The sequence below is a fragment of the Clytia hemisphaerica genome, unplaced genomic scaffold (assembly GCF_902728285.1).
Source record: "Clytia hemisphaerica strain Z4C2 unplaced genomic scaffold, Clytia hemisphaerica genome assembly, whole genome shotgun sequence".
In the NCBI taxonomy this organism is placed as follows: Eukaryota; Metazoa; Cnidaria; class Hydrozoa; order Leptothecata; family Clytiidae; genus Clytia; species Clytia hemisphaerica.
This window is the reverse complement of record NW_027104076.1, coordinates 322,788-453,033: the sequence shown is the minus strand read 5'-3', so window position 1 is coordinate 453,033 and position 130,246 is coordinate 322,788. Positions and strand designations below refer to the sequence as shown.

The 130,246-nt window shown below is 35.3% G+C and overlaps 10 protein-coding genes, 1 long non-coding RNA gene and 1 pseudogene across 11 annotated transcripts; 8 read left to right on the top strand and 4 right to left on the bottom strand.

The window, feature by feature from the left end:
* Positions 1–7,754: 7,754 nt before the first annotated feature.
* On the top strand, positions 7,755–10,092 carry LOC136812580 (uncharacterized). Its single transcript, XR_010847367.1, has 3 exons — positions 7,755–8,109; positions 8,655–8,889; positions 9,722–10,092. It is a non-coding gene; the product is annotated as an uncharacterized lncRNA (long non-coding RNA).
* Positions 10,093–10,171: 79 nt separating this feature from the next.
* On the top strand, positions 10,172–25,400 carry LOC136812539 (uncharacterized). The gene is made up of 25 exons (XM_067069067.1): positions 10,172–10,291; positions 10,995–11,412; positions 11,768–11,820; positions 12,492–12,545; positions 12,737–12,795; positions 13,976–14,174; positions 14,327–14,588; positions 14,717–14,785; positions 15,574–15,615; positions 15,814–15,876; positions 16,396–16,454; positions 17,004–17,076; positions 17,616–17,647; positions 17,804–17,835; positions 18,741–18,823; positions 19,287–19,331; positions 20,778–20,935; positions 21,062–21,151; positions 21,979–22,044; positions 22,157–22,245; positions 22,793–22,898; positions 23,123–23,234; positions 23,521–23,615; positions 23,835–23,933; positions 24,516–25,400. The coding sequence occupies exons 1-25, from the start codon at positions 10,172–10,174 to the stop codon at positions 24,864–24,866; spliced, it is 2,829 nt and encodes a 942-aa protein (XP_066925168.1). The 3' UTR covers positions 24,867–25,400.
* Positions 25,401–34,738: 9,338 nt separating this feature from the next.
* LOC136812577 (uncharacterized) lies at positions 34,739–35,655 on the top strand. The gene has a single exon (XM_067069104.1). The coding sequence runs from the start codon at positions 34,794–34,796 to the stop codon at positions 35,307–35,309; it is 516 nt and encodes a 171-aa protein (XP_066925205.1). The 5' UTR covers positions 34,739–34,793; the 3' UTR covers positions 35,310–35,655.
* Positions 35,656–36,432: 777 nt separating this feature from the next.
* LOC136812575 (uncharacterized) lies at positions 36,433–37,355 on the top strand (annotated as a pseudogene).
* Positions 37,356–38,053: 698 nt separating this feature from the next.
* On the top strand, positions 38,054–42,948 carry LOC136812570 (acetyl-CoA acetyltransferase, cytosolic-like). The gene is made up of 7 exons (XM_067069099.1): positions 38,054–38,278; positions 39,061–39,242; positions 39,655–39,772; positions 40,236–40,379; positions 40,571–40,854; positions 41,336–41,446; positions 42,307–42,948. The coding sequence occupies exons 1-7, from the start codon at positions 38,086–38,088 to the stop codon at positions 42,478–42,480; spliced, it is 1,206 nt and encodes a 401-aa protein (XP_066925200.1). The 5' UTR covers positions 38,054–38,085; the 3' UTR covers positions 42,481–42,948.
* A 3,432-nt stretch (positions 42,949–46,380) lies between these two features.
* LOC136812567 (mas-related G-protein coupled receptor member A6-like) lies at positions 46,381–48,467 on the top strand. The gene has a single exon (XM_067069094.1). The coding sequence runs from the start codon at positions 46,893–46,895 to the stop codon at positions 48,357–48,359; it is 1,467 nt and encodes a 488-aa protein (XP_066925195.1). The 5' UTR covers positions 46,381–46,892; the 3' UTR covers positions 48,360–48,467.
* Positions 48,468–53,253: 4,786 nt separating this feature from the next.
* Positions 53,254–53,628, top strand: LOC136812538 (uncharacterized). The gene has a single exon (XM_067069066.1). It carries the CDS (start codon positions 53,254–53,256, stop codon positions 53,626–53,628), a length of 375 nt encoding a protein of 124 aa, XP_066925167.1.
* An 11,436-nt stretch (positions 53,629–65,064) lies between these two features.
* LOC136812537 (uncharacterized) lies at positions 65,065–76,483 on the top strand. The gene is made up of 12 exons (XM_067069065.1): positions 65,065–65,350; positions 65,728–65,811; positions 66,251–66,335; positions 66,716–66,751; positions 67,221–67,447; positions 68,000–68,073; positions 68,755–68,810; positions 69,563–69,707; positions 71,013–71,123; positions 71,952–72,079; positions 73,598–73,685; positions 76,312–76,483. The coding sequence occupies exons 1-12, from the start codon at positions 65,164–65,166 to the stop codon at positions 76,453–76,455; spliced, it is 1,365 nt and encodes a 454-aa protein (XP_066925166.1). The 5' UTR covers positions 65,065–65,163; the 3' UTR covers positions 76,456–76,483.
* A 1,092-nt stretch (positions 76,484–77,575) lies between these two features.
* LOC136812563 (uncharacterized) lies at positions 77,576–84,332 on the bottom strand. Its single transcript, XM_067069091.1, has 7 exons — positions 84,190–84,332; positions 83,323–83,606; positions 82,417–82,594; positions 81,685–81,840; positions 79,904–80,127; positions 79,057–79,242; positions 77,576–78,630 (listed from the first exon to the last, which is right to left on the bottom strand). The coding sequence occupies exons 1-7, from the start codon at positions 84,291–84,293 to the stop codon at positions 77,792–77,794; spliced, it is 1,971 nt and encodes a 656-aa protein (XP_066925192.1). The 5' UTR covers positions 84,294–84,332; the 3' UTR covers positions 77,576–77,791.
* Positions 84,333–86,135: 1,803 nt separating this feature from the next.
* Positions 86,136–90,561, bottom strand: LOC136812571 (chromosome partition protein Smc-like). The gene is made up of 8 exons (XM_067069100.1): positions 90,428–90,561; positions 89,993–90,195; positions 89,419–89,450; positions 88,936–89,075; positions 88,413–88,514; positions 87,862–87,964; positions 86,684–87,068; positions 86,136–86,208 (listed from the first exon to the last, which is right to left on the bottom strand). The coding sequence occupies exons 1-8, from the start codon at positions 90,516–90,518 to the stop codon at positions 86,158–86,160; spliced, it is 1,107 nt and encodes a 368-aa protein (XP_066925201.1). The 5' UTR covers positions 90,519–90,561; the 3' UTR covers positions 86,136–86,157.
* A 1,040-nt stretch (positions 90,562–91,601) lies between these two features.
* Positions 91,602–107,578, bottom strand: LOC136812573 (BRCA2 and CDKN1A-interacting protein-like). Its single transcript, XM_067069102.1, has 9 exons — positions 107,370–107,578; positions 105,553–105,627; positions 105,013–105,093; positions 95,280–95,345; positions 94,753–94,925; positions 93,521–93,548; positions 92,902–92,980; positions 92,541–92,659; positions 91,602–91,797 (listed from the first exon to the last, which is right to left on the bottom strand). The coding sequence occupies exons 1-9, from the start codon at positions 107,532–107,534 to the stop codon at positions 91,639–91,641; spliced, it is 945 nt and encodes a 314-aa protein (XP_066925203.1). The 5' UTR covers positions 107,535–107,578; the 3' UTR covers positions 91,602–91,638.
* A 1,137-nt stretch (positions 107,579–108,715) lies between these two features.
* LOC136812564 (cholesterol oxidase-like) lies at positions 108,716–114,027 on the bottom strand. The gene is made up of 8 exons (XM_067069092.1): positions 113,895–114,027; positions 113,462–113,690; positions 112,678–113,177; positions 112,242–112,467; positions 111,662–111,939; positions 111,120–111,441; positions 110,670–110,833; positions 108,716–109,589 (listed from the first exon to the last, which is right to left on the bottom strand). Exons 1-8 carry the CDS (start codon positions 113,937–113,939, stop codon positions 109,548–109,550), a joined length of 1,806 nt encoding a protein of 601 aa, XP_066925193.1. The 5' UTR covers positions 113,940–114,027; the 3' UTR covers positions 108,716–109,547.
* Positions 114,028–130,246: the final 16,219 nt, after the last annotated feature.

Here is a 130,246-nt window from a genome sequence, read left to right as displayed (position 1 = left end):
TTTGCAAGATAATTTCTATACATGTTACACTTTTAATTGCACTGTTATAATTCTCTTGTCTGTCCAATCATAAAAAGAATGCCTCTTTGAATTGAGAGTTTTTTGTAAAATTCAGTTTCTTCTAATTATGTTTCTTCTGTACTGTTAATATTTCAATTTTTCTGAAAACGACTTCTGTAATCCCCAAAAATGTCGGCAAAAGTTGAAAGATTTGCTGTGAAAATTCTATTTTCCGAGTTCTGTATTAAGAATTTTAGAAGAGGTCAAATTTACAACTAGGGACACAAGAATTAAAATTGTTTATTATATTTCACACATAATTTATCGTAATATTTTATTTTCTTAGGGAGAACCATCATACAACACCACCACGACTAAAACTAGAAATTATATTTTTCTAAGAAAAAAAAATTGTGCACACACTATCAACATCACTACTTTGTAAAAAGTCTTCAATCTATGAAAATACACAATAATGAATACGAAAATTGCTTTGTACTATCTTTCTGTACTTCTATACCTCTCCCTACTATTTATGTAATAGTTATTGGACAGTTTGCGAGTACAATATGAGAAATATTTTACGAGTTCTGAGATTTTTTCGTACAATATTTTCCGAGCCTTAAGGTGAGGAAAATATACGGAAAATCCGGAACGAGTGAAATATTTCCATGTTGTACGAGCAAATGTACTATGCTATAGTCTAAGACAAATCGCTATGTAAGAAATAATCCCAAAGCCAAAGAAAATTTGTAAACGGGCTTTTTTGCCAAGAAGAGTTTACAGCCGGTAGAGTTTGCCAATCTTACTTCAAAACTCTCCCGCCGAATTTTTTGCTGTATACCGCCATATTTTCCCGCCTTTACTATCACTGTAACGGACGATAACATCGTCTAGACATTAACCTACAGTTTTGAGAGAGACAGTTTCGAAGAAACTGCTAGCTAAACTAAAGTCTATCTCAAAAGTATGTAGACACTTAAGTTTTTTGATATTTTCTCAGCACCTATTAATTTCTCCTGTTTTAAAAATGACGACATGAAATTTTTAAGAATATTTGAAACTTACTGATTTTAAATCTATGCTCAGATTTTTTGTATCTTTCTTGGATAAAAAGTAACAGCCCTCTTGGAAGTAGGCCCAAAACGGCCAAAAATGACCAACAATAGGAAAAATGACCAGCTTCACACACAGTGCTTAAATTTTCTAAATACATGTTTTTGATAAGCATTGTGCTTATAAGTATATCTAGGCTCAGATATGGCAAAAGTCTAAACATATAAAGCATTTTAACTGAGCCCCTTCTATCTATCTATCCCTTCTATAGTGATGTGCGTCGGTGCGGAAAATTTTTTTTACATTGATTAGTGCTTGAAATTTGCACCACTTCTGGGATGACGTGGGATGACGGATCGAACTTAGCGCTTTCTTTGTTTTCACTATTCGCACGCGGTACATTCTTCAAAAACCGGTGATTGTATCAAGTCGGCAAGTTTCCGCTTCTCTTACGGAGCCGTTCCTTTATACTATAGAGCGCATGTTTGGCATGTGTGGATAAAAATCGAGGCCCGGAGTCTTCAAGTTAGAAAGTCTTCAAGTTAGAAAACTTGAAAGAATTTTCCATTTCCCAAAATTTTTTATTCGACTCGAGTTAGCTAAAGGCCGGTCTCCACTTGTCGAGCTAATCGCGCGACATTTTTTCCATAAAATAAGCTCGACAAAGTGGAGACCGGGCTTAACTCGGATTTTTTTTCATGACTAACTACTTACTAAAGCTAACTCGAAAATTGCTAACTCAAAGATTCTGGGCCTCATAAAAATCTTTGGAATGCACATGAGAATGAGAGCAATCAATCAAATCAAAAAAACAAAGCTTCTTGGGTTGGTGGGCGATTTTCGGTAAGCTGGGCGTGTTGAGGGAGGTAAAATTGGGCGCACGTTCTACATAAAATGGTAGACTTGCTGTGTTAGATATTTTCGGTGATACGGTTAGCCTGGATATCCAGCCGGCTGGTTTACCTAGATCGTCTGCATTCTCATCTGAGGATGATTATGCGGATATTCTGATTGGTTGGTCCAAGCGAATCAGAGATCTGAATGGTGGCGCGCGTATAAGAAATTATGCGAGCCGACTTGAAAAGTGTTCGCCTAAATATTATCTGATATTCCGATGGCGTATTGGCGGCCGCCCACGCTAAAGCTCTAAAGGAGCGGACCAATATACCATCGGAGACCTATAGTAGTCATCGTTTGATGTACCGCATCACAGTCGTGTCTAGCCGTCCTTACACTTTTTGGTTGACTATCGGTTGCACCCGACTGAATTTAGCATGAAAATCTCTGCTGCCTGAGAAGGCTTGAGAAATATTCAAACCTTCGATTGTTGGCTGTTTTTGGTTTATTTTGGTAGATTTATTGACACTTGACAGTTTCATTACTTTTTCAGTATCATATTTAGTACCTAGTGTAATTTCTTAGTAAGTGCACCAAGTTAAAAATGCTTGACATTGGTTATTATCTTTTGTTATTTATTTGTTTTTCGTGGTTGACTGGTTATATCAAAGAAAGCATATCAGGTATGTTTTGTTTAGTTTTACCAATAATTTTTATGCTGGAATTTAAAACTGCTGCATTCCAATTTAGACCTTTAGAGCCTGTCGACCGCCCTCCATGCAGAGCAGCGGACCGCCCAACCCCAACCGACATCAACAAACTTGTTGATCATGACCTGTGTGTTGTTTATTTGGAAAAGCCAGAATCCTCCTTCATCAATAACAAAGTTGGAGGGAGGTTCCCATATATTGTATCAGTATCTTGGGGACAAAGCTTTTATTTTTTGGTAATAGGACCATCTTTGCCTGTTTCGCCAAACTCTATTTTTAGAGGCTGACATGCATATTTCAGGTAGTGAAAGATCTAGTGCAGGTGTAATTTTCATTTGGTGTGTTGAGGCAAGCTTAGTGATTCTGGAAATAGCAAAAAGTTCACATATTGCTGTATAAATTGGACTAGATTGAGGGAAATTTGGCCCATGGCCACTCTCTTCTAATTGTTTGGTTCGTGACTTGCTTGTTTACTTTTTTTAGGCAGTGAAAGATCTTGAATAGGTGAAATTGTCATTTGATGTGAGGAGACAAACTTATTTATTCTAGTAGCAGCAAAGAATTCGCATTTTATTGCTATAATTGAACTGTAATTGAGTTTGGGTTTAGAGCCACTCTCAATAAATTTTTAGTTCGCGTCCTGCTTTGTTTACATTTTTCAGTTCGGAGCACTATGTAGAAATCGCACGGGAAATTTTTTTTGCATGTGTACTCTTAGTTCGGGGCACTAATAACTTTTTACCGTCCCCAGACTCTTTCTAAATTTTACGAACGCGGTCAGGAGAAATTCCGTAATCCAAAGGTTCCAGATGTTTATAATTTTCCCGACCTTCAGAGCTTTAGCGTGTCGGAAGAAAATTTCTACATCGAGTACCAGATAAGCCTAAATATTTAGGTGGACCGCGCGGGCGATCAGCAAGGCGCATACGCTGCTTTGAAAATCTCCCTGACTTTTCTTCTTCGAAGCAAATAACAATAGAATATCTAATTATCTCCCTTGAGTGTTTGACCACGCATCCAAATAAAAATAACAATAATGGTAGGGAAGAAGTGTGAAGATCAAAACATGGGAATTTTTAGATGTTCTGTTGCTTCAATTCTTCTTTTCTGTTTGCCAATTTTGTATTGCTGTTTTGGGTTGGATATTTTGAAAAAAAATTTCTCCAAAATTTACTTAGCACTTTCTGTTTAACAGACTTTCCACCACACTGTCTATATTTTACGAAGTGGATACGCACACGGAATATTATTTTTAACCTTCCGTGTCCCTATCCGCAGCTATATAGCTGTTGTTAGGCACACGGAAGATAGCATTATATAATTTTAAAAAATCCGATGGCATGCCAGACGTCGTGGCCGAGTGGTTAGAGCGTTGTACAAGTGGTTATGTAGTTTCTTTGTTTGTGAGTTCAAGCCCCACTAAGGTCCAAAGTTTTAAAAAGGTTAGAGTAAAACCTCGCAAGAATGGCCAACCCGCCAGGCCAGCCAGACTATATAAAATGGCACTGACATGAAGCACAAAGCAAAGGATTGAGTTATGGAGGAGTTCTTAATTAGAATAAAAACAGCTGTAGTAGTTGAATCAGCAATATTGTTCATTGTTGGGTGTTGAAATGACGTTCCTTTTAACAGTTAATGAAGTACTTGGATGGTATGGTATGGTATGCGCTGGTATGATAATAAACAAAAACATAGCATATAGATAGCCCCCTTCTTTATACATCAAGCCTTCCTGTTATGGCGGCCATATTAGTACATGCCAAGCCTGCTTCTTTGAGTAGGAAGGGTAAGAAGGTAGTTCTTTTTTTAAGAATTTCCAACTTTCCAATCAATGCAATGGGTATACTGTATATATATGATAGCTTCATTCCGTTCAGACATCCAGAGGCCCTTCTATTAAGCACCAGATCCTCCCACTCAATACAATCGATATACCTCGTTACCGAGGATGTTTTTTGGATTGGAACTATTGGAATAAGGTAGAGTTTATTCTGTAGGGTGTCTGTGCAAAATTTCACCGCTCCTTGTCGCAATGTGCTCCCACCAAATTCTAATTATGCGAAGGACCCTGCCGACGCACCGGACTGTCCGGTGTATTTGTCCGGTGGCAAAAAGTATCCTTTCGCTACACCGGACGCAAAAAGTCCGGTGTCAGTCCGGTGTTGCATACAGGAAATTTTGAACGCCGGACATTTACGAAATAAAAAAATTAAGAAACAACGGACGCACCGGACTGGTCATGTTCGGTGTTTTGATTGTCCGGTGGAAAAAAATATCCTTCTCCAACACCGGACATCCGACTTCCTTAAGTCCGGTGTAGAGATTGTCCTGTGGTAAAAAAAATTCTCATTTTACACCGGACTTTCGCGTGTCCGGTGTTCGTTAAGTCCGGTGCGTCGACAGGGTCCTTTATGCGAAAACGACAACTAAACTTGGGTTCCTGTGGCGGAGAGCAAATATTTTTGGGATTGGAAACATATTGGGTTTTTAATATCCTTTTAAAACGAACCCCTAAACGGAATTTTTCTGAGTGGTTGTATTCAGATTGGGTTTTAGCTCGTTAGCTTTTAAGGATAAAAAATGATAGAAGGCTGAAATTTAGCTAGATAGACCATTAGATAGTGAATAGATTATTGTTATATTCGAAATTCTGTGAAAATGGCTGACCCAATCATTTCTTAGGGTTTGGACAAGTGAAAGATAAAAAGAACACAATTCACTAAATTATCATTTTGTTGTCGATGTTTAATACTTTTCTTGCTAATCTGATATTTGTATTTTTACTGTTGTGAAAAAATAGTGATGGGGTAATAAAGACACAGACATTTTTTTTTGTCATTTCACTTGTTCTAAGCGAAGATTGAACGCTGAAAATTGCACAGATGGTCCAGATTGACTATACTCCCTTGATTATAAGTTCTTATCTCATCTCTAACTGAACTATACCAAAAATTACCTGTCAGTGAATTCTGGAATCATGTTTCGTTTTAATGAACGTGTTCATCATAACCAATCGAATGCGATCGAATAATTGAGATTCGTGTCGAACGCAATTGAATCGCAAGCGAACGGCTGATTTCTAGGTAATACTCGATTGCGTTCAATTGGGATCTTGCGTTCATGGTTTCATCCATGATTTTGAGTCCCCCTTAAAACACAAATCACCCCTTAACAATTTATCCCCCCTTAAAGCTTAATAAAGTTTGTTTTGAGGTGCCCCTTAAGTTTTACTCCCTCCTTGAATTTCCCAGACTTTTATGTGTACATGTCCTTAATTTTAATGGGGTGCGAAGACATGTGAATCAATCCTCAAACACATTTTCAGCATATAATAAATGAATTTTTATTGAAAATCTTCTTTTTTTAACATATATATAATATTAACTCTTTCGTTTTTATTGGGACCAGGAAGAAAATTATTTTAAAATGAGGCAAAAGGTGACAGAGAATATCAGCTGTTGAATCAAAAAGGGACAAGATTAGTCCCCCTTAAGTAGCAAGGGCTCCTATTTGACCCTTGAGAGCAAGTCTTTGAGATTTTAAGATATTTGCCCCTTATGGCTTTTCTCAAAATTTCAAGTCCCCTCTTAATTTAAGGGGGGAGCTGTTTATCATGTAGATGGGGTTTTAACAGAATCAAACGTTTTAGCGTTTGATTTTGGATTTAAAATTTTCGAAAAAGATTAAAAATTTTGTTGTTGTCAAGACGGGGGGGGTGACAACCCCTCCCCTTGCGAAAATGGAAAACATTTTAGAAGCCTACGCCCCCATATTTGCAGATTTGATGCATTTTTATGAATTGTGAAAATAGCAGCGCCACAGGCAAAAATTTATAAGAGATATTAAGAGAATTTTCTGTAGAAAAGCAGCTTTCAAAAAAGGGGGAGATTCATAGGGGGTTAGCTTTTAAGCAAAGTTCTTTGAACAAACTGCCAACCATATATTGTCTAATGGCTGCTGAGGATCAAAAGAAAACATTATATTGAATGTTAACGAAAATTGTCTTGTTTTGCATATCTCCATCAGCATTTCTGAACACTTTATAAAAATATTTTTTCAGAATGACAGAATATAAATTTGAGGTTGGAGAAGAATTTTCTTCTTTCAAGGAACTGAAAAACAAAATCGACCACTATAAACAAGAGTTCTCAACAGAACTAGTTATTTTAACTTCAAGAACATTGGGAAATGCTTTCAAAAGAAAAACATTATCTAAAGACAGGAATGTCAGTCTTAAAAATTAACTTAAAATTTGAATGTTGATTTTCACGCTAATTTATTCCATGCATAGTTTGTACACCCCCTTTTATTTAAATAAGAGCTGAGAGAGTTTTGAGCTCTGGTAATGTGTTTAATCTCAAACATTTTCATATTGAAATTTATTTTTCACAGTTTTGGGGAAGAATACTCCAAATATTGACTCTAAGGGGCCACTCACATATCGATGTTTCCTTCCACTAACGTCATAATGACGCAAGGGGTGGTGGTAAGAGGAAGTGAAGATTTGTGAAGATTTGGAGATTTTACTGGATAAGCCAAATATTTCCTTAAATCGATAAAAAAGACCCTTATTAAAACTATATATTTTCTGAAACTACATTAAATTTGCCACAAAAATGAAAGTATGAAGTTTAAAATTTTCCCTTCCTGTAAAATCTATATAATGGCTGACAAATAAATGGGTAAAGATTAAGAAAAAATTCACTTTTTTGGTTAAGTTTTGAATTTAATAAGGCACACCTTTGGCAATAAATATTCAAAAACTAAACACAAAAGGTATTGAGTATTTGTCAACAATTCATTTGATTTGGATTACAAAAAAATACAGAAGTTGGAAAATCAATTCCTATAAGAAGTTATCACAAAATTGTTAAGAGAGATTGTCTAATTTTAACCAATTTTTTGCTCGGAAAACCTTGCAGTAGAATTGCCTAGAAAACTTTGACCTCAGGAAAAGTCTAAACTGTATTTTAGCAGAACAAAACAAACTTGTATATTACTTTAGCATTTTTATACAAATTTTAGCATTATATCATAAAATTTTGAAAAGAGGTTGAACCTAGGATGTGTGGTAGGGGTTTTCCTTTAAAATTTGAGAAAAAAGTTTAGACTATTTTTCCATTGATTTAATGAGAAGAAAGCTTTTAAAAAAAAATCTACCTAGTAAAGAGAGCATCCCAAACTACAATCAAAGTCGAAAAAATATGAGACAAAAGGGAAATTCCCCACCAATTTTTGTAACCCCGAACTTCAAATTTCGAAAAACAAGAAAATAAGCGAAATTCTCAATATATTTTGAACATGATTGTATGTTTTATCATTATAGTTTTTTTATTTTATGGCATCTAGCCCAATAAAGACAGGATCTAGCTTGAGAAAACTTCTTTTGCCTTTTAGCTCTTACAGGAACGAGTGTCCGTTTTTCATCAACATCGGTCTTAGTAAAGATGTGCAGTCTTTAGTGGTAACTAAAGCCCATTTTATCCACAATCATGAAATCAACAGAGTAAGAACAATTATTATAATTAGCAATTATGTACATATATCTTTATTTGGATATTTGTGGTGGTTTACAGGTTAATTAGGTCTGGTCAGCATCTTTTAGAGGGGGTTTTAATGATGGCTTTTTTCAGGGTCCTGAAAATGATAAAGTAGTATGATTAAAATCATTCTGAACAAAATTATTAAAGCTTTTGCAAATTTAACTGGTATACATTGTTTTTTACAGAAACAAAAAAAATTAGATAGCATAATAACTTTTTTTTGGTATCACCATTTAGAAATTTTCCAATTTTGAATTTTTTGAAGATTCAAAATTTTTCTCAAAAATACAACATGCCAAATCTTTATACACTAGTTGAGTTTTGCAGAAATGTCTGTCAAACGCCGCGGGTGCAGGCAACTGGGTGTTAATAAAAGTTTGAAAATATTCCTCGCTAATTCACCTAAGTACAAGGAGAGGTCTATTCTACTAATTCTACTTTATAACTGATTTATTACCTGTTCAACTATTTTACATGTCAAAAATTTCATAACTTTTTTTCTATTTAGAATCTCTTTAGGCATTATGCCTCGCAACGGAAGCTTGACAAAGGTACCAAATACCAAGCCATTGACTTTCTGAAGGCTGGGGCCAACAAAAAGAAAGTCAGGCAAAAACTGGCATCTGAAACCGGTAAAATCGTCACAATGAGAGATATCCATAATCTGAATCAACTTAGCAAGACTGAAGATCCATCTAGGAATGATTTGCAAAGGGTTGTAGACATATTGAGAGATGAATTTGGTAAGTGATAATTATTATATAATGTATAACCTTTTTTCATTGGGCTGGACGCTAAGCCTTGAAAATATCAGGAATTACTCAAGAAAATTTCCTTTTACTTTACTTTCCCATAACGAAAAAATATAGGGCGACGCCGGGAGGGCTGATTACAAGGCTGGTCAACCCCCTGTTTATTGTATTTTATACAAATTTAGAAATCTCCCCGCCCTTTTATTCAACCCCCTACTATTTTTGACCTTAGAGTATTAATTAATATATCATGAAAAAATCAAAAATCAAATTTTTAGACATCTGAAATTTCACTTGATGAAATTATTTTGAATTCAACCCATTTATACTTCCACCCACTTTAAAAAAAGTACAGTAGGCCACATTTTTTGAAAAAATTCGATTTTTTGATAAAGATTTTTAAAATTTTTAAAATGTTTGTTAATAAGGATCTAAACTGACTTACATACTTTATATTGTTTTCTCAAACTTTCTCGCTTTCTCTTGCTTTTGAGCAAACACATTCCACATCGAATGTGTTTTAAAATGTAAAAGTTTGAATCAGAAAGTTCCATTACTGAAATGTGAATGGAGCTTTAGATGCAGAAATTTGACTTATCTATTTGTCTTTGGATGTAACAACTCAAGCAAGGTACCACACAAAACCTTTATAAAAAATACGACCAAATTTCTACAGAAGCTGTCAATCCATAGTTAGTAATCCATAAAAGTCTATGAAAAGCTAATCAAAATCTTCACTCAAAGGAAATTGAGCAACATTATAATATGAGCGCAATGAATTATAATTATATCATATAAATTATAATACCTTCTTCTCTTTAAGGTTGCTCTGTTAGCGTGCGCCACGATAAAAAAGACAATTTCCTTGGTTTGTTTTTCCAAGACGAATCTATGAAAGAAAACTTTGACAGATTTCCAGAAATTCTATTTCTTGATGCAACCTTTAAAGTAAATGAAGTCAGAATACCCGCATACATTTTTCTAGTGGAAGACTCGCTAGGCCAGAGTGAGGTTGTAGGTGTTGCATTATTGATAAACGAAACTAAAGAGAACCTTACCTGGCTAATCAATAAATTTGCTGATGAGAACCCAACCAAAAAGATTCGAGTGGTAATGGCTGACAAAGACGTAAACGAGAGAAATCGAATTGCTGAGATTCTTGGAGTTCCAATCTTAATTTGTTTATTTCATGCTTTAAAGCCTTTAAACGTGAACTGTCGACTCTTTCGTTAACCAAAACTGTCAAAGAAGACGCGAAAACTCTCTTTGAAAAATGTGCTATGCTTGGAGCCAAGAAGAGTTTGAAAAGTTCGAAAAACAGTTCGAAGCTTTAGAATCTCCTGACCTTGTCGCTTACTACAAAACAAATTGGAAGCCAATCTCTAAAGAATGGGTAAGATGCTTTAAAGCAGAATCAGGAGACTTTTTGAACTCGACGAACAACAGACTCGAAAGTTTTAATAGCAAACTCAAGACAGTTGTCAACATTCATTGCAGCCTTGAGGAGTTTGTGCGAGGTTTCTTTACTGTTCTCAGTGCCTTGCGTACAGAAGAGATGTAAATGTGGTTAAAGAATTTCAAAAGACTAATTTTCTATAGCCAAAGATCCAAATATTGTAGCAATTCGTGACCATCTTACATCTTATTCTGCTGACTTCGTTTGCAACGAGCTAGCTGCTTTCCCAAAAACGTCGGAGCGTAAGAGCACTATCGACTCGTGTGATTGCCCATTTTACAATTCAATGCGGCTTCCATGCAGGCATATTTTCAAATCGCGCTCTTCGAAAGGATGTACACCGATCTTTGATCCAGATCTTTGCGAGTTTCGTTGGTCAAGGGCATATCTTCATCAAAGTCAGCGGCTTTTTTTGGAATCGCACCTTAAAAGAACGCAAACGATCGAAATTTCGACAAGTCGCCGATGGCTGTCATGAACCAAGTTGAACGATTTAGGAGTGCCAACGGTGTATGTCAAAACCTTTCAAAATTGGCGTCGGAGGCAGGGGGTTCTGCTTTCGTCGAAAGGATGAGACTTCTACAAAAGCTGGAAGATCTGTGGCGAGACGGAAAAGAGGCTCGTCTAATCTTTCCTCCAGATCGTGTCGAATCAGAAGTACATCCAAGAAACAAACCTCACTGGTCCTAATCCTCCAGATCGTGTCGAATCAGAAGTACATCCAAGAAACGAAACCTCAACTGGTCCTAATCCTCCAGATCGTGTCGAATCAGAAGTACATCCAAGAAACGAAACCTCAACTGGTCTTGATCCTCCAGATCGTGTCGAATCAGAAGTACATCCAAGAAACGAAACCTCAACTGGTCCTAATCCTCCAGATCGTGTCGAATCAGAAGTACATCCAAGAAACGAAACCTCAACTGGTGCTGATCCACAATTAAAACATGAAAACACAATTGACGTGAGACATTTGAAGATGCCTTCAAGAATAAAACCCAAAGGAAGGCCAAAAGGATACACCAAGACAATTATCGGAAAAAAAAGAAAACGAAAGAATGGTAAATTTAGTTGCAAGTAAACGAACCCATCCCTCTTCATTTAATTTTTATTTTTAAATTTATTTAAGAAATTTCAGCAGTGTATTTTCCAACTACCTGACAACAAGGAGAGCTTCCTTCTCAAGAATAACTACTTTTTAACCAGTCAACTTTTGCGATTAAGGATGGTTGATATACACTTTTATCTGAAACCCAAATTTTCAAATCATTGATGGAATTGCTTAGGATTATCAGGAATTCGACCTAAAGTTCCTAGTAATGCATGCCTATGGATTTCGAGCCAACATTGGCTGCAAGTTATCCAAAATTTAGACTTTTTACCTCGATTCTTGCAATTATTTTTCTACGTTTTTAGATTCCAAAAGTAAAACTGACAGCTCCCCCAAAGTCCCGAAGATTCAACTTGAGGTAAATCAAACGTTATCTTTATAGTACTTATGGCCTTCCTTTCTACCCGAACAACGTTTGCTTTAAGGATCCTTCGACTATGTTGCGCGCCCTATTTCCTCCATTAAGCACCGCCCTATTTTAACAGCCGCCCTCTTATAATCACTGACCTTCAAAAACCGGCGCTTATTAGAAAATGATTGGGAAATGATGAAATTTTAAGTCATATCACTAATATCCGTCTCTAAAGTAAATTTACAAATTAATCTCATTACACCTTGACAGTAAAGATATGGTATGAAAAACCACCCATGTCAGAATGCAGAATCCACGATTCAATCAAATTGCACTTTAGGGGCAAAATTTTCCAATTCAGAAATAAGCTATTAAGCGACGCCCTCTAATAAGCACCGCACATAAAATCATGAAAATTTAATAAGCGCCGCGGCATAGGGGAAATACGGTATAGTTGTTGGGTAACATACAGCATACCAAACGTGATGCAGTCAGGATTAGTTTTGAGATTATAGATGAAAATAGACTGAAAATTTTTTCCATTTTCATGGGAAGTAGTCTAATTACAAAAAATATTGTTTCCACATGTTAGCAAAAAGAGAGTGGATTTTAGTTTTAGAATTAAGATGGAGACAGTTGAAAAAGAATTACATGGTGTTCTTACTTTTCTTTTGCAGAGCTCAAACGATAAAAGAAAAATGCTGAAAAATGTGGAAAAGTCACAGCCCAAGGTAGTAAATCGTTATTTTTGACCTTTTTATTTCATTGTACTAACGGTAACTTTTTCGAAGCTTGTGCTTCTATTATTGCCAAGAATTTATAAAAATTACCTATTTTAAAATGAAGTTCACAGGGTCAAGAAAATAAAAGGAGTTTTCTACATCTTCCAAAGATATCTCGAAATCACTCGTTCCTTTTGTAGGACTCAAACATCAATGGCACTATTATTGGTAACCCTGATAAGTTAGTGGATCAGCTCTGGTAAGTAAAACATGGGTAAAATTGACGATTTTTGAAAGTCGTATCCAACGGAAACGATCGATACCATCGGATAGAGCGTGAAATTCTGAGCAAAAAAGTATATTACAAGAAGTCCCTTACTCAAACACACGAAGAAATACAGCTATCTTAAGTTTGACTTCAATCGTATTCGAACTGACAGTATTTTGAACTTAAAATAGCCGTATTTCTTCGTGTGTTTGAGTAAGGGACTTCTTGTACACTTAATACTTTGGGGTACCTAGTGCCAATAGGGGGTGGTGTTAACCTGCCAATAGTCAAACGCACTTCGTACTTTGGGATACTAAGTGCAAAAGGGGGTGGTATCAACCTGCCAATAGTCAATGCACTTAGTAGTACTTTTGGGTACTAACTGCTAAGGGTGGTGGTGTATTTCAAAATTTCAATTTTGCAGTTAGTCATCATGATGTCTGATACTAACTGCTTGACCCCCCCCCCTGTTACCGTATCTAAACCTTATATAAATAAACATGGCTGGATTTGAATCAAGTTTTGTGCTTGTTTAAAGGACTCTCAAAATTAATTTTATGTAGAATGTGGTTAAATACCATTGATTCGCCTACTTTGAGAAATTTGTAATTAATTAATTAATTTGCTGACTCGAGATTTTTTGTTACGGCTGCACTCCAGTAAAAAATTCGGTATCTTCTGTGCAGTTAATGTGAAACAATGATGCGACGTCTTTCTTTCCCTAGGTCTTTAATTTTGATATTAGCAACTGTATTTCAATAATATATTTTCTGGTCTCGAGAATTGTGTATTTGTTGCTCTACGGTTATATTGTCATAAAAATGTGGATCGACCAGGATAGTAAAAAATAGATTTGAATTTAAGGGTCAGTGAAATAAAAATTACATTACTTTCAATCGATTGCAATCGCTGCTATAGCTCAATCTCTGTAAGCAGGTATACTGTATTATTTTGCCTTTAATTTACAAATACAGAAATTTATATCTGCCGCTAATCCAACGCTCAATCTACTATTCGATATTCTATTATTCCATAAGCAAGCCCTCGTTATCAATGGAAATGAAACTCCTCAGCTGTAAACTGCACTAAATGTAAGAGAATAAGGATTTTAATAAACAGTCGGCCCTTAGATCATTTTTTACCTAAAATTATCTGATTGTTTCACTGTTAGCTATATACGAGATCCAAGCAAGCGTGCAGTAATTGAGGTTCCTGGTGATGGGCACTGCCTCCTATATGCTTTGGAGATAGGTCTTCACACATGCGAGGTGGCTTACATGAAACCGTCATATGAGGAATTAAAAACGATGGTTCTAAAAGATTTTGAATCTTACGAGGACGAATATCGTGATTTCTTTTGTGGCGAAGAGGTATTTAAGTATTTCTTTAATCATTTTCCTCTCGTCTTAAATTTAAATTTCAAAAGACAAGAATCTCCAAAGAAAAAGAGAAGATTTATTTGGTGTAAGGTTAATATATGTAGATCCATGATAGATTATTCTCTTTTGAATCCTGGTTTTAGAGGAACGTGAATATCCAGGAAGAGATCAAGGAGTTAATAGAAAAGAAAAGCTACGCACGGCAAGTTGGGGATGAAATGTTATTCAACTCTCTGGTCAATGTGACTATGGTGAATGTATTCATCTGGCATCAAGAAAAAGATGGGTCGTTTAGTCAGATTGGCTATCGGGAGCCTTCCAAAACTGGCTTCACTTCTAACGGCACGATCCACGTTCATAAAATCGGAGATCATTACGAGGCTATCGTCGAAAAAAGATTCGAAGGTGAACTGTAGTTTATTCGATTCGAAATCTTTTTTAATTTCTGTTAGACCCGTAAAATTTATCTCTTTTAGAGTACAAAAGTCATAAAATAACAATTTTATTAATCAATTATCAATTTTATTATATAGAGACTTCAAAGAAATTGTCCAGAAGTCATGGATTTTCTATGCAGGAGATGCAAGCCTTGTCACTTTTTAGTAAGCTTCTATACGAAAGTTCTAAAAGTAAATGTTGATTATTGATGTTGGTTTATGTTTAGACTATCTTTCAAATAAACTTTAACTCTCTCTTTAGTTCTTTAAACTCGATAATGAAATCAGTTACAAGTCAGTCTTATATACTATTTTCAAAGAATTCTCTAGAAAATGAATCTAGAAAAGTAAAGAATCTAGAATGTTCTAAACAACAAAATGGCAGCTTAAACAGAAAGAAATTGAATGTTCCATGTTTAGTATGGAATGTACTACTGTGTACACATATGTTATATGATGTTCCAGTCCTATCGTCTGGAATGTTCTTCATGAATGTTCACAATCTTAGGACTAGAGTGTCTCCAAATATGTGTCTCTAAATTTCAACAAAATGGACATTTTTTTGACATTTTCCTAGCAACAACTCGCTTTTTTTTAATGTTATTTAAAGGAGTAAAGTCTCCATATTATTCTTTGAACTTAGACCTTAGCCTTTTTCCTGACTTTCAGCAAGGAAACTTTTTTTGAAAAAGTCATTTTTTCGCAATTATTTTTTTGTGAATTTTAAATTTCAATCGTTAAAGCTTGAAGCTCGCAAAGTTATGAGCTCGTTTTGGTACCGTTAGGAAGATATTTTTACACTTTCCAAAAGCAATCGGTTCATGGCCCTTTAAATGAAGTAGTCAGGAGCTATGCCTCGAGACGGCCGGGGATAGGGTTAACAAAATAAATTTTTATATTTTTTGTCTAATTTTAACTCTTTCGTCGCTTGATAGTTTTTTATAATTTCTTAGATTCCTCGGACCTTTCACAAGAATCAATACACGCGACCAATGGTAAATATAAATAGATACCACTTTGTACTATTTTAACCAATAAAAATACCAAAAAGCTGCTATTCTTCATTGAACCCTCCTCACATCTAAAAGCTCGCTTATTTTTAATCACAAACTCTCCCTGCTTAGTTGATGAAATCCATAAAATGATGAAATAACATGGATGATTTGAACTTATCGATTGTTTTTCTTACTTAGAATCATCTCTAGATTCATCGAAATTTCATAAGCAGCAGATCCAAATCCTATCAGAAATTTCTCGTAAGTCTCTTTTTTTGTCAGATTAATCAAGTGCGCTTACCTGACTCTGCTAACTCTGTGCCCGCGACACACAGAGCTGAAGGAGCGTATAGAAGCAGCAACGACTCATCACTCACATGGTTGAACCTTAAGTACTTCTCCATAGTCTTGTATCAGAGTATGATACTAATTATATTCCCTCATATGGCATGAGTTGACCTAGGCGAAGGTGTATTTACTTGCCAAGTGAATCACAACATCGAATGGGAATCGAATCCCGATCTCCTGCATCGGAGTCAAAGCTGATACTCACTACACTACAGCGCCTACGAAACTTATTCATACATGACTTAATCTTTAAAATAAGCATTTGACTACTGGTAGGATCAACCAGGAAGAACGATCTGACTCATAATATTCTTTTGCATATGGGAAGAGAAAGAAGAATCCCCCTACAATGTATTAGGAAGATTTTTTATTGATTGAATTCTTGTTATTTAATACGCCTGATTATAAATACTTTAATTTTATCTACTTTAGGTCCCTTTGAAATGACGAAGTCAACAAATCAGACTCGGAATCAAAAAAGTCAACATATAGTGCGTTCACTCTAACTTGGATAATTTTTAATGTCTTTTTTACGGACACTCGATTTCTATTGTTTTTGATAGTTGAAAGAAAAGAATTCCACTTGAAAGTCAATAACGATTATCCAAAGTAGAGTGAACGCACTATACTTGTTTGGTATTTCGATTTTCTTGAATTTATTATTTGGGTAATAAAAGTACCTTAAAAGTATGTGGAAAATCTTCATCGCTGGACAGATTTTAATGGTCTACTTTTTCAAGTAAAGATAATGCTCCTTAATCTGAAAATTGAAAGTTAATGGTCAGGAACTTTACTACTGATAATCAGTCCTACGTGGCGAAATTGGTTTTGTTGCTTTACATAGGTCAAGAAAAGTCAAAATGGAAAAATAAAATATAAAATTTCTCAAGAACTATCTATAGAGTCAGGCCTCGTGATTCGAAAATTTCTGAAGACTCACCAACGAGAGCAGTAAAACAACTTTGGTATCGCTTGTAAGGTAATGCTATTCATTCATTGAACGATCACATCAAATATTTTCATCTTTTCATTTCATTTAGAATCCTGATTTAGACCCGTTTGAAACTACGCTCGATTGTGTAGATGACCAATCACTGCTGCAACACGTTGAAGGTATGTGTTGAATTTGAATAGACCGAATTGATAAATTCTATATAAAAATCCTCACAACTTAATCACAAGCTAACTAATCACTTTCTCAATTTATCATTTGTACAATGCTTATAAAATTGAAAATGTAATAAAATATAAGAAACCAATCTATCTATAATCACAATTATCCTTACAGTTATGGAAATGTGTTTTGAGAAATTTATATACAGTAGAAAGCCGACCGTTTTATTCGGGATACACTTAATAGAAAGTGTAAATTAAAATGATCTTTTTTCATATACTGTGAAATAAATACCTATCAAGTGCGATCAAGAAACTTTTATAGAAGTTTCTTGGTGCGATTTACAACAATTTACATTACATCTGTTAAAAATCCCTTTGGTGGAAGTTGGTCTGTTATTACGACTGTAATGCCTCAGTAATGTTCAATAAAATAGTTCCTCCCAACAGTTTTCTCTTAAAAGTCGCTAACGATTAAGCAAATGAAATCGCACTGAATATACCTTGGTAATTCATTTTCTTTTCGGACCTTTATTTAGAAATTGATGAGGAGGTTTCAGCTGTATTGGAGGTAAAATAATTGTGTTTAAAAATCATCCACACTGTTTATACAATCCTTTAAATGTTTTTTAAGTTACTTTCTTACGCTTAGCTTCTTTACTTAAATTTACCTAAGTCATGTCCTTGTGAAACTGTTCAATAACATTCTTTTTAATTTTACTTTTAGACTCCTGTTTTGCGCCCTGAAGTTATTGATTTGTAAGATATTTAACATATTTATCGTCCAAAAATTGGGGCCAAATGTTTCATCACTATTTTCGCCGTTTGTACTGGAAGTACATCGATTCCCGATTTTTTCAGTCCAAAACTGTAGCAAATTTTGTAGAAAAACTTACTGCCAGTGCAAATATATAAATGGTAAATTCAGCACAAACCTCAATCATTTCCGAGCAAAGCAAAATTCTTGATTTTTTCTTGCATATTTTGCATATTTTGCAAGTCAAAACTAGACTAGACAATGTTTTCTTAGCCTGAATTCCAAGTCTAAGCCAATTATCAAGCCAAGTATTCAAGATCTAAAACTACAACTTGCTCCACACACGGGTCTATTTGAAGAAATTGTGATGTCAGTTATTTCAAAATGGCGGCAAAATGGTCACACAGCCGTGGTTAAATAAGGAGTCAAAAAAGTTCATTGTTAAGTTTTAAAACAGACCAAGAAAAGAAGCCAAAACAAAACAAGATCCGTGCTGAAAATACCTTCATTTCTGAACTGTTCACTTTTTGGCTCCAGCACCTACATCATTTATGGTATGTGAAACGTTTGGCCCCATTATCTGGCATTCAAACACCCATGCCTATATGGTACAGTGAAATTCAGCTGCTAACTGACTAGCGCAACTGTGCACATTCTACAGATCACCCTCCCTACTTGAATCCCATTGAAAATGTCAAAAAATCCACGCATCCCCTATTCAAAGTTTGACTGAACAAAATGTCAAAGAAAAACAAAGTGAGAATGATATCTTGCTCCACAGCACAGCATACTTTTTTCGAATCCATCTCCATTGGATGCTCCACACCGAGCTACAAACTCTTCCTCTTCAATTCGAACTTAAAAACTTAACAGTTTCTCATATTTTGACAAACCTGATATTTTATAGGAGAGATGATTCAAGCGGCTGTGAAGATAATATTGAAAAATTAAACCCTGAGGCAGTTAGTATTACTCGACAGGAATGCTCTGGTGAGAAACATTTTTATCTATAGATGTCTTTCATGTTTGCCAAAGTTCTGAAATAATAGTTGAAACATGTTGAATGGCCTCGATTTTGAAAAGGCAATTACTTATTTAGATCAAAGCGTGTTTTTCCACTGGTAAGATAAGACGTTGAATAGCCCAAAACCAAAACTATTCATGTTGGATAAAAAGAGATGGTCACACGTTTTATATTCTCTTTTGAAAGAAATAATTTCATTTCCCACAACATCACAGGAGATAATTTTTTGTATTTTCTGACCTGCTTATCCTCACTCTTTTGTTCTCTCAAACAAGCACTTTTTCCTAATCAACAAAAAGTTTATATTTCCGTCAATTAATAACGTGATGAGAAAGGGTGTGTAGGTGTAATCTGGCTCGAAAGAGCCATCATTTCTTTACATGAACTCCTTTTTTATAAAAACTTATTACAAATTATTTTGATTTTTAGTAAATCATGCAACAAGATGCTTCATTGACCTTTCACCGGAAGATAGTAAGTGCGATATTTGGTTTAGGTAATAGAGTATAATGCTTAGGATAGGGTTAGGATCATACTCTTACAGGAAACATGGTGATAGATACTCTACTTTCACTGATAAACAGTACTGCCTGTTAGCTGAGAGTTAAACTGTAATATTTTATCTTGAAAACTCTGTATTTTTATCTCATCCGATTTCACATGATAGTTGTTGCGATCCTTGAAAGATTACGTGGATCATAATTGATCTTTTTGAAAGCAGACGGGGCGATAGTCATTGTATTTACAGTAAATATTAATAGAGCAATTCCTAGCGACGTCAATTTTACCCACGATCAGAAATTCTTTATAAAAATAGCACGAAGAATATGTATACGAGTCACACCTTCCTCCAGGCTGTGTGTTATCCCTGTTGTCTTAAACAGAGTAATACATAATTAAAGCAAAAATCGTCTTTGTGTGTATTGCATACTTTAAGGTATATCTTTAAGGTTAAATTTTTTTTTCAAAAAAGATTTTTTTGGCCGATGAAGAAAAGAAGGCTTCAAATATTATTTTTGTCTAAAAACGAAATTAAAATCTTAATTAGTTCCTGAGATATTAGCGTTTAAAGATTTGAACTTATAATTGGCTATTTGTATAAGGCAAAGAGGATAGTTTCTTTTCGCACCTTTTGAAAATTAATGTCTCCGCAATTACTAATCAAACAGCCAATTATCTCTCTCTAAATTTCAAATCACTGTAGAAAAAGATTTTGGCGTACCATACCAACTTCAAAAGACTTAAAGTCACCCATAGCTTTGAGCTACCGACTTCATTCTTTTTTTAATATGTATTCCCAGAAGATTGGTCTAAAAACGGTCTTGGCTGGCTATGGGTGACTTTAAGTATTTTGAATGTAACTAGGTCAAAATTTGGTCAAAATTTGGTCTTTTAATAATTACTCTTGTTCAGCATACTAAATAAGATTTTAATGAACACCAACATTCAGGGAATTCTATGGGCTATCAGAAAATATATACTTTTATTGCTTAAAAAATTATTTTTCGGAAGTTATTAACAAAAGAAAAGATATATAACATACTTTAATGTCAGAAAATTTCGCGAATTTCGCGAATGACCCCTCAATTCGCGAAATTAAATTCCCGCGAAGAAAATTATCTAGCTGATTCGCGAAAATCAATTCCCACGAGACACAGTTTTCAGATCTTCGTGGTGACTTTTTGGTTATTAGAACATAAAAACATGCTTTTAGCTTAGTGTTTTTGTCTGGGAAAATCCGATTTCGCGAAAATTAATTCCCGCGAAATAAATTAGTCTTGCTGATCTGCGAAATTAAATTCCATCAAAACACGCGAAATTTCGCGAATGACCTAATTCTCGAAATTTTCTAGACGCGAAATTTTCTGATATTAAAGTATTTGAATACTTGGTAATTTTTCTCTTGGTTTCACTATTTAGCCTTCGAACGAATCGTTAATGAACCTGACAGAAATATCCTCATGGTTAAAATAGGAGCAATTGAGGTGAAAGACGTCGATTTAAAGTCCCTTGGTAAAGGGAAACTTAAGGACAATGTTATACAAGGCTTTATTCCGCATTTACTGAGCATTTATGATGTAAGTTTTGATATCTATTCATAAATATTTAGTAATGATTGAATCCAATGTTGCCAGTACTCGTTGTCATAAGCTCCAAAGCCACGATCCAGTATACATAGAACAGTATACATTTCGTATTCACAGGGCGAAAGTAAAGTTGGTTCAATTGATTGCACCGTGTTGGGTCAAGCCTTGTCGTTTCCATCCACCTATGAATTGCCTGGTAGTGTTAAGGTACGTTGACTTTGAAAAGTAATTCCTCAACTTCCTCAATCCCTCAAAGGTAACTTTTTGGCAAAGAAGCATAGCATGGTGCCAGTACCTAGCCAATCTTAAATTAAGTGTAATATTTTAATGAAGGAGATACTTCAGGTTCTCTTCAATTGTCTCAATGAATTTTGAACACTCTTCCCCTCCTCGTCGTACTTCCTTTTACATGGGGTACAGAGTGTCCCAGGGAAAAAACCTCCTTTGACTCGGAGAAAAATTTTTTCTGGAAAATGTAGATGAAACCTTTATCTTTCTTGCACTTTAACTTCAATACAAAAATCAAAGTTGAAATTTGCTAAAATAAGGTTTTAAAAGTGCACTTGTTCTCACTGCACATAACCCGCAATAATCAATACCCCCGTCTCACCGGGAGTGTTGGATGAAAGGATGCCGCTTTCAATGGAAAAAACAATCGATTTTCCGGAGGTAAGAAAGAGTTTTGTATCCATCTTTTAATTGATCCAAGGTCTTAACAAGGGGAAGAATGATCATGTTTGTAGAAAAATTCGTGTAAGTGATTTTGAGCTTTTGTTTTATGTTCTCAACTGTAAAGGGATTGTTAATGAATTCTCTCTTACTGATGTAAACCCGCCCATATACAAAAAGTTGGTTGATTTACATTATGAAAATATATTGTTTCATGTGAAAATAGGAATTAATTAATTAATTAAAACTAAATTATATTTTCTACCATAGCTGAAGGGGGATAACTTTTTTATGGGACACTTTGTGTCAAAAGAATGCAAAACGGAGCAGCTTCTAATAAATAATTTCCATCCATATATTTTCAGAATGCTCTTCGTGAAAAAGAAACTGTCTTCGGCATCTACAACAAAAACGATCATTGGAATCTATTAGTAAGAATGAGATAAAACAAAAATTTATGGTGATGAAACTTTGGAGCTAAATGTTAACAATTTGTTCAAATTAGAAGTTATTCTTTCAAAATCTCTATCTTTATCTTTGTAGCTTATATTTCCAAAACAAAAGCAGCTTTGGTTGGCAAACCCAACCGGTGAAGGAACAATGGAAACAGAAAATGTCGTCAGGACATGGGAGTAGGTTTCGTTTGTTAACCCTTTGTGCATCTTCTTATTTTTTTATATGCGGAGCATCTTGAGGGGCATGTTAGCCCCCCCCCCTCGGATCTCAGGATTGACAAGTGCTATGAACTTGAAATTTTCACCAGTGACAGATATTGACAAAAGAAGACGATTTACGATTTTCAGGTCGGCCACCTGTTTAGTTGGTATTTTACAGACCAGAATGTTAAATTAGTGCGATTAATGCGATTGCATCCTTTGGCTGAAAGATTACGTCATAAAAAGTAGCGCGCGCATGAAAAGAAGTTGAATGCATTTCAGCTTTTTTCAACCGTTGCGTCAAATTTTGCCATTGGAAAAGCTTCATTTTACTTTTGACCAATAGCGTGGAAGCTTTCGTTGAAAAGAAGCGATTGTAGAGCGCGCAAATGAAGAAAATCTTTGATGGGGGTTATTTTGAAAATTGTACCCTGAGTACTACTAAAAACAAAACCGTTTCACTGTAAAGATTGAGACTTATTATTTGCTTCGTGTTGGTAATAGAGAGTTACTTTTTCTTCAGATCGGTAATGGCTTCAAACTTTAACGAATCCACTTCTTGGACAATGTATTCACAGCAACATGCGGTTCAAGAGGATGCTGTCTCGTGTGGTGTTTTCTGTCTGAAGGTAACTTGCTTGAGTGTTTACATGTTTGTAAACAAGAATCTTGTTGTGCACTGGAAATGTCATAAATTATATTTTCCTGACACGGCGCCTTATACCAAACTTTGTCTCCCTACTTTGCTGTTGTTCCCAGCCCACTCGTGGCGATGCATGAACCTTCATAAAATGAGATTTTCCTCAGATTGTTTGTTTTCACCCACCCTTAAGAGCTCTTTATATTATTCCAGTTTTTAGAATCGTTTCTCCAAAGTAGGACATTACCATCAAAAGGTTCGTTTGGCTCAAAAGACGTTCTTGCGTACCGTCAAAAGATTGGGTTGCAACTTCTCCGCAGCGGAGGTATGATTAAGCTCTTTTTTCCAGTTAGTACTTCTATTCACCATTTGCCAGCTTAGTGCTTATATTCAATCACTGAGTTTTATATAGGCTTTACATATCAGGAGTTTCTCGATCCCCACCTATTTGATCAGAATCTTTTGAACCACACTAACGGTGGCATTGCATTACGGGTCAGCTCGTTCACAAACACAAAAAAGAGTAAGATTTGTATTGTTTTTTCTTATTTTCATTACTTTTCAAAGTGTCTTAATATTTCTTATCTAGTTTTTTCGGTTGATTCCAATAGGTTATGACACTTGGACCGGAAAATTATGTAGAATTTGTGGTAGAGAGGATCCACCAAAATGTAATTTTTCAAGTGTTCCCAAATTAACGAACTGGGTATGTTTATAAATTTCTGATTTCTAACTGCCAAAACATAATGAATTTTTGTAACGATCAGGCATCCATCAACCATTGCAATTGTTAGATTAATCCATCTATCAGTGTGAAATTCCGGTTCGTACCAAATGATATGGGTATTATGTTCCTTTTTGAAAACGAGCACTGCTGCTTAATCTTCTAGTTATCTAAGGTAATAATTAAAGCAATCACTTTCAGGTTGAATGTGAAAACTGCATACCAAAAAGATGGTTCCATCTCCTTTGCCTGGGTAGTGACTCGTCAGCCGAAAAGGAAATGTCATTCGATTGTAATAAGGTGATTTATATCATTTAAAATGTGAAGCTTGAACTCCATGGGTGTGTTTAAACCAACTGGCATTTGGCATTTGCCATTTGCTCCCAAGGGATTCTATTGCCACAATTTTTCCATTGAATAACTTTAATGTAATGGGAATTGTAAAGTTTGTTCGAGCTCAATCTTTTCTTTCCGGGTTTTTCCTGTAAGGGATGAATGATGAAGACCTTTTTGAACAAATGAGAAAGATTAGGGAAAATCAATCTTAACTTAAGGACTTTTCGTTATAATTCCAACAGGAATCTTGGTACTATCATTGTACTTCTTGATCGATTCTCTTCTAGATATAAAAGCGCCCTTGCAAACTATCAAATCGGAAATGCAAGCTCTTCCTATCAGATTATTTCAAGTGTTATGTATCTCTGTTGGGGTAGAGAAATTTAAGGGTACAGTCGTGTGCCGCTTTAAGTGACCTAAGAAATTGTTATTTTCAAAAGCCAGGTAAAACACCCGTTTTCGGGAAAACCCAGTACCCCTCCTGGGGTGTATCGTCGGCGAGGATTATTGTTAATTTGCTATTATATTTTCTCTTATCTTCCTTAGGAAATAAAGGTAGCAGCTAAGCTTTCCTTGAAAGAAGGACAGCTTCTTTTGAAGCGAAGAACAAACAAAAGAATAAAGGTTTGTGGAAAAAGGAGAAATGGTTGTACGAAAGGGGATATCTCTAAATTACCCTTAGAATCACCAAAAGACTTGATCTTCATGAAAAAGGAGAGAAGACCAAAAAGGGATAAACATTGGTCGTCAGTGGACGAAAACGACTATGTTATGGCTTACGTCCACTACCACATCGAGTGTGCAGTACAATCGAGTAATAACATTGTCTTGGCAGAAGATGTCAACATAACCGAAGAAGAGAGGGTATTTCTGAATGGGAAAGGATTTATTTTATAGAACGGCAGATAAATTTTGGTACCAGATTATTAATAGCAAGTAGCTGATGCTAAGAAGATGCCCTGTTTTGTGCAGAGTAGTACTCCAGGCTCGCGACAGTGGTGTTTTTAACCCCTAGCTTACTCCCAGGCTACATCGGCTATTTTCCAATATGCTGTTCTCTAAACTTCTGCCTATTTAAGATTATATTTTTGATGGGAAATGAAGCCACTTATTTTCGATCCAGAACGCCCGAGCGTGGTTTTTAATTACCTTTCTGTAAACTGTAAACCTTTCTTATGTTTTATTTTACGACTTTGCTATTTTGAAATGCAAAAGCTAACGCCATTAACCCCAACCCATATTATGTAATCCGGCAATTTATGTTTATTTTTAGGAGTAGGAACCTAGTATATATAGAGGTCGGATATATTTTTTTTAAGCAGGCAATTATACAGACAAGTAGATTTCACACTTCTTCAATTTACTTTCCTAATGTCAGTGTAACTTTTTTTTTATCTCTAGGAGGTAGTTATATTAAAGATTATTTTCATAGGGAACTAACTTTGTCTCAAAGTTCATTCTGCACTCATCCCTCTTTTGTTTTATTTACTCCATCCGATCATGAAATTAGGTAAGCTCAGATGGAGGGCTCGGAAATTCCATACACCATTTATTAAAGGGATTCCGGCATAAAAAAATGAAACTTACTCCAAGCATAGCTATCATGAAAAGCATTTGAAAAAGTCAAGTAAAATTTGTCAGAAGTGTTTGAATCCTAAGATATCAACATTCCAAGTTCTAAATTCGGTAAAAAGAGACGAAAAAATTGCTTAGTGACGAAATTTTTTACCAACGAATATTTTTTGCCGGCGAAATTTTCCACAGACGAATACTTTTTGCCGACAAATATTTTTAGCCGACGAATATTTTTGACCAGACAGTTTTTAATTTACTTTCGCTTTTTGCTTGACAAAAAACCCCACAAAAACTGAAAGAAATTCAATAATTTCCACCTAACCACAGCTATATAGTACGGCTAGGTGCACGGAAGGTTGTACACGGAAGATTGATGACAGTTTCCCATCTTCCGTGCACCTAACAAAGCTATATAGTACGGCTAGGTGCACGGAAGATTGTGCACGGAAGATTGATGACAGTTTCCAATCTTCCGTGCACATAACCACGGCTATATAGTACGGCTAGGTGCACGGAAGATTGTGCACGGAAGATTGATTGACACTTTCCAATCTTCCGTGCACCTAACCACGGCTATATAGTACGGCTAGGTGCACGGAAGATTGTGCACGGAAGATTGATGACAGTTTCCAATCTTCCGTGCACATAACCACGGCTATATAGTACGGCTAGGTACACGGAAGATTGTGCACGGAAGATTGATTGACAGTTTCCAATCTTCCGTGCACCTAACCACGGCTATATAGTACGGCTAGGTGCACGGAAGATTGATGACAGTTTCCAATCTTCCGTGCACCTAACCACGGCAATATAGTACGGCTAAGTGCACGGAAGGCTGTACACGGAAGATTGATGACAGTTTCCAATCTTCCGTGCGCATAACCACGGCTATATAGTACGGCTAGGTGCACGGAAGATTGTAAACGGAAGATTGATGACAGTTTCCAATCTTCCGTGCGCATAACCACGGCTATATAGTACGGCTAGGTGCACGGAAGATTGATGACAGTTTCCAATCTTCCGTGCACATAACCACGGCTATATAGTACGGCTAGGTGCACGGAAGATTGATTGACAGTTTCCAATCTTCCGTGCACCTAACCACGGCTATATAGTACGGCTAGGTGCACGGAAGATTGATTGACAGTTTCCAATCTTCCGTGCACCTAACCACGGCTATATAGTACGGCTAGGTGCACGGAAGATTGTACACGGAAGATTGATGACAGTTTCCAATCTTCCGTGCACCTAACCACGGCTATATAGTACGGCTAAGTGCACGGAAGGCTGTACACGGAAGATTGATGACAGTTTCCAATCTTCCGTGCACCTAACAAAGCTATATAGTACGGCTAGGTGCACGGAAGGCTGTACAGGAAGATTGATGACAGTTTCCAATCTTCCGTGCACCTAACAAAGCTATATAGTATGGCTAGGTGCACGGAAGGTTGTACACGGAAGATTAATGACAGTTTTCAATCTTCCGTGCTCCGCTGGGGTTCGAAAAATGGACCCTACGTGGGACTCGAAATTTGCGAAAAAAGTGACCCTGAATGGGACTGAAATTCCAAAATTTTCTACTTTTTCCCCAAATTTTTCAAAAATAGGCACGCTACGAGGGACTGATTTTTCTATTTTGGTGTTTTTGTGACCCTACCTGGGACTCGTGGAGGTTGAAAAAGGTACCCTGACCAGCGGAGCATCCCCGTAACCCATTTTGTGCACGGAAGATTGATTGACAGTTTCCAATCTTCCGTGCACCTAACCACGGCTATATAGTACGGCTAGGTGCACGGAAGGTTGTACACGGAAGATTGATGACAGTTTCCAATCTTCCGTGCATCTAACAAAAGCTATATAGTACGGCTAGGTGCACGGAAGATTGTGCACGGAAGATTGATGACAGTTTCCAATCTTCCGTGCATCTAACAAAGCTATATAGTACGGCTAGGTGCACGGAAGATTGTGCACGGAAGATTGATTGACAGTTTCCAATCTTCCGTGCACCTAACCACGGCTATATAGTACGGCTAGGTGCACGGAAGGTTGTACACGGAAGATTGATGACAGTTTCCAATCTTCCGTGCATCTAACAAAGCTGTATAGTACGGCTAGGTGCACGGAAGATTGTGCACGGAAGATTGATTGACAGTTTCCAATCTTCCGTGCACCTAACCACGGCTATATAGTACTGCTAGGTGCACGGAAGAATGTGCTCGGAAGATAAGATTGACATTCTAGGTGCATGGAAGATTTATAGAATTTTTCTCGGAAAATTTACAACCTTCCGTGCACCTAACCACGGCTATATAGTACGGCTAGGTGCACGGACGGTTTAAAATAACCTTCCGTGCACGTAACAACACCGTATATTTTATGGTCAAGGCTGCCATTCTAAATTGATTTATCACTGCTGGGGTACCATCTTGAAATTATGCATGTCATTATGTGCATATATTTATTTGCAGCCATGGGATTCATGCAGGAAAATCTGTCAACAGGGGTTCACCTGATTTCTAGGTGAACCAAGCTCTATAATTTTAGAACTTTGTCTGGCTGAGGTAAAACTTATTTTTTCTAAAATTTTGAGCTTGGATATCCAGGCTATGATACGGTTTGACAGGGTTTGATTTTGATGCAGTTTTAGCTAGGTAACCTTTTAGCCTTTTAGCTATACCTCGACACAATTTTTCAGGTATGTATTATTTCCACTTATTTAGAGCATTACAATCAAAGTAGAGTATGAATTACGGCAGAAATTTAAAGATGTCCAAAGAGATTTAAAATTTTTGTTTACCCCTGTCAGACAACGTATACCGTCGTGAGCGTGGTGGTGAGATCGGTAACTTGCACCATCATCAGTAACAGTAGTGTCAGTGGAGGCTAACATGCATAGCCCTCAAATGACTGACCAATCAAAGGAGCAAAATTTCAAAACAAATGAACTACTACGCAGCTCCGGTCGCAGCTCTACTCTACCATTTTTGTTTTGATAAGTTTGTATTTTAATGACCACATAGTCTACAGACTAGACAGGACAGGCACAGACAGGTCATTCATTTAAAGGCTATGCATGTGTTTGCTTCCATTGATGCACGAGTTACCCAACTTCACGGTACATTTTTTCCAGTCTTTTTCCAGTGTGTGGTGGTGGTCGAAAATTCCAATGAAAATCCATTTAGACTAGAGTCAAGTCACCAGTGCACAAATGGCCCCAGTGCACGAACGGCCCCAGTGCACAAACGAACATCTCTGAACTTGAAAAAAACAACCAAAAAAAACAAACTTCTATAGAATTTCCTTTGTGCAGCAGAATCCTCAAACTATCCCTTGTAATCTGTCAAAAAATTAAAATAAATGTCGAGCAACACCAAACCGATTTGAAAGAGGCCAAGTAAAAAAATCACGAAATTCAGGATTTTTGTAAACAAACATGGCTGATCGCAAGAGGAAATGATTTTTTATAAGAAGATTTGCTCAAGAAGAGTTCTGAAAATAACTTTCCTCTTTTAAACTCTTTTAAAAACTTGTTATCAATTCCATCACACAAAATTTCATTGAATCATGTTATTCCAATCATGTTATTGTTCATTAATTAAAATCAATAGATAGAAACATATCACCAGTAGTTCATATCAAAAAGGGTCCATCCGCGAATGATTCAAACACCATATTCAAAATGAAGACATTGCAACGTCAAAACATTCGACAGCTGGCCATCTCAATTAAAAAAGAAGGGGAAAAAGAAGACACTACATTGCTGTGCTTTTCGATGAGCAAAACTTGAAATAGAAAACAAAAAATGGACGACAAGAAAATATTTACAAAAATAAGCCAGGTTAGTAAAACGCTAAAGTTCTTATATATAAGAAAGACGCTTTTCTAGTGAACAAGCCACTTGTTTTTGAAATGTTCAAATACTATATAATAAAACTCGGAGGAGAGTTAAAGTATTACCTGTAAGTGGAGCTCTAATTTTTTCTTTAAAAAGATCGTTCGCGCACTGGGTCCAAATAGCACTCGCTTTAAACGGCTTATATTCTAACAAGAAACTCTCAAATAAAGTGAAAAGAAACTGAAAGAAGGACTTCAAGTTTGTCTACGAGACAGTCAAAAAGGATTTATGTTAAAACCAAAAGTAAGTGAGAAAAGTGAAAAATAAGTTTGGCGTTTGTGCACTGGGCACCCCTCTACTTTTTGCAAAATATGTCGGAAATTCCACTCTTTTTTACTGTTTTTAATTCAATTGTCTTGGAAGTCCATACATTTTCTTCTCTCACCTTGCCTTGAAATTTTGAATTTTGGTGAAAACTTTTTGTTTTTTCGGGGGCGCTGTCTGTAAGCCTCCCTCTACCCGAAAAACTGTAACCTTTTTAGTTTGGGGGCGACGTCCATATTCATAGTCGCCACATGTAACGGGAAAAGACCATTACTTTCAAAACATACCTACCCACCTCCTTAATGGTCTTCATGATTTGACTAAGATTTAACCAAAGCTTCCTTTTAGTTCTAGTTCTAGTTCTATTGAATTATCACATAATACATTACATACATTTTCGTGATTTTAATCATAAAGGATAAAATAAAATAAAAAGTTAAAAACATTAGCGCAAGATGTTCTAAGACGCTGGTAAATGTGGATTCCTGCTAAAATCAAAACAAACAGCCCGCTACAAAGGTTGCCATTTTCGGAGGTTTACAACAACAGAATTCCATCACAATTTGTTTTTGTTTTTAAAACTCCAGAGGCAAGAATGTCATACTCTGAAACCACCCCTAAATTGCTCAGGGAAAAGATTTTGGATAGCGTGCTAAAAGAAAAAACGAAGAAGTGAGTGCTACAGTTAAGCAGTCTTTGATTTTTTCCTTGGAATTTTTAGTGGAATTTCATTTCGGTCATCAATGCCACAGCTAACTCTCATCATTCCAATATACCTACCTACTAACGGTCTTTTCCCGTTATGCGTCACAATTTGAATATGGATGCTGCCCCTTGAGGGAAGAAAAAAATTAGAGTTTTTGGGTTTGCCAAAAAAACGCCTTGTCAAAAATTTTTTATCTTCGCAGGATCCATTCCCAACCTTGAAAGACATCTTTTTGTTGAGGGATTTTTTGGCAAATTTCTTCAAAGAATATCCATCACTTTCGTTTTCTCTTGAAGTCTGCGAAAGAAAAATATAAGGGCTCGCGCTCTTAGGCAGACGGCCTAGACTCGCTTTCGTTTTGTATAATTTTATTATAGCGTATAAGGTAGTGTAATTTATGCAAAAGTGATAATAATCTTTTTGTTTAAACTTTAGCTGAATCCTCGAATCCCGGATATTTAAGAAAACTAGCTGTATTGTATAAGGGTTGCAAAGCGATCCCGACTCCACCTCAGTCAGGTCGGTAGTAAAATCTCAGACATAATGACGTTTACTACAGTGGTGGTGTGACGAAAAATTGAGAAAAATTTTTTCACTTCCCAGGGTAGTTAAATACTAAAATGGGTGGTATCTATATTTTAAATGTTGAAAAAAATTTACTACGTGGGTAGTTAAAACTGGTAAAATTAGCAAATTTTAGCTTTTTTTGTAATTCTTTTAATTTTTTGGATGACTTTTCTGAAAAAATCTGAAATTTTTTATAATTTGAAAACATTTTCTGTTGAAAAGTTGTTTTTCAATATAAAAAAGACTTTAATTCTAAGGGCAAAACATTAATTTTTGCACTAAGTGAAAAATGTGTCTCAGAAATAATCATTTTTTAGCTTTTTTTGTAAAATCAGTCTGAAAAGCAACCAAAAAATAGGTGGTCTCCATGACAAATTGTCCCAAAAGCTTTTACTACCAGGGTAGTAAAATACCTCTTCCAAGAGTCTGGGTGGTGGTATGTAGAAATTCGTAAAAATCCTTTTACTACTCATATATGTCTGAGATTTTACTACCGACCCCCCCTGCCTCAGTTCGCAAATTGCTAGCAAAATAAGAGATACTCTAAAAAATCCCTTTAAAGAGACAGGGTCCTAAGCATATCTATATATTAATAGCCGTAGTCTGTATGTCTGTTTGTTTGTTTTTTGTGACACTTTCGTTTTCGCAAGCAATATTTTTTTTTGTTCTCGATAAGTTTGTTTTGATTGACAGATTGGATAGAGCCTGGTTTAGACTTTATTCAGCCTTTGTTTTGAAATTGAAGGCCCGTCTACATTTAGTAATTTTAATTTCTGCCCAAAGGTTTTTCTCTTTTCTTTTGTATTAAATGTTTTCAAATGTGATTTACGATCGTATTTATTAATGACATTTGAATTCTTTTCAAAACAAAACAAATTCCTTTTATAGAAAAGAACATTTCAAATGTAAGTAAACCAAAACATAAAAATAAAAGAGTTTGTCAAACAACAACATCATTCAAAGGGCGAGAAAAAGCAAGAGAAAAAAATAGCCCACCTCTTTCTTCATATAAAAACATTCAAGTTGTTGTTACTGTTAAAAAGTGTGTACGACATTTTGCATATCTAAATTCGAAAAGTTAGATATGACAAGGGTTAAAAAAAAGTAATCTAGTACTGTCTTATTATTATTTTTTTAATCTGATAAATACATAGAGTTGCGCTATTCTTTGTGGCTTTCTTTCCCGCTTTTTCCTGGACGGCATATTTAAGGCGAGTGAAGCGAGACTAAAATCTACTTGCAGATTTCAAAACAAAAAACTAAGTCATGGGGACAGTACACAATCCAAATATGGTTAAAAGATAAGCCACCCAGGGGAGTACTAGAGTCAAACTTTGAGGATTTTGTATGGAGACTTTGAGATTTCTTTTTTTATATTTGATCGTGCTTTTAAGCCACCTTCAACATCCAAAGAACTTTTAGTGCGTTCAGCTACAGCTTAACCGGGGTGCGACGCCGGGTACCAGCTAGTATCAATATAATATGTTCCGTTTAGGTCACAAAACATCCACAAATCTAGTCAGTTGATAGCAAATATTGTCATTTTTTTAAAATTTAGTAAATCCCAAAGAATCCAGTCAAAAAAAAAGAATCCCTTGCCGCCCTGTTTAAATTTGCTAGGATAAATCCAGTGAAATGCGTCAACCTTAAAACTGAACCCGATTTTTTGCCCTAGCCTAGAGGGGTACAGTATCGACTTTACCACGTCAGTGAATTTCAACTTGATAACTCAATTAGGACTCAATGTGGGTGAAGTAAACAAAAACTTAAACCGAATAATGGTAATGTAAGTAAAAAAGGGCTTAGCCATTGAAGTTTTCTGACATTATTGTGACTGGGCCGACTCGGGATTTATGTTTTGAAGGTCAGTCGGCCGGGCAACTCAAGAGTACATATTCTTGCTTGTCCCCTTTATGCCCCAAACACACCACACAAACAACAATGGCGCAACACCACCGCCCTAACACCACCGCCCTGCGCAACGCTATTTCTTTCCTTCTAGTTCTTCTAAAATAAATGGTGCCTTATAAAGCAGTGTTGCAAAAACAATAAAAACTTTGAAAAAGTAGTCCCTTAAAAATCGTTTGCTTTACTCAAACTAGTATAAAGCTCAGTTATCATTAACATTGAGCAATGTTATTGGCTTTGGCTTACAAAGCATAAATTGATAGTAGAGATTTTGTATATACAGATGAAAAAGAGTTGTAAAATATACAAACGGAGTAGGCAGGCCATTTTCTAGAAAGACAAGGAAGCATCAGCTTGGAACCAAAAAGGGCACTTTTTTCTGGTAATTTTCTAACAAAAAGGCAATTTTTGCTACTAATTTCAACATATTTGTAACTTTTTGTTGGGGCAGCGTCCAATAATCGGACCATTAAAAGGCATAAAAAATGGCCTGGTAGGTAGTCAGTAGTAAGTATTAGGTAGTAAGCATAATTAGTAGGCCATCTGTACCTCCCGAATACATAAGATTCTACAAAGAAACAATTCAAAATCATAGAATAATTTTTGATAACCTAAAAGAAGTTACTATAGGAAATGGGATATCAAAATTTTAACTTTTTAAGTTATAGCCAAAGTGCTTACCTGCATTCTTGAGAGCAGTAACTTAAAAAAGACAGATATTTCAAATCATTTTAAAGCAAAACCTGCTGGAAACAAAAAAAAGAAGTGCAGGAAAACATTTTACCAGCTTATACTAAAACTAATATATACAATGTAAAAAATTTACCAGCATATTATTGGGTGCACGCCCTTTTTTCCTTTTTAAAGTTGTTTTTTTGAAATAATATTCTAGGACCCATAGTGTCCTCTCACTCCCCCTATTGAAATATCTCAATTTTTAGGCAAAGACGCATGAAATTGGGGACTTTGAGGCTTCGAAAGTTTTTTCGAAAAGGGGGGGGGCAAGAAGTTTTTCAACAATGTAAGGGGTGGGATTTAAAAGGGGCAACCATAATTTTTCTGAATCTCAAGGGGGGCAACCAACCCACTTCAAAGAATCTTCCTATCAATTTTAGAAATTATTCTGTGTGGCTAAAAACGAAGTGAAAAGTGGAGAAAAAAGGGAAGGGCATAATTAATTTTTAATTTTAAAATTATTTTTAATAATTCCAGTTTACTTTTTTAAAAACTTTTTTTTTTCAATATGTTTGCAGACTAAACTATCTTTTATAATTAGCATGTTAACAGTTGAGCTCTTTAAAATACAAAAGACAAACAGTATCATGTTGCAGTAGAAATATTGTGATTAAGTCGAACTGTGATGTACAACATTTTGTTTACTTTAGATTAACTAAAATTGTAGTATTTGTCAACAAAAGCTGACTATTTTTTTCTATTTTTTTCTCTTAGTCTAGCTACCTATACAATGATTATAGATTGTATGAGTACTGTAGGTTTGAAAACGTTATTTCAGGTTTTATAGAAAGCTTACAAAGATCGTTAACCTTTTTTATTTAATCTAGGTTTAAGAATATATAGAAAGACATCAGACATAATTCATTTAAATTAGATTTTCTTTTTATTATAACGTTATTCACTTTTCTATAAGAGTTTTTGAAGTAAAATAAATCTATTTTAATAAGTTTTAGCAAGCTTCCTTACACGTTTAGCTAGGTGTTACCAGATGCAAAAGTGAAATGAAAATTTATCATATCAAATAAAATTCCTGTGGTGTTTAGGAGTTCTTGGGCAAACTTGTTTTTTATTTTCAATCTTATATGTGTTTACTTTTCAATCCTTTTTTTTAAACAAATGAAATGTCTTTCTACATTTTCAAAACTTTTTTACAGAGATTAAAATTAATAAGAAAATGGCAGAGTTACAAAACCCTGATCCAAAAACAGCAGAATCTATTTTTGATTTCCAAGTTCTGGACATTGACGGTCAAGTTGTGGAACTATCAAAATACAAAGGATGTGTCACTTATATTGTCAATGTGGCGAGTGAATGAGGTCTAACAAAGACCAACTACACTCAGCTGTCTGAACTGCATTCAAAATATGCTGAGCAAGGTCTTCGAATTTTGGCTTTCCCGTGCAACCAATTCGGAAAGCAAGAGCCAGGATCAGATGAACAGGTCAAGGAATTCGCCAAAGCCCATGGCGCAGAATATGACTTGTTCTCAAAAATTGACGTCAATGGTGATACAGCACACCCATTATATAAATATTTGAAAGAAAAACAAAAGGGACTACTCGGTAATAAGATTAAATGGAACTTTTCAAAATTCTTATGTGACAAGAATGGCCAACCTAAAGCTAGGTATGCACCTACTACTGGCCCAATGTCATGTACTAAAGACATCGAAAAACAGTTAGCAAAATAGGATTCATTTTATGTTCACAAAACATCATTTTAGTTTTTGATTAACTTAAGATTTTAAACTTTTATACACAGACGAATTATGCATTCATGTTGATAAATTAGAATTTATTTTTTCATATTTTGGGCACATTAGAATAATTTTATAGGCTCATTATATTTTATTATCTCATTATTTGAAGACTTTTATGAAGGGACAACTATAAACCTTTTGAATAGAAAGGTTAGTTGTTCCTGATGTATATATATGTTTTTTATTTCAGGAATTTATTGTTAAATGCAGTTCAGGCAATATTTTCTTGTAAACATTCGAGTCTGTTGAGAAAATAAAGAATATTTTGGATAAATGATTACAATTATATCATCGATACAACCTTGACTGTCAAAAGAAGACACTACTTTAGAAAATGAGTCTTCTTCTGCCACCTCATTCTTAGTAGGGGGAATTTTGTTGATTTTTTGGAATCGCTTGACTGTTTTGTTAGAAGCACTTGTTATACATTTTTTCAAAAAATTAGGATTAGAGATATAATGCAAGTATAAGTGATTTCAGTACCTAACTCGAGATATTGAGCTTCAAAAAGCGCAAAAACTGGACAAAATAGCTGTTTCTGGCTGAAAAACACGGTTTTCAAGGGTTAATATCTCGAGTTAGGTACAGAAATCACCTATACTTGCAATATATCTCTAATCTTATTTTTTTGAGAGCTTTCCAAAAATATACGAGCTAAAATTTTCATTAATTTTTAACCCTATGATTTTTGCCTGAGACCGTCATATTTGTCCGAAAATCACACCAAAGTGTCCGAAAAAAATTTGGAAACATATTAATTTCGATTCCCCTACCCCTTAGCTTTCCAAAAATGTATAACAAGTGCTTCTAACAAAACAGTCGAGCGATTTTACAAATTTCCCCCTACTATCTCTATAACATTGTATAATGATTGAATCTCTAGTTTTTTTTTCACTGTATATATTATTACCAGCAATTTTCTTTTTCCTCAGATATCGGGCCCTCTAGAAAATGTTTAGAAACCCATCTGTTCTGTTTAGTCTCACATATTCTGTTACACCTCACGTCTGTTCTGTTTTATTATTAACAAAATACTGTTTTTAATATTTTTAAGAAGATCAAAAATAAAAAATGTTGAAGAATCATCCTGATCCAAAAACAGCAGAATCTATTTTTGATTTCCAAGTTTTGGACATTGACGGTCAAGTTGTGGAACTATCAAAATACAAAGGATGTGTCACTTATATTGTCAATGTGGCGAGTGAATGAGGTCTAACAAAGACCAACTACACTCAGCTGGCTGAACTGTATTCAAAATATGCTGAGCAAGGTCTTCGAATTTTAGCTTTCCCATGCAACCAATTTGAGAATGAAGAACCTGGCTCAGATCAGGAAATACAAGAATTTGCCAGAGCTAATGGTGCTCAATATGACTTATTTTCAAAGATTGAAGTCAATGGAGATATGGCACATCCACTGTTCAAGTATTTGAGGACAAAAACAAAATCTGTGATCGTTGATACAACCAATTCTTTATACAATTATCTAAGAGATAATCGACAAGATTTACTCGAAGGAGATAATATTAGATGGAACTTTTCGAAGTTTTTGTGTGACAAACAAGGCCAGCCTGTTGCCAGATACTCGCCCTCGGTTGAACCGAATGGCTGTGTCAATGATATTGAGAAATACTTAAAGTTGGAATAACTTCAAGACCCTTTGATTTTGTAGTGAACGTCAGTCTAAAGAAAGCAAATTAAATTAAGTTATGTTTCTTTTAGAGCTTATTTCTTCTAAGACATTATCTTACAGAGAATATCTGATGCAGAAATATTTTCAAAACTCGATTAAAATTATGCAGCAAAATTTACTTGTCATCCAAAACTCTAATAACTGGAAAGGCAGAGGTTTTTATGAAGGAACAATTGTAATCTTAGTATATAACTTAAGCTGATTGCTCTTGATGTATATTTCTTTGTAAAAGTAACATTTATGCCATTGTTGTTGCTAAGAAATTTTAAGCCTCTTCTGAAATTATATATATGAGGATAAATTTCTTTGATATTTTGCCACTTGATTATCTTCTTGCTATCTTTCTTGTTCTTTATTATTTTCAAGAAAAGCGTGACATTAAAAAGTTCTCATTTTTGTTTTGGTTGAAGCTAGCCCAAATTGTAACTGCTATTGAACTTATCAAAATAAGGGATTCTCAACAGTTACCAATAAGTCTTCCACCACAGTGACCCGAAGGCTCCTCTTTCGATTGCTATCCTACCCAAAGGCCACTCTTTCACCCTGGATTGCTTCACTTATCCTTGATCCTTCTTTTAATTGCTTAACATCAACCAGAAAGACATTAAATACCATTTTGTATTAAGTACAATTTTAGGAGGCCCCAAGCGGTTTTCGTGATGGCGTGATTGGATTTTTTTTGCGTGATAACGTGATTTGTACATTTTTTTCGTGATTTCGTTATCAGAGGTCAAAACGTGATCGTGATTTGAGAGATTTTTGAGCCGTGATGCGTGGTCATCTAAATTTTTTGCTGATTTTCGTGATCGTGATTGAAGACAAAAAATTGCGTGATCTCGTGATCAGAATTACCACTGGTGGCCTCCTTTAGTTTGGCGCGGCCCAAATTGAACCAACAACCTTTCACATCGTAATCAAATGCTCTGCCTATGCACTACGGTCTCTAACAACATTAAAGACAATTATATCTGCATTTATTTTAGCATATAACATAATAAAAAACAATACAAATAGAATGTCAAATTACTCACGAGAAGATGTTCTCATTTATGGTGCATACAGAACACCCATTGGTGACTTGAACGGATCATTAGCAACATTGAAAGCTCATGAACTTGGATCTGTTGTCATTCATAAATTATTAGAGACTACTGGATTACCAGCAGAAAATGTTTCAGAAGTGATCCTTGGTCAAGTCTTCACTGCTGGTATGAATTTATTTTGATCTCTTTATTTTAATTCAAATCACAAAGCTTAATCATAATTTCTCTTCTACTGTTATAATTTTTGAAAGAGCTCGTTATAAGCACAACGACGACTGGACTCTTTTGATACTACTCGTGAAGGAAATTTTAATTATTTTGCATCTTCTTTATGCAGTCGTATCCACAAACCTTTAGTCGGTGTTTTATTAGCACACACCACGGTTCCAACTTGAAGAAAAAACAAATCCTTTTAAGCATTACACATCTTTCTGAATTTTGATATAGGCCCCTAGCTCTTCTTCTCAAAGCACTAGACTTTAAAATAAATAAAAAATACATTCGGTGCTTAATTACAGTGGGGTTTCCATAACGCGAGCACGCACAGGAAACGTAATTTTGTTCGAGTTAAGCAAATTTCGAGATAAAGAGTAAGGTTTATAAGACATTGTTAGGGAGACATTCGAATTATAGAGAATTATAGAGGTACGAATTATGGATACTGTATCATACTGTATATTTTATCGATTTGTAATTGATGAATACACAAATATTTCTGATAAATAATGATGGTGACGAAAAGCCGAAAATCCCATTGTCTTGATTATGAAATATTGTATTAGTCTCCATAGTTCGAACCTCTGTAAATCGAATGTCTATAAGTCGGCCAAGACTCTCTTCAGCCAACACTTCTCAAAAATGTTTCTGTAAGTCGAACAGATTTCAACGCCCTGTGTGTTCTAGTTATGGAAATTCCACTGTTGATGAAAGTTGATGAATCCTTTCAGGTCAGGGTATGAACCCAGCTCGACAGGCGGCCGTCAAAGCAGGGATCCCGTTTAGTGTACCAGCACATACTCTCAGCTTCGTGTGTGGATCAGGACTGAAAGCGGTTGCCAATGCTTACCAATCCATCAAATGTGGTGATAATAATGTGGTCATTGCTGGTGGACAAGAAAGTATGACTAACGTATGTTATTTTCTTCTTTTACTCAATATGAAAGTAAAGAGGTAGTTCTGGTAGACTAAAATATTCAAGGCATATTTTCCAGGCCCCACTAATCTAATAAAATTCAATTAAGTTCGACAAAGTTGGATGGAAAAACCCCGGTTCTGCCGGTTCCGATTGATATGACCTTTTCTTAGCCTTCAAATGACGCCATCTGTCAGGTGGCCAGAGAAGATATAATTAGGAGTTACTGTTTAAAATTAAGACTCCTTATGATTATCTGTGGGAAATTTCTTGCTTTTCTCACCATCTGCAGAATTTTTGTGCTAACACTTAGGGATTAAAAAATGTTCGCAAGTTTTTCTCAAATGTATTGTCCTTGAATTATCATTTAATATACTCTCACTACTTGTTTTCAAATATTAACTTCTAGGCCCCACATTGCGTTGGCATGAGAAGTGGAGTGAAATTTGGGAATGGAACATTGACAGACATTATGCTGAATGATGGTCTAACTGATGCTTTTCATGGATATCTCATGGGAAGCACCGGTGATTATATTCTTCCATTCATTGGTGTAAACATAAGCTGTGTATACAGTTTGTACACAATCAAAACATCCACTGTAACATATTTTGTCATTTCTCTTGTCATTATTAATTACCCCTTTGTATTCCGCCTTTTTCAGGGGTAATTTTGAGTCAACACAAAGCCTTAAATTGTTTCTAACATTTTCTTAATATTTTGGCCATCGAAGCCTTATATGTTCTTTTATAGTTTGTTAAAAAGAAAAACGTGTACGAGAGAAAACGAGACCGCCTCTTTTTAAAACCCAATATACAGGTCTGGGGGGGGGCACTCAATTTAATAACGACCGCTTGTGTGGCCCCTAGGCCTGAAAAGCGTATCCCTAAAGGCTGCACCTAAGGAAAGTCTCTTACCTTGAGATCCTCCCAGGCATACAACCTAACCGAGTGAGAAGTTCCACTAATTTGCTTTGCTTTCTTAAAACAGCTGAAAATGTTGCAAAACAGTGGAACATCAGCCGCGAAGAACAAGACAAATTCGCGGCCAACTCACAACAAAAGATTGGACAATCACTAACACAGAATGCTTTTGCCGGTGAAATAGTCCCTGTTGAAGTTAAACAACGTAGAGGTAAATAAAATCGACTTCTTCGGTGATTTTAGTCAGTTTCAAAAATTACTGTCCGCTAATTGTAGAGCGAGATTTATATGTGGGGTTTCATTTCGGTGCACCAATGTTTTGATAAATAAATCGAATTGAAACATTGATAAAGCTCTCCACTAAGAGGTCATAATCTTGCATCTTTCACTTTCAATTTTAAGAAACTATAACTGTTACAGAAGACCAATCACCAAAAGTCAACACCACTGCCGAAACACTCTCAAAATTACGCCCAGCTTTCATTAAAGATGGTAGCGGAACAGTGACAGCAGGCAATAGTTCTACAATCAATGATGGTGCAGCCTGTGTTCTACTTTCAACTCTCGAAGAAGCACAGAGGCTAAATGTCAAAGAGGAACCATTAGCGAGAATAGTTTCCTGGGCACAAGTTGGAATTGATCCTTCGATCATGGGCGTGGCACCTGTAGGAGCTGTTCAAAAAGCTGTAAGATTTGTTTTGAATAGCTTTTATTGTTTATTGAAAATAATTATAAATTGTTGACTGTTTCGACGAACATTCTTGTGTAGATGTCTTATTATGATATGCAGGGGATTTGAAAGGAGTCTTGAAAGTTTCACATTGCCTTTTTTGAATTCATCCTGAGCTGAAATAATTATTATCCAAATTTATTTAGTTTTTAAACTGTGGGTGAAAGATGATTAAAAACAAATTTGGTTTAACTTTAGTTACTTCTCATATGTATATCTGTGTTTTGTCATTTTTCTTCTAGACCTTAAAAAAGTAAACTTAAATTTTCTAAGTTGTGAAACCGAAAATGATTCTTACCTCGAGATGTATGCCCAGAATTGACTTATATATTTTTATACAATTTTCAAAAGGAAAACTTGGTCTCGATAACCTTTATAAACTATTGCATTCCTCACAATACTATAATGCCAATTAAACAACTTGTATGTATTTCTAGGTCGCCAAAGCTGGTTGGACGTTGGATGAAGTAGATTTGTTCGAGTTGAACGAAGCTTTTGCATCACAATCCATCGCTGTTGTCAAAGAATTAAACGTTCCAATCGAAAAAGTGAGTTCTTCTCGCAAGTTTTCCACTTGAGAGGTGTCTTTTAATCTGAGTCCTCTGAGTCCTGGGTTCGGGCACTCTATTTAAAAACGACCGTGTTGTGCGGCCCGAAGTTAAGCCTTTATAATAGGACCATTACATGGAAAATACATGGACATTTTTATATGGAAAATTTGAATAAATTTTGTGAAACATTGATTCTTACGGTGCATTTTCTTGAAAAATTTAGTCTATTTTTTCGTTAAATGGTCTGGAAAAATCAGTAGATCGTCTACTTTAAGTTCTACCGCGGGCTTTTAATTTTCAGTGTATATTTTTGAAAAGTAATAATAAATTGTGTCTAATTGAGGAAGACATTTGTCCCGACCAGAAACAGAGAATTACAAGTTATCGAAAGCTAAAATCCTTCAGGGATTCTTCACCTAAACCATAGATCGGGGGTGCTGAAGTGAACGATAATGGGGTGTAAAATGAAAAATATCAAGATTTTTTTTTCAATTCATGTTCAACTGATATGGTGTAGGATATTATTTTCGTCATAATATTTGATATATTGATTATTGGAAGAACCCGATTATTCATTTTAATGTGACCGTAGTGTAGTGGTAGAGCATCCGGCTACGGTTCGCAAGGTTGTGGGTTCAACCCCCAGCCGGTTCATACAAAAGATTCTTGAAATGTTACTTGCCTCTCTGCTTGGTGCTCAGCAATTAAGAGAATGATCAAGGATAAGTGGAGAAATCCAGGGAGAAAGAGTGGCACCCTCCCCTACCGGGTAGATAGCTATCGAAAAAGGAGGAGCCTTCGGGTCGCCTCCGACTGCGACTTACTTATTCATTTTAAATTGTTTGTCTTTTACTCAGGTCAATGTTTGTGGTGGATCCATAGGTCTTGGACATCCCATTGGTTGCTCTGGATGTAGAATACTTGTCACCCTGTTACACGCCATGAAACGAATGAATAAAAGGAAAGGTGTCGCCGCCCTCTGTATTGGCGGTGGAATGGGCATTGCCCTTTGTGTTGAACGCTTGAATTAGTAGAAAAATAATGATTTGTTTAGAGCTATTACAGTTGAACTGAATTATGGTAAAGTCAACTTTTTCGTGGCTTTTTGTGCTAATGGTAGTGGTGTTGGTAAAGGGATAAAGCTCTCAGATGACTCTGCTACCACTGAAATATGCTATTTTTTGCTAATGAAAGCCATGAGATGCATTTTTTAATCATTTCGAGGGGAAAACAAAACGGTTTAACTCAATAGCTAACACTAAATTTAATTTGTTCGACATGAACAGTTATCTTTAGCGGGTATAACCGCCGTGACAAAATATGATATGAGTATTTCTGTTTTATTTTATAATTCAAATCTGTCTGAAATCTAGAATGGGTGCATTATTACGCATGATAAGCACTTTTTTAAATAATTTTTAGACTTTTTGGAAATCAATTTATTTATTTGTTATTGTTTTTTTTTTAGAAAAAGAATAAAACTAAAAAAGATGCCTCGAGGTATGATTTCTTTTTCTTTTTTCCCATTGATCATAATTCCTTGAAACAGTATTTACCATAATGCTTCTCATTTTGTCATTAAAGAAATTAATTAGGCTTTTAATCTAATTAAGACTGATGAAGCAAGCACTTCATTAAGAATGATTTTCTTCTGCATATCATAGGTTTATCTGTCATTATAACAAATTTAAATTGTTTTGTAATGAGATACACGAGGGGGCTTGATTTTGTCATCATCTATCTTCTCTCGAATCTAACAACGATTACCATGCAAAGTTCTTATGAAATTTAATCTGATATGCTTCTTTGGGTTAAACTCCTTCTGAGAGATAGTATTGAAAGTTTAGGGCCTGCGGAACAACCGTAAAAGTGGGGAGGTTGAAGGCTCAAAATGAGATAAAATTCACTAGGAATTTGAGAAAATTCTTATTTGCTCTAAAGTGGGAAGGCTTAAGTCTCCCCAGTCTCCCCGCTTCCGTTTTTGGATATTTTGTATGTCGTCATCACATCTGAAAGAAGTCATAATCTTTATTCAGTTCATAAGATTGCAACCTTTCCATTTGAATTCTCTAATCACTTTCGAATGTAATCTTGCCAAGTCGCCTGCTCGATTGCTCGATCTCAACACGAGGTCAGGTAGTTATATACTGACTCAGCAATCCACCCCATATCGTGCGATGGTTTCAGTCTGTCAAATTTGTCAAACACACATTCATTTGGGTCAAAGGTGGTTCAACCTTGTTGTAGAAACTTTGTATGCATTCCCCTAGCTTTATGGGGAGGAGGCTAAATGGGGATTTATTTTTAGTGCTGGGAGCCAATGAAATAAAAGCGAATCTTTAACCTTTCTCAGGCAAGAAAAAGTGAAGCTTAAAAGTGGTGAATGTATGGACCGAGCTCAGTTGCGGGCGCTAGAACTCTCTATCACCAGATAGTCAATTGGAAAATAAACAGATTTTTTTTGAAAATTTGGAGGTGGTGACAGTTTTATCTGTTTTTATGGAACTCAAATTAGATGTATTGTGCATCACTTTGGCTTTGTAACTTTTGTAACTTTTGTAACTTTTGAGCACAATTTTTTTTGATTTTCCATTTAAGGTTAGGTAGGGCTACATTCTTAAAATTAAGCTGGGGCTATTTTCATTAGCCCCTCCCCCCGAAAATTAATGGGAGCTTGACCCCTCTACATTCTATGAAAAAGCGCACAGACAACACATAAGACAGTTATTTTATAAGAAGTAGTCTTTTTATGGCTCTGCTGTTCTTAATTATTTCACATTTAAAAGCCATTGTTCTTATACATTTCGTATTCTTATAAAAAAGAGTGTATTGCTCAATTAATTGCCTCGTTTGCCATATCCTGCCAAATAGCCAAGAATTCTCTTTTTTATTGTCAAGCCACCTGTCAAAAATGTTTTGTTTTCTTTCCACACTGGCAGATTCTTCAAACGTTCTATAAACGTTCAAACAAGATCGAAACTAATACACTGAAAATACTTGAACATTCTTTCACTAATATTGTTAAGTCATCTGACAAGGGTGTTCCATCTAATCTTGCCATTTAGAGGCGTCTTTTAAGCATTCTATGAACAGTCAGGAAAGGATTAAATTACTTTTCATTCTGCTTTATCCTTCCTTTGTTTCAGTCGATCATCTAAAAATAATCTTCTCTTTATATTTGTAACATCTGGAGTAATTAACATGGAAATAGTTAACTATTTCTGTTTGCAAAATTATTGTTTTCTCTCAAGGACATATTACTGTTGGTGTAATATCCTACAGGATACATTGATGATTATTGTAATATTAGTAGAGACAGGTTATATTTGTTTTTGCTATTGATTGATTTGTTTATTGGTTGTACTATTACTTCTATTACTCCAACCCTTGCATTATTTTTAAATGCTTGCTACTGGACTGAAATAAACTACAATAGTTTGTGTAAGACCCAGGACACAGAGGTCCATAGAAAAGCCTGCGGATGGTAGTCAAGAGGTGCCATAAAGAAATCATATTGTGTTTTTTATATATTAATTTTTGGCATTCTTATATATCCCGCTTGGACCCCCTTCCACCGCTGGGAGTCCTTGCCCACAGGAATTTCGTCCCCGGTGAGAAAAATGCCATATTTCAGTCCCACCGGAAAATTGACTTTGTTTCAACCCCATTTGAAATTCAATGGAAAGAAAACTGCATATTTCCAAAACCATCCCCAATTGATTTTTGACCTTGGAACAATAGAATTTCTTTCCCCACTTGGATTTCGATAGAAACTTTCATCCTCACTGTGGAAAGAAGTTCCACCATGGCAGAATTTGCGTCGAATTCCGCCACTCCACCCGAAAAAGGGGCAATACCGCACCTACGCCAACCACGAACCCCTATATGAAGTGCTTCCCATTTCATCATCTAACTTGCACAACTACAATTACAATTTTACCATGTTAATTTAACGTTCATTAGATTGTTGTTGGAGTTGTCGTGAATAGGCTTTGGGTATAAGAGATGGATTGTGAAACATTCATTACTTACAATCAGCAGATTTCCATGGTCTGCAATTTTAATAACCTAGAAAGAAACAAAAGTCATGCTTTGACTTCTAAATTTGATAAATTTGATAACTCAAATATTCTATGATCTTGATATTCTTGATCAAAACATAATCTCATAAAACCAAATGTTTTTCAATTTTGAATAATTCTGGTGAGTCCCCCATGCCTAGAATGAAAATTTTCCATTCCCCCTTGTTTTTCTCCACCCTGGCTTCAAAAAAAATTATTTTCCCAATACATCCTTTTGGCCTCAAAACCCATTCCCCCTGAATCCAGGGGGAGGACACTATGTTTCATAGAGTAAACTACATTCCATTTGTATAGAAAAACTTTTAGTTGCTTGTCAACAAACACTAGCATTACCATGGCAACATTACGTTACCATGATAATCTTTGATCATTCAATTTACTTCAATCTGAACTTCCTGGTGTGATGAGAAAGGGTCTTGATTTCTCCCACACTCTTAATTTCAGTAAAGTTTAGAAAACCCCTTGTAGCCTTGTAAGTTTGAACAGTTACCATCAAATAACTTTATTTCAAGATTTAGTAAATCAGAGCCCCCATTTAACTTTGTCAAGTCTTCATAGACAACTGTAATTAAACAGATGGGTGATTATGATTATGTTAATTGACCCATTAACCCTGTGGACATTGCCTCTCAAATGACCGCTACAGTTGAAAATGTCATAAAGGCACGAGTTGATTATGGATTACATTAGATTAGATTGAATTTCGTCAGAATATCCACTCTTGACCAAATTCATACCTTTTTACTGACTTTCTGTTTCGGCGAAACTCAAACGAACGATGATGAGGTGATATAAAAAAGCATGTTTCAACGAAAGAAATATTTCAATCAATCTTCACAGCCGCGTGTTGTTTGATGAAGTCCTTATCATATTTTTAACGAGGTCGTTATTGAAACAATGTGACAATTAAAAGAAAATCAAGTAATTTGTCAAACTCATTCTTCTGCTTATGCTTCCGTTATCAATAAGGGAGATATTTTGGTGTTTTTCTGTTTGTTGCTGCGAAAAACCTACATTCCATTTCATTATTCATCTTTGTTGAGGTTGGCAGTGAAATTCGAAACAAAAAAATCGAATTAAGGCTTGGTTAAGAGTTCAGAGCTTGTTTTGTTGTCAGACAATATCATTTTCATAACCTTGAATTTATTTGGCATACATACTTGACTACAAGATTATCGAGAAGGAACTTTCGAAACCATTATTTGAAGACTTCTAAATGATCAACGTGCTTTTCGAAAACGGATTTTAATTCACATGGACACATGGAAATGTTCACGAGGTGATTAGTATCTAGGAGTTTCATATTATAATTGTCTTTTCATTGTTAACTTGCCAGTACCTGACATTAACTTACACTTGTGATGTTGGTGGATGATTGTTTGAAATGCCAACGCTATTTTGAATACGAATTTGAACAATTGGAGACTGGTCTTGAGGATCTACACTTTGTAAATTACACTGGTGTATCGGCAGATTCTAACGAGACTGATTATCTTACAGGAAATTTTAATGGCAGCGATTTTCATGACTTGCCATTAAATATGAACCATTCTTTAGAGCAAGGTTTGAATGATTTCATCAATAAACTGAATAATTCTACAATCAACAATTTCCTGAATTTTACCAATACTACGGGAGAAATGTGTTACGATCTGTATGAGAAAGATCTATGTCACGAGGATTTGCTTGGACCATCAGATATCGATTATGACGGGTCACAAGACTACCATCACATTCTACCTCAAATCATTTTAGCCGTCATCGCGATGCTACTCAACATGGCTGAAATGCATTTAATGAAAAAACGAAAGAAATATTTCCCGTCAGAATTACTGATGATTAGTTTAGCGGTGGCAGATTTTTTGTTCAGTCTTTTAGTTGTACTTACGTTAACACTAACGTTGACGTATCATAATGACGGGCCAACGGGACGGATGGTGAACGAATGTCTCTACATGTTAACAAGCTTTTCAATCATTGCATCCATATTGCACGTTGTAGGAATCTCTATAGACCGTTTAATTGCAGTTCTGTTCCCGTTACGTCATCGCGTACGAACGGACGCCGTCAAAATGAAACGTGCCGTATTCTCAATCTGGTTATTAACTCTTGCTTTCGTTGCATCTATATCGGTATATAAATATCATAGAGGGCTTGCCTATGTAATGAATGACGATTCCCTTCACCATAAAAGTGAATTGTTGATCAGTTATACCATATTCATATCGTGCTTTATTGTTGCTTTGATCTACCTAATTATCACTCGTCGGTTAGCTATGCAAGCCAGCTTTCTTCGCTCTTTCCGTAGAAGCACCAGTCGACATAAACAGAATAAAAGCAAAAACAACAGACGCAGTAAAGTCGAGACTGTCGCTCTCTTAACTGCTTGTATAGTCACCGTTTCATTTCTGGTCTGTACTTTACCATCCGCCTGTTTACCGATTGTATATAATGTTTCTAGCACTATCCATACGATCAGTTTATGTTTTCTGGTCTGTAATTCAATTTGCAACCCAATTGTATACTTTTGGCGTGGATATTGGCTTAAAGCTAAAAGACGGAAGAGTCTTGCAAGCGCTTTGACAGACCTATCGAAATCTAGAAGTTCGACACATTCGAATACGATATCGACCGTGGCTCGTTCAGCTGCTGTTGCCTGTATTCCGATTCGGGATGGATTTAATGTTATCGGGCAATCGGGGAAATATGACCTCGATAATATGACTGTCATGGATATTTTCGACTTTGATTCGATAAATCGATATCGGCGTTTTAATCGAAGTTATTATAATCAGAATCATGAATTTATTATGAGTCAAAGGGAATGATTTAAAGACCAAATCGATCATTCAAAATTATATTAATCAAAACTATTTTAACTTGAATTTGTAAAGCAACCTAGATATCTTATTTTTTCTTAAAATATAAAGTTGCTCTGACACAAAATCTTCTTACTACCTTAAGGGAAGAAATTTTCGCGAGAAGAAATTTTCGCGGAATTTAATTTCGCGAATCAGAGTTTCAAAATGGCAAATTTCGCGGAATTTAATTTCGCGAATGAGCCGATTTCAAAAGTTTCACGGAATTTAATTTCGCGATTAATACCTGGTCAAAAACAACAAAATAAAAGAAGAAGAAAAAAAGTCGAATTTCGCGGAATTTAATTTCGCGATTTAACAATTTTGGTGTGTTTCGCGGAACTTAATTTCGCGAATTACACCCAAATTCGCGAAATTAAATTCCGCGAAAATTTCTTCCGCGAAAATTTCTTCTCGCGAAAATTTCTTCCCTTAAGGTAAGCTATTTGCGCTACTCCACGCTACAACGCTTTTTTTAAAGAATGGTGTAAATCCATTTCATCATGGATATTCTTAACTTTTTTGGGAAAATCATCTTAAGATATTTTACAGCATTCTTAGATTAGGATCCTAATTCAGACTAGATTTAACATTTAGTACATACGTCTGAAGCATGAAATAGCATTTTTGTGAAAGGAGTGAGCCTTACTTGGGGGTAATTGGCAATTTATAATTGAAAATGCTCTAAAATTTACATTCTTAGCATTAGTAGCTTCATTCCATGATGGTGATATTCTTAGCATTATTCTTAATTTTTCGGCCGCTTTCATCATGGACATTCTTATAAAGTGTATTTTTATAAAAAAAGGTGTTTAAGAACCTTCCAATCCAGCCTTCCATGAGGCTGATTTTGTCAAAAAAGTTAAGAAACATGCATGAAACATTTAAGGCTCAAAACGTGTAAGTCTTAATTACTTACACGCTCTTCTCACGTTTATCGCTTCGTAGTACACACTGTGTGCATCGTCTGTTTGATAAAAAAAATTCCCGTAGGGAGAAGACCTCTGCAATGAAGTATGATTAACACTTCTCTCATCGTCTACCCTCTCTCACCAACACTCCATCGCAGGGGTCGGTTTGAAAAATCTCAAATAAGAAAAGACAATAACAACAGACCTAGCCAGGAGATCTATGCTATGATTTCTTATTTCATATTGATGGCGAAATATATAGCATGGTTTAGGCTGAGAGTTTGAATTTCCCAGATCTTAGTAACGGTTGAAAACATAGCCAATCAAATTTTGTTATTCTTTTACTGGTCACGCTTTCTTAGAGAAAGGGAAAGTTCCGGGATTTGGTTTTTATTTCAGTCTGTTTCAAGTGAGGACAGCGCCAAATTCGAATTTCCCACTGTAAATTTTTTGAGGCAGAAATCTGCCTCACAGCTCGTACCCGTTCTGTATATATCATATTATAAAAATACAGGACAAGTCTCCCGTCTACAACAGACCCTCTATGGCGATGAATTTTGAAATTAGCCGTAGAAGCTAGGTTAGTGTACAGACAACCTTTTCACAGACAAGGTTGTCAGTGCAAGTAAAAATAACGAAGCAAAATTTGATGAGGATTGTTATTCCCATGTTTTTTTTATGGCTGGGGGGTTCGAATTCCATTGGAAAAAAGAGTACAAACAATATTTTGCAGTCAGTGTGAGGATTTGCTTATCTAATCATTTTTCAGCGGGTAACAAAAATTAGAGTATAATTTTCCACTGGAGACGATATTTTGGCCGATTTTCCCAGTTTGAAGGGGTCCCGGTGGCTGGGATCAAAAGAAGAAAAGGATCAAGGATCAAAAAGAAGAATAGGACCAAGGATCAAAAGGAGAATAGGATCAAGGATCAAAAGAAGAAGAGGATCAAGGATCAAAGAAAGAATAGGGTCAAGGATCCAATGAAGAATAGGATCAAGGATCAAAAGAAGAATGGGATCAAGGATCAAAAGAAGAAAAGGATCAAGGATCAAATGAAGAAAAGGATCAAGGATCAAAAGAAGAAAAGGATCAAGGATCAAAAGAAGAAAAGGATCAAGGATCAAAAGAAGAAAAGGATCAAGGATCAAAAGAAGAAAAGGATCAAGGATCAAATGAAGAAAAGGATCAAGGATCAAATGAAGAAAAGGATCAAGGATCAAAAGAAGAAAAGGATCAAGGATCAAATGAAGAAAAGGATCAAGGATCAAATGAAGAAAAGGATCAAGGATCAAATGAAGAAAAGGATCAAGGATCAAAAGAAGAAAAGGATCAAGGATCAAAAGAAGAAAAGGATCAAGGATCAAAAGAAGAAAAGGATCAAGGATCAAAAGAAGAAAAGGATCGAGGATCAAATGAAGAATAGGATCAAGGATCAAATGAAGAAAAGGATCAAGGATCAAAAGAAGAAAAGGATCAAGGATCAAAAGAAGAAAAGGATCAAGGATCAAATGAAGAAAAGGATCAAGGATCAAATGAAGAAAAGGATCAAGGATCAAAAGAAGAAAAGGATCAAGGATCAAAAGAAGAAAAGGATCGAGGATCAAATGAAGAATAGGATCGAGGATCAAAAAGAAGAATAGGACCAAGGATCAAAAGGAGAATAGGATCAAGGATCAAAAGAAGAAGAGGATCAAGGATCAAAGAAAGAATAGGGTCAAGGATCCAATGAAGAATAGGATCAAGGATCAAAAGAAGAATGGGATCAAGGATCAAAAGAAGAAAAGGATCAAGGATCAAATGAAGAAAAGGATCAAGGATCAAAAGAAGAAAAGGATCAAGGATCAAAAGAAGAAAAGGATCAAGGATCAAATGAAGAATAGGATCAAGGATCAAAAGAAGAAAAGGATCAAGGATCAAAAGAAGAAAAGGATCGAGGATCAAATGAAGAATAGGATCAAGGATCAAAAGAAGAAAAGGATCAAGGATCAAAAGAAGAAAAGGATCAAGGATCAAATGAAGAATAGGATCGAGGATCAAAAAGAAGAATAGGACCAAGGATCAAAAGGAGAATAGGATCAAGGATCAAAAGAAGAAGAGGATCAAGGAATCAAAGAAAGAATAGGGTCAAGGATCCAATGAAAGAATAGGATCAAGGATCAAAAGAAGAATGGGATCAAGGATCAAGGATCAAAAGAAGAAAAGGATCAAGGATCAAATGAAGAAAAGGATCAAGGATCAAAAGAAGAAAAGGATCAAGGATCAAAAGAAGAAAAGGATCAAGGATCAAAAGAAGAAAAGGATCAAGGATCAAAAGAAGAAAAGGATCAAGGATCAAATGAAGAAAAGGATCAAGGATCAAATGAAGAAAAGGATCAAGGATCAAAAGAAGAAAAGGATCAAGGATCAAATGAAGAAAAGGATCAAGGATCAAAAGAAGAAAAGGATCAAGGATCAAAAGAAGAAAAGGATCAAGGATCAAAAGAAGAAAAAGGATCAAGGATCAAAGAATAATCAAGATCAAGGATCAAGGATAGAAAGGATCAAGGATCAAAAGAAGAAAAGGATCAAGGATCAAAAGAAGAAAAGGATCGAGGATCAAATGAAGAATAGGATCAAGGATCAAAAGAAGAAAAGGATCAAGGATCAAAAGAAGAAAAGGATCAAGGATCAAATGAAGAATAGGATCGAGGATCAAAAAGAAGAATAGGACCAAGGATCAAAAGGAGAATAGGATCAAGGATCAAAAGAAGAAGAGGATCAAGGATCAAAGAAAGAATAGGGTCAAGGATCCAATGAAGAATAGGATCAAGGATCAAAAGAAGAATGGATCAAGGATCAAAAGAAGAAAAAGGATCAAGGATCAAATGAAGAAAAAGGATCAAGGATCAAAATGAAGAAAAGGATCAAGGATCAAAAAGAAGAAAAGGATCAAGGATCAAAAGGAAAGAAAAGGATCAGGATCAAGGATCAAAGGATCAAATGAATAAAAAGGAATCAAGGACAAATGAAGAAAGGATCAAGGATCAAAAGAAAGGATCAATCAAGAAGAAAAGGATCAAGATCAAAGAAGAAAAGGATCAAGGATCAAATGAAGAAAAGGATCAAGGATCAAATGAAGAAAAGGATCAAGGATCAAAAGAAGAAAAGGATCAAGGATCAAAAGAAGAAAAGGATCAAGGATCAAAAGAAGAAAAGGATCAAGGATCAAAAGAAGAAAAAGGATCAAAGAAAAGAAAGAAAGGATCAAGGATCAAATGAAGAAAAGGATCAAGGATCAAATGAAGAAAAGGATCAAGGATCAAAAGAAGAAAAGGATCAAGGATCAAATGAAGAAAAGGATCAAGGATCAAATGAAGAAAAGGATCAAGGATCAAATGAAGAAAAGGATCAAGGATCAAAAGAAGAAAAGGATCAAGGATCAAAAGAAGAAAAGGATCAAGGATCAAAAGAAGAAAAGGATCAAGGATCAAAAGAAGAAAAGGATCAAGGATCAAATGAAGAAAAGGATCAAGGATCAAATGAAGAAAAGGATCAAGGATCAAAAAAGAAAAAGGATCAAGGATCAAAGAAAGAAAAGGATCAAGGATCAAATGAAGAATAGGATCAAGGATCAAATGAAGAAAAGGATCAAGGATCAAAAGAAGAAAAGGATCAAGGATCAAAAGAAGAAAAGGATCGAGGATCAAATGAAGAATAGGATCAAGGATCAAAAGAAAAAGGATCAGGATCAAAAGAAGAAAAGGATCAAGGATCAAAAGAGGATCAAAAGAAAAGGATCAAGGATCAAAAGAAGAAAAGGATCAAGGATCAAAGAAGAAAGGATCGAGGATCAATGAAGAATAGGATCAAGGATCAAATGAAGAAAAGGATCAAGGATCAAAAGAAGAAAAGGATCAAGGATCAAAAGAAGAAAAGGATCAAGGATCAAATGAAGAATAGGATCAAGGATCAAATGAAGAAAAGGATCAAGGATCAAAAGAAGAAAAGGATCAAGGATCAAAAGAAGAAAAGGATCGAGGATCAAATGAAGAATAGGATCAAAAAAGAAAAGATCAAGGATCAAAAGAAGAAAAGGATCAAGGATCAAAAGAAGAAAAGGATCGAGGATCAAATGAAGAATAGGATCAAGGATCAAAAGAAGAAAAGGATCAAGGATCAAAAGAAGAAAAGGATCAAGGATCAAAAGAAGAAAAGGATCAAGGATCAAATGAAGAATAGGATAAGGATCAAAAGAGAAAAGGTCGAGATCAAAAAGAAAATAGGATCAAGGATCAAAAGAAGAAAAGGATCAAGGATCAAAAGAAGAAAAGGATCAAGGATCAAATGAAGAATAGGATCGAGGATCAAAAGAAGAATAGGGTCAAGGATCAAAAGAAGAAAAGGATCAAGGATCAAAAGAAGAAAAGGATCAAGGATCAAAAGAAGAAAAGGATCAAGGATCAAAAGAAGGATAGGATATCAAAGGATAACTAGATAATGAATAGGGAAAACTTGTGTTGGACAGAGATGTAACATATACAAAAAGAATCAAAACGATAAAAGAATCAAAAGAAGGACGGAAATCAGAACGGTATTAAGAAAAATGTACAGTTGGACAGATATGTAATAACATGTAAAATTAGACAGAGATGGACAAAGTACTACATGAAGTCTCCCCGAAGCAAATTTTTTTTCCGTAAGCGGCCCAAGCCCTGATTTAGCGGGTCAAGCCCTGATTTAGCGGCCTAAGACCTTAATTACCGGCCCAAAGACCTGGGAAACTTTACGATTTTTGAGACTTGCTTTTTGTCATGATTTTAGAATTTATATTGGCCCCAGACTTGAATTAATGGCTTAAAAAGTTCTAAACTAGCAAGTAGCTGTCGCTATGAATGCCCGCCAACGCATTCATAATCGAAAACGTTCGAAGGCCGCATTCCACCAGATCGTTTTATTGGAACATACGTTCCAAAAAGCGCAGAGCTAGAGATTTCTAACGTTAAGCGCTTGTTTCGTTCCACCCACGTAATGACATATGGGGTAGCCGTTTGGAGTGAAAAGAGTCACATCACAAGATGACACCATGGCAGACAAAACAAACGAACAAAATCTAGAACAGAAGCTGAGGAAGAAGAACCCCACTCTCAATTGAAAATAAAGATTGGCACCAAAGGATTGAGATGTGCACACATCAACATTAATGGTTTGGTTGATAAAATTGAGGACGTAAGAGTTCTCATCAGAGCTACCGGTTTGGACATTCTAGCTGTCACTGAAACCCATCTTAGTGACAGCATCACGCATAATTCTACAGAATACGTAGATGGTGTAAATTTAAAATTTCTAAAGATGTCTGTAGATTTACGGGTAGAATTATTATTCTACAAAATATGTAGATTTTGTATTTCTACAGACATCTGTAGAATTGCGGCAAATTAGTAATTCCGGATAAATAACGATCTAGACAGTTAGCCTAACTCGTCAGCTTGGGTCAGGGGTTTGGAGCTCGAGTCTCGAGCACGCACAAAGTGAAATCGTTCTAGAATATCTACAAAATTAGTTGAATTCTATATTCTACATTATATGTCGATATTAAAGAGTGTCGTAATTCTACAGACGTCCGTAGAATTAAGAAAATTTATACATCTACTTATTTTGTAGATTTTCTAGTGTATTGAATTTGAACAAGACAAAAACATGAAAAAGACTGAATCTATTTGGGCAGAGCTAACGATGCGATCACAAAGAATGCTGATTGCCTGTATATATCGACCACCAAAGCAAAAACAGTTCTTGAAGCTTATTGAGCCAATCCTTGACAGATTCTCCCATCGCGCCAATCTTATTACTTGGTGACTTCAACTACGACCTTGATCATAAAAAAGACACTAATCAGAATTTTGACTTCCTGCGAATGCTCTCGAGATTTAACCTTACGAACTTGATAAAGGAATACACACGTATCACCGAGAGATCAAAAACAATAATCGACCTTGCAATAACATCTGCACCAAAGAAAGTTATCAACTCTGGTAGCTACGATTCTGATCACAATCTTGTCTACTCAACGTTCAATATATTTGTGAAGAAATCACAAACCAAGCTCAAGACAATAAGAGACTATAAAAACGCAAATATTCAATCCCTCAAGCAAGATCTTGATTCTGCTCCATATGGGACTTAGCATCAATCTTTGACGACCCTGATGATTACCTCTGGTGTTGGACCTCTATTTTCAAAGATACCCTATACCACCATATAAAAACGCGAAAAGTCAAAATCCAATCAACATCTCAACCATGGATGAACGGTGCTCTACGAAAACAACTAAATGCACGATATAACCTTTTCCAAAAAGCAAAGGCTATCCCAAAAGGCTCTCCTGAATGGAGAGCTTATAAGAAATCAAGAAACAAGTGCTCCAAAAAAATCAAATCAGTCAAATGGCAATTCTGGAAGGCTAAGTTTGAGAACGTTGACTCTTCAAAAACTTTTTGGAAAACAGTGAAAAGTTTTATCGGTGACTCTAAAAATTCACTTATTGGCCCATTGATTGATACTAACAATAAATTACATAGTAAAGATGACGAAAAATCCAACATAATGAACTCGTTCTTTGCAAATGTTGGAAAAGAGCTCTTGCTCTTGATGACTGGGATCGTCAATTGATTGAACACTTCCACTGTAGACGTCAACGTAGACTTTGAACTATTCACTAAATCGTTCAAAAAGCTATCAAAGTTGGCAAAGCAGCCGGAGCTGATTTGATATCAGCCAAAGATTTTAAAATCAATGAGAGCGCATCTTCTATTAATCTCTTCCAAGTTCTACGAAAATGCATTGAAAACTGCAAATACCCAACCGAATGGAAAACTGCCAGGGTGTGCAGCGTGTACAAGAACAAAGGATCCAAAAAGGATTGTTCCAATTATAGACCAATTTCTCTATTGAGCCTTCTACAAACAAAGTTATCGAACATTATGTTTGCGGCTCACAGATAAAAGAATATACATAATTTACAAAACGACCACCAGTGGGAAAAGCGATCCTCTGAGGACCTCCTGCTACACCTTACAGAAACATGGCGAAAGGCTATTGACCAAAACAAAGTCGTTGGTGTGCTCTTTATCGATCTAAAGAAAGCGTTTGACAGTATTTCACATGATGTTTTACACCAGAAATTCAAAGCTTCTGGTTTATGTGGTGACATTTACAATTTTATTCACAATTATCTTTCTGTGCGATCCGAGCGATCCCAATTCACAGTAATTAATGGTAAAAGCTCAACAACGTGTCCAGTCGAATATGGAGTACCTCAAGGCTCGATTATTGGACCTGTTGCCTTCACAATTAATGTTGAAGATATGCCAAGCTCAACCAATAGTCAACTTGAGCTACTTGCTGATGATTCGACACTTTTTGAAATTGGAGATTCTGTCGACAATGTCATCCTATCACTTCAAAGAGAAATACAGAACTTTCACTGCTACGCCACCAAAAACTCACTCACAATACACCCTGATAAATGCAAGATTCTCATCATGGAGTAGAATCAGAATGAGTGGTCCCCTTCCATCGGTATCGTTAAGTGGCACCATGATCGAAATTACAAACCAAACAAAATGCCTCGGTTTAATTATAGATGATGATCTCACCTGGAGTACCCATGTTGATTCCGTCTGTAAAAGGTTTTATTCAAAACTGAAGAAACTGCATCGTATGCGCTCCCTCTCACCTGAAACATTGGAAACCATATACAACCAAGGCATCCTACCTTCCGTCTTGTATGGTATTATCATATGGGGGAATTGTACATCCAATATCATGAACAACGTTGAAAAAACCCATTTTACATCAAACGAATAAAGAAACAAGTTCCAGATCATGAAGTCCTCTCGAAAGCGAAGTGGCGATCAATGTCTCACTACTACAAGAGGCGTATAGCTTGTTGCACTTGCAAAATTTATAACAGTGTTCACCACTGCTTCTTAACTTGATTGACACATGTGACTCAAAAAAAGAAGAATCGAAATGACTGGCGTCTTAACGTACCACCATCAAAATATGTTGATTAAAAGAGATCATTTCGTGTTCGAGCTGTGTCAATTTGGAACAATCTGACACCAAAAGTTAAAGCATGTGATTCATATGACTCATTTAAAGATGCTCTTAAAAAATCGGATATTTTAGATCGCATAAACTTTGGCGCAGTTGGAGTTGCACGTCACCTAGATTTTATTTATTATTGATTATCATCATACTTAGGATATCTCCCTCCCGGGGGGGGGGGGTACTAGGGCAAGATGGGTTACGGGGATGCTCCGCTGGTCAGGGTACCTTTTTTAACCTCCACGACATTAGCCTCCGTCTCAGAACGCGGTCAGAAAATTTTGCGGATAATTTCACAGCGAAAATGCATCCAGTGAAATGTGAGTAATGTATCATGATTCAAGTCGACTGACATAATTATACACATAATACATGTTTCAAGTTCTGCCTACGGATTCTCAAGCTCGGCTATAATAAAACTATTACATGTTAGTAGCAGACCCGACTGACCAATGTTATGTAGCAGGTTGAAACATGAGTTTCTGCTGGAAAGATGCAGTTTGTTTTCAAGTTAAATCTTCAAAATAAAACAAACTGTGTGGGTTTCTTTACTTCCAAACAACCTACCAATAGTTTTGGAACACTCCATAATAAAGGAAGATGGCTCTTCTTGTGGATTGGCTTTCTGATACCCCATATAAACACGATGTGACATGAAAGTGAAGAGACATGATTTGTTGGTTTTTGTTTGATTTGTTGACTCATATATCTCATGGCAAATGGGATAGCAAATGACTTTTCATGTATTTCTTGGCTCTACATATGATACCTCTAACTTTGAACACCTCCAAAATGTTGAAAAAAGCATTTTACGAGATAAGTTTCAATTATAATTTTCATGGAAATTTTTAATCGACAGATTTGGCTTTGCGTCAGTTTTGTTTGGTTGATGTTTGGTATCGTGATCATTAAAAGCAATGAAATACCACACAGTCACTCTACACATGATGCCTCCAGCCATGATTGGTATCAGAATGTTGGAAAAAAAACATCTTACGAGAAATTGTTGATAGAAATTATATTGACTTATTTTTACAATTTTGGCGGTGTGGGTTTAGTTGGTTGATAATGTTTACACTGTGGGATGGTTTTCAAAAAACTGTTATATTGATTGTTGTTTGTTGGAATTTATTACCAAAAAAAAGAGAACCTTTTTTTGATAAATACTTTATTTTTTTTCATGAATCGAAAAAACCGTGTGGATAGTATGTCTTGTAGTAATACCAATGCAGTGTCTGTTTTCAAATTTTGAAAGCTCTATACCTACTGAATTGAAGCTCTGACTAGCTCTGTTTTTAAAACTTTGAGCCATGTTTTTTTAAAGATAGATTTTTAAATTGTCGTAATGTAAATTTATGGTAAAGTTTTAGTTTTTGAGTTTAGTTCATCAGTAGTACACACAGTAGTATTTTTTTCAGTAATCTTTTCTTGTAAATATAGTAACATTTAACCAGCAGACTCATTGCAATTTGTATTTTTTTAGGACTGATAAGTACATATTTTTAAACACCAAAACAAAGCAAACAACATGCCAGTTCTTTCTGGACAAATACATATGTATATACTTTATTGTGTGCTTTGAGTTCTATTCTAATCAACCCTCTCAACTGCTGATCTTTCAACTATCATTTAGGAGTATAGAATGGGCTTCCATAGTACCATTTTCTCTAAGTATTTTGTGCAAATTTTCAACAAAGTAGACTTCTTGACTGTCCTTGTCCATTATGTTAAAGTTGTTCTGATGGAGGACATTGCTATTTTTGGTAGCCTTCACATATCAATAAGGAGCTTTGGTGTAAATGTTTTTTCTGATGAAATCATACTAATCTGAAACTATTAGGCCTTTATGAACTTTCTAGAACAATAATTTTGCTCCAATCTTGAGAAACACTGGAAAAATAGGTTAGCATTCCCTGCCATAATTTCACAGATTTCCTCTGCTTTCTGCTTGAAAACGCTGTCGCATAGCCGAAAACGAAAGTGAAACTGTGAAAACGTCCGCAAATTCAGGCCCAGTCCTCTTCCGAGACGGAGGCTAATTTTGGAATTTCAGTCCCATTCAGGGTCACATTTTTGCAAATTTCGAGTCCCACGTAGGGTCCATTTTTCGAACCCCAGCGGAGCACCCCCGTCGGTCGACAAGGGTAGTAACCTCCCCCCCCCCAGATCTCCCTCTTGATTAACTTCACATCTAAGACTTATCTGGTACTCGATGTAGAAATTTTCTTCCGACACGCTAAAGCTCTGAAGGTCGGGAAAATTATAAACATCTGGAACCTTTGGATTACGGAATTTCTCCTGACCGCGTTCGTAAAATTTAGAAAGAGTCTGGGGACGGTAAAAAGTTACTAGTGCCCCGAACTAAGAGTACACATGCAAAAAAAATTTCCCGTGCGATTTCTACATAGTGCTCCGAACTGAAAAATGTAAACAAAGCAGGACGCGAACTAAAAATTTATTGAGAGTGGCTCTAAACCCAAACTCAATTACAGTTCAATTATAGCAATAAAATGCGAATTCTTTGCTGCTACTAGAATAAATAAGTTTGTCTCCTCACATCGAATGACAATTTCACCTATTCAAGATCTTTCACTGCCTAAAAAAAGTAAACAAGCAATGTCACGAACCAAACAATTAGAAGAGAGTTGCCATGAGCCAAATTACCCTCAATCTAGTCCAATTTATACAGCAATATGTGAACTTTTTGCTATTTGCAGAATCACTAAGCTTGCCTCAACACACCAAATGAAAATTACACCTGCACTAGATCTTTCACTACCTGAAATATTCATGTCAGCCTCTAAAAATAGAGTTTGGCGAAACAGGCAAAGATGGTCCTATTACCAAAAAATAAAAGCTTTGTCCCCAAGATACTGATACAATATATGGGAACCTCCCTCCAACTTTGTTATTGATGAAGGAGGATTCTGGCTTTTCCAAATAAACAACACACAGGTCATGATCAACAAGTTTGTTGATGTCGGTTGGGGTTGGGCGATCCGCTGCTCTGCATGGAGGGCGGTCGACAGGCTCTAAAGGTCTAAATTGGAATGCAGCAGTTTAGAATTCCAGCATAAAAATTATTGGTAAAACTAAACAAAACATACCTGATATGCTTTCTTTGATATAACCAGTCAACCACGAAAAACAAATAAATAACAAAATATAATAACCAATGTCAAGCATTTTTAACTTGGTGCACTTACTAAGAAATTACACTAGGTACTAAATATGATACTGAAAAAGTAATGAAACTGTCAAGTGTCAATAAATCTACCAAAATAAACCAAAAACAGCCAACAATCGAAGGTTTGAATATTTCTCAAGCCTTCTCAGGCAGCAGAGATTTTCATGCTAAATTCAGTCGGGTGCAGCCGATAGTCAAGCAAAAAGTGTAAGGACGGCTAGACACGACTGTGATGCGGTACATCAAACGATGACTACTATAGGTCTCCGATGGTATATTGGTCCGCTCCTTTAGAGCTTTAGCGTGGGCGGCCGCCAATACGCCATCGGAATATCAGATAAATCTAAGACCTCCTTCTCACTCTAAGCTCTAAGCTCTTACCTCACTTAAATAGTTGCTTAGAAGAAAAATAAACATGCTCATATTGTGCACTGTCCCTTTTTTACTTTGTAAGAACAAATTACCAAAAAGTATATGGCTAGAGTTATTGATTTCATTCTTATAAATTAGATGCTTATAAGAAAAAAGAACATGCTGGGCCGCTTACGGCGGAAGAAAAAATTTGCCTCCCCGAAAGGGCCAGGAGGGGCTGTCAATAACTCGCACCGCTTTTGAGTATATTCGCTTTCAAAAAATCTCGATCGAGGGCTTGTAAACATTAATTTCGCATAGTGAGAAAGAGAAAAAAGGGGAAGCTGGAGAAGAGAAGTGACTTTTCGCCCTTTCAACTTGAATTGAATTGTTGAATTGTTTTTGTTTTATATTTTGAATATTATATTATTATTTTTGTTATTCACCTTAATCTTGTTTGTATATGTTAAAATTGTTTTAGTCCAGCAACGTTTTTCCAGACAATGTCTATAACAAAGTCAGGAGTCTTTTTGCCTAAAAGCTAGGAAAGTTTTTTTACTATTTTCGTCTAAACAAAAGGAACACGAGACATAAACATCAGGCCTTTTGTTTTGATTAAAATTGTTCTATAGAATAGCGAAGCGAAGGAGGAAAACAAATATCAGTCAGGCACATCCTGGCAAATGAACGGGGTATTTTTCACTTGCGATTGGTGGCAAATGCAAGGGGTCTAAAACAAAAATGATGTAATAGCCAGACGGTGTCAATCGAACGAATCGAATGCCAAATCAATCGAACGCAATTGAACGCAATCGAATAATTGCAATTCGATTGTTGAACGCAATCGAATCGCAATCGAATATTACCCAGGATTTACTGTTCGATTGCTTCGATTACGTTCAATTGTATTCGATTACGTTCGATTGATTCAATTGTATTAGATTTTATTCGCTTTAGTATGGTACTTAAGCGCTCGGCCGCCCACGCTAAGAAGCTCTAACAGAGTGATCCAATTTAATTTAATCGCAATCAAACTCATCGTACATAATCGTAATCGAACGATATCGAAGATTAATCCAATGTAAATTGACAATCAATCGAGCCAATCGAACATAGTCAACAATCAATCGAAGCAATCTAACCTTACTTGAACGCAATCGAATACTACCCAGGAACCGGCCGTTCGATTGAGATTCGATTACGTTCGACAATCGAATCGCAATTATTCAACCGCGTTCGATTACGTATTCGATTGGTTCGATTGCGATTTTTGTTCGAAGTTGTTCGATTGACACCGTCTGGTAATAGCACTGAATACCCGACGCAATTGAACCGGGTTGGAAATATTTTGCTTCATTTCAAAGAACTGCATAGATGAAATTTTTTTTCCATGGGTCAATTTTGTCTTCGAAGATTGAAGAAACTTTTAACGAAAAAATAAAGTTCCCAGTTTTCTTCCTTTTTTCCCGTTTTCAGTTTGAAGTTCATTTTTATTCATTTTCACGCTTTTAGCCTGAGACGTCCTATCTCATTTACACTGGATGACGAATACCCCATGCAAATGCTCACCCCGTTCATTTGCCAGGATGTGCCTGACTGAATATGGAAAGTAATATTTGTCATGGAATAAACGTCTCAAAAATCGATATTTCTGGTGAAATTTCTTAGCGTCACAGACTCTAACCCCCACCCCTTTGCGTCAATTTGACGTTAGTAGTGTGAAGAATCGATATGTGAGTGACCCCTTATTGACAAAATACACTTCAATTAACAAAATAATAAGACAATCGTAATGAATGGAGTCTGCCAACTTATTTCTTTGATATAAGAATTTCATACTCAATGCAATGTGATGCAGATGGCATGAAAGGATATAAAAAGAGACCATTCAGAAAGCAACATTCTTACTACAAAGTGGCTTTAGAGCAAATACAAAATTATACAGGTCTTTATTTTCCTTTTGGGGCAATCTAAAATCAGGTCTGCAATAGAAGACCTTTTTTCAAAGAGGACGTCCTGTTGAATAATTATGTAGTCCATCCATAAAATTTAAAAACAATGATAGAGCCATGCATAATTACTGTAATATGCATGGTTTTATCATTGTTTTTCTGCTGGACTATAATTATTCAACAGGGTGGCCTCTTTGAAAAAGGTCTATATCTTTAGAGTACTCCAATAGGTACTCCATTGGAGTACTCCATGGAGCTAATCCATATTTTACAACAACCCGGCTAGCTCTAAAGCTCTAAAACAGCATTGAATAACATGAAAACCAGAATATGTTTTTTCAATGGGAATCAAAAGTATAAAGTGCACTTACAAACATCAATTTATCAGATCTAACAAAACTAATAATGACACGCACTGTCATCATTGACAGTTAAACAAACAATATTCTGTCTAGAGCCTTGTAAACATTCCAACAACTTCCATCAAAATGATCTGCCTCAGCTATGTCTACCATTTTAGTGTGATTCAAGGATTGAGCCGAGAATGCTTGCAGAACGCTTGCAGAATGCCTGCCAGCTCCCTCGCGGGTAAAAACTTTAATCTGTCAATCATATTCTCAAGCGAAAAGACGCGAAGCGATTCTAGCTTTACGATAGTGCCGCGGATCATCAGTGAATAGTATTCAATTAATTATCATTATCCCTTTATTTTCATTTCTAGAATTTTTTCAAATAAAAAGGAAAAATAGAAAAGTTGTATTTTTTACTGTATTCACATACTGAATTTGAAAGATCTTCTATGCGACTTTTTTTGCAAAACTTCAAAAAACTGATCTTTGTCCTGCTTTTGTTGGACTATACCTTAAGTGCTTGCGTGCAGCATAGGGTACAAAGTCCAAATATGCGTTTTCCGTATTTTTGTATGAAGAGTTAGGTCTATAATGCCAGTGTAATCTTAAACTCCTATATCAGGATTAGAAACTAGACTAGTCTTAGAAGTTTATATCAAAATCTGCAACAAAAACAAAAGTAGTCACTTCTACTGACTGCTTCCCGGCGCTCCTTTGCAGCTGTTTATTAAATTTTCATCAATGAGATTCCCGCATTTCACACGGCCCTTCTTTTTGGCACCCGTGGCCTCTCAGTGCCTTTCACAGTGGGCAGCTGAAAAATCCCATTCATATATTTGTTTCAATCCGTGATCCTAAGGCTTAGACTTTTTCCCATCTTCAGAGTTAGATTGTCAACAGAGTGCCGTAAAAAATCATTAAATGAAAAAAGAATTTTAAATCTTAGATATTTTCATTTTGAAGAATTGGTGCAAAAAAGTGAAAAATGGAAAAGTTTCATTTTTTATTGGTTCAATCGAAATGGGTGATTTGGAAATTTTTTATGTTTTGTATTTCATACAAACCCCTTTAACTCATTTGAGGGCTATGCATGTTAGCCTCCACTGATGCAAGTTACTCTATCTCACGGTAGTGATTTGCCTAAAGCAGGGGGTCAATCGAACTTAATTGAACGATAGGTGTTGGTTTATCAAACCAAACCGAACAGTCATTGAACTGAGAAATTCTGGTAAAGTTTGATTAGTTTGATTGATGTTCGATGTGTTTGATTTACGGTTTTTGTTTACAAATCATTCTCTCGGAGCACATGAGCAACTCTTTTCTGCTAATCCAATGATTGTTGGGGATCGTTTAGGCTAGAGCTGTTGCGCTAGCAATAACTGGAACCATTGAGCTACAAAAACACTGATCAAACTTAATCAAACTGCAATAAGTAACTTTAATCGAACTGAAGATTTTTCGGTAAAGTTAAATTACTGTTCGATCAGGTTCGGTAATCGAACACCTATAATTCGATTTAGTTCGATGAAATTTGATGGTTCCATTACAAAAATCGGTTTGATAGGGTTCGGTTGACATTGCCTGGTTATTTATCGATTTCTTTATCTTACCCTTACGAATTGTTTTGCAATTTAAACATTCCAAGAATAATCCATTTGCAATCCAGAATCTGAATGTATTTGAAATATTTTGGAAATAAAAGAAGAACAATCCAAATGTGATCCACAAACTGAAATGCTTTTGAATTGTATTTTTGATTTTCAAAAGAGTTTCATGAATGTATTTCAAATACAATCCAGAATCTTTATGTTACAATCTTTAAAATTTCTAGCAGTAACACCGAATTATGTCATATTAGAGTAAGAATAAACGTGAAATCAAATGTGAGTGAAAAAGCTCAGCATAGAAAAACACCACTTAATCACCACAGCACAATGGAAGTTCCAGGAGAACTTGGTTGGAGATTCTCTGGTGACAAAAGCTTGGAAATCGGGAGATCACCTGTAAACTTTGTTCAGAGTCGTATAGATAAATATAATAGCAAAATCTTCAGTGCTAGGATAATGAATCAACCACATATTTTTGTCACTTCAAATCAAGGAATCAAGGAGATACTAGTTGGTAACGTACTGTTTTTACTTCTTTTCTTCCTTGTCGAACATGTATATGGGAAAGGGAAGGAATTTTTGCGGAAATTTTATTTTGCAGTTTTTGACACCTCTAGTATTAGTCTTTTTACGACAAAATAGGCCATATTGTAAACAAAAAGCCCCCTCAACTGTGTAACTCTGAATTTCTTCACTTAAGGTAATCGTCATATTTCAGCCTGATAACTCATTTAAATATACCAATATTTTTTTTTGGTTTTATTCTATCTCTTTAACCCAAGAATAAATGATATCCTGTCCTTGAGGATATTTTTTGAAATAATAATAATAATTGACTTTATATAAAAAGTTTTTGAAATTATCCTTATTACTTCTTTTTTTGTCATTTAGATAAAAGTTCTTCCTTTGAAATGTCATACAAAGATTTTGGCTACATGTATTCTCTCTATGGAGAAGTTTGTATTTTCAACAATGGTAAGATCTCTTCAAAAGTTATATACATGATGCTATATGTTGAACTAAGAGCAAACTGTAAAAAAGGAATCTTTAAGATTTTGTTATGTACAACAATTTTCGCAATGGTTTCATTTCAATTGTTCTTATACACCCCTGTGTCACAGACCCGATGGGGCCCCAGCCTCACTGGAAAATTTGGCAAAAATTTCGTCCCTGGTGGGAAAAATACCCTATTGACTTTGATTTCATCCCCATTTAGAAATTTTTTGTTTAGAAATTGCACTCCAAAACCATCCCCACTGGATTTTTTAACCTTGGAAGAATATAATTTTCATCCCCATTAAGATTTCAATTGAAATTTTTATCCCCGCTGTAGGAAAAAGTTTCGTCGGGGCTGTGAGACTGGGGTGTTCTTAATTTTCATAATCATCAGAAAAACTCACTGTTTTAACTTTAGGGGATGAAGCATTTCGATTGAGAGAGATAATTAGGACTCTTTTCCACACAGAAAATTGTAATCATTACATGATCAAAATCCAAAGGTTTGGTCTGTTTGTCCTTTCCTTCTATGCTTAATTCTATCTTTTTTTACATGAACGGTTTTAGGTAAAATAGCCCCTAATTCTCTTAAAAATGACATTTGTATCATAATTACAAGATACAAACGAAAAGTTTTCAATCGAAAATTGACTGGAAAATGGTCAAAATTTCATTGATACGTGATAGAAATGTGATGGTGTTTGTAATTTTTCTGACCTTATTTTCTCTGTGGTTTGTTTTCAAAAACCACAGTCAGAGGCATATTTGAGTGGCATATAAATTTTTAAGGAAACATTTTTTTTCTAAGATGAAGGGTCAAAGTTTTTCAAAAACCTCCACCTCTATTTCAATTTTTCCACTTTTTTTCTTCACTTCACTATAGATTAACACAACAATTTCTTAAAGATCTGGATCAAAGGTATAACATAAGTGTTTCCATTTTAACAATTTTTACATCCTAAATGGTTTTTTTTTCAAACTACAATCGGCGCCGAAATACATTGGCAATTTTGGGTATTTTAACGGTTTTCAGAATTTAAAGATCGGGGGAAAATTGCAGTTTCTGTACTTTCACTTTGTTTCATTGGATTTTTCGATTTGGGAGGGGTTAAGTGGCTTCCAGGCTATATTCTAAGCCTTGTTGGAACATTTTTGAGCTTTTAGATCCTGAGATACTTAAAACTCAGAGTTGAAACTCTACTTTCCAACCGTACTTTAAAGCACTTAAAAACCACTTGCGGTTTTCAAATTTTAAGAGGATTTCCCTTTTGTTCCAAATATTACGGTTGGGATTGTAGTTGCCTAGAGAATCTACAGACAATTCTGTGTTAGTTTTGGTCTTCTTTCACACTGTCTGTATCGTTTTACATTTTTATTCTCCACAGTAGTAATTCAATAGAGGTGTATGAAACATTCAAGAAGTTGACCACTGCGATTTGTTTATCAGTATTTCTGGACATAGATGATTTTGAACTTTTGGAAAAATATAAAAGTGTAGCAACTACACATTGGCACGGTAAGCCAAACCTATTTAAAAAACAATGTTTGTTCTGGAATATTCTATCGAACTTTGACAATCATTTGAACAAAGCTATTTGTCATATTTGTTATGTTAGTCTGCTTATATTATAAATTAGACCAACCAACGACAGAACCTATTAACATGATCAGAGAGCCAATCAATTCACGACATTTGTTTCCAACAAATAATGGGCCATTCCATTTTATATCCATACATGTGGGTGGTCGAACATTTCCAGAGGATAATCCTAGAAAAATTTCCAGAAGGTGTTTTTTCATTTTTCCAAAGGGGTAAAAAAGCTATTCTAAAATTTCCAGGAGATAAAAAACTGATTTTAGTTCGTCCACCCTTACTTTAAGGTATGAAAATAACTTTTCTAAGAGTATTTTTGGGAATTTTACCATTTCCCAGGGGGTATCCACACATTTTCAATATTCTTTTTGACTTTAAAAGGTTCGTCCATCCCCCTGTATGGTTTTTTGATGGAACAGCCCAATGAAGAGTTGAGAAATCAAAACGTAGCAAAAAGACTTTCATACGGACTACAAACATTTTTTAAAACATAACTATAATTTATCATAATTTTTTTCATTTTTGTTTTTATTTTTCATTTGGAATTTATATTTCCATGTTTTACATATCCAGGATTGGTATCAGTTCCATTGAGTGTCAAAATCAAAGGATGGTCAAGTACATTTGGTAAAGCAATGGAGGCCAAGGTTTTTACCTTTTTCATCTTTGTGATTTACCATAACTTGTAAACCTTAAAAGTTTTGTTTAGGTGTTAGGTGTTTACATAGGTGTTTCCGTTCCATATCAGACACATATTTCATATCAGGACAGTGTCTTGCTATTGTTATATTATGCTGATATAAGCAAAAGAAAATTCTTCTCCTCTCTCTGACCAATCTTGCTCCACATCCGTGTCAATCCAATGTGAAAAAGCTTGTGAATTAAAATTGATGATTGAGCAAACAATATCACTCTTATTTTAAAACAAAACCTTTAATTGATGAAAAATTGTTTGCTGAATATCTTTATAAATCTAATTTTCCATAACTTTTCAGTTTAACTGTTTAACAGTTTTCTAGCACTTAGTTTAATACTTCCTTACTTCAATATCTTGAGAACAATTTTTTTTACGCGTATTTGCTTTTGGTAATTTTCAGCAGATAACGCATTCAAATATATAAATAATTGACCTGAGTTGACCATATGGGCGAGAACTCCAAAAATCCTTTTTTTTCTTTTGGGAAGAAGTGTAAGAAAAGCGTCCAGTCGTAGCTGGAGTACTATTGATTGGGTTAATAGAAAAAATGTTTGTTCAAGATTTGCAAGTGAATTTTTTTAGTCAAGCTCAAATGTTGAATTCATGAGTGTCAAATTCTTTAATTCTTTAGGAAGAACTGTTATCATTAATCAAAAGTCAACTCCAAAATAAACAAGATAAAGGAAGGTAAGAAGAAGTGACCCAAGATACTCTTATTGTTCCCATTTTCCTCTCAATCCATCCAAGGAATTCCTTGAATCATTTGAATTCAATTTTTAGTGGAACAGAGTGAACTGACCTTTTTTTTCGATTTTCAAGAATAGTGGCCTGTCTAGTGGTATTCAATACACATTTTTTATAAAGTAACTCCAATATTCGGGTCAGGGCTGGGGTTGCTTAGCATTCTAGCTCATTTTCTGGAAAATTTGATTTTACCATCGTTGATGTTATACCATACTTATTGGGTCAAGGGCTATCTTTTGCAGTAAATCTAAAAAGTTTTTAATTTGAGCCCTCGAGCCTTAGCAACCTGGTTGCTTATCAAAAAATGTGTAGAATAATGACCAGTCAGTGAGGGCTATTGCGCACAAGCTCAATTGGTTGATTTAAGTCCTTAATTTACATAACTTTTAATGGCTCAAGCTCAAGTTATGTAAACCCAATCTATACTTACTCGTTTGTGCTTGATTGTAGGGGTGGGTGGAATAACCAGGGGGTTGGTACTCTGGGAGAAAATCCATAAAATGGGAGGGGGTCTCAGTATTAATCGATTTTGGGGGGAGTCCCTCAAACACCCTTAGGAAAATGAAGGTTTTGACACTTTTCAGGAAAATTTCATAAAATGGGGGTTATTATAAAATGCTATTAGGGTGGTTTTTTTCCGAAAAATTGCAATAAAGGACAAAAGAGTATTGTTTTTTTATGATCTTCACATTCAGGTTTTTGGAAGCACTTCAGCAAGCTGAATTTGAAAACATAGAAGAAGCAGCTTCGCACGTGTTACTGTTTGTGTCTGCTCTCATCCCAAAAGCATTGAGTTCTCTTTTAACATCCACTGTTATTGAAACGCAAGGTGAATCAAAGGTATCTGCTTTAATTTTTTAAACATTTTGAAGTCTAATTGAAGTCTTCATAGCCTAAAGTTAAACTTGGTATGGTAATCATCATTCCAAAATATAAACTGATCATCAGAGAAAATGTTGATCTACTTTAATGGGATAAACTTTCGTGGGGATTAAATTTTGCGGATTTCGTGGATTTGGGTGTCATTCGCGAACATCCGCGAAATTAAGTCCCAACCTGATCCGCGAAATTACGTGAAAAATCAGGGAACTCGTCATCTGCGAAATTAAGTCCCCGCAAAGTTTTTGAATTTCACGGATAGGCCCATTCGCAAAATTTAATCCCCGCGAAAGTTTATCCCATTAAAGTAGCTCAACTCCATTTTCCCATGAAACTCACAAAATCTGTTTGAGCAATGAAACGTTATGGTGAACTAATTTTCATTCTAATTTTTCATTCTTTGACTGAGTTGCAAACGTTTATTTTTCCTCGCAATAATCTAAAGGTGCATGAAATCCTTCTGACTGGAACCCGTTATGGTTAGATTTCTTGGATATCCATGTATAGTAAAGTCTCTTTTTCTAACTTTTTTTTTTTTTTTTTTTTTTTTTTTTTTTTTTCTTTATTGAAACAAAGACACGTGTACACTACGAACATATATTACAAAACATTACTTAAACATAAAATATAGTCCCTCCCCCCGCTAGGAACTAACGTTATATCGCCAGAGGTACTAGACTATGTAAAAAATAAATAAATAAGTAAATAAAGAAAATAAAAAGAAAAAATCTTGGAGAAGGAAGCTACAGTTGTTAGGTAAAAGCCTAAAATAAAGCACCGCTAAACCTTCCAGTTTCGTTAAGAAATTCAACAACAGAACAAAGAATAGATTTATTTAGATTTGAAGTCAAACTTTCATCCCCATATAATAAAAGCCGACAGAAAAAAGGAGGGTTAAGTGGTGGATGAAAAATAATGCCTAGGGTCTGAAGTTTGTCGAACAAAGATTGTCTTGCATGGGAATATATAGAGCAGTGCAGAAGAAAGTGTTGAGTGTTTTCAACAGAGTTAGTTCGGCAACCACAGAAAGGGTCTAAAGTGTCGCGGAAGCCATGTCTAAATTTATGCTCGTTGAGATGGCTGAAACCGTTTTCTAACTTCTAATTAGATTATTCGTTTTTAACTTTAGATCAGTGGTTTCGTAATAGGTTGTTCTAATATTTCTGTAATTCGAACTAAAACGATAGTCCCCTCAGCTTTGAAAGCTAATTAAAGTCTTCCCGTTATTCGGATCTTTATCTAATTCAACATTGTTCTTCCTTTTAGGAACAACTTCGCAACTTAGCCTGGACAGACAGTCGTATTTTGAATGACATTTTATTAGAAGCCAGTCGTTTATACCCACCTTTCTATGGTGGTAGACGAATCGCAAAAGAGGTACGGCTTTTTTTTATCGACCGCCGGAGGCGGTTTCTTTCATAGTGGTACGCTAATCTCGTTTTGCCTTGGCTCATTACTTTGTCTACCATTTACTTTCGGTTTTTTTAACTAGATTACCCAGGTGTTTCTCTTTTTTTTCCTGAATGTCTTATATTCGGAATTGAATAATCGAGACATGAAAAATGACTATATTGTAATCTGTTTTCAATGAATAATCTAAAATGTACTGGAGATGACATGTTTATCTGGTACATGACATGTAAGCGTTAATAATGTGCGCGCGCTCTTTCGCGAGCGTGATGCGCGATTGCGTGATGGAAGGCGGTCGTTTCAGTGTGGTTTACATCCACACTGTGACCTAGTTAGTTATTTCTTCTCGTATTAAGGTCCCTTGGTTGGTTGGTTTTCTAAGGAATATAAGAGCTACATGCAGACTTTTTAAATAGTATTTTATAACACCACTTTGAGTATTACACCCCTGTCTCACAGCCCCGGTAGAAGGTCAAATGGGATAGAAATTCTATTTTTCCCAGCTTAAAAAATTCCAATGTGATGGTTTTTGAAGGCAATTTTTCCATTGACTTTCGAATGGGCATAAAGTAAAAAGTCCAATTGGGGCTGATATTGAAAGGTAATTTTTCCACAGGAGACGGGTGTTCCGCCGGTTCCGTGACACGGGAGTATTTTGAGTATTATTATCACTGGAAAGTGAAAAGAGAAAAGGGAGTGCAGCTTATTTCTACAGGCTGTATAATTATCTTGCAAAGAATTATTCAATCATAGAGTATCGTGGCTCTATCTGATTATTCATGTTTTGGTTTTCAGAACGTAAATATAGACGAGTACTTGATACCTGAAGGACATCAAGTTATTTATATAACACGCTTCGGAAACCGAGATGAAGAAACGTTCGATAATGCTGACCAATTTCTTCCTGAGAGATGGCAAGGAGTGTAAGTATAAGTTGCTTGTTTTTTTGTTGTCATAAACTTTTTGTTGAAAAGTCACTTTTTTTGATTAGCTAAAGCCAATTAACCAAGCCTAAACCAGCCTAAACCAGGGGGTCAGTAGTAAAATCTCAGATATGTACGGGTACATACTATGTGGATTTTCGGAGAATCATTTTGTATACCAACACCCTAATTTTGAGAAATGATTTTTTCAACATAAATTTTAATATAATAAGTTTTGATACCTTAAAACGAGTACTGCTTTTTTGGTTTGAGATATTTAAGATATTTATTTGGTTTTAAATTTTCAAAAGAAAAAATACGAAATTACTAATTTTAGTACCAAATTGTATTGAAATTTCTCATGTTTTTGTCTGGTTTTAATAACAAGGCAAACCCAAAGCAACATCAACGCTTTAATATTTTTTATTATTATTTATTATATACTATCAGGCTATGATCTCATAGTGTGCAAGGGGGTTCCAGGTCCCACCTGAAAATTCAAGTCCCACCTTATCCTAAAATTCCCACCTTCAGCCCAGACTCCCAGATCCCAGCTAAAAAGAAAAAAAATATACTAATTCGAGGAACAAAACAAAATTTCTTTACCGTAATATGAAGATGAAATATATTGTTCGTCAATATACGATTATGATTGTTAAAAATAAGAGCAAAAATATTTCTTGCATATTGTTCACATTATGTAAATCTAGTTTTTATCATTATTTTACTGTGGTAATTATTCGTATATGTATAGTTCCATTTCTTACATTTTGGTGCTTCTCAAAATACCTTATTACACTTATATAACTACTCATGTTATTAATGCGAATTGCTTACCTCGCGTTAATTACAAATGTTTAAACAAAATTCGAGCCATGGTTATTTTCGAAAACCCTGCCTTTCGCGTTAATAAATTCTCGCACTCATTTTAACCGCGTACTTTTACTTGACTACTCTCGGGTACCTAATAGCCGGGGGGTTTGGAATAAGCAGGGGGGTTGGAAAAAATCTCAAAATTTAATAAGCGGGTTGGAATAAAAATGTCCTGAGTGGAAAATGTTCGAAAAGGAGGCTGATACAGCAGAATTAGGGCAAAAGAGGTAACTTTGAAAAAAGTTTTTCCCAAAAATCAATAAGCGTTGGAATAAGAATGTCTTGGGTAGAAAATTTTGGAAAAATTATCTGAAAATAAGAAATTTTACTTTAATTTTTTCCAAAACACCCAAAGTCCCACCTAAAGAAATTAACTCCCACCTTAACTTGTTTCTCCCACCTAAAACCTGGAAAACCTCAAATCCCACCTGAAAATTTTCGACCCAAATCAACAAAACCCCCCCCCACTATTCTGGGGGGGGGGGTGCACACTATGGATCTATTATTACAACATCATTGTTTCATGTCAACTTAGTAAAATTTGCTTTGTCAGTGCCCAGGTTTAAGTATGTAATTAAGATGATGCCTTTTATGTGTACGAAGGGTCGAATTTATACATCTTTTCTAAAATTTTATTTCTTCCAGGGACATCAATAAACGTGATCTAGTTTGGGCATTCGGCGGTGGTAAAAGAGTGTGCGTTGGAACAGAATTCATCAATCGGATTCTAAAGGTATATATTTTGCCTTTATTTTTGCCTGTCGATACCCCACATGTCACCAAAAATCAAGCTCGGAAAATAAAAATGCTTCGAGATTCGCTTCCAAGATGTTAATTTTGACCACTATATAATTTCTGAGAAAAATAATTCAAAATAATTTAGAAAATAGAAATGAAAAATGAAGAAGAAAAAATGAACTTTTTATCCTTTGGTGCTTTAAATTTCAATTCTGATTCGGAGATACTTTGAAGCCTTGTCATTTCAGCTATATAATCATTTTTCCTGAAAGTTTCTTGCGTTGAAGATAACAGCCTCTAGAAGGTAGCTCGTCGCACTCGAAAAACCTCTTTCGCTGTTTTTTTTCACACCTACTTAGGACTATAACTTTCAATGAAGTAACTCTATGCAAAAAAATAATTGTATACTCTCGTGTAAAAGGACTGATTTAACTTAAAGAATGCTTGAATTCTTAAGCTGATACTGAAAAAGATGATTACCTAATTTCTATTGAAAAGTACCTTATCTAATTATCACCAATCAATACCTAATCATCATTGATCAAGAAAACAAACTGATCACATTTCTATTGCAAAGTACCTTAAAGAAGGAGGGACAACAACAGATTGTTTTAATTCTAAAACAAACTCATCATCATTAATATGAAGAAATAACATTTCGTCACCCACTCAGCGAAATCACCTGCGAACTCCTGAGAGCCAAAATTCTATCACAACCGCACCCTATTTTGAGAATATCAACCAATCAGATTCAAGCAGTGAAATCCCATTGTTGTTACAAACCAATCCGATCCAAACACACACCTAGCACGAACAATAACTATTATCTACACTTATTGTAATATTAATTAACAGAACTTATAAATAAGCTAAAATGTATTTAAACTGAGGTTTTTGTAATTGTAACACAATAGTAGTGTAGTTTTACCCATCTTAGGATGGACATAGAACTGTAAATTAGAAGAGATGTAAGAATGTAAGATATGAGAATGGCAATGGATGTAAAATAAGAATATAAGATATGAGAATGGCAATGGATGTAAATTAAGGAATAATATTAAGAAGATATTAAATTTGGAGAAAAAGATTTCGTCTTTCTTTATCTTAAGGTAAGCTTTATCTCTAAGAAGGAAGCTCTATAAGTCAAACTTTATGAACTGATCTATTTTCTAGTTTTCTTATCTTTGCATATTTCGAACACATTTTCAAAAAGCACCATAGAACTACGTGTATCCAACCAGGGGATACTGTAATAAAATCAAAGAAATTTTTAGAATGATTTTTCTCAAAAATTATAGTGCCTATTTAATGGTACGTATATAATATGTTAAAATTGAAGTATTGATTTGAAAATGGCAAAACTCGATGGAGATTGATATTTGATATATATATGATGTTTTCTTATGGCTGGGGATTTGAATTTATTGTTTTCGAGCCAGAAAATTCAGTGGGGATGGAAAAAATATTTTTCAGTGAGGATTTGCTTATCTGATTATTTTCAGCGAGGACAACAATTAGTATAATTTTCCACTTGGGACGATATATTGTCCAACTTTTTCAGTGGGAAGGGGTTCCAGTGGGTCTGCGAGATAGTGGGGTCGTTTAGCATAATTTACGGGAAAACAATATGATCTAGCTGAAACTTTCTCCAGACCTCCTCTATAGGATGCTTATACCTCAGGAAAAATTCCCCTAAAATCCCACTGGTGGAACATCCCTTTTTTGGGACATTTCTTTTTTTCCCAGGCAAAACCCTAAGGGCGAAATTTTTTGAAAATTTCAAACTTATTTTCAGACATTATCAAGTATACCATTTGAAAGCTCTCGAAAAACTATATAGAAGACTTTTAAACGGGTATAGCCGATTTCATTACCTAACTCAAGATAATTCATGCAGAAGATGCTATTTGTGGTCAATTTTGACCAAAGTGTGGCGAAAAGTTGAACTTGCCCATGAAATATCTCGAGTTAGGTAAGGAAATCAGCTATAACTGTTTAAAAGTCTTCTATATAGTTTTTCGAGAGCTTTCGAATGGTATACATGATATTGTCTGGAAATAAGTTTGAAATTTAAAAAAAATTTCGCCCTTAGGATTTTGCCTGGGGAAAATAGAAATGTCCCAAAAAAGGGATGTTCCACCAGTGGGATTTTAGGGGAATTTTTCCTGAGGTATAAGCATCCTATAGAGAAGGTCTGGAGAAAGTTTCAGCTAGATCATATTTTTTTCCTACAAACAGCCTGTATTTTTGTAACACGACCACACTAAGAAGGGGTGTAAAGGTTCACTAATAGTAAGGGTAAATTTGTAAAATCCAAAAATCACACCAAAGTGTCGGAAAAAAAATTGGCACCAAATTTATTTTGATTCTCCTACCCCTTAGCTTTCCAAAAATGTATAACAAGTGCTTTGACTAAAAAAATCGAGCGACCTCAAAAAAAACGAGTCTACCCTTCAATATTATCTACAGTTGAGACAAAAAAAAACTTTAACTTTTGATAGAACTCGAATTAGATAGCGGTTTGTACTCGTTGAAAAGATAATCATGAGTGAAATATCTGCAAACAAAAAAGAAATAAAAACAATGAATAATGAAGACCGTTTCTCTTTTCTTTCTTTTAGCACGTCATGTCATTTTTATTATCCGAATACAAATGGGAAATCGAAGGAGAAGTTCCTCCATATAAAATGTTGCCTGTCTCAAGACCGAAACAAACTGTTCAAGTAAAATTCACACGGAATTCTATTAATCATGATGAAGTTTAAAGTATGGTTGAAAATGAATATTTCTAGCTGGAGATTGAGCTTAGTTTTTGGAATATTTATTTATTTATCTGCGACTATCTGGATCCTTTTCCGGGCTGCACGTTTTATTTATAAGAACAAACTATATGATGCTTCAATGGCCAAAATATTAAGTACAAGTTTGCGAACCCTAAAACATTCGTTTTATTGGGAAAATGAGCAAAAACTTTCACAAAATGGTGACAATAAGAACATATTAAGAACATTTTGAGACTTAAAAATCAAAACCGTTAAGATTTCAAACCTAAAAATTCAATCGCTTTAGTCTTTTAGTCCATTTTTAGTCATTCAGTCTTAGTGTAAAATTCCTGTAGATTTCGTGATTTCACGAAAAATTTAGACCATGATTTTTGCTCAACACAAATTAATCGAGTTAAATATGTACCATTTTTAGAATATAAATTTAGGATGGAATTATAGGAATTTAAATTTAGACACTGATGTGCATATTTTGACGTTCGTTTTATATTTATACAGGCATTAAATTCTTTTTATTTACATTTTTCAGACACTTTGTATGTAAGTATGTTAGTTAGTTTTGTTTGTTTTTTTATGCATTATACACTATTTTTATACATTTTAATTTGAATTATTTATATAGCAAGGGAAAAGGAGGAAAATATTGTCATTGGAAAGATATAAATATGTACTACCAAAATCAATTTTATTTTAATTTCGCTTTTCTGAATTTCAGGGTCGGTCGGGCCCGTAAAACAACTACTATGAATCATGTCTAGTGGAAATGGTAAATTGGTTAAATACTGGAGCAGTGATATTCCGGTCTTCAGAATTAGAAATCCCTCAAAAATTACAGATCTTGATTCCAACTGGAATAGTGAAACCCACTGGTCCATAATATGACCATGGACACCGTAAACTGCACATGATCCCGAATTCTCGCCGAATTACGTAAATCTTTTGATTTTTTCATTTTACCATGAATGCTTTTACTAGAAATATCATATTTTTCTTTTTTTAGCTGAAAAGTTATACAATTAGAAAATTTTTTTAGATAAAATTTCTTAAATATTTATGAATTAGGCAAATTAACGAATTCGGCTCCCAAGGGAATAGAAAAAAAAGAAATAGAAAAATATATTGCACTGTGTACATAAATTAGATGAATAAATAGCAAAAACATCTAAACTCAAGATAAAATCCAATTACATGCAAAGGTATTCAAGTTTAAATAGGAAATTGCATTTTCATCTGATAGCCCTTCACAATAAATCCAATTTATTTATTAGAATACCATCGTATAGAAACCATTTCACACATCCTCCTTTTTTCTCTCTATTCAAAAAATAGAATTAGCATTGATCACTTTCAAATATTCATCATCCGATACAATAGGCACCAACGCCTTTTTCCGTACGACATCATTCACGACGTCGTAATTTTCTTCTACATTTACCGGTGGCTGATCGCGATTCAATCTCGGGGAATCATATTTTTCAATCGTATCCATTCGGTCATAATGGGGATTCCCTGCAACAGCGCCAACTTCTGCATTTAGCGGTGGTCGATTGCGATTCAATCTCGGGGAATCATATTTTTCAATCGTATCCATTCGGTCATAATGGGGATTCCCTGCAACAGCGCCAAGGGAATCTCCACTTTTTCCTTCGATAGCTGTACAATAAGTTTCATCTATACTTCCTAAACTTACGCGGTCGTAGTTCGGGTTGGTCACGTCTTTTGGTTCCTCTTCATCGATTTCCTTCGCGTATGGGTTCTCCATCATGTCTTGGGAAATGCGGGAACCCCCTAAATCAACCACCAGTTGGTGCGTATCTAAGTATGTATTCGAGCTTTGGGTACGCCCTAATTCGTAATGTCGCCCATGATTATTTGGTGCTTGAAGCTTAAATTCTTCCAACGCTTTTAATTTCATTTGCTGCTGGAGGTCGGGGATTGTTTCGTATGTTGTGTCAGGGGGATGCTCGTAAAGAGGGTATGCACCAGCTTCGAGTGTCCCATTTTGGCGTGGTGGCGGTAAAGGGGGTGCAACAGGTTCTGCTCTACCTAATTTGTTATGTTTTAGAAACCCTTTACGTATTAGATTAATGCAACATAGGATAATGCAGGAAAAAAGAACTGCTGCTATAGCAATTATGATGATGATGGTAGTTGACACTGAAAAAAATACGAAATGTTTTGAAGTTGTATTAGATAATTAATCGTGAGGAATTTTTCTCTGGTCCATTATTTTTCATCATCAATCCTAACGCAAAAAGGCACGATCACGTTCAAGTATACCAGGCTCGAATGGCATAAAAAACTGTTTTGTAATACGGCCTTCTCGACTAAGAGCGCTATCGTCTATAGAGTAGACATAAACAATGATTTCAGGTGTTTGTTGTCATTAGATGCAAGACTAAACTCAATTCTCTATTTAATAAAGATTTTAGACTGAATATTTACTACTTGCAATCTCTTGCTTAAAATCTTTTCTAGATTGAACTCGCCATAGGTCTATAAGACTTCAGAAAAAATATATGAGTCGAAAAGATCGGGGCCGAGTATCCTTACTATGAAATCGAGGGGAGAAAGTTTACGTACTACTTTTAGCTGTAACGCCACATTCCAGTTTTTCATCTAGGTCATCTCCACAATTATTCACAAATTTGCTGACGTCACGCTTGATACAACTCGTGTTTTTATAATAAGTTTGGATGGGCGGTGGTAAACAACGCCTTCGACATATTGTAGGTTCTGTCAACGCCCACTGTGACCATTCTCCCGTATCTTAAGAATAAATATGAAAACAGGTCAGAGAAAAAAAATCATTTTCTTCTTCATGGTTAGATCCCAAAGAAATAGTAAGGCCCTCAAAGCTCTATTTTAAAGTTTGACCCTTCAAAGCCATTTTTTGACAAATAATCAGGCGCAATTGCATTATGGGTATGAAATCCTGAAAAATACCAATATTGTTTTGGGAATGGATTTCTAGCAAGTATTTGATCAATTAAATCACGGTTCAGTACCTGAATTGCAATTTTACAGTGTCAGTAAGTTGTGATCAAGGGATCAATGTTTGTAGGTTTTAAGGTGTATTAGTGTAGGTTTGAGACCAAAAGGACTATTTTATAAAAAAATATTCAAGAAAATCATTTTGTAGGTTTTAAGTGGTAAATTGCTAAAATTGCATTTTTCACCAAGCAATAAACATTTTCTTAGCAGCTTTTATACCATACCCAGGGAAGAAATTCATAGGTAGCCTAGACTCACCAGAATAAGTTCCAGTCCTTACTATTTTCTCTATCAGGATAAAGGGGGTAATTTTTTGTTGTTGTAGGTTTTATGGGGTATCCACTGGTAACATTGGAAGGGTATATTCAAGGGATTTGCTTTTTTCAAAGTTGAAAGAAAATTTTAACACGATATCATACTCCGAAAATATTCTTACAATTTTCAGCATCTCCATAAAAATCAACAGTCAAAACGTTTCCACTCAACGGTATTCCAGTGTTTTTCGTTTGACCATCCTCCACGTTTGTCTTGTATATTACTTTGGATCGTGAATCAGTCCAGTATAAGAGTCCTTGCCAAAAGACAATAGATTTTGGTATTTTGGAATTGATTTCTTGAATCAGTTTTCTACAGGTTCCGTCATAGTTGATCATCTCTAACCTGAAATTTAAGAGAACTTAGTTAGTAATCTCTTTAAGGAAACTGAATGATTCATTTAATTAAGACCTGAGTTTTATCTTATTCACAGAAAAGAAAGAAAAATCCAGGAAAAGCGTATTAGAAAAGTGTTTCCAGAGTTTTTCAGTGTTTGTTGATATGGATGGAATATGCTTAAAGATACTTCTAATATTGTAAAGTAGGAAGTACATTTAGTAAAAATGCTTTTTATAGTTTGAAGTTCAACTTTGTAAAACTCTTGTCTCCCGAATAGACGGGGGGGGGGGGGGGCCGCCGAATAAGCAGGGGGGTAGGGAAATTTTTTAAATTCTAATAAGCGGGGGGATGAAATAAGAGGGGGGGGGGTAATTTGAAGACAGAATTTTTTTTAACTGATATCAATTTCAACAACAACAACAACAAAAAAGAAACTTTAACAAATGAACACGTAAAATAAGAACCAATACTAACAAAAAGGAAAATTTTAACAAGTTTAACCTTATCTAAGCTGTAATAAATTAGCGAGCTCGTCCACCCTTCAATTTACACTAACTTATTAAATTTTTCCAAGGATTTTTTTAGATGGATTTGATTTCCCCAAGGAGTTTAGCTAGAAATTTTTAACACCCTTTCTAGGTTTGTCCACCCCCCACCCCCAATGTATGATCTTCAAATGGAACAGCCAAATGAAGCAAAAAAATAAATAAGACCCTTGGATTTTGTCATCATGTTTGCTAGGCCTTTGATTTACCGTGCCTTTAACCCTATTTTTATCAGGGGGGGGGGGGTGTTTTCCACCAGGCTGGCACTCTGAAAGTTTTTGACTTTTAATATAATTCTATTAGCAGCATGTATACCAAATTTTACAATTATGCACCGACCAAATCAGGTTTTATGACTTTTTTGTGCACACATATCATAAAATCCAGCTAAAACCCTGTAAAATCCCAAAATCTTAAATTTAGCATAACTTTTGATCTAGGCATCCAACTGACTTCAAATTTTGACAGGTTTTAGGTATCAATAATATATTTTAAAAAATATTTTAAAAATTTTCAAAAACTGCTGACGTCATCAAAAATGACGTCATTGTTTTTTGAAAAAATTTACTCATTTTCTGCATGAATTTTAAACCTCAATTTTATTAGTATGTTAAAAACCGGCAAATATGTTAAAGATATTTTTTTTGGCTTTTAGAAATTCAAAACAGAATGGAAAAATCACCATTCGTTCAATTTTAATTGCTATTTTATTGAATAGTACTTTTTCATTGGTCAGCGATAATTGTGAAACTTTGTGATGACGTCATCACCTTTATGACGACGTCATCAACCCAAATTTTTTTCTATGAACTCCTTTTATGGTAAAGAACATCTCTGCCAAATTTCAAGTCCATATCTTTTCTAGATCAAAAGTTATGCAAGGCTGGTGGAAAACACCCCCCCCCCCCTTGAGAATACAAAATCCGAAAAAGCCTGATAATAATAGGGTTAACGCGTTAAAGACATTCATGTCACAATAGATAAACAGATGACGTTTCAAGTAGGGAAATGACCTCACCTATCAATTCCAGATTTGTCAGATGCCCAGAATACTTTATTAGCTGTTCGGTCAAGTGTGATGGATATGATGTCATCAGATTGGATGATTGTTGTAGAGGTTTTATCGGTCATGTTGATACGAACAAGACCTGTTGTATCCACTACGAACATCAAACTAGAAAATTAATAAAATGTCTATACTTAGGAGGAATGAAATATAGTAAAAAAAAAACAAATCATTCTCTTAAGAAAATACTGGGCCACTGCCCTTTTTTCAATACAGGAATGGGATAAAATCTTTGTTCTCTGGGGTCCTCCAGTCACCTTTCAAATCGCACAATCACGCAAAAAAAATTCCAAATCACGTTATCACGAGTTAAATTTTCTTTCTATCACGATCACGTTGATCATGCTCCTTCCAACCACGCACTTGAAAATCTTAAATGAGTAATTCACGAACTTGAAAAAACGCCAATCACGCCATCACAAAAACCGCTGGGGGCTCTTCTCTAGCCTACGTCTTATCTCTTTACATCTGAGCACGATAACACCCCTGTCTCAGTGACCCCACTAGTGTTCCGAAACACAACGGGTATCTCTGAAATAAGTGAAATTTCTACGAGTCTGATGATTACAAAATGCCGGACTGGAAAATTTAAGCCACAATTTTGCTTGGTCAATGGCAAAATTTGGATTCAATTATCAACATAAGAAATATAAAAAAGTAAGCTTATTTGTCAAATTTGTTTACCCTGATACAGAATCGATTGTAATAGCTTTCGCCGAAATTCCAAATTTGAAAGTTTGAACCTGCATTGTGACGTCACTATCGTAATTGATGATGCGATAAATTTTCCGTGACGTACTTCCCGTTAGATAAACATCTTGCTTCTTATGATCATAAGCTACTCCGTGCATTATTTCGTTGACTGTGCAAAAATAAAATAAAAAGAATTAAGTTTAAACCTCTTGGGGTCGGTTTTTTTAATTTTGTCAATATCTGATCATGTCATTAATCTATGAGCAGAGTCTGATACTCAGCGCATGGCACGATAAAGGTCATGGTTCCGTAAGAGAATCTACCCAGGTTGGCGGACCACTTTTAAATGAGCTTTTGAGCGCATTGATTGGTTAAAACAAAACAATCACATCAAAACAAAACGTCAATTCGTATAAACATAAACACTAGAACCCAGGTTTCTTTCGTTTTCGTTTTCAAGCAAAAGGCAGGACAGTTATGAATGTTTTGGCTTAACAACCAGGTCACATTTGTCACATTCGCCACATTCCTTTAGAGCAGAGCGTAAGCTGCTGGCATAAACTAACAGATTCGTACCAACCGCAGTTTTGTAGAGGTCTGCGGTTCAGACTAAGCAGAGCGTGTTCTATATGATCTGTTATGAGACTGCAATAGACCTTATCGGAGTTTTTTATTTTTTTAAAAAAGCGATGCATCGTGGGATTGCTTCGAGTGTATTACAATAGAAATCTCGTAGGAATTCCTCGAGGGAATTCTATTGTAATACACTCGAAGCAATCCCACGATGCATCACTTTTTTAAAAAGGTCTGGTCCATATAAAAGAAGAATGTTTCATTTTCATTCTCATAATGATCGTTTAAATAATGCATAATTTTAATTTTAAAAACATGACTCACATTGGTGTACAGTCTTTATCCGTCTTTCTCCAACTCTGATAAAACCAAACGAATATGGCAAACGACCATCATACGCCAACCAAAATATTCTTTCATCTTCATAATCTTGCGCTATACTAGTCACAATGGTGGACCCAAATTCCTCCCATGTTGTTGTCTTGATCTGTCCGTTGACAGGGTCGTCAGCAAACACCAATGAATTGATGTAACCAAATACTAGACGTGGTTTAATGTGACATTTCAGACCATCGGGTAATAATTCACCGATGGTTCCACAAGAACAACTAAAAACATTAAAGGGATATAATCTAATCTTTTGCATATAGCAGACCCGGCAGAAAAACCATAAAAGTGGGAAGGCTGAAGGCTCAAAGTGATATAGAATTTGCTAGGAATTTAAGAAAAAAATCTCATTTGCTCAAAAGTGGGAAGGCTGAAGTCTCCCCAGTCTCCCGTTTTCCGCGAGTTTAGATTGTCATATCTCGACTTGAAAAGAAAAAAAAGCTTTGGAAAAGACTAGACAAGAAGATTTGGAGATTCACTCAGAACCAGGGAACCAAATCTTCCTTACTAAAGGTGAAAAAAAACAAAACAGCTAAGATATTAAGACTTTGGAAAATAGTTAGGCAAAAAGATTCTAGGGTTTTGCTAGGGAGAATTAGTTTTGCTACAGAATCCACCTAAGGAATCTACAGGCAAAATTATCCTTTAAGAAATAAAAAATATCAAAAGAATAAGTGAGATTATGGTTGGTGAATGTTGAAAATGTGCGGTCCAAACTTTTAAGTCCTGCTCTTTTTATAAAAATTTCAGAATACTGTATAGAAAAAATTAGTTGGACCAAAAATACGAAATACCAAATCTTACCTTTTTTGATTAGTGGTGGCATTATAATGGCAATACAAATCGCAACCACCCCCTCGCCCTTGATTGTTGCATGGATTTTGAGCTAGCACTGCTGTTGTGATCATGAAGAAAAAAAGAACGGATTAGAACAAAAAGAACAATCATATATTACATATAAAGTAACTAACTCGAAGAAAAAAAAAAAAAAAAAAGAGTTTCTCTTTTCAGGGACTGGAAACAAGTTCAAATTATAGAAAGATAATTTTTAGGCGTTTATAACGGTTATTCTGAAGACTTATAACTAAATTTTGTTGACTTTGATAAACGGGAGTGTGCGAAAAGATTGTAAGATACCATGGGCTCCTCCAGAAAATTTTTGTACATGGGGGGGGGGGAGGGGTGGAGGATATATTGGATATTTTGCCCGGGGGAGTAGTGATAATTCTGCAAAATTTGCCTTGTTTTAGGAGCAAACTTGCTCTGATTAGGGGGTGATTTTGAATGTCCGGGGGGGGGGGGGGGGGGTTAAACTGATATTAGTCCGGGGGTCAAAATTCACAATGTCCGGGGGGGGGGGGTAAATTTCCAAAATATTTTATATCCTCCACCTCCCATATTCATTTTTTTTTTTTGGAAGAGCCCCATATCTGTTAGGCTGCCCGCATCTCTGAAATTGCATGGCCTTTAAAGGTATGACTTACAAGAAACATTTCCAAACAATACCTTTAGGAGTTCTAGTCTTTTCAACTTCAAGTAGCTTCTTGTTATTTGGATTTTGTGTGTTATTTTTTCAAAATGGCCACCTCTCCTAATGTCTTTTACTGGACTCAGCCTCATTAAAATTATCAGAAAATTCAGTCAGAAGTAGACTTTAGTCTTAATCATAATGTAGTGATTTGAGAAAGGAAATTTTGCTTACCTTGATTTAGCAGTACGACATAGACGAAAACAAAAGAAAAAACTAAATACTTCAAACAAGCCATGTTACCTAAAGATCATTTCACATTAAGTTAAAAGTTTAAAATGAGCCTCAACATACATACACTAAATATTGCCTTCAAAATTTAAGAAAGCTATGTAATAATTGATTCGGTCGCGATGCAAAAATGCATACAGTAGCAAAAGAAATCACATTTGAGTCATCTATCACACACAAAAAGTTATACGTAATATACCACTAAAAGCTAGAAAACACTTATTTAAATATATCTGTTTTAGATTAAATCTTATAATTCTATCAAGAATTCTTTTGTTACAAAATGGTATACGTTTTGAATACTATGCGAGTAGGAGAGGAAAAAACCTTGACTTAAAAAGTAATTTTGTCGTTTCAAGTTTTTCTAAGAAATTCAACTTGTGATCATACTGAGCACCGCTAAATTTTTCTATCATTATATAAAATGGAATGTAATGTAATTTTAAAACTTACTGTGCAAAAGTTTTATGTTTATGGTTGAAGAAATAATTGTAACACGCATGCGCAATTTGTCGTTCTTTTTAAACCATATGTAGTTAATTTCCGTGATTAACAAAAAGGAATGAATACGTAGGAATTGTACAGTCACTTTCGGTGGGGGTTGTGGGTGGCGACATTTGACGTTCTTTATGAAATTTGTCGTTCTTTTTGTCTATATTTTTAGTAAATGTAGGATTCTACACTTACTTTAAATAATTTGATGCAAAGAAAAACATGAATACATCATTTAAGTTTTGATTCGGAACAAAATATTGCAACATCAATAAATAGGGTAAATAATTATGAACAATTTTCAAACAACAAATATGATAAATAGTAATTAACACTGCCTAGCTTTGGTTGAACAGTTTTCTTGGAAGCCAAGTAAAACTATTATATATCACTCCAAGTATAAAAAGGTCCGTTTTGGAAAGTTACTCATGATGATTGTCAGCAAGTCCTTCCTTGACATACATCTTTGGACAATCTTACTACTTGTTACTGGTTACTGGCACACGCCAAAATCCAAGTGATCATTTTTCTTGTAACAAATATGATGTCATCAGCATATCATCATCACTTAACTGAAAATATATAAAACAAAATGAAATCATAGTTTGAAAGTTGTTTCTCCAAAAGCATTGGTTGAAAACTTTGAATAACTATAAAAAAAATTTTCATGTTTTAATTTTTGTTATTCTGGAAGCAAACGTTCGACTTGCGTAAAGGACCGCACAGATTTGAACGATTGCTTCCATAATGGCGAAAATTACGTAACTTGCAAAAACATGGAAAACCTCTACAGAAAGATCGACCAACAGTCATTCCAGTTATGATAGGTGGATAATATGATAGGTGAAGATTGCCACCAAAGTGGCATGAAACTGCCAGAATAAAAAAAGTCTCTTTCCTTCCTTAATGATAGGTGGATAACTAAATCTTTGTATTAGCTCAAACAAATAACGACACGATCGTGACTTAGGGTTTCACTTTACTTAAAATTACAACATTCGTAAAAATGAAAGTCGTTGCTAGACAACGTAATCAGAACAAACTTACATCAATATCAAAGTCAAAACTGTTTCTATCGTTTCTGTTGTTTTGCGAGTACTGCGAATTTTGAGAGCTATCACGTGACATTGACGTCATATCAGAAAAGACGTCATCATTAGCTGGTCTTTTGCGTGACGCCCCTTTGTTGACGGAATATTGAAAACGACGCGTCGAAGATGACGATGATGCTGAAGAAACCGTCGTGTGATTTAGATGAGAGAAACCAGGTGTTGTATTTGGCCTTGAAATGTACCATGGGTTTGACTGTCTGGTTTCCACATTGTTAATGTTCCGTTTACGTTGCTGATCAGCTAGTTGTCGCTCGAGATTATGTTTCTCATCGGTGAGATATTGTAGCTTTTTCTTGCTTCTGTCCAATTCGTTTTGTAGACTTTGAAAAGACAAAAAAAGAATTCAATAATTAATCAGTAGCGTCTCTGGAAAGATCTGTCAATTCATGATATTCATGACGTAATGTTTTCTACGAAAACATCCCGGTTTTTGCAAGTAGTGGCAAATTTAAGCTAAGGAGAAATTGTTTAAAATTTACCAGTACTGACAAAAACTGGGATGTACAAAGGCCATTCGCCTCCAATCAACTCCGATTTCATAGGAGTCGCTTAGGTTTAGATTTATGCTTTAAGAGGCTTACAATACATTGAAAATCTGAACCCGCGAAAATATTTACGAACTCGAAACCGCAAAAGTTAATTTCGCAATTTTACTTTTTCAGAAGATGATCGAGTCAAATTTTAACAAAAGCCTTTCTGACATCACTTATTCGAAAATATTATAAAATTTAGCCCCAACCGAGAAAACTTATTACCACGAAAATTAATTACCGAAATACAATTTGTTTCGATTTTTTTTTTCGGCCGCAAAAATTTATCAAATCAATTTTGACCAAAAGCTAACAACCAAGCCTCAGTTTTAGAAATACCTTAATGTGTTCTTAATTCTGCCCCTTTTAAGTCAATAAACAAAGTAGCTATTCATGATATGCCCTTTGCAATGTCTTCTGATATTACATCACGGACCCAATAGCTGATCGGTTGTAAGTGATGTAAAAATTGTGCATATCACGAATATTAGGAATATTTTAAGAACAATTAAGCTTGAAATTCGCATTAAAAGCATCAACCAAAACGTAATGGTGCCCTATGAAAAAAGTATACTGATCTTACCTTCTGTGATTCGTATTGTTTTGTAACTTACGGAGGAAACCTTCCTTCACATCTTTCATCTTCTTACAATCACTCTGAGCGATCAACAATTTTTTTTTGCATTCTGAATAAAGATATAGAGGTCAAAAGGACTGTGTCCACGGCAAACCCGGGGGGGGGGGGGGCGTTGGAAGAGAGATAAATATCTAACTCTTTGACACTGTTTTACATTAAATTTCTATTTTTAAGGCACATATTCGGTCAATATACAGCTCTTAATTTCTCGACCTCAAGTCTAGCCGATTTAGGCCCAGTCTGAGGTGGCATTAGTAAACCTACGTGAAGTATAGGCCATTTCACAGTCAAAATAGATCATGGGTAATCAGGACAGGTTGTGCCTCCATAACGGCTTCCCGTTGGCTAGACGCAAGAATATTTTTCAAAACTTTGGACCAATAGTAAGTCGTCATTATCGCGCAGTGATTACCCATTACGCTTTGCGACTGTGAAATGACCTATGCAAATCCCAAATAATGAAAAACTACAATATTGAATGCAATTTATGTTTATACCATCTTTGTTTTTCATCAGTTCTTCAATTTCTTGTTTGAGCTTTTCATGATCATCTTTGAGCTCATTTCTTTTTTCTTCCAGTTTTTCACACTCGAAAATGTCTAGTATTAAAGAAAAGAGGGTAAAAATAAGTAGTTTTTCAAATGCATCTTAAAAATTCTACTTAATAACTCGGATGAATTTTCACAGTTTCTCGAATTCTTGCTTTATTCACGAAAATAAAACTCGTGAAATCGCATGAAATTTTTGACTCGCAAAACAAGTCCACGCGAAACTGAAGTTCAGGTCCCTGTAATTTGCTGTTTGTGAGAAAAACTGACGTTGTCAGGACCATTTTTACTTTTTGGCTGATTCGCAAAATTAAACCACGCGAAAATAATGAAATTAAGGTGCTACGATGTGACTTTCATGTTAAGTATTTTTATCTTTAGCGTCTCAAAGCAACCAAACCTTAATGCTTAACTTACTCCAAGATCCCTCAAAAGTATCCAAACAGACTTTAGTGAATTAAAAAAATTTAACCTTTCTTCAGAGAGTCTTCTTCGATTTTCAAATTAGAGAGCCTCTGTTGTAAGATGCTCTGCTTCTTCTCTATGATTCCGTTGCCGCTTAAAACATCAAAGTCTTCAAGGAAACAATCACATGCTTCCAAGAAATTTGCACTAAAATCGAATAATCGAACAATCAATCGACACATTAATTTAACCTGATCGAATAATCACTAAATCAAACAATAAGTCGTACTATTCATTAATGAATCAATGAATCGATGAATCAAAGAATCAATCAATCGAAGTATTAATCAATCCAACTATCAATATATCGAACTATCAATAAGTCGAACTACCAATCAATCAATCAATCAATCAATCAATCAATCAATCAATCAATCAATCAATCAAAAATCTCTTTTTCTGATAGTTTCTAGAGCTATGAGAATTATGGAACCTTCGATCAACTATAATTTCATACTTTCATGACTAACTACTGAGCGAAGTGACAAACCTGTCTGTCTTTTGCCTGTCCTGTATTTCTTCCTAGACGAGAGAATGAATTATGAATTGAGATTTCTTGTAAATTAGTGAGATACATACAGTTGTCTTTCTCTAATTCGATCTTCAAGGGACCAAAAACTTTATTCGAACCAGAGAAAAATTCGAATTGAGACATTATTTCAAACCATTTCCAGCTGAGGGCACCAATATTTTAATTCGAATTACAGAAAGATTCGAATAACAGAGAGTTGACTGTGAAGAGCTTAAACATTTCCTACAAGGCAGATAATGTTGCAGTACGGGCCAAGTGTCTTTCAAATGAGAATCCCAGGCTTGCAAAACTGTAAGCACAGCACTTTCATGGTCGATTTTCAGCTCAAACTTTGGTTAATAATTGTTCAATTCAATGAAAGAGTTTAATTTGGAAAATCATATTTTATTTTTGACAGAGAATGTGCTTATTTTCAGCTCGAGCCGCAAAAATGTTGCCTTACCTTGATCCTTCCGTGATTGAGAAAAACGAACTATAAGATAATATAGCAAAGAAAAATGCCAAACGTCTCCCTAAACCAAACTTAACTTACTAGCTCAAATACCAGTTCGTGTTTCTCATTAAAACATTTCTCTTTCTGTGTGAATAAAATATCTTTTCGAATGTTCATCCATTTCTCCTCTAACTGTTCTTCCAGCAATTTGTGGCGCATGTTGTTCAATTTACCAAGCAATGAATCTTTCTGATATTTGATGGATTTGATTTTAGCTTGGTGGTTTTGGATTTCTTGATTAACTAAAATAAAAAAATATACAGGTCGTTGATGATGAAAGTCATAGTTTCTGACTTCTAAATTTAGAGGGTGTCTTTAAGGGGAACTTAAGCAGTGAGTTTTGACTTCTTTCAATTTTTTTAGAACGACTTCAACTGCCAACTTTTTGCCTACTCTGGCAATTAGAATAGGCAGGGAAGAAAGTTGACAGTCATCTAAACTAGAAATGCGAATAAAACAAAAGAGAACACATACCTTTCTTCAGATCTTCAAATCTTTGTTTGATTCTTTCTTCAGAGTGAACAATTTGTTCAAAAAGTTCAGTAATCACTTGACCATTACTCATGTTTTTTTTAGTTTTTTTTTTAGGTATATTATTTTTTGTTAGAGCATCTAAAATGGTAGAAAAGTATGATAAGTCATCTTAAAAGTAAAAAACTAAATCACTTCCCTGCATACATGTTTATTTATATAAGAACAAATTATATAAGAACATAAGGCTTCGATGGCCAAAATATTATCATGAACATTTCAAGGCTTTGCAGACTCTAAAACACACGATTTTAAAGGACGGAGAATAGACAAAAAATATTCACAAATTGGTGAAAGAAAACGAACAAAAAACATTTTTAGGCTTAAGGACTCAAAAAGTTAGGAATACGATGTTCTTATAAAAAACGTGTATTATCGAATTTTTGATGCTTACTGTGACGTATTGTTTCGATGAGCCCCCCCCCCTGAGAGTGGGGAACTCGCATCAGACTAAATCATGGAATTCACTGGGGTTCATTCGTAATAACGTAAATAAAGCCTGGGATACACGGGTAAGAGGTTTCATTTGACAAAAATACAGAATGTATCTTGAGCCATATCAAATAATTACCCCCCTGAATAATTATATTCCAGACTAACTACCCCCTGAATAATTGTCTGCTCTAAAATATCACTAAAGAAAAAACAACCGTTTCTTAGATATCCTACTTTATACACAGGGCGAGTAAATGAAATATTCATGATATGCACTATTGCAATGTCAACATCCAAAACTTTTGAAGCCTTTGGATGTTCTTAATTTTTTGAGTTTTAAGCCTAAAGTTGTTCTACATAAATGTTCTTATCTTCACGTCATTTAGTGGGTAAATATTCTTGCCCGATTCCCTGAGAGATTGGAGCCTTTAAATGTCGTTCTTAATATTTTTACAATTGGAGCCTTTATGTTCTCATAAAAAAACGTGTATGCATATGCCATCAGAACAACGTTACGTTTATAACATCCCTACAGCGACAGATGAACGTTGAGAAACAGCGTTGTGTGCCAGCCTGGTAGCATTCAAATTCGTCCTTGGGCAAGCAATCAAGCGGAAACATTTTCAGCCCGGTTGAGAGAAGAAAAAACATTTAAATTGGTATAAAACTATTTCTATTTGTCTATATTTTTTGTATTTTTCCTTTTTTTCCATATTCATTCATCCAGATATTTCTTTCAGGATATCTTTCCATTTGTGTTTAGGGACTAAGAATACTGTTCTATAAGTATTCATAGGTTGGTCTACAAAGTCCCACCCACCAGCATGTGCAAATCCTGTGGCTTGCGTCACACAGTAACTGAAACTCAATTCTGAAGCCTAGAAAAACAAAGTTCAAAGAATGCGAATTTTTTTAGCTAGTTTACAGAAATTGATAGACAAACGGTATTTCTTAATGATTTATAAAGTCTGCAACTGAGATTATTCTTATGATGTTCATAGGCTTAGATGAAATCTCAAAAAAAAATTCGGAGATTTGTCTTTAGAAATGCACAACCCTGCTCTATTTATAAGAATATTAGAACGAAAGGGCTTGTAAAGCAGGCCCTGTTTTTAATAAGCACTTTACTTTCAAATGACAGAAATTCCTTTGAGGTAACCATCGTTTTAACCCATTTAACGAAATCACTCAATTACTACTTCGAATTTTCAATTTATTTTTTTGATTGATTTCAAATGCGCGTACACGTCCTAACTAAGAAAAAAAATACCAATCTCATTTTTTATTCGGTCAGGGTCAAAAAAGGGCAGCAAAGTTCGGGACAAGCTGGAGTTTTTACAAGCTCTTATTTGATTTGGTTGGTCGTTACCAGTAATAAAACAATTTTGTTACTTTTTCTAAAGAACGCGTCATCTCTATCACTTCAAATGACCAATTAGTGAAGTATCTTGTAAAAATTCCAGCTCATCCCCAAAGTCCGCGGCGCTTCTAGGTCAAGATCTACGGATAAATGACCAAACAAAATTTGAGTAATCTCATATGATGCCAGTGGCACTTGCTGGGTTAATTAGAAATACAGAAAGATTCGAATCGAAGAAAGTATAACTATAAAGGAATATACCTTGAAATAGATTTCTTCTTCAAAATTTGTATAATCCACTTCGTTTTCTTCCCTCATTTCATTGACGTGTTTTGTTTTCTTCTTTTTACCTTTCTCTGTTTCTTGCTGTGTGGATGTACCTTTAAAATAGGGTTTTCAAAATGTTGTGGTGGAAACCAACCCTCCAAATGCCTAATAAATTTGGCCAATCAAAATAAGATCAAAATGTTGGCGTCGAATAAAACTGAAAATAAATTTTCTCTAAAAGGTTCCCTTGAATATCTAATTTTTCTCGAAAGAAGGTTTGCGTCTTAATAAGGTCAAGTGCCTTGACTCCCTAATGTCCTAAAAGTGGGAAACGTATTCAAAGAAATCAGCATACCTTCTTTCATGGGAACAGCTTTGGTAGGACGCATTGTTTTTGACACAAACAATAAATAATCAATGTCGTTTGTTTTGTCCTAATGGAGAGAGATAAGAGACCAATTAGTTCAAGCGCAATAGAAATAGCATTGTGCTGTTCCATTCAATATCCATAAAGGGGGATAGAAAAAAAAAATTAAAAAGAAGTTCTCGAGATAATGTGGATATCCCCAAAATGGGTAAAATTTGTAAAAAGGAAACTTATAAAAATCATTCTCCATACATAGCTTAAAGTGAAGGTGGATGACTCCTTGGAAAATTTAATCAGGTTCCATGGAAATTCCAAAAACTTAGACCTAAAACGTCATTCAATTTTAATACTTGCAAACTCAAACCCCATTATTAGGCAGGTGTATGATATTACTAGCATTAAAGAAAGTATTTATAATACTGTATTTCTTGCATAATCTCTAGACTGGAATCTTTTATAATTATATGGCTGTTATATGATAGTACGATAATTGTTACATGATAATATCGGTGTTTGTGTAAACTACAATTTGCCCACTCAATTATTTGTTTGCTTATTTTCTACTATTTAGCATTTGCATTTGCTAGTAATGAATATTGTGATATACCTGTTTTATAGCTTGGTCAAATTCACTCCTAAAAAATTTTAAGAGAACAAATTATTATTTTAGGTGCTTATATCATACATAGAATATTATCATTCCCGTTCCAGAAAGAAAAATAAATAAACACCTATAAAACTATCAAACATCGAAAGCTAAATAGGCCATACCGCGATCGAAATGAATCAAGGGTAATCAGGACTGATTATGTCTCCATAATGGCCTCCGATGGGTCTGGCGCGAAGATATCCAAAGATTTCAGACCAACAGAGATTCGCTACAAGAGCGTGGTGGTCCTGATTACCCACGATTCTTTTCCATCATGAAAGGGCCTACGAAAGGGAATTGGAATTCGTTTTACAACGACCAAATCTATCAAGCGACGGAGATGGAATTTGCCAGTGAATTTACGACCAATGACTGTATTGCATAAACGCGCTCACAGCCTATAAGACTTTTATGACATTCACGCAACCCTTGTAAATAGGAGCCCAATCCTCTCGTAGCGTCCAGGATATACATGAATATGCAGGATATGCAGCCCTGAAATATCTCTAACATTACGTCACTTTTACTACACATGATTGGTTGCAAGTGACGTATTTGGTAGACTAAAACCACTGATCTTAACTGGAACGGGCTTCCCGTGTAAAAGCAAGCGTGTCCAGCTTTAGAGGTGGCTAGTCTGCCTTCTTTTCTATTCTGGTCGTAAACCTCCCGATTCGAATGTTTTGAAATTCAACGTTCGAAAATCTAAGGTAAATTTTGAAAACAACATGGTAGACTAGTGTCGACTACAAAACTAGACGCACTTCCATTCAACGGGAGATCTGTGGACAGTTAGCCTATCTAGTGTGTAAAATATTATGATATCTGTGATAAAAACAAAAAGTTACATGATTTCGCGTAGTAGTTATAGCGGTGTGTTGCATACCATGAACTCGTGCAAACGCCCCTGTGTCACATTTGGCAAAAATTTCGTCCCGGTAGGAAAAATACCCTAGAATTTCAGCCCCACTGGGAAATTGACTTTGATTTCATATTCAAAATTCCATGTTTAAAAATTGCACTCAAAAACCATCCCCACTGGATTTTTTAAGCTTGGAACAAAATAATTTCTATGCCTATTATTTCCGGTATTTCAATAGAAGTTTCTATCCACTGTGGAAAAAAGTTTCATCGGGGCTGTGAGTCAGGGGTATGTGCAAGAATTGATGGGTTTATTGCATAAAACTTACTTTATTGAGTTATGAAAAGGTGGTGCAAGTTGATCAGGGAGGTTGATGAATCTTTCGTTGATGAAATATCCCACTCTCTTATTGTTGAAAATGAGTTCCATTTTGCTTGTGGTTTCTTTGCATTTACATTTGCCGAGTAGTTCCTTATTCAGTTCTTTGATACAAGGTCTCTCCTAATAACAGATACAGTACAGTAGTCACAGGTACTTTGAAATCACGATATTCGTTACGTAATATTTTCTACGGAAACACCCGTTTTTGCAGGTTAATTTTAATTAAGTTCTACTCTTCTGAATCTGTACTTACTCAAAGTTTTTTTTAAATGTTTTATTTGTACGTCTGATGATTGCCGTAACAAAAGAAACTGGAAGTTATGTACTTTTTTTAATTTCAAAAAATTTAAAATAAATATATAGAACATCGAGTTAGAGAGCGTCAACTGTAGCACGTTCTAAAAAACATGAGCAATACTTCGAGCTACTGTCCAGTGTCTGAAAAAGCACAAATCTCTCGAATGAATTTTATACCTTATAGCGGTCCATATGAAGTATTGTAACAATTCCATATACGTTATCCTCTTCATCATCAACTATCTACAATAAAACAAAAAGTTTCATATCCCTTACAATCATAAGATTTTAATTCTTAAAATACTTGTTTGGTTATTTTGGGTACATTTTACACCCCTTCTCACAGACCAGGTGGGATTTTATCAGCCAATGGGGGTAAAAATAACAGACCAAAACTCGATAAGGATTGATATTCCTGTTTTTTATGGCTGGAGATTCAGTGGGGATGGAAAAAATAGCACATTTTTTTGGAGTGACGATTTGCTTATCTGATTATTTTTAGTGGAGACAAAAATTGTAGTATAATTCTCCACTAGGGACGATATTTTTGCCAATTTTGGGGGTGTATAATGATCACCGTCCATGGCTCTCGAGTGGAGAAAAAGAAAAGGTTTAGTTACCACTCTGGTAAGAACGGTTAGCTTGGCGAATCGTACATTCGCCCAGGTCAACTTTTGCCACACGAGGAGAATTGGGCTTTTCCAGAAATTTGCTGTACCCCCCCCCCCTGTTGAGGATATTAATTTTTTCGAGTTCCACACTCCCCTGGTTATCTGACTTGAAATGAAATCACCCCTTGGATAAAGTGAAAATAAGGGTCGAGGATATCCATGCATATTGTCCCATACCCCATAGCACTTTGTCCTGTACCCGCTGGATATCAAGGGATTTTGTCTTGTACCCCGTGGATATCTTCTCCCTCTGATAAGGCCCTAACAATGGATATCCAGATAGCACCGATAGCACGGAACCCCCTGGATATCCGATATCCTCAACAGGAGGACGGACTATTTCTAGAAAAGCCCATTGGATACTTTGATACAAGAGTGAAGGCTTGGTTTGTGTTGACATTCTTCCTATTCAGTCGCAAAGGGTTTTAGGCTTTGATGGCCGGAATATCAGGAACCAGTTAAGAACATTTGAAGAACATTATTTTTAATCGAGGATCTCGACGATACCAGTGGGGTTGAGGTCCTATGAGTTCTGTGATGCGTAAGCTTTTTGTTTATCTGGAACCCAGATGGTGAAATTTTCATCCGACACGCTAAAGCTCTGAAGGTCGGGAAAGTTTTTAACATCTGGAAGGTTTACATTACGGAATTTTGCGAGACCGCGTCAAGAATTTTGCAGCGGGAGGTCTGGTAACCCAGCCCTCGTTTTCGGGAATTGGCGGGTCCAACCGAAATATTTCTAGATTTACGGGCAAGGACTGTTGAACCCGACTGAGGATGCGGCACATCAAAGGCCGTCTATCATTCCTCTCCGATGGGAAATTGGCCCGCTCCCTTTAGAGCTTTAGCGTGGGCGGCCGCCAATCCGCCATCGGAATATCAGATAACCTTTTTGTCATCTTTTTCTTTGCGTTAAAAATTCAAGAGTGATTGATTGTGGTTGATCTTTCTAAAAATCATTTGATGTGCATGTCAACCAATAAGATTTAACTCGTATTTCAAGGGGGAAAACACATTTAGTTTTAAGGGGCTAGAGTAGAAGTCATCCCGTTCCAAAGAATCAAAACATTGAACACGGCGATTTTTCTTCGGCAATTTAAAGGTATAGCTTCTAAACACAACATCCATTAAGTAACCTGAAATCAGATCGTCATTGTTTTCTGTACACCACACTAAAGCTCTAAAGGGATGTGTGAAAACAAACGATATGACTAATAAGCTATCTCGAATTTGTAAGGGCCGTGCTCGTTTCAAAGTACTGGGAATGACAACAAAGTTGCGTCATTGTATTTACAGTTCAATATTTGTTCTGACTTTCTACCTCAGATGGTTAAACTTTCAAACGCCTTCAGAGATTTACCGTTCGCGTAGGAAAATCATAACCATCTGTTATCAGGTTACCAATAACTCATTCAGAAGCCAAAATCTTTACTAGTGCGTCATTAAGTTTCTTTGATAATCTGGAATAACCGCAAAACTTTCCCAATTAAGATTGCTTGCATAAACATGAAAACTTCGTTAATTGGTAATAAAATAATTAATGACTTTTCGCATATCTCTACGTTTTTAATAGCTTAGCTTGCACATTCGAAAAATTAAAGATTACACTGATCTCAGTATGAATAATTTTGTTGGTGTCTATATGCTATGGTGGTGTTCTTGTTCATAGTGTGGGGTTGTTTGGGTAGCCTGGATATCTAGCTCTGAATTATGTGTGCTAGCTGTGAAGTATTTTGATGTTTCTTCTATTAACAGCTTTGTTTAACTAAATGCATTCAGACCCAAAGTATTTGAATCGATAAAGTACGCATGCGCTGTCTTCTGATATTTGAATGAAAATCGCTTTTGGAAGAAAAAAGTTTAGAGCCTGGATATTCTGACTTTTGTTCGGGATTCTGTATATTTTCTTTTTTTGCCAGTATAGTGAGAGCCAACTGTAGGTTTTATTGTTTTTAAATATCTGTAGTTGAAATATCTCACGTGTTCTAAAATTATTGATATTCACGATGTAATATTTTTTGTCACTTTGAGCCTCAAATTGTTCTTATCCTGTTCTTATATGTAATTGATGTATTTTAGGCGTTATACCAAATTTTTAGTAATTTAACCTTAATATGGCTTCAAATTGAGAAATTTCAGGCTCAGCATTGTTCTTAAATTGTTCTTATTATCTGGAGATTTTGAGCATCATTGTTCTTATAAAATTGTTCTTTTAAAAAAAGCGTAATTTCTACATCTACAGCCACGTCTATTGGTTATTTTGTAAAGATTACATCATGAACATCAAGAATATTTGTATTCTATCCCGTTATTTGGTTTTTGGCGAGGCCCTCGCTAACCCCCTTGTGTAACGTTAGGGTGTTAAGGTATAATTGCATTAAGATACATACACTACAAGAGTGAACAATACAACCCAACCACTTATTTTACACGACTTTCACCCATATAATGCTCTCTTTTTTTAGCTTCAGCAAAAACACAATGTTACAATTTCCTGATATATGATTTGAGGCCATTATAAAGATGTGTAAAGATGTCATCGTTTGTGACAGTGGCGCAAACCATACAAGAAATTGAAAACTGGCTTCATTTGGCGACACTGCTTCACGAGCCGTTAAAAGAAGCCCTACTTGCTATCTTACATAACGATTATAAAAACAAAAACTATGTCGGTCTACCGAGAAACCCAACAGCACTTAATGCTGAACTACGAAAACAACAAAACACTATAAACCAACTAGTAAAGAAAAATGTACTCAAAAAGGAACAAGTTTGCCTTCTATTACCTAAAAACTCACAAACTGACAGCCAAGCTTTTGATATCACTCTTATCATTGTGTTAATCATCGACTTCACCACACTTCCACCTCCTAAAAATGGTTGGAAAAAAAATCCATCTCAAAATGATTTTAGTATCGCTGCCTTTGTTATTCTTGCCCAAAAATGGAGAAATCGTCTCTTACACGCCGATGCTAAAACTATCAATTTGAATGACTTTAATTTACAATGGGCTGAGGGTGAGAGAATTGTAAAAGGTCTTTGTCAGGTTAATTATAATTTCAACGCTTTGAAAAGTAGGCCACTGGACGTTACCAATAATGCTGTTGTTCAGGCGCTTGCGTTCTTCTCCAAAAAGATTCTTAACGATCTCGCAACCCTTCAAGCAGACTCTAATCAATTAATGAGAGATGTTCCAAAATTAAAAACCGATTTACTAAAACATGACACCGTCCTTGCTGATCACGATTCCACCCTTGCTAATCATCAAAACACACTCACAAATCATGATACCACCCTCGCTTCTCATGCCACTGCTCTTTCTTATCATGACGCCGCCCTTGCTAATCAAAAAACCACCTGTGACGATATAAATGCAGCCCTCGCTATTCACCAAGCCGCCCTCACAAGTCACGACACCATCCTTGCTTCTCACGAAACCACCCTTGGCAATCATGATACCGCCCTCGCCTTTTACAAAACCAACATTACAAGTCACAACACCGCCCTCGCTTCTCACGAAACCACCCTTGGCAATCATAATACCACCCTAGTCTTTTACAAAACCACCATTTCAAAGCACGACAGCAAACTCGCTTCTCACGACACCGCCCTTACAGATCATGGCACCGCCCTCGCTTGTCACGATACTTCTCTTTCAAGCCACGAGACCAAACTCAATAAACACGAGAATGCTATTTCTGGACATAATAATACCTTAGCCAGTCATAGTGAAGCCATTTTGAAATTTGATCAAGTTGTTGGACAGTTAATGGATAAACATGAGTTTATAAAGACCACACTGAATCAAAAACAGGGTAAGAATATGTTCATTTTATTTCTATAATTAAATGCAAAAAAATATCAGCGTTTTGATTGGTCGAGAACATCGAGATATTTGCGATATTTCATATTTCTTTAGTATGGAAACATGGCCGCGTTGGGGTTGGGTTGGGTAAGCGACGGGAGAAAAAGAGTCCATGATCGGCAAAGTAAAAGCCAAGATTTCCAAGAATAGATCCTCTAGGAGTACTCACAACTGTCGCACTAGTCTGTCTCTATTCTGTGGTATTCCAGGTGACTTAACTTAACTTTCAACCGAATTCACTGAGCGGGAGTCAGCCTAGTCCTAAGCCTTTCCTAATAAACACTTTTTTATAAGAGTTGTTTTTTTTCATTTCATCATGGATATTCTTAACTTTTTGGGGAAAATCATCCTAAATTATTCTTAAAATATTCTTAGATTAGGATCAGTTCAACCAAAATTTAAAATGGAATACATACCTGTAGAAAAAAAAATTGCAATATTCAAAACGTTTGAGCCTTACTGGGGATTACTTGACAAGTTACAGTTAAAAATGTTCGAACAGTGGCATTCTTAGGTTAAATTGCCAAATTATATGACGGTGATATTCTTAGCATGTTCTTCATTTTGTGGTCAATTTCATTATAAATATTCTTATATACTAATCAAACCGACTATTTATATACTTTATAGAGATGGGATCTTGTTGTTTACAAGAAGTTCTTGACTACGTCATTGAAGAGATAGGTGAAGAAGATAAACAGCTTCTACTGTCAAGCCTAAATATTACAAAATCCAAGACACTAGAGAACTTGGAAGAAGTCATCAACAATGTCACATGGCCAAGGTTATCATACGAGTTGGAAAGATTGGGAAGAGTGGACATAGTGAAGCATATCACCAAAAGGACCCTTATCACTTCAGGTATCACCGTCATTCACTCTTTATTAGCGATTTATCTTAAGAGAACTAATTATCGTAATCACAAATAAAACCTCAAAAAATCACATTTCGCAGGAATTAATTAATCTTTTATTTTCCTAAAACTTTTTCAGGTTTTTTGATGAAAAATGGCCAAATTTGTAATTCGCTGAAAACCACGAAAAAGCAAAAATTAGTTCGCGCGAAAATTAGTTCCCTTATGGTATGTATGTATTTCTGCGATGGGGACGCTTAGCATCTGATTTGTCTAGATCCTGATTGACTGAGGACGACGGTAAATGAGCATTTATTACCTACCTCCCTCGCTTTTACGGGTCAAACCTTAGGGTTATTTCTAATTGTTGCAGTCGCTTCGTTGTCACTCGTTATTGTATTCAAGGTATATTGAAAACCTCAATTATAATACTTTCGAGGAATTTGTTTCTAAAGCATACTTTGGTAAATGACACGAGGGTAATTAAGATGTTAATCAACGCATTATAAAGTTCATTAACGATATCATAAAAGGCCATGATAAATGTCTTTATTTTTATCAAATTTTCTCTGTTCTTTCCCTCTTAGATATCCTAATTGCTTCATCAAAACTTCGCAGCCAATGTGCTGAAGACATAATCAGCTCCCTTGTGAACGAGCCGTTAATTGGAGATCGGAGTCAAGTCCATTACCAATACAATGAGAATCTATATACCGATTTGGCAGTACTCAAAGCTACTGAAGTCGATAGAGAAACTAATAATTCTGATCGCGAAGCGCTAATGGAGCAACGATTACTTCAGAAAGAGAGCATCGTAATGAAGGATCTCTTTCAGAGTGACGATGAAGTTGTTTTCGTTCGCGCTGTGGGTGGTATGGGGAAAACAACCATGTTAGAGATGTACACTCACAAATTGGCAAAGCGAGAGCTCAACATTGATTTTCCTGTGGAATTTGTGTTTTTCTTCTCTTGCCGGGAAATCAACTTGGTGTATAAGGATATAGAATCAGTAGAAGAGCTCTTTAGATTCAAGTATCCGAACATTTTTAAAAGATTGACATTAACAGATTTGGAACCGATTGCTGATAGAATATTGATTATAATCGACGGCCTCGATGAGCTACAAGGTGTTTACGAATGTTCTAAAAAGACACACAAAAGGTCGACGTGTACCCCCTTTAAACTTGTTTTTGATTTAATCAATCCGAAAGGTCATGTCCTGAAGGGTCATAAAAGTATTGCTTCAGGACGACCCAAAGCTTGTGACTTTTTGAAGAGAAAATTTATCGAGCTTAAAGAATTGGAAATGAAAGTCATTAAAATTAAAACGGTAGAAGTTTGCGGTTTTAAGGACGAAGATGTCGAAAAATACATCGAACGTTTCTTTAACGGGGACGTTGCGAAAGTCAAAAGAGTGAAGGACGCTATTTGTTATTCGAACAATCTCAAAGTCATGGCAACCGTTCCTGTTTTTACATGGGTCATATGTAATGTTTATGGCGAAGATCTAATAACAAAGCCGTTGAACACGTGTACAGAACTCTACATGTATGCCTGTCTTGTTTTTCTGAGAAAGCATTTGCAAGGCGTAAGCTCTAAAACGTATAGAACTTTAGCTGAAATGTTGGACGATGTTAACTTCATGGAATGTGTGTATTCCTTGATGACACTTTCAGTGAAGACCTATATGAAAAACATAGTCTTGTTTACTGAAAAAGATATACGAAAGTTAAACTGTCCTATTCATCTTGAACAGTCCGGATTGATTGTTAAATACGAACGTGGCGAGACAAAGCAGGCTGTCTACCAATACAAGCATCTAGCTTTACAAGAGTTTATGACCGGTCTGTTTCTATGCGTCACCAGAGGAATAACACCTTACATGACCAATCGCGAGTTGACGGCTTGTGCTCCTGTCATCTTCGGAATACATCGACTCAAAAAGGAGAACGACTTTTTTAACGACTTCTTCATGCGGCTTACACATCTACACGCGAGTAAGTCGAAAATCTTCACACGCATCATCTTACAGCCTTACAGAAATTGGAAATTTGAAAATTACATTCTTAACAATTCTCTCGAGATACCCAATTGTATGCTGAATACTGATTCCGACTATCTGGTCATCGACCCTTTCATGCCAGAATGTCAAGAATTTCTCACACTTTTCCACGAGGCTAAACTTAAGCTTGACTGCCCATATTCTATGGCTAAAGTGGCCAATTGTATCCTTTACACTGTCGACTTAAGAAATGCAATCTTTTTTATTAAACATTTAAATCTAAAATTAAAAACACCCACATTTTTGATTGGTTCCGATTCTCTTATCATTAATATGGAGAGGCCAGAATGCAGACAGTTTATCAAGATCCTTCGCGAATCGAAAGTGACCTTGGAAAGCCCATACTCAACAGTTCGGTTTCGCAATGACCTTGAATTGAATGGTCACGAAGTTGAGTTTCTTTTCTCACGTTTACATTTCAAATTAAACATCCCATTGAGTATGATCGAATCTGAATCATTGATCATTATTGACATGAAAAACCCAGAATGTAGAGCGTTTGTTAAAATCGTATGCGAATCGAGAATCCAAGTCGAATGTCCATTCGAATCGATTGAATTCCGCGACGATACCAAGTTGAGTTATGGGAAGGCTGCATTGCTCTTATCACACCTGAACGTCATGCCGATCATCCCGAACAGCATGCTGGGAACTAACTATATGATCATTAACACTGATAGACCTGAATGCGTAAAGTTCATTCATATCCTTTACGAATCTAAAATCAAAATGAAATGTCCGCATTCCACTGTAAAAATTTATAGCGACATACAAGGCTTTCTGAAGGAGATCGCATTCATGATAGACCATTTAGATCTGACACTACTTATGCCGCCCTGTATGCTTGGTACCGATACACTGCTAATTGACATTGAGAACACAGTATGTAGAGAGTTCATTAATCTCCTTTACGAATCAAAAAAAATTAAAGTCGAGTGTCTCTATTCTGCAATGGACATTGTCAGTGACTATGAATACGGAAATTTAAAATCAATCCTTAATTTCGCGAACCAAACCTTCAAGTTGAGGATACCCAAATGTATGATGGGTACAGATTCATTGATTATTGATTGTTCTGTACCAGAGTGCAGAGGGTTTATACAAATTGCCAATACAACAAAACCTGAAATTGAGTGCCCTTTTTCCACTGCAACTTTAATAACTGCTCCCGATGTCAGCTGGTTCTACGCAACACGTGATGGTAAAATTCCATTTATGCTAAATCAACTGAATCTTGAGCTTAAAATGCCAAAATGTATGGTCGATGAGGTACAGAAAGGTTTAGTTATAAACACTGATCGAAAGCAATGTTCGCGGTTCTTGGAATTTGTCTATTGCGCATGCGTAAAAGTTGAATGTCCGTTCCATCGTGTCGTTATGTTAAACTTTGATGATACAGAGAATGAAAAGCATGCGAGATTTTTTATTGAACATATGAAATTGAATTTGAAAATCCAAACACTTGTATGAGTTTTAGACGAAATTTATGTAGGTGATGCGTATCGTGTATGAAATTCCCGTCCGAGAGTTTACACAAAATTTGAGGTAACCTGATTCGATTTTCTTAAAAAAGATTTAGGAATCTAATGATTGTATTTAACCTACATCCATTCAAATTTTTAGAAATATAACGATTCCTAAAATAAAACTTACGAATCAAGTTTCTAAAAAACACAAAGAGGTAACTCTTGCAAGGGAATTTTATACATGATACGCATCCCCTATAACAAAACATCTCAAAGGGGATGCGTGTAGCCTATACACAATTAGACAAAGCCTGTTTATTTTGCATCATATTAGGAAAACATTGACCTTAGAATACACCTTTTTTTATAAGAACATCCAAAAGCCTTCGGATGCTCTCAACTTTTTGGATTTTAAGCCTAAAAATATTCTTAACATGTTCTTATTTTCACCATTTTCCTAAAGAATCGGGTGTTTTCGAGTCCGCAAAGCCTTAAAATGTTCTTAACTTGTTCTTAGCATTTTCGCAATCGAAGCCTTGTGTTCTTATATAATTTGTTCTTATGAAAAAAACGTGTAACGCGCTATTCACTTTTGCAAGTTCCAGATCGAGAGAAATTTAAAAGAAATCGTTGATGAATAGTTTTACACAGGGACATCAATATTGATCTCAAATGTGTGAATTTAGTTGACTTGGCTTTATATTACAATTCTTTATTTGATTATTTAGAAAGTATTTTCACTTAAACTATGAATTTATTAGAGACTTCTGAAAATATACGTTTTTTATAAGAACATCCAAAACCTTTGAAGCCTCCATTCTTAACGTTTTTAATATGTTCTCAATTCCGCATCATCTTCTAAATATTTTTGTGCAATGTTCTAAAACATTGGTTGTTTTAGAGTCTTTATTTAGACCATTGAAGCCTTATTTTCCTGTATAGTTTTTTTTATAAAAGAAAACTTTTACAAAAAAAAAGACTTATAGTACTCACTTTGATTGTGCTTCCCATATCTTTTTGTGAAATGATCAAGTCTGACATATCGGATACATCGACGTGTAATGTAACAAACGGCTGTAAAGAACAAGAAGAAGAAGAAGTGAGAAGATATTAAAAGAACAATATTAAAGATTTAAGATACAGACTCCGAGTTAGAAAAATTGGTGGAAGAAAACACGCTTAAAGCCTATCTATTCATGAGTCTATTTGCTTATTCTGCAAAAACATTCCACAGCTCCAATAAAAACGCAGACAATTCATTCCAATTCTTATTCGACACTTTGCAGTCAAGACATTGTAAACTCTCGGGTCATTTAAATGTTATACTAAAGTGACAAATTCTAGACTAGGACACCTTCTCGAAGTCTTCTCCACCTAGGTGGGGTTGGGTAAAGAAAATCTTTCGATGGATTAGTCAAATAATGTTATGAGGCATTAAATTAAGAAAACACCCCCCCCCCCGATACATATTGATCATACTGGAAGTAAAATTGAGGATTAGTTTTCAAATTTAAAATGTAATCATATTCTTACACGAAGTAAGAGTTGTTTCAAGCCATGGAAATCATTTTCTTCCGGTGGAAAGGCTTCAAATTCGACATCGATGTTCTATAAAAAAAGATAAAAAGCGATTAACAATTTTTTTACTACTTTTTTTGGTCAAAAATAACCATAAATCGAAAGTTAAGCGGAAATCAACTATGTATTAAGGAAATCGGTTATAACCTTTCCATCGACCTTGGAGTTTTGCCTTGCGAATAATACGCCTTAAAGGGAATGATTAGGACAAAAAGCATAGGGGATACTATTCATGTATAAAATTCCCGTCCGAGAGTTACCCCAAATTTGGGGTAGCCTGTTTCAAGTTTCTTAAAAGAGTTTAGAAATCCAATGAATGTATTCACCTGTATTCAAAATCTACTAATACAAAGAAAAGATTGAGAGTTTTTGGTCATAAATTTTAAGTACGGGATATATTGGTTAAGACAGCCAATAGATAATTACTTTATCAGACTTTCAAGAAATGCAATCCATTTACAAATTCAATAAAATTTTCATGGATGCGACTTGAGTCAGGGACTCATTTACCGAGTTTCTGTAGATTTTTTTCTCTCGTAAGGTTGCATCAATAAGAAAAAAAAATCCAACACCCGTGTTTACTTTGCACGATGGTATGTAACTATCTGTTAAGAGTAATTTATTCAGGATAGACAGTCGAACGGATAGTTAACTTGACTCCCGAACGGGAAGATCTTCCCGATTAGGTTTCGAAAATATCTCGGCGAACAAACGAGAAGATAGAGAATTCTTACTAATTCGGAAGATCTGCCGGTTTAGGAAGGTTTGATTTCTTCAAACAGAAACGGGAAGTAAGATAGAAAAATGTAAAGAAAGAAACAGACTTCCCGATTCAGAAGAAAATCCTTCTTAAATTCAGAAAATCGTCGCCTCAACATGAAGCACTTCATTTGTCGTTTTTCAATCAAACAGTTAACATGACAAATTTCAAATGAAAATATGTTTTGGGTATTTGTTAACAAGTCTTTTGTTATCTTTTGTCAAATTTTATCCTCTGATTTTTGCTTTTTTCCACTTACTACCAACTAGAAGAACCATCATTTTATAACAGAAACAGGTAATGTTTTATAAATGTTCTCGAATGCAGGTCCCTCTCTTAAATACATTGCCCATTTTAGAATTGTAAATTATATAGAATAACATGCGTAAATATGCTAAAATTAGATGACAAAAAAGTTGTTAAAAGGTTTGAGAAAGATAATTGGGTAACACCTTTATAATTTATTTCCATGTTATCACACTCGCGGCATGGGTTTTAGCAGGGATTCTTATACAGCAGATACTCAAAAGAAAATAAATACATATGCTCATATTGTGCGCCGTCCCTTGTTTACTTTGTAAGAGCTAATGACCGAAGGGTATATTACCCTCTATCAAGAGTTATTGATTTGATTCTCATAAAGTATATGCTTATAAGAAGAATATTGTGCGTCATCCCTTGTTTACTTTGTAAGAACTAATTACCGAAGGGTATATTACCCTCTATCAAGAGTTATTAATTTTATTCTCATAAAGTATATGCTTAAAAAAAATAAGAAAATAATCCGAAGCTCATTACACATATATGACGTAATCCAAAGAAAGCCTGCGAAATTTTTCCGTTGTCATACGAACTTGTAAATAATTTAAATTTAGTGAGTTTAGCGATTTTCACCGTATCAAAAACTTTCGTTTTAGAAATTTTATTCTACACCGCCATGAAAGGCTATCGTAATACTTTCGGTATGCGAAATTAACAAAGAAAAAGAAAAAGAAAAAGAAATGAAAAAAACCTGAGTGTGATCATCTGCTTCCATTTGTTGATCTCTTTCACTCTCACTTTCGTTTTCAGAAACACTCATTTCATTTTCTGAAGATGGTGGCGATTCTACCATCTTTTCTTCTTTCCGCTTGGCAGCTCTCTTCTTTCCATTGGTTCTTTTCGTTAATTCTGACATTCTGACATTCTTATTTTTTGTTAATTTTTTTTCTGTTTTTTGTTCTCTCTAAAAACATAGTTAAAATAATGGTAATGATTATTACAGTTTAGTGTTTCGAATTAGCTGTCTGTTTTGATTCCGTGTAGTTAGCACGAAATAAATATCAAGTAAACAAATTTTCCAATTTGTTGTTGATATGCGCTGTTTCAGCTAATAAGATTTTATTTATTTGCTATTTTTCGTGCACATTACACGGAATCAAAGCAGCAAAAGGTTATTCGAAACCTGTCGAAACCGATGTATTATATACATAATAATAGGCTCATACAGACATATAGTTACAGAGAGACTCGTCATAAGATGGTAGCACAGACGTACCAGGTTTTATTTTTATATAGAAAGTCCATCCAAGAAATATCTTCATCATATCAAGAGTTACATTCTCTGGGAATTCAAGAAGATATAGATAATCTCAATGTCATTTGGACTTAAGTAGGTAGGAACCTTCAGTTGGTATAAAATTCCCATTTGCCTACAGAGACTTTATAATGATTATATGAAAAACCTCCAAATAATTTCAAGAAGTGAGTAGTTTTTCAAGAAATTTATATTCAAGATGCGAGTTTCCTCGAGTTTCTGACTTACTGCCAGAAAACAATAGAATTTAAAAAAGTCTATTTTTAGAGATTTTCAAAGTGCCATCTCTTGACTACAGGAAAATAAAAAGACTCAAGGACCATATACACGCTTTTTTTTACAAGAATAGTGTACTTTGGATGAGGGTCAAGTATTCTTAAGAAAGTGCCAAAATTGAGGGTGAAATATTCTTAACGTATTCTTACTATTTTAGACTTGGCTTTTTTACAAACATGAGAAATGATAAATTTGAGAATTTTGGACTTTAGAATGAACATTTAGGTTAAAATTTCATTTCTTCCTCAAAGCTTCAATATTATCTCTAACAAGGGAAGCAGTTTTTTCTGTTAACCAAATACAAAATGACTGTATTCTTATCAAATTCTGTGAAATTCCCCCTAGAGGGTATTCTTACGATTTGGCCAATTTTCACCCTGATATTCTTATAGATATTCTTATAAAAAAAGTGTGTAAGCTCTCTACAAGCCAAAAAATCTTAAAACATTACACACATTGTGTCAAACAGAGATTTGACATTAGAAAGCTAAGCAAGCATAAAATAATAGGGCATTGTAAAATTTTATTTCTAAAGCAGTTAATATACAATTTTAGCTTAAATTCTAAAAGAGATGAAGTTAAACTGAATAAAGTGCTTTGCAAATTAAAGCTAATTGTTAAAAAAAAACAAATGGATTGAAATGCTAACGAAGTAGATTCATAAAAATAATTATGAGAAAAAAAGCGAAGAATAAATAGAGTTTCAAAATAATAATTATCAAAATAAAAAATCATTTTCATCTATTCATAAAGCAGACACTGTGACTATTCTTGAGGTAAAATTATTTTTTTACTCTTTACTTCATTTTTAATTATATTTGTTTTAATCTAGTTTTCAAAAAAAAATTATTTTCAACTGAGGATTGTTTGAATAAGACATGAAACTGTCAGTATTCAAACAATAATTTTCACTACTTCAACTATGATACGCAGTATATTACAAATTATTCCAAAATTAAAGATTTTAAAAACTTGCTTTGTAGGGGTAATTAAGCACTTCATTTAGTAAAAGTGCCCAGTGTACGTAATACCATGTTTTAAAACGGTGTCCAGAATTAACTAACTATGCTACAAATAATTAATAAACATGCTAAATAGAGTACAAAAAGTAACTAAGAAAAAGTACAGTAGCATTATTTTATAGTGCGAGAAAGAAAAAAAATTAACTGCTACCAGTAGGGCTAGTAATTTTTCATTTATCTACAAATTACAAATATAAGAGTTTTCTACTAAAAGTATTTAAATGTATGATACATCTAGTAATTACCCAAGTTGTATGAAACGGTTATTCATCATTGATTTTTAAAATGAAGCTTCATACAAGGTCTGTTTGCTTTGTTAAAGTGGTGTGAATGTTTGTTCCTTTGATTGGTAAGATTGCTGAAGTGAAAAAAGCAAAAGATTCATTTGTTAACTTTTGCTTATACAGTAAATAGAACTATTTCAAGAGAGCTGTCAAGAGAGCTCCACGTGTGATTCCTGGATGTTTTGATGAAGGACATTGTGCTTGTTTAAAAAAAATAGACTATCAATAATGCAAGGAGTACAGTACAAAGATCTTAGGGATTAAGGAATATAAAACAGCACTTCTCTCCTATCAGACCAACGATGTAAAAATAATAGATAACCAACTACCTCTAGAAGGCACTTCTCCCAAGAGAACAACCATTGTTTTCCTATTGAAATGAGCACTCTATTAAAAAGCTCTGTGTGCAGTGCGTGTTATGCTTTTAGCTAGATTTTGACACACTTTTTGACATCCACTGAATTGATAGAAAATTGAATTGTTATTTACTGCAAATTTTGGAATTTTTTTCAAAAGATAAAGGTACCAATCTTTAGACAAATTGACTACGAATCGGCCTGATACCACTTTAATCTTCATCTGGATAAATAAACGCTCATAAAATGCTGTTATCTGAAAAATATGTGTGTGATTTGAAATGCGATATCTCACGTATGAAAAGTGCATGGAGGTTGCATGATACAAAATAAACAGATGAATGTTTATAGAACAATAATATCTAATTAAAAAAATTTTTCTGTGAGGCTGCCTATAGGAAAATACACTTTTTCTAACCCAAATTTTGGAAAAATATACATCACGTGATCGATTCTGTCCAATAGCAATAGAAGGTTGCAAATGAAGCAAGTTTTTATTTAATTGCACTTTTTACGATGCAAAATGTCATTAATATTTTTACAACCGTAACACGGATGTTTTTTTGAGAATCAAGGCAAGTTGGTTATCTATTATTTTTACATCGTTGATCAGACCCACCACTGTGGCTCAACATAGTGTCCTAGTGGGTTGGTTGACCCCCACCTTGAGATTTTGAAAAATTCTAGTAGCCTTTTAAATGCTCAACCTCCCTGGAATGTTCAAAAGACTATGCGCAATAAACAATAATTATCATTGGCAAAACCTTCATTCACCAAGAGGGTACTAACGATACTAACCGGTCCAAGTGTGTAGTTGATCGTCCACCTTTCTTGTTCAGCAATCAATCTCATACACCTTTCAGCCAGGCAAGCGATCGTGAATGAGGGGTTAGTACCCAGGGCACATGGGATGATGGAAGAGTCAACAACAAACAATCCATCATACGTGTCTTCTGTCTCACCTAGATAGAGATATGATTCATAAGGCTGTTTTAAATCAAGGGTGCCAAAGTGATTGTTCAAGTCTCTAAAATATAGGCTAAAATAATTAGTAAATAGTAACCAGACTAATATTACAGATTCTGAGTAGAAAATGCCAAGTTTATTTTTTCTCAGATTTTCATCATTCTGGAAGCAATAAGAATCTCTAGACCCAAAGATTCACACTTTTTTGACCTTTTTAAAAGAACAAAACACAGTTCTAGGCATGCCTTGCTCTCACTCATCAATAATATGACATATACTAACCAATAAAAACAGCACCCATATGGTTCACCACACCATCGATTCCTGTTTCACCCATTGGACATCCACCAATAGGATGTCTGGTGATGGCATCAGAATCTAACTGACCAGAAAATTTTGGTGTCAAACCCATATTACCACCTAAACTACCAATGGCTTCTTCTAAACCAGTTTTAGCACTGAAATAAAAACGTTGGTGGTGTTCATTGTTCCATTTGACGTAAACTTGTTTGGTTTGTTGGTCATAAGCAATTTCACCATCAGCTTCGTCAGACGTCATGCAGTAGATGCCAAAAGTGTTTTCAATCGCTCCTTGAGGTAAATTCTGAACAACGGAAAAAGAAAATTTTGCTGATGTGTTTTTGATAATTTACTGTAGTCAAGGTGAACAAACAGTATTAAGTTCTATTTTTTCGAATGTATTTTAAACATATTATACACACATACTCGACCAGGAAAGAGAAAGAACCATTTCTTTGAAAAAGCAGGCTTTCAACAAATAAAAACCCATTTATTTCAATAAATGAAAACCGATCAGCACATACCTTCATCATTCCATACCATTGAGGTCCATTTGGAAACGTCTCTGGCCTTCGCATGGCACCACAAGACATTGCAGAGCCAACCAGGTAAGGAGGTAGGAAGGCACTTGGTACCGTAACATCTTGCATCATGAATCCACCACGCTTTTTCCTTACGTCAATGAAGCTGGTCACAGCTGGACCTGGTGCTTGTGATGAGCCTTTAGGTAGTTTAGTCTTTTTGTACATTCCAGTTCGTAATCCAGTAGCATGAGAAGGTTCTTTGCCTCTGAAACTCACTCCTTTAAGAACAAAGATAAATAGTTTGAAAAATTTTCAATTTTCATAGCACAAATCTGATATAATTGTATTTTTAAAATTTGTGAGTGGCACACAATCTCAAAGATATCTTACGATGGTTTGTTTACAAAGTTTTGTCTTGCATGAGTCAAGGATAATTTTGAATACTGAATGAACAGTAATGTCAAAATTAAATATTTAAATTTTGCCACTCTAAGTCAACTTTATTTGCTTTCATTCTTGAAAGCTGCCATAAAAATTCATTAATTTCTTTTAAACAAGACAGAGGAGAAAGTTATAATACCAAACATTCCACCATTCCCATTGAACTTCTTTCCAAGTTGATTGGAAATATCAAACTCTGGAGTTTTTGACTGCGTCAAGATTTTAGTTGACCCAAGAGGACCAGCACAGATAAAAACAAAGTTTCCTTGGACAACTTTGTCAGTTTGATCCTTTGCACCAGTTCCGTGATATGATACTACCCAAGTGTATTCTTCATAGTTTTTGTGAACTTTTGTGACCTCGGTCTGTATAAAGAAATCAAAATCGTTATTGTTAATAAGCTAAGTACCTTAAAATTAAAGTTTTTCCAAAGAAAATTAACCATTTTTTTCCAAGTGAAGAAAATAAATCCACACATAATAAGTCAAAATTTTTTCCTATTCAATCGTGGCAGACAGGGGTTAAAATTTATTCCAACAAAAATATTCCTTGTTATTTAAATGATTTTAGCATACCATGGGGAAAAGCTCAGCACCATGATTCAAAGCATCTTGTATATAATTCATTGCTACAGTGTTTTTAGCACCAGTGTTACACCCTGCTAAACAATTACCACACCCATTACAAGCTGGCTGTGGTATACCAACATGATTGGTTGGCATGTCCGTAAAATTTATATTCAATGGTGTTCTATAGAAAGTCTCTTGTATATCTTCAACGTCTATCATGTTTATACTGTTTATAGCACTTCTCATTTGTGCCATTCTTTTCAATGGAGGGTAATCATCTGGATAAGGACACGGGCGTAACATTTCTTGGGCATAGCCCCGGTCTGTAGTTTTGAAAATTTCAAAGTCTTCACGAAATGCTTGTGGCCAACATGGATCGTAAAAAGTTTTTGATTTACAGTCTAGCGATACACCTTCGTCAGTCAGTGAACTTCCACCGACACCACAAGAAGTCATCACAGTCATATCTTTTGTTACGTTGAATTGATATAATGCACCAGGGTGACCTTTAAAAAGTTTTAGTAAAACAAAAAATAAACAATCTAGCAAGATCTGACTGTAAAGAAAGGGCAAGCTAGCAAAAAAGATATTGCGAATACCTTTTTTATCAAGAATAAGGCTTTCTTTAAAACTAATTTATGATTGTTATGGGACTATCATAAGTTGGAAGATATAACATTTTGGAAAAGTTCTTCCCATAACGCAATCATCACAAAATAATTAAATTTAGCAAAGACAAAAAAATAATCTTTCACAACTAAACTCCTGATTTTTTAAGTCTGATACATACCAATCATTTTGTGTTCTTCATATTTTGTTAGACACATCTCCCTAACAGCTTCCTCCATGGATTCTGGAAAGTCCCCTGGTAGCCATTCTCTACCTTTCTCCAAAATACAAACCTTTTGACCTGCTCTTGCTGCACGGCTTGCAACAACAGCTCCTCCATAGCCTGAACCAATGACAACTACGTCATATTTACTTTTGATCTGATTCAATGGTCTACCAGTTGGATTATACTGAAATAATTTGAAAGAGAAAAAGATTAATATACTGAAAATAACGAATTAAACATTTGTCTGTTAATCATTGAAAAACTTGAAAAATAATATAAAGGCCAGTTTTATGAATCATGAAAAAGTCTTCTAAACTAAACAATTTAGTGGTAAATTTCAAGATGATAACAAGTAAAAGATTTTAAAATCCACATTTTACACACATACCTTATATTGCATATAAGCCTTTTCACCACCACAGCAATTCCCCATAGTGAAATTTTATTCCTGATAGAAACTATCACCCTATGTACAATTTCATTGTTATATTTGTTGTGTTGTGTTTTCACTAAAAAATATATGAATCATGCTTAAAAACCAAAACACTAAAAGGTTTCTATTCTGAGTCAGAAGCCCATAGCTACATGTTTCTACACTAGAAACATAAAAATCAGAATTTCAATAAAAACAAGCAACATGCTGAATGGACCTACCTAATGATTAATATCAGATGAAAATAAGAAAAAAGTGACAATAATTGTACAAAAATTCAGAATGGAAAAATAAAGCTTGTGTGTTGAACTAGTGTATATATATAAGAATTGCTAAGCGATCCAGGCAAGTCACTCGATTCGCAAGTTGCAAGCAAAATATTTATAGGGTCACGCAATTTTAAAATGGATTCGTAACCCCGCGAAACCCCGACAACTGCTAGGGTCCAAGAAGACTTAAGAGATTTACTCAAACACTTCAGGCGTACAAACTTACAATGTTTACTTCTACGGATTTGAGGAAAATTATACAAATCTTTTTATGAATCGTTGGAAAATGAGCACTTTCAAATGAATGTGATTAATAGGTTAAAAATATTCCCCTAATCCATTATGCTCTTCTCTACTCTCTAAGAATAAAAGTTTCCCTTGCAGAGCGAGGCCATAGAGGCAACAAAATTAAACAAACTTGAGACATCACCCGGTTTATTGAGACAGGGATGTGAAATACAGAGAATTTCAAGACTAGAATTTAATGGAAATAAGTTGATTTATGCTATTTCAAAATTCAATAATCATAAGCAATTAGGAATATCGTTTAATCTGGTTTAATTGCATCATAAACTCTGAAAATTTTAACAACGTTCTAAAATCATATTAAAACTATTAGCGCTGTAAAATCCTGAGATGAAAATGATGAAAAACCAGATAAAAAGTAAAGATCTGAGATTCTGAAAGTATTCCTCTACGATTCTACTAAGCAAAATCTCTAAATTTTACTGGCTGTGTAATTTTTCAAAGTTGGGAAATCTAAAGGCTCTTAAAATCTTAAGTATGTTGGAGACAAATATGGCAAATCTTTTACCCTTGAGTTGCTGACAAACAGGAACAAACACTTCACATAAAAAAGTAAAAAAAATCTGTGACTTTTTTCTCGGCTGTAGGCTGTATTAATTGTAGCACAGAAATTTAAAACAGTTAAAGTGCATCATAAAAATAATGTCAAGTTTTGTCGATGTATTTTGACATTTTACAAGTCATTACCATTATCATTATCAACAATAAAATCCTTTAAAATACAATCACATGTCAATGTTCTATTTCTCTGACCACCAATGCGTACTCATAAACAACAAACAACAACCACAGAGTCCACATCATCGAGCGAGGGTCGGCCAAGCCAGAATTTAAAAAGCAACAACAAACAAACAGTTCTTCTTCCACTCAATAAGGGGAGGAATAAATTTTTCCAGGTTAGCCATATCCAAAGCAAAATATATTATCTTTTTCCCATTTCAAAACATATCAAGATCCTATCATCCAATCATCCAAGGAATGGTTCTCCCACCATCATAATACAGTTCATTTTTCAGCTTTGAACATCTTTTTGCAACGAAGCAACAACTCCGTTGAGGCTGCTGTCCTGTTGAGTTGATGAAACAATAAAAAATCCATCTTCTTTCTTTCTCATTCCACAGTTCAGCTGCTTTCTTCATTCCTTTTCAAGCACCGTCTCTTTTCAATTTCAAAACAACAATGATTTTATTTTTCAAAGACAGAGTCAACATTCGAATTCAGAGTCAACATTCGAATTCAGAGTCAACATTCGAATTCAGAGTCAACATTCGAAAGTCTTTGCCCGAGTCAATGCAACGAGTTCTTGAAAAACGAGTGTTTGAACGCTTCTTGAACGCTTCCAGCCCGCGCTGATTTTCCGATCTCTTCTTTCAATTTCCTAATTTAAACATTAGGGATGTAATCGAAACAGAAACTCAAGGCAAGATTATCTCCGTAACTATTTAGATCTGGTATACATCCTCTACACTAAAAACCAATTGTTCCAAATTTACGGAAGCGACGGATAGAAATGTATGAGAAAGTGCTGCCTGATGGATCAAAATGATGTTTTCGGTGCCGTAGAAAACGCACATCAATTTTTCCTTGGCGCTCCCCTGGTATATAGAATTTAAAGGTACATGCACACGATAGCAAAACTGCTTCGCTCATGTATATTCGCTTCGCAAAAATTTCCTTAAAAATCTGGCTCCGTCACATTTTAGGCATTGCCATTTTGTATCATTGTGCAAAAAATCAGAAAAAAATTATGAGTCAACATTGAGAAAAGCTATTTTTTCTTATTTGGTTAAAGGGAATTTCCCCAAAATACGAAAATGCATCTTTTATTTTAAGGCGAATAAGAATTTTCCAGGAAAAACCACTTCAGCCATTCTTTAGAGAATCTTGCCCTCTATCTTTGTACAAAAAATCAGAAAAAAGTAATGACAGGATTTTGCACAAAGTCCAAAAAACCCTATTTTTAGGTAGTTTTTGGCCCAAATTTGCCCAAATAAATTTTTTCTCAAAAATCGGGCTCCGTCACGTTCTGGGCATTGCCATTTTGCATCATTGTGCAAAAAATCAGAAAAAACTAATGAGCCAATCCTGAGAAAAGCTGGTAACAGACGGACGGACGAACAGACGGACGGACGGACACAGGTTAATTTATAGGACCTCCACCGGGGTACCCGGAGGTAGGTCCAAAAAGTAAAATAAATGGGAGTGAATAAAAAAGTTGAGAAATTTGTTATAAAAACACTAAGTAAATAATTGATTATGTCTTAGTAATATCTCACTTGATAATCCTTATAAAGCTGATAATTAAATCAACATCATATTGAAAGTTTACAACAACCGTCTGGAATAAAATTTTGAAATCAGAATATGACTTTTCTTGTTTGCTAAATCATGTATATATGACTAGTTTACAAGGTAATCAAGATTATTCTCACCCTGATCCGTCATCAAGTGTCACCATTTGGTTTGTATTTGACATCTCTTAAAAAATGTCATTTTTTGCTCAAAAAGAGAGAAGAGTCTGAGCTCCACACTGAAAGCCTACATTGAAAACACCACAGAGGAGAAAAAACTCAAGCCACATTCGCAATTAACCACAAATAAATTTTTACAACCTGATTTTAAATAATCAGCATAAAATTACTGGTTCCATCAATATATAAAAATCCCAGTTTTTGCGAAATTGATTATTTTGGATTCTGCTCCAAACTACAGCAAATCTTACAAATTGACGCAAGCAGTACATTATAATCACCCATTCAAAAAGACCTCTGCAGGTGTAAATTTTTACTTAAAACAAAAATGTATTCCAACAGCTTTAGAGGTATATAGCCTATTCCTACACATTATTTTTTATAACAGTGACTTCTTTGTTCTTAAATATTTCAAAAAACAATTCCATAGATCATTCTTTACTTGCTGATTAAAAAACTCCAGTATTAAAACTTAATTACTTACTTGCACTTACTGTGCATAGGTTTTATTGTACATTGTTCCCAGCCTGGGGGTGGATGCTTAATTTTTGTTGACCAAGCAGAACAATTATTTATCAGCTTGTTGACATTGAAATACTTTCCGTCTTCTTTTGCCAGCAATCTAATGCCAGCAAACCAACAAAGTCTACCTTAGTAAGTCTTCCAGTATAATGCTAAGCATACCTCCAAGCTGAAATGCAAAAACATTTGTGCAGCTTTTCTAAAGCTGACCTTTTTAGGGTTAATTTTAAAGCTGTTTGAGCTTTCTTAGACCAAAGATTTTCACCTTTCAGCACCAAATTACAAAAAAAACTTTCATTTATTCTTTGAGCCGAATCAATGTTCTGCTGACTTAAAAATTCAAAATTTTCATGAACCCAAAGAAAATCAACAAAACGAAGTATAACCATATAAATAAGAATAAAATTAAGACTGAAAATGAGATTTCCCTAAGCATATCGAGCCTCAACCTGATTTTCCAGTGTGCTTATAAAAATGAGTGAAGATGGAATACCAAGTCCCTCTCCAAACTGGGCCATTGGAATCCGAACATCAGAACGACTTGAAAAAATCCACTGAACCATTTGGGGTATCGAATAAGCTTGCTGCAGTCATCAACTGTGACTTCCCAGGTTGGGCTTTCATGAAACAAAATTTCCCTTACAGCTAAAGTAAAAACAAGACCACAACATCCTGCAACATTACAATAGGATACACTTATCTGTCAAAATTGGCAACAACTTTCTAAACTTATTCCTTTCAGACTTAACAATTGAGGTGATAACTAACATCAAAACAGCCTCCATGGCCTCCTCCACAGCCTCAACAAATGATGACGTTTATAATAGGGTCATCATCATCATCCTTCAATCTAGGTCCGAATGGACCTAGATTGGAAACAAACAATAACCCTCCCTCCACAGCTCTCAATCAGCCATTGTAGTACCCAGTGCCTCAATCTCTAGCCCTGTTTCCCGTTTCAAAATATCAAGAAATGTGCGCTTTCTCGAGCGCCTAGGGCCTGCAGGACACCAAGTAAGATTTCAGACACAATTTCGTTTTTCGCACGGAAACAGTAAGCTGAGAAAGAGAGCATCCTGCTGGTCAAGACAGAGGAAATTCTTGGGAGTCCATGATAGATCTCTTGAAGGGTTGGGTGGTTGCGCCAATCAAGATTCTGGACTCTTTTCAAAAGATTGGCTGTTATACCCATCAAGGCTCTTCAGCATGGTTTTTGTCATGGTCCTGCATGGTCCAAGTCTCCAAGCCATATAGAAGAATGGGCTCGACAAGGCTTCTAAAAGTTTGAAGTTTCCTAATTTTAAAATCGTTTTCAGAGCTGTTAAATATGAGAGCCAAGATATTTTACAATAATAGGGTGACCCTTTGTGCGTAGTAGGGTTGTTATTGAAGGGTGACAGACTTAGATGAGAGATGGCGTTGTGGTATAGTGAACATCAACCTTGATTCCTGTACAGGTGACCAATGTTCGATTCCCACTCACAACAGTTCACTTGGCAAGTAAACAAACCTTCGCCCGGGTCAACCCATGCCATTTGAGGAGAATTAGGAAGTCAGTTCAAGGCGCTGACAGGATGCTTACACAAAGCATCTATAGTTGCAAGAATGGGCTCCCAGAGCCTCTTGTAACTCAACCATAATAGATAGATGGATAGATGTAGATGCCCGGTCATTTTGAATGAAAACAAAAAAGTTAAAAAGGGCGCGTTATCAGTGCAAATTATCGTGACATGTTATGACAGAAAGTATGATTGATAAACTTGATGGAGTTATCGAAACGAATTCGTTGTCAAAGAGATTTAACAGTAAGTGAAAACACAGGCCAGATATCAACAGTCCCATGTTTTGACCAATCGTCCCAAGTTTGAGCAGTTGATGGTACCTACCGTTGTTTTTTATAAGTTTCCCATTTCTGCACAAGATTCTTGTCACTTATCCAAAATCTTTCCTTTATTTTCCCCAGGCTAACTGGCAAGGGATTGGAAAGGGTTTGTTTCTAAAGGTACGGAAAATCTTGTGCTTACCCATACAAAACTGCCTAACTTTCCAAAGCTTATTTTTCATCAACTACCCAATCCTGGTAATTTTCTACTTATAATTATACTTAGTGCGGAAATGGGAAACTTAAAAAAAACAACGGTAGATTCACTTATAAACAATATGGCTGTTGTCTGGAAGTTTAGATACATGTTGCTGATGTCTTGATGTGGTTTTTAATAATTTTGAAAGTTTTTAGAACTTGTGAAAGAGTTTTTATGGTACTGTAAGTTGATTGTACGTGTGTGTCACAAGTGTTTCAACCGGTATTCCAACAAAGCCATATTTTGGTTTGTACAGAAATTTTGCCCGCTCAAATCAAAACAACAAAATGGTCTATCTCACTAAAGCAAAACATTGCTGCCACAGCATTTCCCTGAATAAAAATTCTGGTCACGTGACCATCCGTGATTTTAGACCAATGAAAACGCTTCATTTCCTCGGTAAAGTTGTGTCTACAAAAAAAATCAAGCTTGAATCCTCTATTGAAACTTTTAAATCCTCACTGAAAGAAATAAGCCTCACAAATATTTGTCTTTGTAAAATATGTATATGAAAAAAAAAATTTATCTTAAATTCTTCATTCAGCTTCATTATATAATTAGTTTATTCTCTACGGTTGGTATTAATTAGTATTTTATTATTACTATGGCAGACCAACAATAAATAAATTGGAAAATAAAAAAAATAAAAAATAAATAAATACACTAACACGCGGGAAATAGAGAGAGAAAAAACTGGGGGTCAAATTAAATTTTTCTCCCTTCTTGCGTCAAACATAAAAGACTTTATGAGGCCATTTATTTAAGAAAGGGGTGTTATATCCTAAATAAATTATGTAAGTAAGTGATATTTTAAGTAACATAACAAGTTCATTAACATTTTTATTTTGAAGTTTGTTTTTAAAAACAAAACCCCCGTGCTAGATGATAATTTCATTTTCTTAACTTATGGACCCATTTGAAAGTATTTGAAATACAGATCATTTGGCAGTATAGTTGCAGCCTATACAAGAATTGGAATCTAAAGTCTGAAGCCGTAACTCCTTGCCAGTGACCCCGCAATGGACCCATTTTGAAGTATTTGTAATACAGATCATTTGGCAGTGTAGTTGCAGCCTATACAAGAATTGGAATCTAAAGTCTGAAGTCGTAACTCCTTGCCAGTGACCCCGCAGAGAAATTTTTAGTTGGCAAACACTGACTTTAGGTTGGTTTGGAAATCGTTTTATTTTGAAATGTAATTTCAAATTAATTCATTGATTTATTGAGTTGCAATAGCTGATTGAAAAACAAAGATTTTTGATAGTTATCAGCGTGGGCTTGGCCGCCATTTTGAATTTCGATTTTTTTTTCTCCTGTACTCGGCAATTTAGAGGTTGTTCGTAATGCGCGATTTGGCTTACACTTAACACTTGTGGTGTCTACCCCTGGGGTTTTCAAAATTCGGAAAGTCTGTCAACACAAGGGATATCACACACAGACTGTCTCAAATATTCTGTATCAGACTAATTTACCTGCACCACCCTCAATAATTTTAGGAATTGTATGTGAGGGTCTATGTAACATAACAAATCCTGCTAAAGCTAAAGATAGACAAAAGGAACGAAAAATTTTGCCATCCACAACCCCGACTGAAAGTAACTGTACCACCCCCTACGTATTCATTCCTCCTTGTTTGTCACGGGAATTAACTATCGATTCTTATTTTTTCTAAAATTTTGAGCTTGGATTCCACAGGCTATGCCTTTTAGGGGAGCCGTCCATATTCATTTGACAACGCAAAACGTCAAATTGACGTTATGAGGGGGTGGGGGGTTTCAAAAGTTAGGTTTGACGTTATAAGAAATCAAAGGTATACCTTTTTGTGAAAATCCCGGATATTTGTAACCACCAACCACACTATACTTTTTAAGCTTTCGAAAATATATTCGTGTATCAAGTACGTGAAAATTTGCTGCTCGTATAATCCCATTGGTTCGCGCTATGATATCATTACATCATATTTTCATTGTTTGCGCGATCGAGCAAACCACATCGCACAAGTGGGCAAAGAAGGTTGTACGCCTAAAGCACGGCACGGACCTAGCGCCAAGTGGAGCTTTTAATTTCTTTTTAAATAAAGGTCATTAGCTAAAAGAACACATACACACACGGGTACAACCAAGTACGGTTTTTGCGACGGAACAGGGAAACTTTGATGAAAAATGGCTACAACTTTTGGTATACATCAGTACATCGCTTGAGGTTATCTGTGGGGGGTGGGGTTCAGAGGATAACGTCAATTTGACGTTTTGCGTTGTCAAATGAATATGGACGGGTCCCCTTACATACTGCCTAGCTAGCTATCATACAGTCTGGGAATGAAATCCTCTCAATTGCACACTTATGTTCCGAGGCCGTAAGCGCGCAATTGCACGTTATCAAAATGGCAGAATTTTTAAGCGTGTAATTGAAATTGTTCTGAAACGGGCGGTAAGCGTTAAGCAAGATTGACGGGTGACGGCTTTTGCGGTAAGCGTGTAATTGCACGCTTTAAAATGTCCTATATTTTTGACACGTAATTCCTTCCGAAAGCTCTGTTGAATTTCAAAAGCCTAGGGCAGTTTTACTCAAAATTTATCGTAGAAGAAGATTCCGTAAAAATGGATTGCCCGTTAAACCATGCCTTCGCCCGAATTAGAGAATTCTTAACCCCTTGAAATCCCTAAGCAATTTCAACCGGGGCGGGAGCGGGCGTAAATTATAACCATGCAATTACGCGCTTACGCCCTCAGAACATAAGCGTGCAATTGGGAGGATTTCCCAGACTGTCCACCGTGAAGTCGGGTACTTGCATCAGTGGAGGGAAACTTGCATACCGCACCAAATGCCTGACCATCCGTACAACAAAATGTAATCTATACTATGCATGTTAGCCTCCACTGGCTGCTCTCGATGCACAAAGTTACCTGATCTCACTCGCGGTAGTGTGCTAAAATTAGTCGCGCGGCTGAGGTCGAAAAACGTTTCATTTCGTGATACATCTTTTAGATTCCAAAAAAAACAACGGAAACTCACGAATTAGTATGTGTAGATTACAAAATCAAAAAGTTTCAACAATATTATCGTGCAAGTAACGAGTAATTGGCAATTTTTTGCGTTTCCAGGCAAAATTGCAAGGCCTGGAAATTCAAAAACATGATTTTTGGGGGGTCTTCAAATTAAAAAAAGACCTATATCACATGATAGAGCTCTTCAAACTGAGCAAAAAAGTGTATTACACCAAAGTCCCAACTTCTCTAGATCAAAATTTATTAGCCTATTTGTGGTAAAAAACTGATGGAAAACAGGGAATTTCCCCACAATCTGCATTAATTTATGCAAAATTAAACACCTTTTTGACCACAAATGGTGAAGGCTTCTTCGTAAAAGCGAAAGACATGTAGCTATAAGCAAAAAGCTCGTACCCAAAAATTTTAAAAATGTCAAAAAATGAAGGTCTTCAAATCTCTCTAAAACCTATTTTTATGGGAAGCTATGGTATTTTGTAGCAAAAAGCAAAAAAAAATAGAGCTTAACCTCGCTTTAGAAATTTTTTATCGCATTTTTTAGGTTTTTGTAAAATCGCAGGCCAAAATAGGAGAAAAAATCATCAAGTTTTGCATTTTCTTCTCATTGACTTCATTTTTAACCCCTACTTTTAACCATTTTTGAAATCGACATAAAATTCCGACAATTTGATATATAACAGCATATGTTCCCGAAAAATCAACATAGGCTAAATCTGAGCCTGCTGCTACGGTACTGAAAAAACTGCTTTGGAATGATGTCCTTATTACAGGGTTTTTTTTCAGGTATAGATTCAAAAAAACTTACCAAAAAGGCCTCTTTTGCAAGCTGAGTCAACTTTCTATAGGACTTGGACTGGTTGATCTATGATTTGAGGCTTTCAAATCCATTTTTTTCACTGACTATACTAGGTCAGTTTTTTGTCACGCCGTGACGGAAAATTTTCAATAGCCTGTAAAAATCTATGAGAGTGGAATCAGGCCTTATTTTCTCCATGAAAACATCAACCATATATTGTTAATCAGAAACCTAAAATAGAAATTCAAAAATCAACCCACAAGATTTTCTGTAGCCCTTTTAGTTTTTGTCACGCCGTACGGAAATTTGGGCCTATTCAAAATTCCCCTATCTTTTCGTCAATTGTACTTGAATTGAGATTTCTTTGCTTGAAAAATTTTCAAATAGGTAGAGTATATCAGAATAGGCAAAAATAGAGTCAAAAATGCAGAAGACAATGAACTAGAGGTCCTGCAAGGTGGATTTTCTCATTTTTGATCAAAATGTTTCGTAGACTAATTTTGGAAAAACCCGTTTTTTTTTTAGGATTTAGCTCATGTTTTAACTTTCTAAGTTTATTTTTCTCATTCTAGTATGTATTTCTGACAACTTTACATTAAAATTATAATATTTCTTACAAATTCAGGAAAATAACATAGTGTCCTCCCCCCCCCACTTTATAAAGGGGGGGGGGGGATTCTGATTTTGGCCCTTTTTTTAAAGTATGGGGGAAAATGAAAAATTTGAAATTTGCTGGGGGAAAATAAAGAGGGGGAAAACCATAAATTTAGGAGATTTTGACTGGGGGAACTTCACTGATCTCAAGGTGATCTTGTTGCAAAACCTGTTTAGCAATAAAATCAGCAAATCTTTTGGGATAAACCAACTTTTCAATACAATTTCATTTTTCCAGCACTTTCAAGGCTATTTTTTCAAGCTTTCCAAAATTTCAAACTTGATTTAAGGCATTTTTATGTTAACCATATGGGGGAACCGCAAAATCTTCAAATAGCTGGGGGAATTCAAAAAAGAGGGGGGAACCGAAAAATTTTGAAATATGGTGGGGGAAATAAAAGAGGGGGGAATGGAGAAAAATTTTGATTTTAAGTGGGGGGAACCAACCCAGGAGGACACTATGAAATAATTACATATTTCTCATTTATGATTTTTAGCGTTTCATCACTTTTTTGGCCAAAAATGGGTCATTTTTAGGCCGAAATCCAAAAAAACGGAATATTAACTTGAAAATAACCCTATCATGTTATATATCAGTGGAAGCTGGTGGAAGCGGAATTTTGAGTAGATTTTGAATATCCAAGTTTCATGTCCTGAAAAAGAACTCAACTCAAATTATTATGCTTTAACAGCTAAAAATAGACATGGGTACGAGCTTTTTGCTTATGGCTATGTATCTATTTTTCGGATCCGGCATGCGGGAATAGTGTCAGGACCTGCAGGCGACCTGGTAGGGTTGGGTATGGGTGTGGTTTGGGTGTGGTTACGTATCAGATTAACAAGGAATTTGGTTATTATCAGTTAGGGTTAGGGTTGGAGCTCGAAACAAGCACTCTTTTGTGATTTTCTCTAAATATAGTCTGGTCTGCAGTTTGTACAATATAAATAGCCGTCAGAAACACGTTCTCGGCATTAATCCGTGGCGCAGTGGATAAGGCACTGAGTTTCAAATCATCGGAACTTTGCATTTAGTGGGTTCGAATCCCACCGGTGGCGATCTGTCGGTAAGTCATTAAGTTAGAAAACATAGAAAATAACTCACATAGAACCAGAAAGTCAGAAAAACTACGAACAAGAGACTGGAAAGTACGAATAAGTCCAGATCTGTCTTTCGTCTTTACGAAGAAGCCACGACCACCACAAATAGGCCCATAACTTTTGATCTAGAGAAGTTGGGACTTTGGTGTAATACACTTTTTTGCTCAGTTTGAAGAGCTCTATCATGTGATATAGGTATTTTTTTAATCTGAAGACCCCCCCCCCCCCAAAAAAAAAAATCATGAATTTCCAGGCCTTGCAATTTTGCCCTGGAAACGCAAAAAATCACCATTTACTCGTTACTTGCACGATAATATCGTGGAAACTTTTTGGTTTTGGAATCTACATATACTAATTCGAGAGTTTCCATCAAAAAAAGTGGAATCTAAGAGGTGTATCACGAAAATCATTTTCTAGCCACTTTTTTCTACCTCAGCCGCGCGAATAAATTGAGGAGTCTTCTCCCCCATGTAAAATGTTCAAAATCTAATTTTTCCCGAGAAAATTATCCTGTCTTAAATCTCGTAAATTTCTCACCATTCTTTTTTGACTTTCATTCAAGTTGAATACAAGCAAAACTCAGAAGAATAATGAAACACAGATAAAAATTGGTGGGCCTCTGAAAGTTTATCATTGTATACTAGCATGATGATGTAATTATATTCTTAAAAACAGTCACGAATAAACGTCATAAATGAGTAGATTTCTAATCAATGTTACGAATTAAAAACATGCTGACCATATGAAAACAAAAACAAAACAAAAAGATGAGAAAGAAAAAAATAGGCCGCCATTTTTTTCGCAGCACACCTACTGGCTCGACATCGGAATCGATTTCGTAAATATTGTGGAGGTAAATAGACTTTGGAGATAAACGTCACATTATGCCTCCCCCGCCGCCCGCCGGAAGGAAGCCAAAGGGCGGGTCGGAAGGACGAAGGCGGTCATAGGCTTCTGCTCATCCTCTAGCGAAAAAAGTTTCTTATAGAGGCTGCTTAATACTCGGTAGATCCTCTTTCCCAAAAAATGCCGCTTTTCGCCGAATTTCGGCGAACAACCTATTTTAGCTGGCGAGTGCTTATGATGAAACATTTGTGAAGGTACTCTCCCCGTTACGAAGTAGCATAGCTTGCGTTGTTTAAATTCAAGATGGCCGTCGAAGCGGGAGCTGTTTTCATAGAAGCGGTTAAATCCTGACAATGCGGAAACTTTAAATTTTTATTTTTTGGCGTCTTCGATGTAGGGCCAGGGTTTCTAGTAACGGCTTGTCACTGTGCCGGGTGCATACTCGGCGCCTTGGGCCCCGCAGGGTTGCTAGTAACGGCTCGAATTTCAGTCAGGTTAAAAAAGGGGTACTTTTACCCATATTATAATAACATTACCCCCGTATTTTGCCAGTTTGGTATAAAATGTTATGAATTGCGTGATTTTGCTGTGCGGCGATGGCTCAAGGGATAGAGCGCTGGCTTCCGGATCCGAAGGTCTTTCTTTGGTGGTGGTTCGAATCCCACTCGGTGCGAAAATTAGACTGGTCGAAATTGATGAACAAATGATTGACAGGTATGAAAACTCAGTCAGAAATGAGAAACTAAGTCTCAGAAACTAGAAAATAGAAAAGGAGATCGAGAGATAGGAGGTGGAAAATAGATCCGCATTGTCAGGATTTAACCGCACCTTCACACACCTGTTTTCATCAAACTTGGGTACTTTCTTTAGATCTGGGAAGGTTTATTTATGGCGATAAAAGTTTTGTTACAACATTAATTAGTTTTGATGTATACGATATGTGTACCAAGGAAATAATTGCCATCTAGAACATGGTGTAACCAAGCTTAAATGTTTTGTTTTTGTTGGCATATTTTTTTGTTTTGTTTGTTTCGAATATCGAAGAAAAGAAACAGTAACAGGTATGTGATTATTTTGCCAGCCCATAGTAGAGAAAGATACTAAATGAATATATGATTTTGGCTTTATTTTTTCCAGAGCATTTTCAACATTTTTCATTCTGTCACTTTTATTTAATGACTCTGAAAGTTTGTACCTTAAGTGGATTAATTTTCGCGTGGACAAAATTTCGCGAATGTAAGATTGAAAATTTTCGCGTGGACTAAATTTCGCGATTTGGCCTGTTTTTTACCTAATTTCTTTCATTTTCCTAGGGGTTTTGGCAAAAGTTGCAATTCTAAAAATTTCGCGTGGACAAAGTTTCGCGAAAATGGCCAAAATACGCGAAAATCGCGAAAATTAATCCACGCGAAAATTAATCCACTTAAGGTATCTGTTCGAGTCTCAGAAAGTGAGGTGAGGTCTCTGGTTGACATGGGAAGAATGCTGGAATCAGTTTTACTTATGTAATCCACAATGTTTAGTTTAACTAAGGTTAGTTAGTTAGAGGGGTTCTTTTTAATCAAGGTATATCAAAAAACTTTCTGAAATTTTCTCTCTTTAGATTTTTGTAAAAAATCCTCTGTGAGTCTAAAATCAAAACATTCGAAAATTTACAAAACGTTCGAAAATAAAAAAACATTCGAAAGGGCCTGCCCTCTAGCAAAAAAAAGAATTGTTTTGACACTGGCATGTCTTCATTTTGATATTGATTGTTTATCTTCTAACTCGCATTTCGAGTTACCAAAACTTTGCAACTCGCCAAAAGGGATCAATCGGCCACCATAATGAGCCACCATAGCGGGAAGGCAAGCAATACACTATTAAGCAACACCCCAGCTTTTACTACCAGTATTGGCAAACAGTAAATCATTTTTATTAACTGGCAGTGGCAGTTAACTAACTACTGCTACTTTAAGGGCAGAAACTTTCGCGTTTTTGGCGTTTTTGGCATTTTTTCGCGAAAGTTTCTGCCAGGTAAGAAATTAAACAAGAAATTCGCAAAAGTTAATTTAGCGAAAAATCAAATTTTCCTAAAAATCGCGAAAGTTTTTTCCAAGTTTTAAAAGACTAGGAGAGCTGATATTATCGATACTATCGCAGTGACTAAGATTCGGAATGGGAGGAAGATGTGCAAATAGTTTATTTTTCATTTATTAGCATAGCACTCTTTCAATTGAAGAAAAAAATTAGATTTGAAATAATTTTTGCCCCCGCAACGAGCGTAGCGAGTGAGGAGGCCTTCATAGCTTCACGCAAGGATATTGGACAGGAATCTCGAATCTTTGCGCGCGCGCGCGTTTGTTAGTATTTCTGTTCCGGCCAATTAAGTGTTCCGCAAAAATATGGCGGTAAATTATACAGCGGTAAATGTTATACACATTTTCATATTACGTTATATGCTATTACCATTATTATATATTGCATTTCATTAGTTTTGATTTAGGATTGAAAAGCTGAAGCGAGTGTTATAAATGCAAATTATAGAAAAAGTATATAACATCACCATAACAAGGATTACAATATTACTTTTGCAAATCAAAACAAACAAAATGGCAGACTGGTTCTGATGATGAGCTGATTCGATTCATTGAATGGAAAAAGTGTTTTGTATGTCTAATTTTGTTTCTTGTCTTTAAAACTGAATAAATACTGTAATTTAGTCAGAAGTTCATTTCAGCAATGATTTCAATTCTTTTTCGGGAATCTTTAAAGAAATTTGCTCAAGTTTTCAAATGTACATTTTGTTGATATTTTTGTTCAAACTGTAATTTATATTGTCTGTTATTTTATTAATAACTACCTTTATTGTTTATAGTTTATATTGTCTGTTATTTTATTAATAACTACCTTTATTGTTTATAGAGCTTCTTAAGCTTTAAAGACCATTATATGGTCGTAACTCGGGAATATCTTTCTTAACTCGGTAAAACAAGATACCGGCAAAGTACAAAAAAGTAGAATGTAGCATATGAATCCAAAATTGAATGTGAATCGATCTAAACAAACTTTTTTTTTGGTTCAAAATAGATTTACCTCACTTAGAGTGTTTTCACTGTTTGTTCAGTGTGGTAAATCTATTTGGAAAACCTGAAAAAAGTTTGTATAGGCGCATACATTCAACTTTTTCAGTTGTGATAGCCTACGTAATAACTTGCGCTCCAGTAGTTTGGTGAAATAGCTCCAATTCTGGCTTTCCAAGTTAGGAGGGACCTTCCCGAAGACATTTAACGGTGGTTAGACTAGGCACACAGACAGTCATACAGAAACGGTAAAACAAGATACCGGCAAAGTACAAAAAAGTAGAATGTAGCATATGAATCCAAAATTGAATGTGAATCGATCTAAACAAACTTTTTTTTTGGTCTTGAAAATAGATTTACCTCACTTAGAGTGTTTTCACTGTTTGTTCAGTGTGGTAAATCTATTTGGAAAACCTGAAAAAAGTTTGTATAGTGCATACATTCAACTTTTTCAGTTGTGATAGCCTACGTAATAACTTGCGCTCCAGTAGTTTGGTGAAATAGCTCCAATTCTGGCTTTCCAAGTTAGGAGGGACCTTCCCGAAGACATTTAACGGTGGTTAGACTAGGCACACAGACAGTCATACAGAAACGGTAAAACAAGATACCGGCAAAGTACAAAAAAGTAGAATGTAGCATATGAATCCAAAATTGAATGTGAATCGATGTAAACAAACTTTTTTTGGTCTTCAAAATAGATTTACCTCACTTAGAGTGTTTTCACTGTTTGTTCAGTGTGGTAAATCTATTTGGAAAACCTGAAAAAAGTTTGTATAGGCGCATACATTCAACTTTTTCAGTTGTGATAGCCTACGTAATAACTTGCGCTCCAGTAGTTTGGTGAAATAGCTCCAATTCTGGCTTTCCAAGTTAGGAGGGACCTTCCCGAAGGCATTTAACGGTGGTTAGACTAGGCACACAGACAGTCATACAGAAACACCATAAAGTGAAAGTATATAGCTATAAACTCAAAAAGTCTAGCTTCCTGAAGGCACATCTCTTCATTGTCTGCGCTGCGATCATCTTAATGGATTCAATCAGCTTTTAGTTTGGAGAAAAGATTGCATCATGAAAAAGTACTATGCACTTTAAAAAAAGTTAGGCGCATTTCAACTTTTCTCGACTGTACGTCTGAATGGACCACAATGGCATATCTTTATTTTTCTTTTGACCAACAACATAAAAGATTTTGCT

Bases quoted from the DNA above. Each gene is read 5' to 3' on its own strand.
- LOC136812567 (XM_067069094.1), top strand. From the start codon at position 46,893: ATGTTGGTGGATGATTGTTTGAAATGCCAACGCTATTTTGAATACGAA.
- LOC136812563 (XM_067069091.1), bottom strand. From the start codon at position 84,293: ATGATCACAACAGCAGTGCTAGCTCAAAATCCATGCAACAATCAAGGG. The intron at 80,128-81,684 runs GTGAGGTCATTT...CTTAAATTTCAG, and splicing joins GACAAATCTGGAATTGATAG to GTTAGAGATGATCAACTATG. The intron at 78,631-79,056 runs GTACGTAAACTT...TATTTTTTTCAG, and splicing joins TGGCGTTACAGCTAAAAGTA to TGTCAACTACCATCATCATC.
- LOC136812573 (XM_067069102.1), bottom strand. From the start codon at position 107,534: ATGTCAGAATTAACGAAAAGAACCAATGGAAAGAAGAGAGCTGCCAAG. The intron at 92,981-93,520 runs GTATATCACAAT...TCTCTCCATTAG, and splicing joins TTGACCAAGCTATAAAACAG to GACAAAACAAACGACATTGA. The intron at 91,798-92,540 runs GTATATTCCTTT...TTGTTTTTCTAG, and splicing joins AAGAAGAAATCTATTTCAAG to GCTTCAGAATTGAGTTTCAG.
- LOC136812537 (XM_067069065.1), top strand. From the start codon at position 65,164: ATGGAAGTTCCAGGAGAACTTGGTTGGAGATTCTCTGGTGACAAAAGC. The intron at 65,351-65,727 runs GTAACGTACTGT...TTTGTCATTTAG, and splicing joins AATCAAGGAGATACTAGTTG to ATAAAAGTTCTTCCTTTGAA. The intron at 66,336-66,715 runs GTTTGGTCTGTT...ACTTCACTATAG, and splicing joins TACATGATCAAAATCCAAAG to ATTAACACAACAATTTCTTA.
- LOC136812570 (XM_067069099.1), top strand. From the start codon at position 38,086: ATGTCAAATTACTCACGAGAAGATGTTCTCATTTATGGTGCATACAGA. The intron at 38,279-39,060 runs GTATGAATTTAT...GAATCCTTTCAG, and splicing joins TGGTCAAGTCTTCACTGCTG to GTCAGGGTATGAACCCAGCT. The intron at 41,447-42,306 runs GTGAGTTCTTCT...TCTTTTACTCAG, and splicing joins TAAACGTTCCAATCGAAAAA to GTCAATGTTTGTGGTGGATC.
- LOC136812564 (XM_067069092.1), bottom strand. From the start codon at position 113,939: ATGGGGAATTGCTGTGGTGGTGAAAAGGCTTATATGCAATATAAG. The intron at 112,468-112,677 runs GTATGCTAAAAT...TTCTTTATACAG, and splicing joins GTGCTGAGCTTTTCCCCATG to ACCGAGGTCACAAAAGTTCA. The intron at 109,590-110,669 runs GTTAGTATCGTT...TTTTCACTTCAG, and splicing joins TCAACTACACACTTGGACCG to CAATCTTACCAATCAAAGGA.
- LOC136812539 (XM_067069067.1), top strand. From the start codon at position 10,172: ATGTGCTATGCTTGGAGCCAAGAAGAGTTTGAAAAGTTCGAAAAACAG. The intron at 11,413-11,767 runs GTAAATTTAGTT...CTACGTTTTTAG, and splicing joins AAAAAGAAAACGAAAGAATG to ATTCCAAAAGTAAAACTGAC. The intron at 14,786-15,573 runs GTAAGCTTCTAT...ATAATTTCTTAG, and splicing joins GCAAGCCTTGTCACTTTTTA to ATTCCTCGGACCTTTCACAA.
- LOC136812538 (XM_067069066.1), top strand. From the start codon at position 53,254: ATGAAGAAAAGGATCAAGGATCAAAAGAAGAAAAGGATCAAGGATCAA.
- LOC136812571 (XM_067069100.1), bottom strand. From the start codon at position 90,518: ATGAGTAATGGTCAAGTGATTACTGAACTTTTTGAACAAATTGTTCAC. The intron at 89,076-89,418 runs GTTTGTCACTTC...ATTCGATTTTAG, and splicing joins GACAGGCAAAAGACAGACAG to TGCAAATTTCTTGGAAGCAT. The intron at 88,515-88,935 runs GTTAAATTTTTT...CTTTAATACTAG, and splicing joins AGAAGACTCTCTGAAGAAAG to ACATTTTCGAGTGTGAAAAA.